General features: G+C 39.0%; 2 long non-coding RNA genes across 2 annotated transcripts; both read left to right on the forward strand.

Moving 5' to 3' along the window:
- Positions 1 to 25261: 25261 nt before the first annotated feature.
- LOC116447105 lies at positions 25262 to 76955 on the forward strand. Its single transcript, XR_004241485.1, has 5 exons — positions 25262 to 25641; positions 26296 to 26410; positions 55553 to 55744; positions 70340 to 73912; positions 74021 to 76955. It is a non-coding gene; the product is annotated as an uncharacterized LOC116447105 (long non-coding RNA).
- Positions 76956 to 95187: 18232 nt separating this feature from the next.
- Positions 95188 to 99232, forward strand: LOC116447111. The gene is made up of 2 exons (XR_004241488.1): positions 95188 to 95521; positions 98839 to 99232. It is a non-coding gene; the product is annotated as an uncharacterized LOC116447111 (long non-coding RNA).
- Positions 99233 to 144179: the final 44947 nt, after the last annotated feature.

Consider the following 144179-nt stretch of genomic DNA (forward strand, 5'->3'; position numbering starts at 1 on the left):
CAAAGCAAGAGTACCACTGTCAGCCTCTGCATTAATTGGTCTGTAGGAATGGGTGACTTTGAAGATAGGGAGGAATGAAAGACTGATAGAATAAGGATAGATTTCACTTGCTAGTCATGCACCAATATTTGATTGATGGATTGATTCAGTCTGACTGATGAAAAGCTCTAGCAGCCTTCTGCTGCATCAAGATACAAACATGTCCAAACAGGTAAAAATATTCATCTGAATAAACTAGTCAAGCTAGTGGTGTATGAATAGGATCTCTACAACAGCTGGAAAAATCCTTCCCTTATGTACAAATAACATTTTCCTCTTTGATGAATTTGGTGAATTTTTGGTAAATTTTTGCTTCTAGATTTGAGAAATGTGGAATTCTATTTTTTTTTTTTAATCAAACTATCCATTAGGAATGGGTTGACTAGCCCTCCTTTTTATCTCCTCCTTGGACTGGGATTTTGCATGATGAAGACAGAGGCAACAATAGAAAGTTGTTGAGCCTCTATTATCTCTTCACACAAAGTTAGTCAGAGGTGAGGAGCTGGCTGCCAATCAGAAAAATCACCTGCCCTCAAGAGCTGGTAACTGAGTAACTGATTATCTGACCAACAATCTGGTGATCACAAAGGAAAAGGTCTTAAGGTCTTCTGTCATCTCATTTATTGGGAAGAAAAGTTCTGCTACCTCAGTGGCTGAAGGAATAAGATGGGATGCCAAGTGCTTAAAGGAAATCAATGCAAATCTATATGCAAGGGGAAAAGCAAGATCCTGAAAGCCTAAAAGGACTCAGATGAATGCTCACGAGCACGGGAAAAAACTTAGGTAAGTGAATGCATATACTTATATCACTATTTCCTTTAGCTCCATGTAGCTCTTCTCCTAATGCATGGGCTAATGGCATAAAAACCCTTTGAGAAGCTGTTGGGTTACATGTTTCACAGCATCTGTGAAGAAGGGAGCTATGACACAGGGCCTTTACAAAGCTGGTGAAAAATTATAAGCTCAAGCAACTGTGTTATAGTGAGGGAGCAGCAGTGATCTTGCTCACTCACTTTAGCAGCCGGAACCAAAGTGCCCAAGTTGAAAGAGAACTGAAACATGCTCTGGTTGAGTAAAGCAGAAGACCTTTGTCCACTATGGTGGGACCCACCACTGTAGACTTGAAAGCGTTTGCCAAGAGGCAATTATTAGGCCCCTGGTCTCCATAATATTGACACCCCCAAGAAGTTTCTCCATCTGATTTCTCTCCAGTATAGAGCAGAAGCAGATCCTTAAATGTCCTCTGAAATTTGTTGAGCACCAATTCAGGGCAGGAGATCCATGCTGGGGAAAGAAAAATGTCCCTGTGAAACTCCTCTGCAAGGCAGTCAGGCTGGGAAATATTTTCAGTTCTGAACACATGGTGCTGCTTTATCTGGGAAGATGTCTAACTGTTTAGAGTTGTAAAAAAACATATCTTCAGCCTCTCCTGGCAGAAGAGAGTCCATCAACAAAGATACTGCCAGTTTCAAACCAAGCATAGTGAGAGAAGCAGAAGTTAGTACAGATACATCCAGAAATGGCATTGTTAAGGCTCCATCTCCTGGAGTCATGCAATTATGCAAAACAATCATGGTTTCATGGTTTGCTCTTTCAACACCTTGCCTCATCATGGTTGAAAAGACAAGCTGGAAATGACTGTAGAGCACAAGGCAAGAAAAGCCAACCACAGAGTTCTCTGGCTGCTTGGTTTTCAATCGCGTGATTCAGGTAAGGGGGCAGGCAGTTCAGGAAGCTTTTCTTCAGCAGTAGTGAGATCTTCCTCTAGAGGATTCTGTAGCAAGAACTAGGAGCAACTCTCATGAGCTCTACATCTGACCCCTTGCTGCTGTGACACTATTTTGCTTCATACCAGTACTTTGTGAATGATAACACTCTTTGGAAATGTTCCAAGGCCAGCAGAGCCCTATGGCACAGGCCCGTATCGTACCATATGAAACCGTTCAAAGTGCTGAGTAACCACTGCCTGAGAATCCAGCTCTTCTCGTCACTTCTGGAAACAAAAGACAAAGTATGTTTTAAACCACAACTTGCTCCTGCAAAACCTCAGCCATGCAGCACACAAGTCCATCCCCACCAGCACAACATTCCCCCACAGGCCAGATCTGGTTCTAAGTCCCAAGTGCCACAGATGCATTTTGCATCTGTTAACACCACACCTGTCGGGAAAGTGGACAACTACCTGGGATTACTCCAGCTTAAAATATTATGTTGGGGCTCCATAAATAAGGACATCAAACTGGTAACGAAATCTACAGAACTCGAGGAAGTTACAGTTTTATCATAACACTAAAGGTTTCTCATATTCTCTGTTTTAACTGGTATGTGCCATACAGTGGCTGATGGCTGTTTTCCTAAAGCTTTCCTTTATAAACAAATAACATGCTGAATTTTCTGTTGTGAAAACTGATTTTACTAATTGTAATATTTTCTTCCATGAACCTTTGGGCTGTTGCTGCAATTATTAACTAGGTTGATTTTTCCAGTAAAAATTTGTACCAAAGTATTAGAGTCCTAATCACTTCCCAGACACATACACACCTATCTTCCACTGTTTTTGAAATGTGATTGCAAATATCCAGTATTTTGCTTTCTAAGCTATAAAAGCATTTTTTAAAGTTCAAATATACTTAATCCATAAAACTAATTTATGGCTGTGCAAGTAGGAGAAACAAAGGTTACCAATTAATGGCCTGAGTTATTTAAAAATTACTGAGGTAGGCACTTTTCCTCTTGATTTTTGATGACTTTTCACATGCAAATATTGGCCTACATTGTACATGAGCTTACTAAAGGTAGATTCATGCAGATATGGAAATCTTTGCACAGTATTGAAAAGATAGGTTTAATGTGCACTCTCACTAAACCATAATGTTGTGGTGGCATGCAGTACATCTCTTATGCATGTGCATTACTCTAATCACATGAATGGATGAGAAAAAGTCTGGAAAAAAATTCTGGGCCCAATAAAGTAAATGCCAAAACCTCTCATTGACTTGGGATGAGGAACAGTCTTCACTGCCTTGCAATGTTTCATGACTGGCACCGTCAGCATAAGATACAGTAAGAACTGTTTTATTTAATCCATAGTGTTACTTTAATCTCCTGACGTTTCCTACATATTTCTTTTTACTTCTTTAAACAGTCACTTTCCCCCTGTGACACCCACTGAGTACATTGTTCTTTATGGGACCAAATTTAGTAAAACACCTACATGCATGTTTAATATCAAAGACCGCTGAAGCCTATTTACTGAAAGCAGTGTGCTGAATGTTAGGGGTTTTTTAATTAGACACCTATCTAAAATTTAGGTGGATTATGTCCTTACCTATCACAACAGTGATAAGACACAGCAATGTGTTTGATTGTGTTTTCTTGATGATTACTGAAACTACTTTAAATAGTGATATTCTACTGAGATGTCACAAAAGGATCATCTTGGGGAACACACTGAGACAAAAAAACTGTAAGGAAGAGAGTGGTGAGAACTCTGGGTAGCCCATGACCTTCCAGAGGATGTTTTACTTATAGAAGCAGGACAGCTAGACTGAAGACTAGTCAACAGCAGAGCACATTATGAAACGGGAAAATAAATGCCTTCTGAGAGGTTTTCATAGACACACTCAAGAAAAATGTCTGTGGATCCAGAGGGTGGATTAAGCCCTCCCTAAGCATAGTATTTTATGTGAATAATATTGAAGACTTTAGCCTTGATCTGGTAATACAAGCTTGATTTTATTTATGCAAGTACTATTGGTTTATTAGGTACCCTTAACTCTAGATCACAGACTGGGAAAGGGGAGGGAAGGGGTGAAAAACTACTGCTTATTCACAGCTTTAAAGGAAGTCTTTAAGGCATTTTGTTCTGGGAGGTGAAATTATCTATTCCCCAGAAGGTTCAATGCAGAATAGCTGAGCTTTTTTAATTGGTTGAAACTACTCTTAAGCTTCGAGGTTTTTCTGTCCTTCTCTCTCTCCTATCTCTTTCTTTCTCTCTCTCCTCTTTCCTATTTCTCTCTCTTTCCTGCCTTCTTTCCTTCATTCTTTTCCTGCCTTTCCTTCTTTCTTCCTTTCTGTCTCTCACAGGTTTGTATTTTTTCCTTCTATATCCTACTAAAAAGAGTCTCAAAATATTCCTGATGGACTGAGGCTTCACAAGGAGAATAATAGGCATAATAACTATCATACAGTTAGAGAGGAAAAGAGGCATGCTGGGTATATCTGTCTCCCTATAGATGCTGTTCCATTTTTATTCAAGTGGAAATTGCAGGAGTTGTGTAGATGGGTCCTCTGAAGATCTCTGAATCAAACCAGTTTTAATTAATCTTATCAATCATTTCAGAATAATCAAATTAATGAAAAAAATGTGGTTGACTCTTTGATTCCAGCAGCAGCTACATTTTATCATATGAAAAAATGGCTTTTCCCTTTGTATTCTAAATGACTGAAATTTGAAAAATAGATTTGTTAACTTCATAAAGGGCAGTAAATGTTATTACAAAAGTGGTTGGTTAACTTGTCACTGTTCTGTTCTGAGGTTTGGAGTAACACTCACAATGGGATTATTGATATAAATAGCATCTTTTTAGGAGGAGGAAGGCAACGTGTTCCTTTGCAGCAGTTCATTTATTAAAACCTCAAGTAATCTTCACCCTTTCAAAAGATGGGAGCCCCCTGAAAATAAAGGGTATATTAATGAGAGGCATATAACTCATCGAGTTTAGAGATATTCTATCACTCTTTAGGACCATAATATGGATTTTTGATAGAGTCAGGTGTATGATAAAGAGCTGTGGTCGCTGTGTGGCACTCTGCAAAAGCAACGGGAGTACCTAGCCCATCTGCTAACTGCAATTTAATAGCTTGACTTCTGGCACATTGCTGGCAGAAAAAGTGACAAGCACTGCTTTATACACTGAGCAATGTGCACTCTACACTAGTACCATTTTATTTAGACAGTAAACTCCTTGGGGCAAGGTATCTTTCTGTGCTGTGTTTGTCAAATACTTTGCACAATGAGGCTCTAAGTTTGGGACAAGATGTTTTTACACAGTGCAGAGATGCTCAGGCCAGCAGCACTTGAACTCCTGCTGGGAGCAGAGGCAGCCCCGCTATAGCACTGTAGAGCTGTGCTTGCATGGCTGAGAAAGTGCCAGGCTCTTGTGTGTCTCTGACAAGGTTGGTGCTGTACGATGTCAGTGCCACCACGCTGCTGGGGGATCCATGCTGGTGGAGCTGTGCCCTCCAGATGCGCCAGCTTGGATGTCCCCTAGCTCAGCCACTTTTGTGCCATGACTTGTGTCCCAGGACAAAATGGCACTTAGCCTCCGAGGTGCTACAGTGACACTGCTTAAAAACACAGCCCTGCAGACACTGCTCCGTGACCTGCACCCCAAGCAAATCTGCTCAAGCAGCTCTTTTTGCCAGACACATCCAAACCACCCCAGGTCTCCTGCCTGTTTGGGACTCTTGGTTCCACCATGTGCCCGTTCCTGCAAAACTTTTATTCATGGAAATAGGACCAGGGATTTCACCAGATCGTATTATGTGTCTAATCTACTTAAACTCGATTATGGTGCTTTCTTGATTGTATGTCTGAGCATTCTGTGTTTTATAGGGTGCTGCTGAAATTGGTTTTAATGGGATTAAAGAGCTTTCAGAAGTTGTTTCAATAGGAATTTGACCCAAGTTTTTTTATGCTATAAGACCTACTCTGGCCATAGAAATTTATTGATGTCCTGCAGATTCAGGGTGTGCTGGTTCCCCTCTCTGACCTTGCGTTTCAGGGTCGACCTGCATGTTTTAAGTGGCACATTCTGGACTTCATTTCTCTGCTCACCTTTTTTTCTGTACCTTGCAACTCATCCCTGCTTTGTGAACATGAGTGCAGTTTGGGCAATGCACTAGGGACAGGTGACAGTGAAGTGTCTTTCTTGATTCTAAGTGCTGATGCCAACACTATAATGTGGTAATACTACAGCAACATTCACAGCATTAGTCTCGAGTCCCCCTGTTTTTTACAGATATGGTATTTTCCCATCTCTGGTTCTCACCTTTCACAGTATCTTTCTGTGTGTTCTCTTAGAGCTGGGAGGCTGCTACCTGCACTTCTCCCAAATGAGAGAAGGAAAAGGGAGAGGCAAGAGACCAGCACATGCTCCTCTCTGCACAGCTACACAGAAGTGCCAAATATTGAGCTGCTAACAGGTTGTAGCAAAAGAGCTGGAGAGGGAAGGAGGCCATGCCAGGGAGGGAAAGACTGTTATCACAAGAGATTTGAGTGGAAAAAGGGTCCAGGTACCTCTGGATATTGTTAATATCCTTTCAAGTGGTGGATGCAAGAACTCAATACTTAAGTTGAACTACTTTTTCTTTTCTAAAGACTCTTTCTTTCTAAAGAACTTTTTAAATACAGCATAGAAATGGAATGTCCCACAAATATCAAGCAAACGTAAACTAAATATTTTTACCATTTCAAATCATCCTAATTGAATGAGAAGGCTGTGTATAGAACTGTAATTCTGTCCAGAGGCTGCTTGTCAAGTCATGTTTTTATTGTAATTACCTGATTTGTTCAGCTTTAATCGTATTTACTTTTGAAGGTCAGCTGTCCTGCTCTGAAATGGTTATTGAAGGCTGTGAGAATACACAACACCCATGAGGAGAAAAGCAAAGACCACATATGCTCTTTTAATTTTGACTTCACAGCAGAAGAGGTAGTATTTCCCTTCACTTCTTAGCAGTCCATATTCCTTCATCAATACTATTTATTATTTGGTACATAATAATTGCTAGAAGTCCTGCTTGTGACTGGTCTCCAGTGCATGCTTTGATATATATATATGTCCATAATCAGCATCAACCCATACCTCAGAGATCTTATAATTTGAAGAGGCAAAAAAAAGCACAAGAAAGTATATTTCTCTTCATAGCACTTATGTAACAGCAAAGGCACAAAATGTTGGGCTATACCCTTCCAACTTCGCTTAACATCATCATCACAGAGTTGTCAGCTCTCTCTATATCACATGAATGTGTAGGTGAACAAATCATGTCCTGTCTTCCCGTCTTGGTGAGATATGTACAGAAAATTACTTAGTCTACCTTCCCCAAAATCATTCCTACAAACGCGAAGAAGACCAATAAGTCTTAACAGTGAACTTAGAAACAATCAAATATACAGTATGAGTTTTCAAAGTTGCTCCAAGATTTCGTTGTCGTTGTTGTTGTTGTTTGTGGTTTGACAATGTTACAAACTTAACTGTCTAAAAAAGATATAAAGAAGAAAATAAACCCGCTCCCCTAGGAAGATGAGAGGTATTTGTATTATACCCCCGCCTCAAAAACTGTTTCAGATTGAAAGTCAAACTTTGAGCCTCTAATCATTGGTGTTGGAGTACCCTGCAAGGCAGATCTTTATGATTCAATTACCACATATAACAAAGGAAAAAGAGCAGATTCAATCTTACATTTTAAAATAAAACCTTTTTTTTGAAAAAAGATAATCTAGCTCATTATTTTCTTTGTTCAGCAGTCCTTGTTTCAGTTTATCAGTTTAGTCCTCAGTTTAGTTTCCAAACTCTGGCCATGCAATGGAAGACCACAACAGCAACATGGGCTCAGTGGCACCTGATTTGTGTGTTTTTCCGTGGAACAGCCATTTTGTGTGTAGCCTGCTGATTAACTGTGCTGGAGCATAATTCCAGCAGAGGAGAATCCCCAAATAACAAAATAACTTAACGTGTAAAATCAGCAGTAGACTTTAAGTACACTTCATTATTTTTAAGGTCCTTGTGTTCCTTACCATTTGAAAAGAACATTAATATATTCATAAGCACCAACCTTAAGTCAGTGCTGCGTGCTCAAGCATAAATTCTGTTATCTGTGGATCTACTGCAGTTCTTGGAAGAAGGAAAGTTGCTGAGTACTAACGTTGGCAGCTTGTTGTTGAATATAAGAACTTTCTTAGAGCTACCTAAAGAGAAAGCCTTTTGTAACTCCTTTCTCACCTTCATCTTCTTGATTACCCTCTCCCCTATTCCTCACCATATTGAATCACTGCTTCTAAGTAAAATTCTTCTTTACTTTTAAGCAAAAATCTTCTAACAAAGTTAAATTTCTGTATTAAATTCATCTTTAAGGTATGAGCATAATCATTTTCCCAAGAAAATAATCTATGCAGTTTTCATTTTGTAGAGGACTGGATTTTTCTCCAAAGTATGTTGGCCTAGAATAAAATTTCTAGCTGGTTATTCAGCTCAAGTAGTCGGACACTGTGTTACTCAGTGGTATAGTGAAAAAATGGAATGGAAAAACTCACCCACTTGTTCTTCCAAAGTGGGCAACATGGGACTAATCACTCTTCTAGCAATCCTAAAAACAGCTGTATTCAATTTTCATGTGTTTACCTATGAATGCACTATTCAGGTGAGTGCTCCTTTCTGGAAACTTAAAAAAATCCTACTTTAGTATCTCCATTTCTGGGCTTGCATGAGCCTCTTTGACCCTCTGTTCAAAGGAGATATATTTCCAGTTTCTTTTCTAGTGAGATTGTTAGAGGACTGGAATAAGGATTTTGTACATCGTCAGTTCGCATTAGCAAAGCTGGGCAGAGGAAATGACACCACACCCGCTTATGCAAAGCATATTATATATCCATAGGCACACCTCAACAGCATTAAACCATAATCTAAAGAAACCAGAGGAAGTGTGGGACAGGGAGAATTAGGTCCATCACAGGGTTTATCCCAGCTCCCCCAGGTCCTCACAGTAACTCCCTGTGGCAGTTTGAGGTCTATCAGCACAGTATTTCCCACAGCATACACCTCCTCACCTCCTGCTGGCTCAAAACATGACTAGAAGAGCCCTAAAGGAAGCGGAAACAAGGTAAACCATGTAAATAAGGATACCATGGTTCATCTCAGCTGTGGTCTCCTCCTGCACATGAAAAATGCACCCTGTTGAAACACCGGACTCTTTCACCTTCCATTAAATGTTGTACAAGTCAAAGGACTATTTACACCAAAAGGAGACCAAGTCTGGACTCTTCTATTTACTGGAATATCAAGGGGTTGCGTATAGAACTCCTTTGCTTAGTGACATTTTAACATTAGCCCAAGATATACAGGAAGATGCTGATTCCATAATATAGAAAGCTAAAATATTTCCTTTCATCACTATGAGATAATAATGCTGGAACTACACTTAAAAAAAGGGCCTTCTAATTAGAACCAAGGTAATTATTTCTTTCAGCAAAATCTCTTCCCTAAAATTGACCTGTATCCAGTAATACTGCAAATAGTAACAGAACTGCCAACACTCCACTTTCTGACAGACATAATTTCATCAGACCCAATTCTTTACTTTTATATGTGAATAAAGAGCAGCTTTCTTCATGTCAACTGCTCCACAGTTTACCCACCTTCATCTCTGACTACTTTTTTATAAAGGATACGCTGTAATGATACGTTCACGTATGGGATTATGGGGTTAAATTAGGCAAACTCTTAAAAAATAATAATTCTATTATACAAAATTCCATACTTTGTCACCTTCATTTCAAACTGTAACCTTATTTTTGTTTTCAAACTTAGAACTCTTACACATTGTTATATTGTATGGTTAACAATTTCAAATTGAACTATGTCTCCTCCCTTGCTTAGAAAGCTTTTGTTCACTGCTTCATCACTATCTGCATGTAGAGACAGGCAACCATAGTCTGTGGGCTACAAATAAGGGCACACGAGATAACATCACCGGATCAGCTACATGCTACCAACACATCTGAAATTTTCCATGTTTCAGAACTAGCAGGATGCTTGGTAGTCTTATGAGTATTAGGAAACTTTTATTTATTACAATGGGATCTAATTATGCCAAGGAAAAAAATGTCTTGTATGGAGAACTTGACACCTGAAATATAAAATAAAATGGGGACTAGAAGTGATAAAAAAGTAAGAGCAGAGATAAAAATGGCAAGATGAAATTAGGCCAAAAAAAAAAAAAAAAAAGAAAGAATTAAGTACATATTCATACCACTAATCCCTTCAGAAGTGGGAATTTCACCAAACCCTGACTTTTCTAGGTTCAGCATTTCTGCCAGAAACTTCCCTGATTGGAGTTTGAAGGCAGTACTTAGCACTTGTGTGGCACAGGGGATGGAGAAGAGCTGGTATGTCTTTTAAAAGTAAGGAGTAACCAGTGGCTAATGATGCAGACATTTCCCTTTTTAGCTTATGTTTTTAAGAAGCTCTTACTAATCTTGACTGGGTTTTTTCAAAGGCATGAACTATCTGCTTTGCAAAAAATAAGAATAGAACCAAAACAGATTACAATGGAACCAAAACAGATTACAAATTCATAGGGAATTTATAAGAGCTGAAATTCTGGGGACATTAAGTTACAAATTGATTGACTGCAAAGTCAGACAGGCCACTAGAACTAGAAGTTTCATTTCTCAGGCATCCCAGGCCCTTGCAATCCATGTGCATTACTCAGTATGAAGATCAATTATTTGTTTTTTATTAAAATACCTCTTCAAAAAAGACATAAGATCTTGATTTGGCGCATTGTTGTGTCAATTTATCCCTCCTGACCAGTGCTGTTAAAGATGTGCACCCTAACTTCCATCTGAACAGGACTACTGCCTTGTCATGAGCTCCTGTTTTTCTTCTTAGATAGGACTAATTAGCTGTATTCAAAATAGTTCATTTGAACAAGCTTAGCTACAACCAATCCAGGTCAGTTTGTGTGCCTGTCTCCACGATGTCTTGGTCACCTATAATCTTCCGCAGCTACAATTCATTATTTCCCAGTTACTGATTCCCAGCACCGAAAATGCTGAACAGTAGTGTCCCAGTATTGATGCTTATGGTAACTTCCCAATGTTAGGATACAACTGTTGAAGAGCAAGTGAGCATTACCCATTGACCACTGATGACTGTGATTTTGAAAGCTGTCAGGTGGCCAACTTTTAATCCATTTAACTTGTTCTTTATTGGTGTTGCGTAGCATTGACTCTACAGTCAGAGTATTATGCACCACTGTTCAAAGGTCTTTGAAAAGTCCAGTACATTTACAGACTATCCCATCAATCAATCCTCAAAACTGAGCAGTGAAAATATACCTTCTTCCTCAAGTGTAAGACACTTATTTTCTAGGAGTTGTTTTTGTTATTCCATTAGAAATGAAGAAGGCTGGTAATATACCTCATCATCAGATAGGAAGATACCATCCCCTTCATTTCCAAATGCAGAGACAGTAACATTTATTGAACTTTTCTGTCCTTTTTTGCATCCTAAATAATACTGCCACTTCCCCTCTACCATGTTTTGTTGCTATCTTGATGGAAGAAACCTTCCAAACATTTTAGATCATCCAACATCTATTTGTCCTTTATCCTATGTTTGTCTATTATGACAAATGTATATTAGTACCCTTTTTTCTCCTTCTTTTGCATCAAAAAATGGTTTATGGCCATGGAGATTTTTTTAGAGAATTCCAACTTTTTATTCATATGTTTCTTTATGGATTTTGTTTAGGATTTTACCCACTTTTTCTTCTTTAAATCACCACATTGAGTGCATATATACATCATTATCATCAATCAGTGTCAATGTGAGAGTTAGTGGCTTGATAAACCAAATCTATTTGTGTTGCTTCTTACTAATCTTGTTACCCAATTGACTGAATATTGGAAAAATTGGTATGACAAGAGACCCTAAAATATGGAGCAGGCAGTTAAAATGACAGTCCCACAGAAGACAGTCACTGAGGATGTATGAAAGGAAAAAGAGTTTATGTAGTTCATGTGTATGAACTGGGCAAGGGACACAGAAGAATCAGCAGAACAGATGTTGTGCTCTTGCTTGCTGCTGTGAAGAGGGAACTTTGAAGGTCTATAGGCTCTTTCCCAGATCCTGCTCTTACCTTTGTAAATGGCTATTCTCCACACAGCTTCTTTCAGCAAAGCGAATTGTTTTTGTCTTCATTTGTTTTCAAGCTGAGCCTTCAGTTTGTAATGAGTCTTGATTCATAATGAATTTTCCAGATCTGACTTTGTCAGGTCTTTTTCTGAAAATCTCATTCATGGAAACTATCTTGAATAAGACTATAAACATAAATGACCTCCTCCACTTATGGAAGATTTAAGTCCTGCTAGAACCTTTTGTGTAGTATATGCCCTGCCAGAGCTACAGCTCCCTGCCTCAAGCTTGTAATTCCTCTGTGAATGGGGCAAGCAGTATTTTTCCTTATATTATTAATAAACCCAACATCTCATTTGATTTCATTTTCTCGGATCTCTTCATGGTCATCTGTGTTAGTATACTAAAGAGATAAAGCAAGAGCAAACCTGCTACTTTATCCCTTTCTGAAGTACAAACCACTTTCACAATATTTTTTCAGAATAGCATGTCAATTAAGCATATAATGTGCCAAGTAAACACGGTGGACATGCCATCTTCAAGTCAAAGCTTTTTTTCTCCTAATCAAATCCTTTACAACCAGCTAAGCAGACATACAGTTGGCACTAGTATCCCATCTCATGATCTCTTGTGCCCCTTCTAGGTCTCACCAGCATGTGTTTGACAGCAGTTTGTAATTCCTACTTATCTTTGGCCTTTGCCAGCCTTTCTTTTGTAACTGCAAGTGCACTGAGGGAACTGGTGTACTCCTCCCAGCTGACTTTCTGAGGCACCAGCATGTGGAATGATCCTACCTAACAATCTCATTTCATCATACATAAGGTAACTGTGCTTTGGATTGAGGCTACCCTATAGTCAATGTAATCAAATCAGGTTCACTGATCCTTAGACAACTACTGGTAGTTCCAGCCAGAAGGGAATTAATTTTTACCCTATAAAGAAGTCTAGTAAGTCTATATATTTGAATAGTAGTGCAAAAGAAAAGCATTTGGAAATGTAATGAGCATCCTTTGATTACAATGGGACCAAGATTTTTTTCTCTGCCCAACTTTTTTGTTTCCATTTTGAAATGCTGAAGAATGGATAATCCATCAGTACTGTCTACACAGTTCAAGAACTATTGTCAGGACATATAAAAAATGTCTGAAATGTGAAGGCCTGACACAATGCACATTTATGTCAATAACAGTGCATTTTTCTACAGAAGTCATGGACTTTGCATCAGATTTCATCACAAAGGAAATGATAAAATGCTTGAGAACTCCACTCCTGTTCTGTTAAATTAAATGAAATTGCTATAGATCAAAGGAAAGCCAAAATAGTTAGTATGAAGAAACAATAGGATTGTGCATTCTTAAAGAAAATGGAAAATAGTAATCATATTCAGAAGAAAAATGCAATAAAGAAAACAATTTGATGTAATATTCTGTTGGCAAAAAAGATATCTCATTTTCAATTTAATATTAAAAAATTGCTCACATTAATTCTCCTCAGTTTTCCAATATACATGTATGAGCTGCAGATTGAGCTGTGCAATTCATCATAAGTGTTATTTGCCAATATAATGTCCAGACTACTGACTCTGACAAGAGGGAACAACTTACTTGATACTTTACATCCTTCATATTCTCAGTTCCTTACTCCCTATGTATGTTACAGTGTAGCAGTGTTATTTAGTTAATTAAAAAATAAAATAAAATAAAATGTATGTAAAATGGTTGCTATTGCCTGCCAGTGTCTTTTATAAGCAGTAGCGCAAAGAGTATGTGATGTTCAAAGCAAGGGAATAGCAAAGACTAGGAGTACTGCAAATACATTTTACACTGCCTGAACATCAGCCCATGAAATGTGTACATTTGTTTTTCATCAGGTGATTTCACTTCTTTACTCAAATAGTTTAGTTGTTAGTATCATGCAGATAGGTGAGAAAAATGGAAATATTAGTTTAAAAAATATTACACAAACATGCCAAGAATGCTTCAGGTAGACCTCTGCGCAAATGGAAGAATATGGATAAAATGATCTCTTCATCAAATTACAGCTGTCCAGGATGTCTTTTACCTCCAGTTTTTCAGGAAGTGTCCAGATTCCATAGCCTAGCTCAAGACCTAGCTCTGCTGTCTGTGTACTTAAAACTTTTGGGAAAACCTGAATAGAACATATTTATTAAAAACCCAATCTGCGGAGTGCCAAAATTAAGTTTCACTGAGACTCCTGCTTGTTGCCACAATGCAAACTTATATTATCTTTCGAAACAGTAATGGGAGAGTCAACATAGACCACATTGAAAGAAAGAACTTGTTTTCTTTTGGAGTTTCACTGGGTATTTGCTCTTCCATAGCCCAGCTGCATCACAGATGCCATCGCTGTGTGTCCTCCAGGTTAATGTGATCCCACACATTGATTGAAATTTGGCTGTGATACTGTAGATGAACCAAAGAAACTTTTTTAGTCTCTAAAGTAGGAAAGATATTCAAGATATTCAATTTTGGTGTAGAATAATGTGCTTAGAGATTTCAGGCTTCACAGAACGTCACATAAGTGTAGGATTGGTTTTGGGACTGTTTTTCTACTCTAGTGCAGTCTTTGTTTGGCAGAACCATGGTTAGAACTTAGCCCTCCCATATTACAGGCAATATTGTACCAACCCAAATATGGGCCTGTTGCAGTACATACCACAAATACAGCCCTTAATTGGACTACAAAAATCTGTTCAGTCAAGAAGGAAGACATGTTCCAGACACAGGTAAAAAAAGGAGTTTCACAGGGTAGCACAGAGAAATTACACAGGCCCCAGTGCCCATTTCTACCTGTGCCCCTGTGAGTGCCAGCACGGCTGCAGCTGCCACCTGAGAAGCAGCAACCAAATTTATGATCCGATCATGCTTCTCTCAACCAGGTCCAGGTTTTCCTTTCTTACAGACACAGTGACTTTTCTTACCCCTCACTTCTGGATCAATAAAACTAATTTTCTGCCTACTCTACTGAGAAGCCCTGAGTTGCCTCTGCCACCAGCTTAGTTTTTACCACTTCAAAACTATTAAGAATAAATAGATGGGCATACAACCCAGCCTACAGCCTGAATAGCAATTTGCCTTTCTTTTTTTTAGAACTAAATACCAAAGAGATTTTTTTTCTGTCCCTGTTTGTACCATATGCTGGCTTCTCATACACAAAGCAATTCACTGGAAATAGAACTCATCTCGTTTTTTAAGTACTTTCATTCTTTACATTAATCAGAAGTTAATCAGAGTGAGTGGGAGTCTCTCATTCCCAGAATGGCCCCAGAAAGCATTCAGGAAGCAGGAGCTACACTGGTACTCTTCTGCAAAAGGTTGCCATGACAAGAGAACAGTTCCTTCTGCTAAGTCTTTTTTTTTCATTTTCTTTTTAACCAGATTGTTTCTGAGGTCATCTTGGGCAGCCAACACTAAGTGAGAGAAGAATGAGAAGCTCAAAATCATAGTAATAATATCAAAATAGGCTAATTTTCACATTATGTAACTAAATGAGAAAGGAAGGAAATGAAGATAGCATTGGATGAAATTAATGTAGTTGCAGCCCACTGTAGTCAGAGTAATCATCTTGTGTATGATTTAAAAAGGAGAGGCTGTTTTATTTTTTTTTAATGGATCCGGCTGCAAGCAATTTTGAAGAAACTAAGTAGAATCAGTAATGATGGCCTAAAAAAGAAGCAAACGTCTGTTTGTTTCTTTCTTTCTGGGAAGAAATTAAATAACTAAATGACTCAGAATTTAAGATAGTCAGACTCCACAAACAGAGCATTTGATAAGTCAGTTCTCCATGAAGTGATCGAAAGGTGGTGTACAGAAAGATTAACTTCAGCCTCATAATTACCAGTCATCACCATCATCCCCCAAGTAAGTGGGAAAAGACATCTTCTTTCAGAATAGGGGTTTTATCTGCCTGCTGGGATTTACATCCTTGGGCATCCCATCTCTCCACTGTGGGAAACAGAGGAGTAAAAACTTTTGTAGTTAATGGTGGGTTTGATTTACAACCCTGGAAGAAACTTGGGCTGGTGTAATGACAGAGATATATAAACCTTAAGCAAGAGATTTACAAAGCTATGTTTCCATAGTTATAAGTAAGAAGAGGCATTGGGTGTTATGGTGGAGGACTTTAAGAATAGTAATGTGATTTTATAGTTTAAGTTAAGAATTTAAATGTTATAATAGAAGTATATGTGTGTATGTGATCTGACAAATTATTGGTTAAAACACAGCCACATTGAAGTAAAAGGTACTACAGGTGATAGGCCATAAAGTCAAAACAAAGCTTCATTTTAATTGCTCATTGGATTAGAGAGTTATAAATTGCCATGTAACTTTGAAACTTGTGACTACCCTTTGTTATGGCGACTTGTTAGTAAATCTCACACCTCTGAGACTGATGTCTTGTTTGTTGTTTTAAGTAATAAATCGTGTACAACTGTGACAGCCCCATCTCTTTAATAAGAACTCCAGCGGCGGTGAAAGCGGTACCTACAAAAGGCACCAACACTCCACTTTCGGCATTTCCTCACTAAGTTATCTCTCGTGCTTATCACTCCTTCTTCACCTTCAACTGCTGTAGAAGTTAATCCTGATGATTCTCACATAAACCTTCCAGTTTATTAATAAAACTACTCCTAACTTTTAAAAATTATCAAATAATAGAACCAGTTAGAAACTACAAGCAACAGCCACCAAGGCCCAAATTTAGGAACAAAAGCAGGTCCTGGTCAAACTTGCAAGCCAGTAAAGGGCTGAAATATACTGCTTGTCTAACAGGGATCCCTGGCTGTTCAGGCAACTGGTCTCTGGTATCTCATTTTCTCACACTGAAGTCTCCTTGTGATCCACACACCAGGGAATTATCTCCCATCTTGCCTGAAGTGTACCCAGCCCTTCACAATGTACTGCCATAGAAGGAGGGGGGGGAGGTGAGAGGGGAAAGGGGAGGAGTTGATTAATTTTTCCCAAAAGCTGTAGAACATTACTCCTTTTACCCCTCCAACTGAAATAATTTCAACCTGCCTGGTGTGATTTACCAATCCTTAAGGACTACAGTAATCAAGTTGTCCTTCAGTAAAATGTAATTGTCACCTTTCCTCCACTGCCTTGTAATACAGGAAGGACTACCCATAAATGCTGGAGAGGATTTAAGGCTGTGAAACAAATCCTCATGCCGCACCAGATGTCTACCTCTCAGTTAAATAATTAAATATCTCTTTCATTCCCTCAACAAACTGGTTGCCTTTGAACATTTCTTGATTGTCCCTTGCTGTCCTTGTTACAAGGCAATGATGTGACTTTCATATTGAGTAATCCCACTGATGGCAACAGGACTGTTCAACTGCTTGTACAGTCTTTGCAGATACAGTCTTGACTTGGCCAAATTCCCACATGATAGAGCTGTCACACACTGGACGACCACGATTTACTTTCTAAAGTGAAAAAGGAGAGAGACAATGGAAGAGAAAGGAATTATAATGGCAGATTAATTTCCTACCAGCAGACAGATTATAAAGGGTAATGTTTCTTGGACCTTTGTGACTGCACCACTGTGTAGCAGTCTGAAATGATATGAGAAAATACAAACTATTACAGAGAGTGGGGGTCTTTGGCCTGCCTGTTCAATGGCCTCACTTTTTTGTTTTGTTTTGGTTTTTGTTTAAGGGGAGAAAATTCATTGTTTGCCTTGAAGATTATTAATTTTACTCTGAAATTACAAAAGTATGTCTGTCAAAAAATACTCTGGGATTTGTAAATATTAGACTGCTTGTATTCAGAGTACTTGTGACTTCTCCAAACTATTCTGCACATATGAACACTTCTTAGAAGGAAGTATAGAAATGTTTTCTAAATTCTTAGCACTGCTAACAGTTTAAAAATGTCATCCTTCAATAGCACTTATCAGCAGAGGTATCACTTCTCTTTTCCCATTTTAACAATAATTCATCTAAGCCATACATCTGTTGGGCATGGCCATGCTGAAACTAAATGAGGAGAAAACCGTAAGTTATTCAGCTGGAATATGTTATGGGTAACTAGTTTTCAACTAAACACTAGTTTTCATAAACGTGTTCTATCCAGTGGGTAAATCAACTTTTCTCCAAAGGATACTTTATGGATAAAGTGCATTGTCAAGAGGTTGTTCTGCTGTGTTGCTGAGATAAACGGTATGAATTTTATTGTACCAAATTCAGTATTCAAATAAGACAAATAGAACAAAAGACCAGAGAATTTGCAGGTGATTTATTCCATGAATTGCAGCTGTGAATTGTTAGCTACTGGAATGTTGCTTTGTTGCTTTCTTTCATTGACTACCTGTTGGAAATATTCTGATGTTAAAAAAATCATTCTTAATCACTCTTAGTTTTCCATTTACTCAGGATTCTTTCCACTGAAGTGGAATGAATTTTATTGGACTATGGCTAAATTTTCATGTTTAGGTACAGTGCCATACTGACCTTGAGTTTACTTATGGTTTATAGTACAGATTTTTATTACAAGAAATACAGATTTCACTTTTTTTTTTTTTTTTTTTTTTTTTGGTGAGTTACCCAGACCTTAAAGTCTTTCATTTGGACAAACATTCCTACCAATAAATCATTCACTAGAATGATCAGATAAGGTGTACATGAAATATGCATGAGCATAATTGAAATGAGTTTATTTAAGAGCTCCAATGTGTATTTGTAGACAGCTTTCTGAAGCATTCATCCACCACTGCTGAAAATAGCATAATTATTGAATAAAAATAAATGACACCTGATAAATGTAGTGCTGGAGGAAAACTATACAAGATATTACTGGGATGACAAAACTTTTCATGGAAAAGAAAAAACCCACCAATTAATTCATTGCATATCCCATGCTGAAAATGTTCTTACTTGTCTGGGCAAACACAAACTTGTGTTGTTAAAAGGGGAGTTAAAATCGGAAGGAAAAATGCATGGTAGAGTCATCATAAATGCCAGTAATTCAAAATGGGGAGACTGAAGATTGTTTGATAGAATTGTGAATTACCAGGGTGTGTTCCAAAGCAGATTTATTCAGTCATTGGTTCTTTATACTCTACAGCAACACTGATTTCACATTCATCTTGTTTGCTCTTGTTTCTGAGGGGAAAAAAAAGAATGTTTCGTTTATTATATTATTTATATGCTTTCACCCTGGATTTGTCATATTCCTCACTTAAAAAAAAATCCAAACTAGTTATTTGGTGAGACTTCAAAGCCTTTTGCAGACATTAACTAGTTAAATTTCACAACACTTCTCTGAGGCAGAAAATTAAGTTTTAGAATTCCCAATTGTTGAATAAGGAAACTTAGGGACAAAGGTTAAGTGATTTACTGAGGCCACAGGAAACAGTATAAGCAGTGGAATAAGAACTTGTTCCAACCCATTCCTGTGGCCGGTAACATACCAGAGCACAGGACAATTACAAAATTTCACACACTTTATCCATAATCTCCCTTTTTACTCCTTCCCCTTTCTACCCAGATAAAAAACCATTTTCAGTGAAGCATTATTCCATATAAAGTACTTCTATTTCTGTCATCTTGTTTCTTCAAACAGACTGGTTTTTTACTCTTTTGTTTAAAAGGCTACATTATCTTATTAGGTAAGTTAGTCTTCCTCTCAGGAATATAAAGTGCCTGTGGATACTGAAAATGTGACCACCACCAAAGTGTCCAAGAGCCACACTAACAGCGACCACAAATGATGGCTCCACACCTTTGTTGGAGCCTTTGGAATGATGCAAATCAAGTTGTAAGTCAAACCAAATAGCTTTTTTCAAAGCTAAAATGTCATTTCATTGAAAACTGTTCCTGAAATAAACTTAAGAATATATTTCCAAATATTTTAGACTGGAAATTTTGAAGTCAGATTAAATTTCTGTTTTCTGACTCAAATGTTTACTTATGGATTTAAAAGACCAATAATAATATATTAAATAAAAATCTTCCCCTCTCCTTAGTTTTATTATGTTTGTTATGGTTGTAATAAATAGGATAAGCTCTGGATTTATTTCTGTTACTCTTATCTTTGCCTATGTCCCCCCCCTCTTCCTTTCATGTGTCCCTCCGTTAAATTTTCAAACCTTCCTTGACTTCCGAAGGCAGAAGGGAAAAGTGAAATAGTGTGAATAAGCTACCACACATCCTGAAGTATTGAGAAAATGGTAAAAAATTACAAAGACGAAAGAGAAGACAAAAAGTGGATGCTTCAGAAATTAAAGAAGGTTTTGAGGTAAAGTGACTTAGAACAAAAATTTTCCCTGCAAGCACATTTGAAATGAGTATTTTTAAATTGTTTGGGGGGGGGAGGGGGGGGAGAGGGGGGAATCAGGCAGGGTGTCTATTTAAAATTCACCTTGAAACTTTCTTGAATGGAAAAGGTGAAGAGTATTTTGGGAAGCTTTTTCCATAAAGAAACCTAAGATTTTAGGTGAATGGGGCAAACTACACAACACCTTTTAGAGCATTTTTACTACGTTCACCAATAATAACTTTCATTTTTCTACATTCAGGTAACTTAGTTTGTTTATGTAGGGCACATCAAGAAAAAACAGTTATCAAGAAGTTAATTTTTCTATAGTCTTTGCATAAACTTGTTCTAACAGGCCAAGCTTACTTGAAAAATTTCCCTGCCCTTTCTGCAAGCGTCTTTAAAATACACAGTTTGTGTAAGCAGTGTGTTTTGTCAGACAGTTCAGGCTGCCTAGAAACAGCCTTTCCTGAGCAGGAGCTGGAGACAGACCCTAACTCCTCAACTGCATGCAACCTGCACCGGGACACCTGAAGCATTCAGTGAGGCAGTGCTATGTGATAAGCACAGCAAACATAGGACTGGAGTGAGAGGAGCTTGCAGCAGACATCCCAGGAACCCCTAGAACATCAGCTGGGCTTGCACACATTTCAGCAGTGGTCAGGGTTGCCCTCATGCAGGCAGAGATTTGTTGGGCTCTGAGAATCTCTCACAGGATGCACAGCCCCTCAGTTGTTTCTCCCATAGCTTCCAAGACATAGTAAAAGCCACTGACAGCATATTTTAAGTTTGTACTGGATATATGTGGATCTGTCAACAGCAAAACAGGAAAAAAAAATGCTTTCACATAAAATTCATTTTTATTTCAGTTAAATTGGAGCATTAATTTCTTGAATACCTTATCACAGCAATATGACAAATGGGACATAATGCTTTCAGTACTTGGTGGACTTTCCCACATGATTCACTACAACATATTTTAAATAATAGCAAATTCCTTTTAAAAATTGATTCATTTAGATAATACCACCAACAGAAGAATCACCTGAAGCACACATGAAGCACTTGCTAATAAATGTGTTGGTTAAATCCAAAGATTTAGTTTTAAAAGGCATCTGGAACATGTGCCAGAAAAACGCAGCAGGCTTCCATCTGTACTTTGCTTCGATCTGATACAATTAAATGGACCTTTGTGTGACCTCCCTGACCTATCCAGAACTCCCACTGGCTTTCAAGATTGACAGTAATGCCAGGGAGAAGCTTATAAAACAGGGCAAATCTGCTAAGGCACGTAAACCCCTTTCTCAATAGTGCATCAAGCATTTTGGCACAGATCTTGGAAGGGATCTTAGCAGTAATAAACTTCCTAAAGACCACAGCCTCAATGCCTAAGTTTCCCAGTCTTTGACATAACCTACCCAGCCAGGGGTCTTAAGAGTCTAAATGATAAACAGGCCTAAGGTGCTTTGAGATCCACAGGCAGAGTGTGCCATATGCATTTAAACAAGTACATCCTTGACAAATCCCAAAAACATGCCAAAATCCTGACTTAGGACTCTACTGAGTAGAGTTTATAAGTCACAGAAAATGGACAGTGACTGCGGTAGTAAGACTGTGTTTTTTTTGTTGGTCTGTGGGTTTTGTTTTGTTTCTTATAATGCTTCACATTATGGCCTTCCATTGAGCTGCTTTGTGTCCTTAGCAGCAAAAAGCCAGTCTAACTCAGTATTGGGGAATTATTAATCCCAGGGCACCATGGAGTTAGTGTGGTCAGTCAGGACCAGTGACTATTCTGTAATTGAAGGTCTCTAAGAAAAGCTTTATATGGTTTTGACCTGCCATGAATGCATCTCAAGGGCAGGGTTATCATGCTTTAACTAAACATTTCACTTATGAATGCCTCTGCTGTTATCTAAGTTGTTGATATCAAGTTGAAGAGTGAACCCAGGGGAGTGTAGTCAGAAGAGAGCAACACAAGAACATGGAAATAATGGTGAGAGATAGAAAGAATATTAAAACAGAACAGAGAAATTGAATGGCAAGAGATGAAGAGGAATAGGATATGCCTTGCAAGGGGCAAGTCACACAAGGCATGAAGAGGGAGGTTATTTTGGAAAATGCATTGAACCCACCTCCATTTCTATTTACAAGCTGATTCAGCAGTGCCTGTCATTCAAATCATGTCTCAACAGCAAAGGAATTGTTGTGAGAAGCAAATGAGAAAACCAACAGGTGCAGAGAACATGCTGCTACTGCTATGTTTGAAAAAAGAAATAAATTACAGGTCTCACACTTAACATCAACTACAAAAAGTTGAGGTGGAAGAAACTGCCGTAAGAATGTGAGCCAGCAAGCTCCTATCCCTACAGTGGTTTGGTGGTGCCTTTTTTTTTTTAACTCATCACACTTTCCAGGTAGAATCTCTGTCTGTGTGTGTGTATGTGTTTGCATGCATATGTGCATTTGTCTTTTGGGTTTTTTTAATCCACTTTGCCAAATTTCTCACTGGTTTCTCTAATGAAAGGTCTACTACTGGAAGATAGAATCTACTTTCTTCCTCTTATTATTTTAAATTACATTTTGTGAGCTGCCTAGGGACTTTGTGGCCACAACTGTCCTATTTATTTATTCTTCCCTTTTTCTTTATTATTATTACTATTATATAGTAGTAGTAGTAGTAGTAGTAGTAGTAGTAATAATAATAGTAGTAATAATAATAATAATAATAATAATAATAATAAAAAACACCCAGTGAATGCTGTGACTGAAAATGCAGAATGCCTTAGCCCACACGACTGGGGTAGCAGAGCGTGTCTGCATGTGAGGGAGCATGGCTAACCTCACTAACTAGCACATTTTTTGCCTTTTCTACAGCAAACCGGTACAGATTTCATGTGAGCTGTGCTTCTCCAGCAGCAATAGCAACAGTCACCGGGTGCCAAACCTATATCGCCGCACAAGTCCCCGCCCTTTAGTCACGGCAGGCACCCACACACCCGCACACCACTCGGGCAGCAGGCAGAGGAGTCTCAGCCGAGCCCGCCAGCCAAATCCAGAGGTAACACGGTGAGAGGAAACCTCACACAAGCTGCAGTTAGCGAACTGCCATATGCCCTGACAAAGCTACTGACAGCAGTGGCGAGCCCAGGGAGGGCTTTTATCATTAGCCCCTCACCCAGCAGTGGAGGAAACTCATTTAGCCCCATGCTGGACTTTCATTAGGAGCGACTTGCATCAGATGGTCGCAGCGTTCTGGCACTGGTGTCGCCCGGTCCGTTGCTGGAGACGTGGCCATATCTCACCCCAGCAGGGATCCCCAGATTGGAGTGGCTCTTTGTCGACAGATGCCAAGAGAGCAGCAGTAGTAGTGACAAAGGCAGCTTGGTTTGCTGTTATCTTTTATGCTGGCATGTTGCAGCCCTGAACTTTTCAAGAGGTGGCTTTTTACAAACTACTTATTCCTGTTGCAGACAGAAAGGCAGGGAATTTACATAGATGGGGAGAAATAATCTAAAATAAAATATGCTTGAAATTACCACTTGAAGCTGAAGCAAGCAGCAAAGCAGATGTCACTGACAATCATTATTTCTAACCTTGGGACTGTAATAAAAAATCAATGAAGCAAGAGATGTCAATATTCTAGTAACAAAGATGTGATACCAGCACCCTGTCCTCCCAACATCCTAGCTGCTTGTGTTAAAAATATACAGAAGTGGAAGCATAGATGTCACAAAGAAACACTTTTCTCTTTCCAGAAGTATCCTATCATTTCAGGACAACTGTTTGCATTGCTTGCAGGAGAGGATTTTCAAGGAGAAGTGAACCAAAACTGTATTTTTTGACACTGAGCTGTAAATTCTTTGAAGAGCATAGTGACTCTTGTCAAATGTAATTAAAAAACCACCAAAACACCTTGACTGTTTCACTGCCTTCCTACCTGCTTCCCAGACATGGATATTCCATATTTAAATCCCTCACACATCTTGCAGTTGACTACCTTACCATGCAGATACATTATAAACTGATACGGGCTAACAAAGAAACCTCTAAATAAATCTCTTGATTTTTATCAGTGCGTTTTAATGAACTTCTGCATTTAATTAAAAACAAACACACCCAAAGAAGAAAATGAGCTTTTTAAAAATCTATAGCTTCCCTCCCTTACTTTTCCCATCACCATGATAGAAGGCTGTCCTACACTGTTTAATGGGTTTGACTTCAGGGAAGGCAAAATATCAGTAGCTCCTTTTTATAGTCATGGAACAAAAAAACAGTATGAGAGACGAGGTCCTGGCTTCTTGAGCGGAGACTGCAGCCCCGATTTGCACTCAGAGGGGCTGATACAGCCTGTGTGAAAGGCAGGTACTGCGGGCCATGGGACGAGGCAGTCGGGAAGCTGAGCTGGGAGCTCTGGGGAGACTGGGCAAGGGGCTCACATTGACTTGACCTGGTGCCTAACTCCTCCCTGTTTCAGGCGGCGACCCACAGCCCAGCACCCTCTCCTGAGACAGCAGCTTTTCATTCCCGAAAGGGAGTGCTTCACCTTTCCATTGAACCAGTTCTGTGCCAGTACAGCCCTGCTGCACCCACCGTGTGATCCCACGGGATGTGAAAGCCTCTAATGTCCGGGCACCGACTGCAGCAGTGACAGGTGCTGAGCCGGGCAGGCTCTGTCAGGCCTCGCTGACCCAAGACTAAAGTGGTTTGAATTCACTTTTTTTTTTACAGCTCTTCCGTAAGCCAAAAGCCCATCGAGGCGGACAGCCGGGCAAGCCGGACCGTGGCAGCGGGGTTCAGGCCCATCCTGCCGCTCCGCTTTTCAGAAGAGATCGCGCAGGGGGAGCGACCGGCGGCTTTTACCATCCGCTTTATTATTGCAATATTCTATTTTACTCCGTTCTCCCGAGCAGGCCGGGCCGGGCCGGGCCGGGCCGGGCCCGCGCAGGTGGGCGGTGTTGAGGCGCCACCTACCGGGCGGAGGCGGCAGCGGCCCCCCTCAGCGGGGCGGCGGGGCGGAGGTGGAGCTGCCGGTGCGCAACCCTGTCCGTACACACGGACATTACGCGAAATCAGTAAATACATCACTCCTTTATTTCAGCAGAAAGACTCCCCGAACCCTTCTGCCTGGCCGCGGGGCCCGGCAAAGGTCGGAGGCGCCGCCGCGTTAGGGACTGGGCGGCGGCGAGGGGGGCGACACACGGGCAACGTGGTTCCTGGTTTTAATTGCTTCCATTTGGCCTCAGCCGGGGCTGGGAGCGACGCGGACGTAAGCGAGTGTGTCCTGACCACAGGAAGGAACAATGTTAAACATTTTAATTATACGGGGAGCGAAACAAAGTAAAAGCAGAACAATGAAGAGCAAACATGAAGAAAGGGAAGCTAATTAATGGAACATTAACGTAAGAATTTAATGCAAGCAGGCTGAATCTGTTTTGCAGCATGAAAGGAAGGAAAACAGTGCTATTGTCCTGGAAAGAAGTGAGCGCAGCCCAGCTCGCAGCCTGTCGTACGTGGCAGGGCTGCCGTGGCCCTGAGCTGGTTGTTTTTACTGCAGAGATGTTTTTAATACTCAGCATCTTTAGGAATCTGGGAACCAACTATCTAGCCTTGAAATCCGTGGAAATGCCAAGTATGCAGCTGCTCATTCTGATCTCCACTGGTGAAGTGTAGCTCAGGGTATACTCTAAGCTACCCTTGCCGCTTGCCACAGCTTGCTACCTGTACAATAAGAGACGTTTTGAAAAGGGCCATCCAGTTTCCAGGACACAGTTTTTAGCACATACCGTACTTGGTTATTCTTATACCCCCAATGTGGGCATTTCACGAGGGTCAAGTTAGCCCGGGTACCCTCTGTGGTCAGCAGAGAGGTGAAAAAGAGGCTATGCTAATGATATATTGATATAATTCTAATATACTAATAATACCAATGTGCTAGTACTGTGCAATGTGCTAATATGACTGTAATATATAATAATGTGATGCTAATGCCAAAATTTGCCTTTTGCTCTTCCATGGGGAAGAGCTACTCTCTTCCACTGGCCTGCTGACCACAGAGGGAACCCGGGGAGACCACCTGGCTGGTTTACCTGCTCAGCATTGGACCACAGAGCTGCCAGGAACAAGTAACTTCCCTTCAAGGACCCCCTCTAAAGTCTGTTCAAGTTTCAGGTAAACTCTTTCCTATTCCAAGCCTCTTTGGTTTTCCCTCATATGTGCATGAGTACAAGAGATGGAGCTCAGGTTAAGGATCCTTTGCTTATTTGTCCCAAATGCTGTCTCAGGTTGTGTGATAGTTAGTGCTGTGGTGAAGTTTTCATTACAGTCCCTGAACTTTAGCCAGGTTTGCAGACCTGCTGGTGACACTTAAGAAAGTGCAAAAAAATCAAAGCATTTTCAGCAGAAAGCATTCACATGTCGTAAGAGAGATACTTTAACCAGAAACTTGCAGTTCTTGGCAGACTGTGACTGGTTTAGTTAAGTTTCCATAAATCAAAGCACAATGCACAGACTATGAACATCAAAAACATCAGAATCCCACAGACAGGTATGTCAGTGCCTGGCAGCTTTGGCCAAAATTTGCAAAAGGGGATCAAAGAGCTTCTACTCAACATTTAAGATTTAATGTAAATCATAGTCATCCTAGTGGGGGTTTTGCAATTGCCTTTACTAGGAAGCAAAGTCATCCTTCTGTGGGGAGGCAGGAAACAAGAAGAGTCATCCTTAATATAAAAGGGTGTCCTAATATATTCTGCAGTCACTTGAACAAGTAGTTGTTTCGTGTGTTGTCTTTTAAAGCAGCTAACTAGCAAGTATCACTAAGTAGGTATACAAGCAAGTCAATAAAGCAAGCAATATGTTATTTCATAGTTGGTTTTTAATCATCTTAATATGCTTTTATAAAATGTATGTTCATAGCAAATACACTATAGATTTGAGGAAGTACTGCTAGTGAACAGTGAGGTGGTAAATAATAGAAACTGCACTTGTTTAAAGTTATAGCATACTTTTCCAAATTTCATTGTGATGGGTAGACCTGAATGTTTTCCACTGAATAGTATGCCACTTCAGGGACAAGTGTTGGGCTTTTTATGCAATGGATGGATCAAAGCTTGAAGTCTCAAGTCTTCAACCTTTGAATTTCGCTTGATACTAGACCTAGGCCAGGCTCAAACTAACCTTCCCCCAAATCTAAAAAACTTGCAATTTAAAAGCTGACTGTTGCCCAGCTTCATAAAATTTTAAATCCAGAAACATATGGAGTTCTGATTCTTTCAACATTATCACCCTAATGCAGTGTCCCTGGATATGGGAGGAATACTTAAGCATTGGAGACTGATTTCATTAACTTTTTTGTGTCTCCCATCTTGTAGTTTATTGCATCATAAACATCTGTATTGTGTAACACTCTATGTAAAACTTCATTAAAATAAGCCATTGATCATGGAAACCAGAGTGAATATGGATAACCAGATTTTTTCTGTTTCTACTGGAGATCTTAATCCACCAAAATTAATGTACCACCACAGAAGGCCTGCATTTGCTCTTCTGCTCTACATCTTCTAACCATATTCACAGTCCATTTCAGAAATGAAACTAATTAACCCAGCCCTTGTCTTTTCCATTCCATTATCAGAATGAATGAAGGAGGGTGCATAAAACTATTTGGAATGATGGCTTTGTCAGGAACATTTCTTCTGACTCAATGTTAGAAGATATGCCAGTGAAAACAGCTGTCAGATGAACACAGTTTTCAATCTATTCCTCAGAGGTTTACCAGCTTCACCTTCTACTATCCTACTATCCAGAAATTTTCCCTTCAAGCCACCCAGTGGAAGACTGTTATGACCATTCCTCTCTTCCAGGAGTTCTTAAGAAGGTTGCAGGGGCCAGACCAGTTATCCTGATGGTAAATGGAGAAAAATCCCTGCGCTTTTCAGAGGAGTCTAAGTGGGAATGTATCTGAAATCTACAGTGCATCAATGGTCTCTTTTGGTGCTGGGTCAAAGCTTTTGGGCCCAAATGTTCTCTTGCATGTAAATATAGAAGTGCTTGCAAAAAAGGGAAGAAAATTTCTTCCTAGCGCAGATCATGTACATAAGCAGTAATTCCAATCACTCCTGGAGACTCTGTGGTGTCAAAGCCTTCCTTCTGGACAGGATTAGACTCACTGTATTCTTCATTGAGGATAACAGATTTCAGGTACAAATACAGCTGGTAGGGCAGAGGGCTTGGCATCACTTCACTGCAGGCAGCCCAGCTCTAACGAGAGGCTCTTCTAGACCCCAGTAGAAGCAAACTGGTTTGCATTTTCCTTGGTACATGCTCTGTACCATAATGTTATCACAACCTCATGCAATGAAAGTGCAGAGTTGATGAAAGCTCTGCAATGGCTCTGTGGAGGGTAATGAAGTGTCAGCAGCAAGAAGCAGGAGACATGTATGAAAATATTCATCTCTGGCCTCATCTGTTGACACCTGGCAGGACTGATGCATGAACATGGAAGGTGAAGGACATAAGCAGGCAAGAGACTAGCAAGGATCTCATTAATAGCTGACATGTGTGGCATCTTCTTTTGGAAGACAGATGAGCAGAAGGTCCCAACATTAGGGATGCCAGTAACAGCAGGTAAACTATAGCAAACTACACAAACATTGGTGGTTAAGCTTGCTTCAAGTCCAGAAAATGTAGAAAGACTAGGGAATGTTATGTACTGGAACATATATCTGTGGTCTTCATGGTTTTCTCTCAAATGGGCCATAGACTCTCGACCATTAGAAAATGTCTGTCTTCAGCCTAGCTCAGATTCTGAAACTGATAATAGGCTTTAAGGCTACAGTATTGAGGAGAAATAACAGATTTGCAAATCCATTTTACCATCCATCTCACACCTTTCAGTGCTGGGGAATAAATGCAAGAGATGCAGGGAGGGTGAATATATTTTTAATGCTTTTTATTAAAGTGCCACTTCCATTCATATGAATGAAGTTTAGCAACAAGACGTGTGTGTGTGTATGTGTCTCCGAGTCCATGTATTTGCATAAGGTATCCTTCAAGAAGGATACACTGAATGGGCTGTCCAAGATGATGAAATAATTCAGTATGGTATCAAGACCAAAAATCTCAAGTGATTACCACAAATAGAGATTCCAACCTTTTGTTTTTAGTGCACTAGAAGCAATTTTGTCTGTACGTATGATTTTGCAATTTCCTAATGGAATGATGCGATGATCCAGAAAAATCAGGATATAGCAAAGACCTGATTCTAATGTTATTAATTTAAAAGTTTCTAGAGTTTATTTATTGGGATCTGTAGGTATTTTGAATGCAATGAGGTTTTTCAGAGTAAATAAAAGGTACCTCTTAAATGATATTGGCAACTAGCATCACCTATATATATGGGGGACTTCACGTGACATCTCCATGGGAATGACCAATAACTTTCAAAATGCAAAAAACTCTTATCAAATATTCAGTATATTAGCAAATTTTTGTACAGAACTTAAAGCCTATTTCTGGAAAAAAATTTAAAAATAGAGCCTACAAAATTTGGGGCATCTTTGGAGTTTCTCCTTTAGTGTAAAAATAGTAGCAATGGGAGAAATAACCTGGGTAAATATAGATGTATAGATAACATGTAAATTCAGGACATAGTGATGAAAGCATCTCTTCATGTTTTATATGGTTCTAATGGAAAGCAATTGCTAATAAGGAGTGACTGGTTAAATTGTGTCAATGACCAATCCTATTCTGCATGTTCTGCTGAAGCCAAGCACCCTCTGAGGACAGCTGGAGCTCAGCCAGAATGTCATGACCGTGGTCAAGGTCATAGGTCCTCATGTGCCAAGCAACGCAGTCTGTTCCTTATCTTTACAAATTCTTTTTTTTTTCCATGGGGAAACAGATTGGAATATACTCAGTTAGACACCGTTAGTATTTTTAATCCTTATCTCCTTTTGATATAAAAATAAGCTACCAGTTATTTTTTGTTTCATTATTAAGCCCTTGGTTTTTACAAGGATTTCAGAACTTGGCCTAGATTAGAAACAAAAATAGTAAGAGCTCCTTTTCACAAGAAATAAGATTTAAAGGTATTAGGGGGCATATGCCCTCCTTTTTTAGCAATCAGCACGGGGAGTTCTTTTTTCTGACACTGAAAAAAATCAACTACAGCAGCTCAAAATATGTTTTTATGGTTTATTTTTGTAAATGCTGTTTGTAGTAATATTCCACTAACACACATACACACGAATCCTTTCACAGCCTTTTTCTGGCTAAAATTTGACTTGCTATGAATAGTTGGTAGGCAGCCCAGTGCAGGGGGATTGGTCTGAATGTTGAGACAGGTGTATTTTTGGCTCAGCCAGTGCCCCAGCATGTAATTGTGGTCTCTGCATCAGTTTTTCCTTCTACCCTAGTTTTTCTGTTCTACTTAAACAAAAGCTTTGAGTTTTAAGGCATGACATCTCACTATGTATTTGTAAGTAACCATACCCAAAACAATGGTTTGTACTTGAATTCTTATGCTCCATTAGCACTGAAATAAAAGCAGCCTTTCAATGGTTGCCTCTTCAGACAAGTTGGGCAGTTTTGACATCATGCTTTAATATTAAATTGGACTTTTTTCGGAGCTGTAGCAGTCAGGAGAAAACTATTATGTGTGGGCATGTGAATGAAGGAACAAATGGAAATGGCTGCATCCAGGACTCTGGAAATCATTATATTCATACCATCACAGGCTACCACATTGCACAGTTCTTTCCAGAATCAGAGCCTCAGCTTGAAGGCCATTAGACTCTTCAGATTTTGCAAAAAACAAAACCTGGCTGATTTTTTGGAGGTTGATTCTACATGCTGAACAAGTGCTGCTGCTGAATGTTCAGTGGCCTCATCAGTCTCCAACACTGATGCTGGCCAGTTCCCTTTCATTCCTTGGTGCTGGAAACCGTGGTCTGATGCAAGATTAAATCTCTGTCCTCAGTGAGAGTGTTTTTTGGAAAAGGATGAAGTTCCAGACAATACCAGACGACACATGGCTCAACTACTGTAGCACCTGCTCTCTGGCATGGAAGCAGTTTTCATCTTGATCTCTATGTTAGAAGAATTAAATGTTCACACCCAGTTTTGTGCGGTTTAATCTGCATTTCAGAAGAAAAGTGAAATAGTTTTGCATATTTTTATTACTGTTCAGAGAACTTTCCTCTTCACATTCCATGTCTTCTGTGCCTCATTGCCTAGGCACATTTCAATCTGAGGTGCATTTTTTATCTGGCAGTTCAACAAGGGCCTTCCTTCTCCTTGCACTGTGAGACACGTTAACTCCTCCCAGCCTTTCTTATGAATATACACTATGTTTCCTAGTCTAATTTTAAAGGGGAAAATTTATTTCCTTGTTAGATGTTTGAATTACCTGAGGCCCCTTTATCATGATCCTCTTTCTTAAATATTCTGTAATCCTGCAATATCCTTTTGAAGCATATGACCATATACCGCAGCTGAGATCAGGCATTGCTAGTGATTTATGTAACAACATTCCATTATTTCCCATATTACTGTCCAGTCCATCTCTAATTCACCTTGGTTGGGTTTGCCAAGAAAAATGGCAATATTGATCATTGCTCTTCTAGCAATTGTCTGCATCTGTTTTGTGTCTCATATAATCATTATTAAAGGCAGCAAATGAAGCTTAATGAGTTTCAGAAAGCCAAGTTTGGAATTCATAGTACTTTTTTTGTGCAGACATGAAGAGTTGGCTTGTCCACAAACTCAGTTTAGATGCACAAGACTAGATAATTTTCAAAAAAAATTTCATTCAGACAAGCTGAACAAGTGACCTATGACATTTTCCATGACCAAATTCCCTGAATCTAAACCACATGATACTTTTGCTACGTCTTCCCCATTAGTATCCCTTAGAAAATATATATTTTTTTGTGAACTCTGCCAACCATAGCAAATAAGTTCTCTTTGCTTCTCTTTCTGCATTCCCATCTTACATATAGCTGATTCACAAGTAAAGTAATCCCAGCTAGAATTGCTAGTGCTGTCTGCTCATTCATTCCTAGATTTTTTTTACTTCAATGGCCATTTTCTTACCTTACCTGGACATGAGGAAAGCTGTGCAAATTGCCTCCAGTTGATGAAATGTGGCAAAAACATGAAAGACCAACAGAAAGACTAGTTTACCAGTAGGCTGCAAAAGAAAAGAGAGCTACCTTACTTTTGTATTGAAAAAATACATATGCCTATAGTCCATAAAAATTGACTATTTAACCTGCTCTTAAACTTCCCAAAAACATTCCCACACCAAGCATCCATATGTGAAGGATTCTGGTTGCTTCATATTTGAATTCCTGAGCTTAAGCTTTGGTCTTCTGGGACAACTGGGCACAAGCCCAAGAGCCTGGCATTTTGTCCCTCTTCCCACATCCAGATAAAAAGCAACTGGGACTCCAGTCTTGCCCTGAAGACTCTTAACTGTTCTGCATGCATGAAAAAGTAAGTTCCAGAAAACAAACTGATTGAAATAAGCTATTTTTCCAACTATGCACAAGATTTTTGTGCACAGTCAGCTGTGTGGTGGGTGCATGCCTGCCTACAGAAATGTGAGCTTGAGAGCTGTAGACCTAGCTAGTAAAAAGGAAGAGTTAAACAAGAAAAGCTTTTCAGGCGTCACAGGTTGTTTTTAATAATCATAATGTAGTTGGCTTCTCTGGAGAAACTGAACTATTTGCCTCTTTCTCCTCAGTGGTTAAAACTACATTTCTTGGGAAAAACTAATAAAATGAACAATAGAACCCTGGAGCCTGCAGAGCTTGGGTCCAGTTTGTACTAAGAGAAAACAAAAAACAACCCCAAAAAAGGCTGTCTTCTTAAATTTTGCCACAATAACCTCATGCCTAGAACCGCAGGAGGAGGTCCACACATAGCTTGGCCATTAATTACAATTTTTGCATCCTTTTGGTTGTATTTTTTGATGACAAGAGCAACTAGAGAAAATCAGAATGGAGAGTTGGGGATCATTCTGAATAACTTCTTGCTTTCCCTGTCTCATCTCATGGGGTAGAAGCCCCTGGACTTATTTCTTCAATTTCCTGAACATTTTCCATGAAGTGCTGACTTGCAGTCTGCAGTCTGTATCACTTAGAGCAATATTCAGCATCACAAAGGATCAGATCCCATAGCTGAATCCAGCCAATCTGGACTTACAACTTGTCAGCAGTAATCCACAGTGAACAAGGTGACAGAGTACCAAAGATCAGCATGACTGGATGGTTGGCACATGTGTCCCACATTTTTGGGGGCACGTGTATGACTGTGTGTTACATTAATATGCTCTGACTTAGTCTTAGGGTAAAGAACTATCAGCCTCCTTCAATAAATTCATTGTGGTTGAGTGCTCACTGATTATCTGTAGGAGTGCAAATACAGCTGTTTGCTAGACATGAGACATTCATTCAGCTCTCTGTATTGTCAAATACGTTATTAGCTAATTTATAGCAGGAGAATCTTTACCTCCAGTATGTGTGATGAACCTCATTTGAACCTATTTTGCACCTATTCTTGCTTGCTCTGGATAATAGGTACTGATGTGTGTGAGCCAGAAAGAACTGCTAAACTTTCAAAAACATAATGAGCTTCCAAGAGTGGCAATTAAAAAAAGAAATATGCATGAATTAACTTCTAATTTCTTACTGGTAAATGCAATGTATTTCGTGTTGATTAGCAGAGACACAATGCCCATGAAATCCTACAAAACCATTTTTTCCCCAATCATGTTTCAGAAGATAAATTTGCTTTAATACTTAGTGTTTGAAATAGCTCAAAATGAGACATGACAGTCCTAGAAATCCTAAAGCACCAAATATGAATTTCTCTGAAGGGATTTGATCTCAGTTTCATATTCAGCATTTTTTCTCACTGGTTTATTTGGAGCATATAAAAGTATTAATTTATTGCTGCATTTAAAATGGAGAGTGGTGAGTAGCTGTGTTTTGAACCAACTTGTCATTGCTGAAAATGTCAGGGCCAGTTCTTCAATACTCATTGAAATTTTTAGCTAAACAATGACAGATATTTATAGCAAACAAGCAGTAGAAGAAAAGCATGCCTTACATCAATGAAACAGTGCATAACATCACCTCCCTGAGAGGACAGAAATTATCACTTTTAAAGAAATCACGCTGATTTTTCAGGTTTAAATCAAAGATGTGTGATAAGCCATATCTTTCCTTTTCCACCTAGAGGCCACAGGATATAGGAACATATGCCATCCTCACGGGGAGGGAAAGGTTCAGATCAGATGGAGGGAGTCCAGGAAGAAACAATGAGAATTCAAAAAGAATGAACCCAAAGCACATGGAATGTAAAGAAAGACTGGTAGTCTGCTGGTGGTGGTCAAAAGCAACTGCTAAATAAAACTAAGCAGGGGGAAAATGGTAACAATCTGGCTACTTACAAAGGAGTGAAAAACATCTTTTCATGTCCACTGAGGATAAAGGAAAAAGTTATTTCAAATAAGAGCAGCTTAGGTTTAGATTTCAGGTAAAACATTTCTTGTGATACAAGTAATGAAACACCAGGATACATTGCCAAGAGAAGATGTTGAATTTCATGCATCAGTCAAGATTTTTAAAAATGCATTGGGAAGACACTTTCATGTATGTATAGTTATTCCCATCAGAAAGGTGGAAGGACAGACCAGATGTTCTGAAACACAGGATCCTATAATGAAGCCTATTTTCTATGCTTCTGTTATGGCTCTTTTTTTCTATGGTCTAGGAGTAAATTAACCAGCTTTAGACCTGAAGATGTTGGAAGGAAAAATTAATCTTACTTTTTTCACATTTTCCTTCTTTCCTTTTAATTTCTCCTTTCCTGTTTTTCCCTTCTGGATCCATTGAAAATGGAATGTTTTTTGTCTGACTGCTAGACTAACCCTCTGTAACCTTTCTTCCACGAGCGCAAAGCTACTCTTCTTTTCTTTTGTGTTTCCAGAGTACGTCCCTGCAAAGTTATACTAAACCCTTTCTTGATTGTGCATTGGAATTACCCAGTTTACAATGACAGAAATAATTCTATTCCTGCAGAAAATATCAAGATTTGTTCCCAGCTTCTGATCCTCAAGTTAGCAGAAGCAAAGTTTTTATTATATGCAGCTTTGGTCACCATGAACTTGGCAGTTAAAGAGGATTCTCAGTCACTGAACTGCTGTGAATTTTTTTAAGAATCAGACTTATAAAAAAGCTTGACGTTACTTGCTGTTTTTCCAAAAGACCCCAGAAGTTTTGTTACACATTTCAGTAGCAGTAGGACTACTTCACTGTACTGGGAAAAGATTATTTACCCTCCTTTTTTTTTTTTTACTTTGCATGACAGTTCTCATAGAATACTAAATAATGCCAGCAGGATTTAAAATTGAATTCAGAATTATTTTAATTACCTTAAATGTTTTACTTTTTTTCAAACTAAATGCATAAATAGGATCTGCTCAACCATGCCTAGCAGGAGGCATTTAAATGCCTCATGCAGATAGGCTGTTCCCTGCTTCCTTGTTTGGTTTGGTTTTCCCTTTCTTGTTTAAAAAAATCCAGTAGTGAATGAATGAAACATAATTATGCAAATATACTAAATCCAGTTGACAGGCAGGATGCAGGCAATGCTAAAGCAAAACTGGTAAGCTGAGGGCAACATCTACATTTCATTATTTATTAGGGGCCAGATATGAAAAGGCATCTGAGCACCCAGAGAGACAGCCAGTCAGTAATATTTACAAAAACACCTAAGTGAATTAGGTGCATTATTCCTGTACAGTTTTACTAGTGGCAATGTGGGGAAATTAGTGGGGGAAATTAGTGGGGGAAGTTGGTAAGCAGTGGCCCTCCAAATTAATCTACTTTATGAGTCAACAATCGTATGCATTTCTTTGAATGCAAATCCCAAGTGCAAAACAAGTGTCATGCATACATCTACACTCCCATTTTTTTAAATTACTGTATGCTATATGTAAGAAAAGAACATTTTGTGCAGTACATAGAAACTCTGCTAGTGACAGTTTTACCAGTTCATATTGAAATGCTGTAGGAAATTATAGATCATGAGCTATAATTTCAGTGGTAAACCCAAAAGTTATTTCCAAGTCTCTGCAAAGGCGTGTCATAAATCTGGTCAAAGAGAACATGACAAAGAACTTACATAGTTAGCATTTTTCTCCTGTAAGGAACTGAAGAAAAAATGAAAAGAAAAAGCAGTGGCACTATTGTTTCTATGTGCAATTTATGAAAGACATGATTCTGACACAGCTACTTATGGATGCTGACCTTTGTAAAGAAATAAGGATACAAATCTTCATATGTTGCTGTAGATTGGCCATTATGAACAAATGAATTGAGTGGAGGATTCCAATCAAAATAAACTCTAAAATTTGTCAGTTTTAGCAATTTGCTATAAAACTCTCACAACAAATTTGTTGTCGGGTCCAATCTATTGAACAGTCACATTACTGACTTGGACAATGAATTATGGAATACACATAAAACTGGCAGATGGCATCTTTCTGGGAGGGATTCCAAGCACTTGGGAGGACAAGATTAGTACTCACAGCCATCCTAAAAATGTTACTGAAATACTCCAAAACCAACAATATGAAATTCTAAGGAATGGGAAGGAAGAAAACCAACAGAAAATGTGAAATGGCTGAAGAGAAAAATATCTGGCAGCAATGATGAATTAAAACATCATAGTATGTTTGAACGTTATATCAAGTCAAAAGACCAGTGTCATTCTGGAGCATGCTAGGTGGCATGCCATAAGTTAGAGATGGATGTCTTTATTCTGTCCTGTGCAGCAGTAACAGGACTTCAGCTAAAATGTATCATCCAGTTTTGAGAATGGCACTTTAAGAAAAGATGCAGACTAACTAGAGTGGAGGCCAAGAGCATAAACACTGCTAAGAGGTTTAAAAATGTGACAGAAGGTTGAAAGAAATGGGTTTGTTTAGTTTTGAAAAGAGCAATTTTGAAAAGAGGAGCAATTCAGTAATCATCTAATATGTAAAAAGATTCTACAATGAGCACAGTCATGAGTTACTCTCCATGCTCACCCAATGTAAAAAAGAAATCACTGCCTTAATTTTTCAAAAGGGAGAAAAAGGTTCGATTAGATTAAATTAGACATTAAAAAACCCCAACTTTCTAGTTGAAAAGGCTTTTAAGGACTGAAAGAGGCTGCCTAGGGAGCTTCTTTACTTCATTATTGAAGACCTCTATGAACAGATTAGACAAAAATCAGATGGTCTGAGAATACTTGACAGTCTCTCAAAGCAGGGGGAGCTGAGTTTTAAAGATGATTTTCATTCCTGCATTTCTATGATGCTACTGCTAAATCCCTTAGAAAATAATATTCTTAAATTACCCAAAATCCATATTTACTTTTTTATGTAACTCACATTTATAGAAAAGATTCAATGCATTCAGAAATTCCTATTGATCATGTCAGTGTCAGATAGTCCCTTTTGGGACACTGCGATTCCAGTTTGGAAGACTGCATTAAAACAAACAAACAAACAAATAAAATATGGATAAACTCTTTTTACATGTCTCAGAAAATGGAGTAACAGTACGTATCCCTTTGAAATAAAAGGCATGATTTGTACTGATTACAAGAAGGGATTCTGTATTATTCAGGATTGAGATTTATTATGTTTCTTCCTGGAGAAGTGCACTTGGATTATCAGCAGATTTGCAAAAATTGCAAGTCAAATTAAGTAGCACTGGCTACCTATTAAGCTCATAAAGCATGATGTGTACACCAATTTCATGGTTTTTTTTAAATATGAAATGCAGGTGTAATGCTATAATTTTTTTGTTGTTGAATGTAGACTTTTCAGAGCTATTTCTAGAGGTACTGTGTATAGCCTTGTCACTGTATCCTCTTAAACTCATGCAAAAGAATAGCATTTTTAGCCAAGAAAATTCTTAAACTTGCACTCTTTGTGATTACCATTGCCAAAAATCCTGCTAAGTAGCCTTATCTGAGCCTTAAGTCATGACAGACAGATTGCAAAGATTAACGTGTCTGTAATCTACATGCAAGTCATTTGATTTAAACACAGTAGGACATGCAGAAGGAAACTTTTCCCAGGTGCCAATGTGCTTTAACTAGATGTTAGTAGGTAATGTTGTAAATATTACAACTACAGACATTTCAAAGGGAGTCAAATAGCCTTTTCCTTTAACCCTCTGCCAAGTTTAATTCTTCCTAAAATTACAGAGTGGCTGTTCTTCAGACATTGAAGTGATCTGCCACATAGATACCAATATACAGTTAGTAACAACAGCACCATGCAGATCCATGGCAAAAAATACAGCAGCCTGCTCAAAATCAGGTTTTATGTTTATGACTTTCTAAGATCAAGAGCTGCCTCTTCCTCCTGTCTCACTGTCTTTTCCTTCTCATACCTGCTGCATTCAGATCACTTTTATAATAATGATGTTCTCATTGGGAGCATGTGCTTGAGACCTTACTTATAGCTTATAGGCTAATGATTGGCTTTACCCCGCCAAACGTGAAGGTGTCAGTAGGTATTAATAATACTGTGAAAGGGATAACAGTATTTCCATAAATTGACCTTCTCGATGATGACTTCACCCCATTTTCTTCAGTTCAGTTTAATGACTTGAAGAGTGTTCGGTGATGAAACCATTCCCAAGCATAAATTATTCACCACAGGAAAAAAAGTACTACTACTTCCATTTTGCAATTTTCCATCAGTGGCTGAACCTCTGTAGGTGAATTGTCTGCAGAGGCAGAACAATTCTCCTGACCCTTGTAAACTTATTCCTACCCTTTTTTAAAACAAGATATCAATAAAAAATTAAATAAGTAGAAAATACTTCCAAAATAAATGGTGACCCATCCATTTGTGCTCTTAAAAATTGTGTGTGTATATATATAGCATGTAGAATAAAAAAAAGGTTATTAAAGGAATTTCATGTAAACGGTATGAGTAGGAAAGATCAAAGAGCTGGACTATAACCAACATGACCATAAATATTTGAAATGCTTGACATTACATACCACACACAAATAAACAGAGAAGTAAATTATAGCTAGTATGTCTAAAGATAAAAATATTTACCATCTGCATCTTAATATTTGCATATTCAGTACTAGTTTTTTAGCTACTTTTCTGAAATGATGATTTTCCTAGTATCTCTCTATTGCTTATTATATCACACTGCCACATTCACCTGGAATTCGATGCAGAGAAAAAGTCCCTGCCTTTTTGCAGAGAGAGTTTTTCCAGGTGGGATGTGCAGTATCTGCTGTCCTTTTCTGGTGTTTTTCCTGATCTGTTTCCTTGACATCTTGCATCTGCCAGAGGTGGTGGGATGGAGGCAGCCTGCTGCTGGACCGCAGTGTCTGCTGCTGTCTGAGAGAAATGTGCTCAGAGATGAGTCGTAAATTCTCAGCCAGATCATAAGTATGGGCACCATACAGGGAAGCCTGTTTGCAGCTCCAGGATGCCTGTTTTCTGATTTATATATATATTTTTAATACACATTGCAGCCCTAACAGACTGCAAGTGTGAACTTTTGGGATACAAGGTCTGTTTAAGCTTATACACTATCATGAATGGAAACTACTCTTGAATTTATGCTGTGTATAAAGTCAGAGAGCAGAGATTTCATTCCATCAGCACAATTTGGTCGTATGATAATAGGCCTGTAGAGGATGGAAATTCTGCAGAGGTTTTTGTAAATTACTTTCCCACTTAGGCACATTAAAAGACCAAAACATTTCCTTTCCTTTTACAATGTATCCATTCAAAGATATCCCTTTCCCTAATGCTATTGGGGCAATCATTTTTAAGCCACAAGTCAGAAGGCAGGATATGAGGAAATAAAAGAAAAGCTGTTGTATATATGCATCATAATCTTCTGATATTCAAGGGAATATAGTCTTATATTAGGAACTACCTGGCTGTTCCAAGAGGTCCCAAATTATGAAGATCTAAATCAAACCTGGTAGACCATCATATTTTAGCAATTTGATGGATTTTCTCTAGCCTTTTAGCCTTATTACTGTGTAACCGCACAGAAGTTGTAATTCCTGAAAAGTCCCAGAATAGTAAATGCAGTTCAGATCTGGGCACTTGCTGGTTTCTCCTCTTTGAAAGGTAATTGAATGGGAACAAGTACAAGTGCAATTGAATATGTAGGCTAGAGGCACTAAGTTGCAGCCTCAAAGAGGTCATGCAGAAATGAATTTTTAAAAAGGACTATAAAATTGCATCTAAGATAGATGGGGCGCAAAAGCAATATTTAAATGAAATTGTTATGGATATAAGTCACTTGCCAGGCATTCTAACTATTTCCAACATAAAATATGTTTTCACTTCATATATAAAACATTGTTATTATTCACATCCTGTGTCATGTTAACATATTAAAACTTAAATGTTTAATGCATATATTAAAATTTTGTGTCATCATTAACACCGCTGATGAATACCCTTTAACAAAAATAATGGAAAAGATATGTCAAGGCAGATAATTTTTACAATTAGAATAAAAATATGTAACTTAAAGTGTGATAAGATAGAACCGCTTAATTCAAAGTTTCACAATCCTCTCTCCTTGCTCATGGGAATCCAACTGCCATTTGTTTTCCTATTAAATGACATTTCAAATACTTTATTATAGACATAAATCACATCTCCTTTTGAGAAGGCAAATGACAAACTAAATTTGAGGTCTGACTTGCATTTCTATGCTCTAGCCAGGACTAAATAGATGAGCAGTTGCTATATAGATTGTATTTGATGGATAAACAAAGAGAGGCAGTAAGTTATGGAAAACATGTCACTTGGAACTGACATCTGCCCTCATAACTCGTGAGTGTCTTACCCTGCCGTGTCACCTCCGTAGACATCAGTTCCTCATCCTGGTTCACAACATCCAGGGGAAGAGATTTACTCTTTTTTAAAGTCAAGCTGCCTCCTGTAAAATGCATACCTTTCCCTAATGGGGGATGTTCTGTTCTGTGTGGTCAGGTAGCCAGGGAGAAATGCCCTCAGTACTGGGGATGAGGTGTTCAGAACAACACACAGTTGCACAGGAGTAGGAGAGTGTTGGCAGGGAGATGGGATCAGAGGAAGCATGCTCAGGCTGCCCTTTTTGGGGATGCCATAGTATGGGTGAGACTACGCCAGCCAGCAAGGTGCCACCAGCATGGTCCCAGCTTCTTGGTCACTGAGTGTGTTTAAATGGAACCTTCCAGAGAAATTTTTCTCCATCAGCAATGATTTCCTTCCCTGACATAAAGGAGGTGTTGGTGCTGGCAATCCATCAACAGTTCTCCCATAGACCCACACAGACCGAGTGCACTCACAGGTGCCACTGAGGCAAAATCTCTGTTTGACCAGCAGGGAGATACATCTGGGCTAGGTATTTTAATATAGAGACACGGTTAGGTTTGTCTGTACCAAATCTAGATGTATCCTTGGACCCCACTGAATTCACCTGAATTAATGAAAAAAGAGTTCACTAATTAAGGCTTTACAAGTGGAGAAAGGAAATCAATTATCTTAATAAAATTGCTGAAAACTACCTGGTGCAACATACTAAAGTGGAAATCCCTAACATTTACATCACATCATTTTCAGCTCTTACATTTTTATTACAATTTTTATAAAGATCAGGGTGTTTGGGTATTTTTTTCCTAACAACACATTTTTACAATGAAGTGGTTGAAAGATTACTTTCATTTAAATATGGTGCACTTATTGATCATACAGCTGTAGAGAAAAAATTTAAGGATGTGACTCTTCGGGGTCCACAGTCAAAAAGAAAAGTAAATAAAAGTTTAAGCTTTTTCTTTTCCTTTGGTAAACTTCTTGGGTTGCAATCGACTTCAGTATTTTGTGACCTGAATCAGGATTTCTGAAAGTTCGACGTTGGCATAATCAATGCTCTTGTTCTGCAAGACATATTGTCAGCACATATTTGGAATGATGCCCATAATTCATTCATGAGTTACACATTCAGCCCAAATATATACTGAAAAAATCCTTTACCACATCATTCATTTTCATGTGGGTGATGTGTATTTATGTGTAATGAAGAAACACAAGCCGCTCTCGTACTGTAGTACGCTTTTGAGTTTCACCTGTTATTGTGGGTGAGAAAATTAGTTTAGTCTGATTATTAGCCAAATTAATTGTAATGGGGAAGAGAGTGTCCCACTAGAACAGCAAGAATAAACTTAATTTCACTCTCTTTTTTTGTGATGCAAATCAGTAAATGAGTTTAGATATTTGCTTTCTACCTAGTATCTCTCTGTCCTCCACTAGCACAAAATTATTTAGGAACAGTTGTTCAATGATTTTTTTTCATATAGACAGATCAACCACATTTATTTTCAGAAAGAAAGAGCAAGAGGGCTTTGTAGAGCTTTGAAAATTCCTGTGCATAACTCTCACTTTTAAAAACCTACCTCTTAATATCTTTTAATCTTTCCTCTGTCACTTAGAGACCTTTTTCAGTTGGATCTTTCTTAGAAAATTAAAGTCTTTGAATGTGCTTTGGTTTTGTTTTAGGTTTTAGGAGCATCAGGAATATTAAATTTTTCCTTTTGTAGTTTGGCTTAAAAATAGGCTTTTTAAGTCAGCTAATGTGATGTCGATATTCACGATACCTTAAAAAAATCTACAGGAACAACTAATCATGAAACATGTAGATTTTTCCTCATCTTTTCTATGATCAGTTACTTAATGTTAGTCAATCTGAATTAAAAAAAAAAACCAAACAACCATTATTTTTCTAATGATCAGAGGATGAAAGAAGTTTTGAAGGAAGATTGTTTCTGAAAGAATTCCATGACATAGAAAATGATCCACCAATAGGCAAGAAAACAGGAATATTCAGTTCTAATAACTAAAGATAAAAATGCCAGGAAATGTTTAAAACACCCTGACGTAGCAGAACACATCAGATTCAGGTGAATCTGATAAATACAAGGAATAAAAATTATAACTTTATTAATTGTTTAACATGTCATTTTCTGACACTGAAATCATTAAAGAAAAATAAAAAAGGGCTGCTTTCTATAAAAAACCTCTACATCTTTAATTATCTGTTTTTAATCAGTTAGGCATAAATCAGTAGTCTTAAAAACAAAAATTTCATTAAATATATCTTTATCGTTTGAAATACAAGGGTTACAACTATAACTATAACTACAACTATAACTATAACTATAAAATTAAGTTAAATTGAAATTGTCTTTTACCCTGTAATATGTCTAAAAAGGATCACCTGAAATACAATGTAAATGTCTACATAATGGAAAAATAATACCTGTGAAGTTATGGCAGATTTAATAGCATTCATATAAAAATAAATGCAGAAAATTTGACTGTAACTTCCACCTAAGTCATAGAATATATACTTTGGAAACAAAAAGCTTTCATTAAAATGCTGAATTAAAAAAAAAAAAGACAAAACCCAAACATGACAGAGCTTATAATCATGGTATCATCATGAAATTAAGGGAAATATATTAACTGTTACACAATTTCCTATAGTCATGCCTATTTAGGAAAAAAAAAAACCAAACAAACCATGATTTGAAATACTGTAGATGTACATCATGGATTACTGAATAAAAATGCATATGCATGAAAGTGTAGTGCAATTTCAGCTTCATAATGTTTTGTCCTGAGATGTTAATAGGGTAACTTTAAAAAGAAATCAGTCAACATTTGACTATAAATATTTTTCTGGAACATTTATATACTGCAGCAAATAATATTTTAAAAGGCTTTTCAAAGGATCATAAGGGAGATACAATCAGCATATTTTATTGAATTCGGTTATGCATTCCCTTATAGATTATCTTGGAAAATCCCAGTGTACATGATAATACAAATCAAAACAGCTGCTGTTTTATCCATTGCACCACGAACAGAGACCTACTGCAGTCAGTGCTGACTACCAAAGTTGTCAGATTAACACACCGGGGCAACTGAGCCAGGGAGGTGATTTCCTCTTCTCAATGTGAAGCTCATTAGTGTTTCACAAATCATTGCTCCGTATCTATTTTCTACTGTTGAATCTAAAAACTACCTTCTGTATTCATCTGTATATATCCTTATGGAACCAGATACACATAAATCGTCACTTTACAAATCTCAGCTTCTTAAATACAGCCCTGCATACCTGGCCTGATGACAGCAGCCCTGAGCACCTGGCAGCTCCCACTGCTGCCAGCAGCAGCAGCTGAATTATTGACGCAGCTTTGGAGTCAGCTCAGGTACCGATGTAGGCACAACACAGGCAGACAGGAGACCATACTCTGGTGATGACACCAACTAGCATAAAAGTCCTAGATTACCTGAAATAAGATCTCTTACTTTCTAAAACAGGACAGTTGCATGCAGACAGGGCACTGGAAATGATCTGTGCCCCCTCAAGTCTCCTGAAACATGCCTTGGAATTGCTTGGGATGATATCGGCTGGTGCTGCTAGCAAGTCCAAAGCAATGGAAGAGCCCAGACTAACAATTAATAGCACAGAGAGTCAGTGTCCAATCCTAAGGAATGTTCCCTGGCAGGTTCAGTACAGCAGCGTTCTGGCTGCAGATCCACATTTACTTTCCTATCAATAAAGTATTACAGACATATCTTTTCTTCACCAGCCACAGGAAAGTAAAACCAGAGAAAAGCATTTGGATAAGATGAAAAACTGTGTTTCAGTGTTTAATGGTAATAGACACTGAGAGTATAATGAATATTTTTTCCAGACACTGTATATTTCACTCACACTTTAGGCAGCCCAGTGTTTCCTTGGCAAAGCTCTAACCAAACTTCACAGTTTCATCTCAGAATAAATGAGTGTTTAATTAAAAGCTTCCAGTTACAGACAAGTTTGGGTTTACTTCTATATGAATATTTAGTCAGTTAATGTGCTAGAAATTAGCATTCGCTGATGGAAGGGTAACACATAGTCCTGAATGCCATCAAAATAGAAAAAAAAGGAAGGAAACTCACAAATCATTATTTCAAATGAAATGGAAAACATGAGGCATAGTGATTTCAACTAGTCTCCATGTACCAAGGCCAACAGGCTGAGTTGCTCTAAATACACATAAACAGGAATGGGGAAAGAGCCTTTTCACACTCCTGAAGCTTTCTTTACTGGTCTTCTCACATAGGCTTGGTGTGACTTTTGTTTTAAAAGGCTGAGGTCAAATATTCCGTTTCAGAGTTCAGGCTGTTTCCCCCTTTCCCGAAGAGCAGCCACTGTCTGTTATTTCCTGCGGGGTGTGTGCCAAGCCCATCTCAGCAGGGCTGCCTGTCCTCTCTAGAAGGCTTTCCCAGGGAAAGGTAGGCTGACCACCCTCGTGATGATAGCTGCCACTTCCACCACTTGCAGTGAGGAAATTCAGCTTGACTCAGGGAAAGGGGCCCCCTCCTGATTTCCATAGACAGGGATTGCAGTAGTAAGCAATAAATGAATGGGGGAAGCAGAAGGCATTCTGGAGTGCCAGGGGGAAAGTACTTTGAGAGTGGTTGAAGAGGGCTGAAGGGATGGGTCTGAAGCGACTGTGAGAAAAGGGTGCATGAACATGAAACATGGGGGAAGGGTGTCAGAAAACAGACAGCACCATGTAAGTGTAGGCTAAAAGAGAGTATGGGGTGTCCAGGCAGAATACAGGAGGCATTCTGTACATAAAAAATTATTGCAGTGCAATGCCTCCAAGAATAATTGCAGTGCAAAACCTCCGATGAACATGAGGTGCTAATGTGTATAAATTGCTAGTATGTACAGATATATGTATGCATTCTTTTAAAATATACTTATCATTTTACTATCAGTAGGTAATACATATACACTACATAACACATTTTTTATGTATATTTATATTTCGTGATTTTCAGGGTTTCAGCAGTACAGTGTGTTAGCACAGTAGAGCTGATCCACTCTTCCTCCATTGTCCACTGAACAAGCAGAAGAGAAAGCTCTGCACTCTTTTTAGAGTCAGAACACAAAAATAATTTTTAAAAAATGGAGCATCAGTGAGATTAAGAAAGTATGTCTGTCTCTAAAACGAATGGAAATCAAAGGCTGTCCTGAGGGCCTTGCAGACTAACAGGAAAAGGTAGAAGACACCACTAGCTTAAAAAAGTTACCCAGGCTGGGGACAGGGCAGTCATTTCACCTTCCAGTACAGCTGGATATGGTATTAGCAGCTTTTTCACATGAAGGAGTGTGAATTGTCCAGACACCCCAAAATGTAAAATTCAGTGCACTGTTGTAGCCATTTTTCTTGTGTGCATGAGCATTTTATCCAGTTGTCTACCTGTGTACAGGGATATAACTGCATACAATATACAAACACATATAATAGCTAGCTTAGTGCCTGCTGAGCTTGAATACACGCACATATACAAAGTATTTATTGAGGGAACCACTGCCTCTTAATCTCTTTTTGCATTTTAATAAAATCAGCCTTTCTGAAGAAGCTAATTGTGTAAAGCTTCTGTATATCATAAATCTCACCCATCTTACTCCAATAAAAAACTGGAACACAACTTGCTTTTAGATTGCTCTGACCAGGAAGACCTGAAGAATGTTCCCCCACTCAACATCATTTCAATTCATCTTTATTTTACTTTGCTAGAAAGTGCGTCTTTGTAACTCCTGGTGCTGGGTGAAGTGCCCTGCTGTGACATGAGACGTCGGGTTCTGTCAGTCACATCAACTGATGTGATGTGACGGAGCCTAATGTGATGGGACCAATGCCCTGCTGAATGTGTACTGTGTCACTGTGGTATTCAGGGGCTGGTTTCTCTGAGAAGAAATGCAGTGAAGAAAGCCAGGCTTTCCACGGCTGATGAAGCTAAATGATTTTGTAAATGAAAGTGCAATAAGGTGTTTGCTGCATATGCATGCACAAGTAACATATTTGGCTTATTTTGTTTTTTTATTTGTTTGCAATGGCAAACAAACAACATCCAGTCGTGAATTTTGCATAAGTTTTTTGTCAATCCTATAAAACTCTGACTAGCATCTACCTGAGGGCAGGACTGGAGTGCTGCCTCTTGGAGTGCTGCTCTGCTTGGGACAAATGCTGTTTCTGGAAGACCCATCCACTACTCCCTTGTCGATGCCACAGTGCGAATCTGAAGGTGTCCTCCTGCAGCCTCTCCATGGTCAGAGCCAACAGCCACTGCTTTTGCTCAGAGTTTTTTCACACCAATCCTACCTTATATCCCTGATTCTCAGCAACAAAACATCTTGAGGCAGCTTGTCCTAGTGGCAATTCCTCCCAGAATGCAAACTAGTCTCTGAAAAAGCACCATAAAGATTACTCAGATCTTAAAAATGTTTTCAGAATACTTCCAAGGAAATAAACCCAGTAATCACCCACTAAGGCATCACACTTAGCAGAAATGTTGGCTTTTAAGGATATGGCTTTCTCTACTCTTTTGGCAGTGACAGCCCTCAGATCTCTGTACCTTGTTCCCATTAGCAGTCCTTCCACATGAGACAGCCACAGGAGCTGGTGAAGGCCATAAAAGAAAGCAAGTCAGTCCTGTCCTCATCATCCACCAGTAATACAGCTCCCAGTGAAACTGGATGGGTTGTGAGAGTAAATTATCTCGTTCTCAAGTCAGCTCCAGGTGAGAGCTCTAGCAAGGATTATTTATATCTTTTGGCCAAGTGCTCCACTCTGTGAAATGTTGACCATCCCAACACTGCATTATCACTAGTTTCGCCATAGTGATCTTAAACAATCACTCTGGCACTAAGCAGCTTTTTCATTTTAAGATAAAGCAAATTTTACATCAATTTTTCAAGATGGCTTTGAGGGTCACCTCAATCACAAAGAAATTGCTGATTAGCTTGTCGCTCCTAACCCCCTCAGTTTCTGTACATACTGGTACCCCTGTTTATTATTCTCATTATGGAGTAGTCCAATAAATAGCATGCAGCGGTGTTGCAGGAACAGGGAAAGCCCTTTGGGTTACATATAGATATGGAGGAAACATCATCTGTCAGGATCCACAAAAATGTGCAAGAAAGATGATATATATCTTCTGGCACAATTTCTTAGCAATGTCAGCCATGTTGCTATTATACAAAAGCGCATTAAAAAACCCCAAAAAACTAACAAAAAAGCCCCAACTCAATCAAACCTATCAATTTTTATGTAGCTAAACAATCAATTTATGCTCTCACTCTATTTAAGAGTCTCATGAGTATTGTAAGTTCTGTCACTGGAACTCCTTTGTTTTTATTTTACACTGGAAATTACTGGCTTAGGGAAAGGTGAACCAAACACATCAAAATGGAAAAGCAAACCAAAACGTGTGCTTTTAAGGAAAGCAGCATTGGGATTATTTGTTGCTAATACAAAATGTTTTATCTTGGTAGAAAACAAAAAAATAACTGGGTGGACGAGCACAGAAAGAGAGACAGAGAGCAAACCTAAGAACTGGAAATTAAAAGGGACTTGGAAAATATCCATTTCAATGAGCAGAATTCACAAAGACCAAGGTCCACATAAAAAAAAAGAGGAAGTTGTGCATCTCAACAGTCTCAACACTGAGATGGGTGGCAGAGGGGTTATCAAAATGAACTCATACCAAATGGTGCTGCATGGAGCACATGAACACCTTCCTCCACTGCCATACAAAGGTGCCCACCCACAGCACTGAGTCAAGCAGGTTTTTAAAACTCTAAGCCAAGATATGGTTTCTTGTACTTAGAACTATAAATCAGTCTCTTGAATGTAGATGACTGTCTCATTCCTCATGATGGGAAGATGAGCTGGCAGAAATATCATTCCTCCTGAGAAGTAAGTTCAAACCCTTTCAAACTGGGTACAAGGCTCAGGTTTCCCTGTCATGTGCAAGAGCTCCAACATACTAATCAACTCCCATTTTCCAAAGGGAAGGCTTTCCTTTTTGACTGCACCACACCCTCTCCCCCTCAGGCCTTCACACCATGTCTCTGACTGACAGTGACTGTGCACTTGGGTAATGACAGTGCTGCTGGGTGCACTCCTACCTCCCCACACCCATCACGAGGTTCAGATGTTGGAATGGTAAGGCTGCAAAGCACTAGGGGGCTTTGGCTCCACAGTGCTCTGTCCAACTAAGATAAGGGCAACCCTGCACACATGTGGTAACATCACTTCAAGGCTATAAATAAGCTTTGTGGTGTAAACATAGGTTCCTGGATAGGCTCTCCTACCCTTAATAGTTAGGCAATGTAATGTTATTTATTTTTTAATCGTTCCCTTTGATTTAATTGCCTGTATGCTCCCTAGGGTGCATTTTAATTGCCAAACTACTACTTTGGATCCTGGGTAAGTAGTTCCACATAAAAGTGAGTCTTGAAATTCAGGAAAAGGTGAGTTCCTCATTGCTGGACAGCAGCTGGCAGTGGTTCACATTTTAAAATCCAGGATTTACAATGTACAGGTGAAATTCTCTCTCATTCATTGGCATAAGTGGAGATGGTTGGTGGTGAGGAGGTTAAGAGGCTGACATCTACCTATTTTCTCCTTACCCATTAATGTGCACACATAGGTGTGGTGGCCATGTTCCAGCACATGGGGCAATCACAGTGCACTGTGTCCCACCTGCATTTCTGCAATGGCTGCTGGGGAGATCAAAGCTTGCAGGCAGGAATTTCCAGGATTGGGCTGTTCGATGCCAGCACTGCTCCTCTGGGATTTAGGACTGCTAGGTGCTGACATCACATGTGCTCTAGTGCTCCAGCACTTGAAGGGGAGATGGCAATCCTGTATGAAGAATGTTGTCAGAGCATCATCAGTCTGTCTCCAGAGGACAAGGAAATATTTTTGTTGTGGACATGGTCTCTGACAGGGTGCAATGAAATCACCGCCATCTGCAATGGCTGAAAAAGCTTTGGGAGTTGTTCAGCAGGAGGGTCACTGGAGGGAATGTCTGTGCCTGGGCAAGGAGATGACTTGCATGGTTTCCAACTCCAGTATTTATGACTCCATGATTATTGGTAAGGAATGAGGTAGAGAAAGACACAGCAGTTGATGCATTAGGATGCTGCTTAATTTTCATTACGTGTCTCTTCAGATGGAAAATGAGATATTTTAACCTTCTAGCAAGCTCCCTGCTGGAACCTCCATTGTGGATTCTGTAAAAATGAGGCTGTTTAGACACTTAAGGATGCTTATTCATCCTTTGTGTGAGTGGCTGTTAAATGGCGCTGCTATGTTTATATCTAATATTTAGATACTTGGATTCTGCTTGTGCAGAGGCAGTAGCAGCCCCAATGGGATAGGCAGTACTGCAGAGAGCAGTAAAGATGCTTCTGTCAGGGTATCTTGGCTAGTCTTTGTTCAGAGCAGGATAGCAATTATAAACATAGACTTTGAGGGGTGAGTATGAAAATTAAAGGGTCAGTTACATTTGCAAGGGAAAAGAAGATTCTGTAGCTTGATTAGTCGTAAGGCCATCTCAGATAAATATTTTTTTTCTTTCTATGATTATTTCTAAGACACTTGACTCTTTGTTACAAGCAACAGAACAAACTCAAGTCTTACTATGATATCCATTCATTAAGTGCAACTTTTCCCTGCTTCTTCCTATATGTGACTCCTCCTTTAGTTTCAATCTCGGAGCAATATCATGTAATAACAGAATAAAACTTTATTTCAACTATCTGTGTGCATATAGGCCCCAAATGCTTGGAGGAGCAGCAGAAAATACTATTTTGTCTGTGACTTTTAACAGACAAAAGAAAAAGTGACATCAATTATATTTGACGTGTGGACATTATACATCAAATAATTACATTTCATGGCTTCTCCTTTTGTGGAAAAGAAATGCCATTATAAAAATAGTTTCCATGGGGTGAGATTTTCAAAACAACCAAGCATCCACAATTGGGACCAGATTTCTAGAAGGCTTTAGCTTTGGCATAGAAATAAGTGTCCAGATGTCCTAAGAGCTCTAAACGCTAGATTGTGAGCATTTATAAAAATCTGGCCTGTATTTAAGAGCATAAATGGGAGCTGAGCTCTTTGGAAAAATCTCACCTCCATGCTGGGTGTTGAGCTGGCTTGAAAAAAGTCTTGGTCTGAGGCTGTTTTGGTGGGGGGATTGTTGTTTGTTTTGGGGTTTTTGGTTTCGTTTTGTTTAGAGATTTTTTCTGTTGTTTTTAAAAGAGAACTGGTCTTGCATGTCATTAAGTTGTTTACTGGTTTTGTGGAGCTTTTCACTTCTAAGCACATATTTCAGTTCATCCATCCAAACAGTCCAGTTGCCTTTAAGCAATATTGATGTACTTAAAACTAATCATGCCCTTTGCTGGGCTGGAGATTGAATTTACCGTTTGAAATACCTCCCTGTTTAGCTGTGAAATGTACACTATCTTTACCAACATGGCCACATGTGTGGAGGAGGTGTGACTGAATGGGAGCCAGTCAGAGTAAAGAAAAGCTTTTTTCAGTGCCTGTGTAACTCTGATAATGTCTTTTCAAAAAGCTCTAAATATTGCAGTTGAGCCACAAATAAACATAAGAAAGTTCTTCTGGGTAAAGTAGTGACAACATTTCTTCTGGACCTGTGCAGCAAGAGTTGAGTAGGCCGGAAATGTGCTGGAGCAAGTCCAGAGAAAGGCAATGGAGCTGGTGGAGGGTCTAGAGAGTAAGTCCTATGAGGAGAAGCTGTGGGAACTGGGGGTGTTTAGTCTGGAGAAAAGGAGACTCAGAAGTGGCCTTATCACTCTCCACAACTACCTGAAAGGAGGCTGTAGCCAGGTGGGGGTCAGTCTCTTCTCACAGGTAAGAAGTGACAGGACAAGAGGAAACGGCCTCAAGCTGTGCCTGGGGAAGTCCAAGATGGACATCAGGAAGAATTTTTTCCCTGAAAGGGTGGTTAAGAATTGGAACAGACTGCCCAGGGAGTTGGTGGAATCATCAATCCCTGGACGGGTTCAAGAAGCAGCTGAACATGGCACTCAGTGATGAGGTCTAGCTTAAAAGGTGGTGATCAGTCAAAGGTTGGATTCGATGATCTTGGAGGCCTTTTCCAACCTAGATGATATTGTGATTCTGTGAAAATGGACCTAAACCAAAGGAAACAGGATACTTGTATACCAAAAAGAAAAAATACTCAGGCTGTAAAGTCTTTTCAGAAAGTTGTTCTAAAGAACAGTGAGAATGGGCACCCTCCATTCCCTCTGAAGCCCGAGTGTTGGTTAGAGCATTGAAGGGTAAGGTAATATATCTTCTATTTCTTTTAGAGGAATATATATCTACTTTAGGTATCAATTCAGCTTTAGACAATAATTTAGTCATACTTGTAAATGGCATTCCAACAAAAAAGGTCATCATATTTGACAGCATTGGATTGACTTATGGAAAACTAAGGCTGACTTTCTGGTGTTAAAAATGTTAACCCTTTTCCAGCGGCTACTGATGCCAGGAATCTGCTACAAGTTTCCATGAAAGTGGGAGGAGATAGGAACGTATAACTGCCTATACAATAAGCAGTTCTTTCAGAAAATCACAGCAAAACTTACTTTGAATCTTGCATCCTATACATAAGCCTAAAAATGTTATCAGATATTGAAAAGGCATGGACAACAGCTCTTGTACAGGATTGAATGGATTGCAGGTCAGGTGATCTCAAGGTTGGCTGATGGATGAGATAAACACCTCTCATCACTATGCTGGATCAATCCTTGCTTAAGTACTAGATTTATGACTGCTTCTCCCATCCATTTTCAGATTCTATCATTGTTTCTGCTTTGGCTCTGGGCCAAATGAAGTTGTTCTTCTATAAGTCAATGTTTAGAGCCCCAGGTCTTGGAGTAGAAAGTGATTTCGCAACCTCTGCTCTCAATTAAAAGAAAATACAATTTTTGTGAATCAGTGTTTGTCAGTGTATAGCACGTACTACCTTCACATGTCCACTCCCTGTTCTCAGGGCTTTCAAAAAATGGGTCACTGCAACATATAATCCTGACTGGAATATTTTCTGGAGATGACTTGACCTGACTCTTAATTTCTAATTCTTCAGATCCCAGCTTTTGGTAACAGAAAGAATAAAGGGACAGGATGAGCAGTTCTGTCACAGGCATCCAATTTCGCTTCACAGCTGAAGCCACCACATCTCACAGCCCCCATGATTTTTTGGAAGCATTGCAGTGTTTTCCTTCCACAGAAAACCTGAAATTTCATGGGCTGATGAGATTCCAATCCAGCCGGCAGCTACTGTGTTGAAATGCCACCCAGGTGTGGGTGTGGCCAAGCTGTGACAGAGAGGTCAACACCTTCCAACATCTCCAGGTCTGCCAATCTCAGAGCTAGAGAAACCCACAGGGAACATTTTTTGTCTTCTACGTAAACTTCTTTGGGAGCAGTTTTTTTCCAGCAGAAAGTTGCTAAGCATTTCCATACAACAGCTTCATTTTGACCATCAGCAGCACTGTGCAGGCAGACTGCTGTGTCAGGCAGCTACTATGAACACGTGTCTTGGAGCTCCACCAAGCTTTTTTCCCTTAGAGATATTGTTCATTTCTGCTGGAGGTACTGAATAGCACAGTAGCTCTTGCCAAAACACTTCCTTGTACATTTACTTTGCATGTATGAAATAACTATTCCTCTAGCATTTATCCACCCCTATTCACCTGCCTTTTCTTTTTTATTTTTTTAGAAATATATTGTCAGTAGTGAATTAAAAAGGCAAAAAGTGTTGTTTAGCCTATCTGTAGGGAGAACACCACAAAACAGAAAGCATATGCAAAACTAACCCAGCCCAGCACTGACAGCCGAACTAATCATCATAAAGGTATTCAGCATGAATGTCTTTCAGTAGATGGGTCCACAAAACTGTGGTCCACAAAACATGTATGCACACTTTTTTTAACCTCATGTGCCAACAGCAGTCCATGCAGACTTTCTGTGGTCTGGTAAGAAAAAGCTTGGGTGCAGCAGCATGACTCCTTATTTGAGTATCCACATCCACTGATCTCCCTCAGGCAACCACTACTGCAAACTCTCAGACAGGAGCAGAACCTTGCAACTCCAAAGCAGGCATTTAAGTGGGAGGAGCAGCCTTCTCCGCCTCTCCTAAATTCTTGCACAAAACCTTTACTGAGGAAAAAGTGAACCACAATCACAAGTTCTGAATTCAATAGAATTTCTAAATCCAGAGCAAAGTAGTTCTTCTCTCATGCTAAGAGCCTGTGAAGATTATTTCACTAAGCAAAAATCTTGATCTCTGAAAGGCCTGTGAATAATATCACAGCTGAAAATTTTTCGGGGATATTAATTTGCCATCTGAAAACAGATTCACTGATGTAAAAATATCTTGAAAGACAATGATACAATATATCAAGGCAATAATGCAAAAAAGTATACTTAGCTGTCACCAACATGAAGCAATTTGATAAAATAATTACCTGAAATTACATTTACTGGAGTTTTTAAACAGGTATTTTAATTTATTTAAGATTTATCTGGGATGTCAGTGTCCCAGTCTAAGCTGAAATAAAATTTCAGTTTAGATTTGTCTCTTGCATGGAATTTAAAGACTAATTCCTCAGTATGAAAATTACTAATGGAAATAAAGTTTTTATTCCAATGTGTAGATGTGCAGCACTGGGGCCTGCTAGAAACTAACAGAAATGAAGCACTTAAATGCTGACATAGAGGAGGGGACTCACTTCCTTCTTCTGTGATTTAATCTTGAACTTGAAGAGTATCTTTAAAGGACTGCATATATAAATAATGATCACGTAATGCACTTAATAAGCAGTCATTTGCTGAGTGCTGTCTATACAGTTACTTCTAGCTGGAATGCTGGTCCTGAATATTTGAATTCCCCCTTTTGCCTTTCACCTCCTTCTTCTCTGCCAAGTTGCAATTTCCATACTGGGTTATATCAACAGTGGTGGGAATAATGCTTCTAACTGCATTTCCACTTCTATTAAAAACAAACGTTTCCACATAAATCTGCTAATGTAAGGCATGGTATTACTTACTTACTTTTTTTTTCCCTGTTAATGATGAAAACAAATGAGTAAGATTTATCTCTTTGACAAGTCATGTGGGTGTGAATCTTTAATTAGCATATAACAGGTTTAGACTTCAAGTCCCTATAGGCGTGGGAATCACTTAAAGAAGAAAATCCCACTTGGTAAATCTTTGGCTTAGGAAACCAAGAATGTTATTTTAAGAGATACCTGTAAAGATGAAGATTGCAATCTTTGTGCATGTCAAGGTAAAAAAGCAAGCTATTTCATCTCCCAGAAACTCGGTGACCATACTTTGATGACAGGCCAGATGGCAGCTGTTCCCCTAGCCTGGTGCCAAGAAAGATGATTGGAGCTGCAATTTACCTTCCGTGGTGAAGCTCAATGCTGGAGCATACCACAGCTGCGGATTTGGCTGCTGCCAGTAGGTGTGTGCACAGTTGGTTTCCTCCCAATTTGGATTCATCAGGTAAGAGGCTGTATCAGTACCCAGCAATTATGAAATTGGCATGCGTTGGATTGTTTACTCACAGTAATATTCCTACTGGACTTTATTAAAACACCATCTGTTGTCAGTACAGACAAAGAATCAAACCAGAAATATCCGTGGAGAGAAAGTGTGTATGTGCACGTGTGCATGTGTGTGTGTGTTCAGCTGTGTTGCAGGATCAGGTCACATTTCATATTCTCTTTTCTTCTTTCCTCTTCCTCTACAGGTAGCTTTTCATAAAATGCCTACATTCCCAATCAATTTTTTTCCCCTTTCCTAATGTCACATAGAAAAAAAATAATTAGAGTGGAAAAAAATAAAAGCTGGTCAAAGGGAAGTTATACCTCTGTGAGTCATGCTGGAATGGAAATAAATGAGTCTTTGCATATGGGTGGAACAACATTAACTTTACTACAAATTAAGGCTGAAATCGTTGAAGAAAAAGTCATCTGACTGAATGATGTTCAGTTAGAACTTCTGAGTTAATGTGTAGTATACAGGGTGAGTAATAAAGGATATTTGCCAATAATAATATCTTTAGGGCTTGAGAAAAAAAGGGGACTAGCTTTTACAATCAGCTATTTGCTCTTGATTACTTTTTTTCTTTAATCTTTCAAATGGGGATCAGATATTCTTAATACACAGCTGGTCTCCACAAATGGCCAAGGATAATTTTTCCTATATCTACATATAATTCCAGGTGAAATTAATTAGTTGGAATTCTTCATCAGGTAAAACACTAATAAAATATGATGCAAGTAATTAAAAATGCAAATACAGGGAAGAGAGCAGTAAAACTTAGATATGTCATTTCAGTCCTACAAAAAGGCATCTGTCAATTTAGATCTTTAGTGCATGCGCTAACACATACACATACACAAAAAAACCCTTTAAAAATAAAAATGTAAACAAGTCCCAGTTCACGTCGTAAGATTAAAGCTGTAATAAAGGCAGAGAACACAAGCCAAGAACATCCCCTGGGAGAAGGAGGAAAGTGCGTTAAAATGCTTGGGTTGTTTATGGACTAAGTGTTTGGAGATCTCTCGGTGCTGAATGAAGGAGTTGGGATATTTTAGAGGACCCACAGGGAGGTTATTTACTACTGTGGGGAGTCACTAAAGCCTGTTTTGCTCACTATACCCAGCCATCAGAAAGAAAATATTAGTCCTAATATAAGTGCGTGCAATCTACCATCTGTGGTGGGATTGTGCATAGTCGAGAGGGAGGGGATTTGCCCCAAATATGAGCCCATCCTTGTTGCACTATTTAATTTCATCCTCATGTGGACCAAAGTTCTTCCCTAAGTTAAAGCCACATAGCCATTGCAGAAGTTTGACTCTGGGCAGGGTAGAGCACAATTTCCATGCCTAAGATATAATTCCCTCCCTTTGTTTTCATCATCATCATCATCATCATCATCATCATCATCATCATCATCATCATCACTGCTCCTCTACCAAATTGCTTAAACCCTGTATGCTTAAGTCTTGTAGCCTACTCTGCCAAGCCTAAAATGGACCCACTGCATTAAAGCAGTAATCTCTCCAGCAGTAATGTCCCCAAAATCTAGGCCCTTGTTTTTTGAAGCTCACGGAGGACTAATCTCCTCAAGTTTATACCAATATTCATGAAATCAGGAGTTACAGTACTTTGTTTTTGTGCTTCAGTTTTATGTATCTATTTTTAATCCTGATGAGAGGAATGTAATATTTTGCCTTGACTTATGTCCTATGTAGAACCTTTTTTTTTTAATCATCTTAATAGTAATAATCTCAGTAGTTAGACACTAGAAGACGTTGCCAGAGAAGTTCTGGATGCCCTGTCCTTGGAAGTGTTTTAGTGATTTGATTGTCTTCATTTGCTCTGATAATACTTACATGCAAAAACAAAACTTCCCAATAGCGTCAAGCTTTCTGAAGAAGAAGGAAGACAGTTCCTGTAGCAAAATACATTTTTATTCTGTGTATCCAGTCACTCTCCAAGCCTCCTCTGTGGGGGTGATAGGCAGGGAAGAGAGGGGAAAAAAAAGTAGACTTGCAAAATGGAGCTGCCAACTGTTCCACAACAGATAGATTTTTATGGCCCACAGGTCCATTAGAAATTCAACAGAAGCAACTAATTACAAGAACCAAACAATCCTCCTCCCCAAAGTGCAGCATGCAGAAATGACCTGTTAGGAAGATGGATGCCAAATATGTTTGCCAGCAGCAGGGCCAGAGTTTGCCCCACGTGGGAACTGGGAGGGCACCGCTGGCACACAGGCTGCCTCCTGCCCTACCTGTGCATCAACACTTCCAGAATAGTCTGCCACGCTGTGCACTGCAAACATGCTGAGGCTGTATAACATCTGTGCCAGCACTTCTGCATCCTTATAAATCATTTCCCAGCTCTTGCCGGGGCAACAAGGAAGAAAATGTTGGCATATAAATGTGAATCACTGTATGTCCTATGGAATAGAATAATAATTGTGTTGATTTACCAGCCATGCACTGTTCCCAGGGATGGCTGGGAAATATTGGCAAAGAAAGGACTGTACATCCAGCAAAAGAACAGATTTGCTGAACTTTATAAAAATGGTTGGAATAATCAGATGCTTCTGTCTAGGAGACTTGTTTCCTGTTAGACAGAGTGTGAGGGCTTCACCTCATTGCTGGTTGAAATGTAATGACTTCACCTCTAGTCATGTTCAAAATAAAAGTGTCCAGAGACATTATTTAATCAGTTACACGGTGAGCATAGATGGGCAATTTTTTCCCCGTCCTATGTGTGGTTGTGGATACCTCTGAAGTCACTGGCTGCATGCATTCCCTGTGCATTTAATCTCAATTGAGGTCAACGTTAAAACTTTCACTGGGACCAAGGTTTTATCCACCAAATCTAAAATAATTTTTTGACCATAACTGTGAAGCCTATGACCCACTTTGCAGGCTTTTGTATAGTTTTTTCTCTCAAATTTTTATTTAAGATAATCTCACTATCATGTTTAGTATCTCACCACCTACAAATGTGTTACGAAAAGAATGTGGTAATTCTAGCACACAGTAAGAACATCAACCTAGAGCTACACCAATGGGAGGAAATGCACTCAATTCATACTTTCTCATTAGCTTCCAGCAAGAACACTTTGTTTAATTTTCCATACCGTATTGACCACAATAAGCTATGTAAAGCAATTTTACAAATGTTTCAGGATTTTATGGAAGACTGACAGACTTTTCTTGCATGACAGTTACAATGCTAAAAATTCCTGTCAAGATATACAATGACATTTCATAATACTTTATTCTCTCAAAATTCCCTATGTTCTGCACCTGTACTTTTTGAACACACAACCGCCCAAACACACATAGTCTAGTACATTTCATCACATTATCTGTTCCAGTTGTACTGCTGAAGCTGAAAAACTTTCTTGTCACACCATGCGCCAGGGGCTGAATTCACACCTCAAAGCACAAGCATGAAATATCGTGTGATACAAAGTTTTGTTCTAAGGCATCTAGACCTAAGTGTGAAAAATATGCACCACCTGTGAAATAGCACATTGTATTTCAAAGCAATACTGTAGCATTAGTTTGAATACCTTTAAAGTATTTTTTTCTGGTTTTACTTATATTTTTATGACAGATATTTTTGAGGATTTTCTTAGGTTCCAGTATTTTTTCCGTGTATATGGCTCTTTTATTGTGAAAGATCCAGACACTTCATAATTTTTGAGTGTGTGCATGGCTGAGAGTAGTAATGTTCCAGATCAAAATTAAAAATTATGCAAAAATAATAAGATTTTTGTCAAAACTATGTCAAACAAAAGCAGGTATTAGGCTCAGTAACAAATTTTCCATAATTATATACACAGAATATTGTGTATTACATGCTACTTTATACTAATCTTATATACTTCATTCTTCTACATTATACAGTACTATTATATACAATTATTATATAGTATTTCATGAACAATCAGTACCTTACTGTGAAGAAGATCACTAAAGGCCAAGGAAAGCAAGGCAAAAAGCATGCAAAGCCAAATATCAAAATCTATTTTTACAATTAAAATAGTGTCATAGTAGCTCTAATGTATAGCACCCTTTATTTTAATGCCTCAAGTGAACAATACCACACTGTAAATTGCACAGCAATCAGGGTATCCAGAATGATAAAAAGATCATATAGTATTTCAAGAAGTTAAACCTTAGACTTTCCAACACATCTCAGACCTAAAAATATTCTTCTTACTTGACATAAATTACTTGAATTCCCATCAAATAATCTAAGCAAATTATATAAGATGCATTTCAGGATGGGACGAGTCATCCTCTGGCAGTGCTGGCCTTCTCTTTAGTGGAACCAAGCAACTTGTTTAGGCTAGAAATTAAGTTCAATCAACTTTAATTCAGACAAGCAGCTAGGATGCAGGAAGAATGTATTTGGGGTCATAAAATGGAGAGTTCTACAGAAGTTACCTTGCTGTTCACTAGAGATGCAGACTAACACAAAAAAGGAGCTGGGTTTGTTGGGGGTTTTTTGGGAGTTCCTGCTCAAGGTGGAGAAACTGTATACAGCTTGGGGTTTGCAGGTTCATATGCCCAAACTGAACATAATTTTTAAAAAGGTATGCCAGATACACATGTTCATGACCTCAGAGTCCATGCCCAAGAATTAATTAAGTACAGTTGAAGAAATGGAAGCTAGGTGTATGGGTCTTCACTCTTACCACATCAAAGAAACCTGGCTGACTAGCGCCAGTCTCAACCCATCTTCTCCCAAAGGAAGATGCATTTCCTACTTTTCCTGCAGTTCTCCTACTGTTGATGACGAGTATGTCCCCCTATCAACCACTGGATAAAGAGGTATTCAGTACTTACGGTATCGCAGCTATAATTCAGACTTCACACTCTGTTTTCTAATAAGGAATAAAAATAAGAAACCATCAGTGCCACTTGGAAGATGTTTGAAAGCTCTGACAAGCAGATTTAGAGCCAATGGTCAGGCATTTTTGGTTCTCATGTGGTCATAAGTCTCCTTCGTAAGAAAGACACAACCGCACACATTCTGTGCAACACATGGAATGCTGCCTATCATCTAACAGTCGATTTCTACCTCCAAAAGACAACAGGTGAATGAAAATGAACTTAACAGCCTCAGGTTTTCCTACCAAACCAAACTCACCAGCATATCAAAGATAGGTTTCCATTGGCAATGCAGCCATCAATGAATTTCCAGCTCTTTTCTCAATACCTTATGCGTCAATACCTAATGTCTGACTTGAAATCAAGCTGGTGAGGTAATGTATGCAGAAGTTAAAGGAAAACAATGTCTAGATAAGGCCATCTGGTAAAAGTAATCCTCAAATCCACACAAATAGACCAAACCTTATAAATACTCAATAAGATAATTTTCATAAATGACATAAAAAAATAAGAGACATTGTTATTTATTGTTGTTATTCTAGCTATTTTAAAAAGTCATGGGTTTTTCTAAGACAAAAAGGTGCTAGGAGACACATAAAAAGAGAGAAGGAGAGAGGTAGAGAGAGGAAAAAATACAGTGTTTTTGGAAACAAGTCACTTTATTGAAGAAATAAATATTTCCTACATAAATGAAAATACTAATCACTGCAGTTTGCATAAAAGCTCTGCTTACAGAATCTGAATAAGAGATATTTCTCTAACTTCTGTGTTTTCCCTGTTCTCTTTTTATTCATCATTTATTTGTTCTTCTGTTCTACTGATCAAAATAGAAAAAGGAAAAGAAAACCCAAAAGGTGGGAAGTCAGGCAACTAGGAACTGTAAGCTAAGAAATAAAGCTTTTTTCCGTTTTAAAAAAAACCCCATACAAATCATTTTAAGGAAATCCCAGAATAATCCCACCCATTACCTTGTCCACATTCTCAGCCATTACAAATGGATTTGCTTCTGTTGGTGAAGCTGTGCTTTGCACTGGGATCTTTTAGAAGAACTAACTCTGAACCCTAGTATTCAAATTTGCTACAATTCTCCGTGGCATTCAGGTATGTGGCCCTGGTTGTCATGTCTTCCACCTCTATAGGCATAATGCCAGTAGATACTATTAATAATATGCCAAAATCAAAATGCATTTAGATTCTTAATTATTTTGGTGTTCATATTTTTGTATTTGTTTAAATACAGAAACATGACACGAGATTGAGATGACTTTGAGCTTTAAAAAAAATATTTGTCACTCCATTTTTACGTCTCTTGATCCTCCCTTCTTGATTCCCTGTTTTGTTAATTTATACTTTGCCTGATGCTCTAAGTTCAGCAGTGAAGATATTTCCAGCTTTTCTGGACTGATGGGACCCAAAGTCCTGTTTTACTTTTCTATCTTGTAAATATTCAGACAATTATTGCAATAAAATATGTATATATGTAGGTACTGCACGTTCATTCATTGACTATCTGCAAAAAGCCTAGAAACTCTCTCATGAACATACAATAGAGAAGGGACATTACTTGATGTTTTCTCTTCAGCATCTCCAATTTTAATGAAAAATCTTTTAATGTGGAGTAAATCCTGATCAGCAATGGAAAAATTCTGCTTCAGAGATTGTTTATTCTGCTTCTGCTACCCCAGCCATCAATTTTCATTCTGAAGTACAGCTGAGTTTAGCAGTGCTACAGGGATTTTCTCTGAGGACAACAAAACATCCTGAAGAGAAGCAAATAGCTGTGGTATATTGCTGCTTTGTACCAAGCAGGCACCTAAGTTCACTACTTCTGTTGTATAAGTAGCATTTGTCTGTGCTGTGTGGATGCAGCCTAATGACCAGGAAGCAGATTTTTACCAGCAATTATACTAACATGAGTCAATGGTCATTGGTCAGAGACATGGCAAGGCTCCTCAGATCCTGGTGTTTAACAACAGGCCCTTTGCCTTGAATAATTACAAATCTTATATGGCTGACACATCTTAATTCATGAGATCCTGGTGTGTATAATTGGATAGAAGTATGAACTTGATTACACTAGTGAACTTGCTTTCCAGAGGGGGAAAGAAAGTGATAACAGACTTCATTGTCATCAAAGGGTAAAGAAATGTGACAATCTGGGAACCAGTTTTAGGACCCCATCTGCTAAACCAGAGAGAAATCAAGATTTTACAGTTCTATAAATATTTTAGTGTATGCCATCATTTATGAACTCTGGCAGCTATCATAAAATCTCTCTGACTTTTGTTACAACTGCATATAAGGCCAGAAAATTGCATCTCATGGTAAACCATAAAAACCTAAGTAAAAGCACCATTCCTTTCAGTATATTCTAAAAATATACAACCTCCCTGTCAGTACATGGCAGGGTTGTTACCATCCCAAGATGCCTGTTTCTCTCTCATTTTTTTTTATCTGATCTTACCCTGGTCTTTTCAAACCCTTTTGTATTTCAGTATCCTTTTATGTTCCATAAATAACAGCCATCACAGTATAACAGCTGAAATAGCTTTTACTTTGTCACAACGTACTGTAAGCAAGAGACACTTGGGTGATGCTAATGCCCTAGATACAGGAAGAATTTATGCGGACCTTTTCTCTAATTGTTCCTGAAATGATTTTCATTCAGTGGTGAGTTTCTTTAGAGCCCTGAAATAGAGCTAGCCTCAGAGCAGGTTTTGATGCTTTAATCACCCAAGTAGAAAACCTCCGTAAAAAAAAGGATATAAATATAGAATTATCCTGAGATTAACAATGCTCCTTCGAAACTTAAACTCCCAGTCCTGCCCTGTGTTACAAAAAGTCTCTAAAAGACACAGAGATCATGAATCATCAAGTTTTTGATTGCAGAGGCTATTCTGACATTCTAGGTAGCATCTGCACAGCTTGAATTATAAGACAATATTGTTTAAAATAACCTGCCAGTCTGAATAATAGTAATTTACATTTTATCTTTACAAAGTTTCTAGAACACATTTACTTAAACAGGTTTGGGGGAGGTGGTCTGGGAGGGGGGAGGGTGTGGGTGTGTGGTTGTGTGTGTAGCCAAACAAGAGAAGAGACAATCACTCTATCAAAAATAAATACAGAAGTTGTCAAAGACCCTTAATTCAAGAAAGGTATTTACCAAATTTAAGACTGAATTTCAGAAGATGTCTAGACAGCACAAGATGTGAAACTTCTGTCATCTCATTTGCAGAGGCAGAACAGAATGGTGAACATTGAAGTGACTGCACATGCAACTATTTCCAAAATAAATGCACAAATCAGGTTTCTGACATGTTCATTACACACCTGATCTGGGCGTATGCCTTTGCAAAGGAAACTGGCTAAAACACTGCACATGTTGCTTCCCCTTTTTGATCCAACAAGACTTCCTGTAGCTCCCAGTATTAGTATGTCTTAAGACCTGCATTTCTTTTAACCAAACATATGCTTTGATCTTTCATAAAAAATACAGAGTTGTCTCACTTGTGTATAGATGGATATATATGTACATACATGTATTTATAGATGCACATTTTGTGCTGTATAAATCAATATATAGAAGGTACTTTTGGACAGTATGGTAGCTATCAGGCTGCATACTTCTTGTTTCATAGCTCTCACAACAGCACAAAACTCATCTACTGAAAGAGAAAGAGGTAAAATTTAAATTAAGTGCTAAGGGGAATGGCCAAAGTGTAAATAGGTAAAAACTTTATCTGTAAACCAGGAAGCTCCAGTATATTCCATCCTGTGGGATCAGTTCCCACTCTGCCTTTAGCAAATTGCTTTGAACTAGATACCAATTTCAGAGCAAAGTGGTACAGAGTTGTGCTGGTGTTGGCTGGGGTAGAGTTAATTTTCTTCATGCTGGCCAGCATGGGACTATGTTCTGGATTTGTGCTGAACACAGGGTTGATAACACAGAGATGTTTTTGTTACTGCTGAGCAGGGTTTGCACAGAGACAAGACCTTTTCTGCTTTTGTACTGCCATACTGGAGAGGGATTTGGGGGTTGGGAGGAGACACAGCCAGGACAGGTGATCCAAACTGACCAAAGAGATATTCCCTATCATATGTATCAGTATGTAAGGCTGAGGGGAAGAAGGAAAAGGAGGGATGTTTGAAGATGTTTGTCTTTCCAAGTACCTGTTGCTTGTGATGGGGCCCTGCTCTCCTGAAGATTGCTGAACACCTGCCTGCCCATGGGAAGCAGTAAATGAATTCCTTGCTTTGCTTTTCCTGTTAAATTGTCTTTATGTCAGCCCACAAGTTTTCCTGCTTTTACCCTTCCAATTCTCTCTCTGATCCCACTGGTGTGGAAGTAAACATATGGCTGAGTGGGACTTGGTTGTTGGCTGGGATTAAACCATGACAAGAGTGCAGGAGCAACACTGGTAATAATCCTAATGGTGATCAGAAAAATATACATATGAAAATATATGTGTGAAAATTATAAACAGCTTCACTTAATACTCTCAAGTTTATGTATATGCTGTTTAAGCAAGAGTATTGTAAGATACAACACTCATTTCCCTAAACAAAAAAATTTCTTAAAAATATTAAAATAAGAAATCAATCAATCCATCAATCAGTCTTTCTGCTGTTGAGAACTGCGACCTTTAAAATTAAGATCACTTTTCCCCAGCTCCTACAGGTTCTAACTCAAATGAAGATTGAACCTTCAATTCTTGGGACCTTCAATTCAATAGGACAAATTCTTCGTGTCCCATGGGTGGTGTTAGATCACAAGTCCCTCATCATTACACTCTATGCAGAAAGCCTCTGCTCAGATTGCTCTTGGTTTGTGGTTAAGATGGGAAGGTGTCCCAACTCATCTGCTAATGTACATGGGATTTCTGAGGAAGCAACAAGACAATCATTCCAGCTTGACCTCATAACACTTTTTATTGTCCCTTTTAGCTTCAACTTCTTTCATCATCATCATCAGCTCCTGCACTACATAGTAAGCAGTGGCATCCTCATTTGCTTATAAGGCCAACACTGTAGTTGACAGTCAAGAAACAAAGAGCACAAATAAACTTTCAAATGTTCTTCATTTCAGAACAAAAAAACCAAACAAACCACACAAAAATCAAAAAGCAAGTACCAAGTTTTCAGGTGAAAATGTGGTTTACTTTGTTTGTTTAATGATATGGTTAGTCACATTTATTTCTACACTTCACTTGAAAAGCAAAAAAGAGCATGTTTAGTTGTGGAGAAGTTTGTTCAGTCCTACTTTAACAAGATTCCAACCCCCAACTCTTTTCCTTGCTGCAATGTCACATCTGTGTGGAAACTACATGGAAACACCTTTAAAGAACATAAGAAAGAGGAGCCCATGTACTAGCTCACATCACCAGCAATCACTTTGAACTGACACATAGTAATGGGCTGGTGTGAAAATATTAGACTGGGAAATGATGCTGGAGCCTGGAAATGCCTCCACCAGGAGGACAGCAGCCTCAGTCTGGAAAGCAAGCAGTCACCTCAGCCAGCATCTATGAGTTGGATGGTGCAAACCCAAGCCTTCACTTTATGAAAAAAGTCAGTACTGGTTTCCAGCCAGAGAGGCATTGCCTAAACCAAGCACGATTATTCAGCTTAAGCTTCCCTCTGCACCTCCTGCTGTGTCATGGCTGGACCATCCAAATACTGGCATATCATGTTGAGGCAACTTATTTGGCAAGTGATATCTTGATATTTTCATATGTTTCCATCATCATGAGACCCACCTGGAGTCCTGAGTCCATGGACTTGTTGGAGTGAGTCCAGAGGAGGCCATAAAAATAGAGGGCTGGAGTGCCTCTCCTATGAAGACAGGCTGAGAGAGTTGGGACTATTCAGCCTGGAGAAGAAAAGGCTTCAGGGAGACCTTAGAGCAACTTTCAGGTACCTAAAAGGGGACCTATAAGAAAGATGATGACAAACCTTTTAGTAGGATATATTGTGATAGAACAAGGATAATGGTTTAAAACTAAAGGAGGGTTGGTTTAGATTAGATGTAAGGCAATTTTTTTTACAAAAGGAGTGGTAAAACACTGAAACGTTGCCCAGAGAAGTTGTGGATGCCCTATCCCTGGAAATATTCAAGGGCTCTGAGCAATCTGGTCTAGTTGAAGATGCCCCTGCTCATTGCAGGGAGGTTGGACTGGATGACCTTTAAAGCTGCCTTCCAGCCCAAACTGTTCTGTGATTCTGTAATTCTATTTTATTATCATGCTGATAGTACCCAGCGATGGGAGAGGTCAAGTTTATGTCATGTGTCATTTTTACAGGTGATTAAAAATAACTCAGAAATAAGTCAAAAGATAGAAGTTTTAATGGCTGGGGAGAGATTGCATCAAAGAAAATTGTACATGTGATAAAAATAGATGCTACACCAAAGCTTATGTAAAAATGACAAACATAATTTAAACAGATAGAGAACAAAATCAGAGCTCATTCCATATTTGCATATTTGCACTCTGGGTGCTGTGTTGAGGCACCTTATTCATGAACTTTGATCAGAGGATGACATGTGACTTCACTACATTCCACTATTTTCTTTGGGTGAATACCACTCAGTGTAACTGTACTTGATGATCTTTTTGCTAGAAGGGATGTTTGCATTGAAATCTCAAAAAGATGTTAATAGCTGTAAACTGCATTTCTAACTCTCAGACTTTCAAGAGGTTTGGCCTACTCAGACCTGTTTAATTAAAATGCCCCTTCTCGGTCATCATCTCCAAGGTTGTTGACACCAATACTTTTTTTTTTAAAGCTTGATGAAATTTTCCAGTTTTGCTTTGCATGGCTTTTGATTTATTGTTAGTTTATTTCGACACTTTCAGAGGCAGATCCCCACTGGCTTTAACGCCGTATTCAGAGAAGCTAGCTTCTTATCATAGAAATTAATTCAGTTTATGTTTTCCAGAATCCAATTTTTTGATGGCAAAATTCAGCATAAAACTCACAGATGTTTTCATCTCTCCATGGAGAACTAAGTTTATGGTCATGAAGAGCAATAAGCTGATTGCTGTAAAAAGTTCTGTCATGTGAAATTACTGAGATTACAAAACTCAAACCAGAAGAATTTGACCCTTATTATTGCTAAACCAGTAACAGAACTTTTTTCATAGATTCTGTTTAACCATAAATGTTACATATACTTTTAGAAAATTTTCATGCTACCAGGTTTATTTTAGTAAAAATTGTTCCAGGAAGTAATCTTTTAAACTAAATGTTTAGCAAAAGACTACAATAAGAACATAAACATTTCAGCCAGTGTAACTAAACCATTCAACCAGGACAAAGAAAATGTTCTTCTAATATTTAGGTAGAGAAAATTAATATAGCATGGCATTCCATTAATTACAGCTGGTCATATTTCCTTATAAATCCATCAAGAATGTCAGCAGTCCAAATTTCATCATTTCAAAGATCTAAAAGGAAAAATCCTACCCTGAAGTTCAATAAGACCTTCTAACAAAGCAACAAGAACCAATGAAAATTACCTTTTAAAGATTTATTGAAAATGGTCTTCCTGAAATCAACAAAAAATTCCCTAGTTGACTATTCAAGTCTTGCAAAATTTTCCAAGACTGACCCCTATTGACTGAATATAATGTGAGCCTTCTCCTTGGTATATGTGAACAATGGATCAAAACCTCACTTTAATCAAGTCTGTTGTCCAAACCAGCTCAGGAATCCAACCAGGACATAGATAGAACAGATTTAAATGTAGTTATCTGCTTGATACTGGGAATATGTGCTTCCATTAATACATAATGTCAGTCTTCAACTACTGGAGAGCATGAGTGAAAAACTTTGAAAGAGGGTGCACAGAAAACACTCAAAGCCCATAAAAAAAGAAAATTCTGTGTATAAAACCACAAAGGACATAAAGAAATAAAAAATAATAAACACCTAACATCTGATATTCAACTATGACATTTAAAAGGTATGAAAATACAACAATGAACTCAGCAACAACTGGGAATGGCAAACACGGGCTTACAAAGACTCTCAGCAGGAAGAAATCAGTGTACGTATATGATAATGGCATAGGGCTTGGTGGAAACAGGGCAGTTGGGCTTCTTGGTGGTGTTTAAATTCCTTTCATCCACTCTCCATCTCTGTCTCATCATGGGGCTTGGTGTTTTTTGTTTTTTTTCCTTAAATATCTGTGCAGAGTGGACCTGTAGCCAAGTTTTGAGTCTGCACAGATCGATTGCCCCATCCTTTGCCCTCAATGCCCGGACGACTTGCAGACACACTGTACTCTCACCTCAGCTGTTAGTTCCCATCCGAGATTTTTTTCCGGTTTGGTTTGGTTTTTGCTCCAGAAGTAGTGTGCCGTGCCACACAAACACTGCCAAGTGGTGAGTTGCATTCTGTAGCTCCCTTTTGTTTCAGTACATCTGTGGTCCTTAGACTACATTTCCTCTTTGCATCATTAATATCTCCAGATTGTTATTATTGGGTCTTTTCTACCTCCTATCTTTTCCAAATTGTATTCACATATTATTTATTCCATCTTCCAGACTGTTAAAAAAGATGCTGTAGAAAAGTAGGCCATATGACAATTCCCGCAAAAACTCAAACTCCCCATGTCAGAAACCTGTTGTCATTCATTCCTACTTTCACTTTAGAAACCTTTAACCACTTTCAGCCCATGTAGCAGTGTTCCCATCCCTACCACCTGGCATTGTTTTCCAAAGGCAATTTTGTGAAGCACACCTTCTAATGTTTTCTTAACATTCAGAAATATGACCTTTGTTCTCTTCCTTTTGTCTGCCCTTTCTGCCATAAAGCTGAGAACAGCCGCACTACACAAGTTGTTGTGGCACAGTTTGTAGCAGGTACTTCCTATACATGTAGTATTGTTTGCTACCATTTTTCAGATTTTCTGTAGCTCCATCATTTTACTGGACAGATTACATTTACTGGATGCTAAATGACTGTATTTCTCTATCCTGATGCTCACTCCCACTGCCCTTTACAATGTAAACTTTACATACTCTATTTTATGCAGGGCCCAGGGGTCTGGCTTTGAAAACTACCTCTTAGTGATTCAGTACATTCACAAATTTCCTTAAGATGAAGTAATTGCTGATCTTTGCATTTAATTTTACCAGGTATTTACTTACCTGCATTTATCAATAACCACACCAGCTATGATCTTCATTGCTTCTTAATTGCCCATACTCTTTTAAATTTCCCTTTAAATGATAGATTCAAAAAAAAGCAGCTTAGTGGTTCAGTCATATTAAAATCATAATTGATTTTGCCTCACTCCTCATTTATTAATGGACTTAGACTACCTTCTTGCTAATAAACCTCCCAGTAATGAGTTTAGTCCACAGAGGATACGTTTCCTCCTCAACAAACCACCAAGCAATTTAGGACAGTTGGTAGTCTCTGCTTAAGGGAGTCCGAAAACTGGAATAGAAATTTATGCAGGCCATAATTAAAGTACTTTCTGGGAGCTGTGTGGGGAGTTTACCGACATTCTTTGCACCGTGCCCATCTGTGGTCAGTGTAATTAATCCTTGACTCGCAATCCAATGAGAACTAATCCTCACTTACAATTTTTGATAAAGATAAGGCCTCAAACACTTATGCAATGATCAGACTCTGGTTATTTTCTTTCTTTGAACAGAAAATGTTTGTGAAACTGACCACAGATGGAACAGATCTTTTTAGACCTGCTCAGCACTGGGGAAGGCATGAAGACAGCAGAAAAGCCGTTTGCTAGGATAACAGCTGTTCCAGATGTGTGAAAAGCCCAGCACGCACAAAAAAATCAGAAGCAGAACTTTGCCAGTGCACACTTACAAGAGAAGATTACCTCATGGAAGTAAAATATAAATTGTTTCTACTGGAATTACTTAATTGAAAGTACAATTTTACATTTGAGGGAGGGACGATCTTGGGCTGAGGGATAATACACTGCGAGACAAGCCGAAGCTCTGAGATTGTGAAGGTTTAATCATGTCCCTGTCTGTGTTTAATGACAAATCCCTGTGACCTCCTTCCCTTCTGGGACTTTAAGATTTTAGGAGCAAGAAACTTATTTGTCCAGCACTTAAAATATTGGGTTCATGATACGGGATGGGGACTCTCATAAATCTAAGCTTGTAGTGCTCCCTAGCAAGAAATTCCTGTAATAATGCAATTTTCTCCTTTCTTCACACAGGATTACTTAGCGACAAGAGAAAGAGGATAGTGAGATAAGTCTTTCTCCCTGCTGCAGCATAGCTGATCTTTTTCAGACTGATAGGATGCTGAGGGGGAGAAAATGGGCTAAACTCGGGGAGAGGAGAGTCCTGCTGGGAGCGATCTCATCAGAGACTGTCGACTGGGAGTGAGACACTCCCTGTTTTCCGCCTCACAGGGAGAGTAAGGCTGAGGACTTGCCTTTTCAATTTGCTGATACTTAATGATACTTTGCTAAGTAAAATACCATCTAATATATAAAGGAGGAGCAGGTCTAGAAAGAATAACACTTGCACAGAAATTACTTACTTTCTTCTGGACCTCTTCTTTTGGGATCTTTGGATTCTGGAGGTATAATTGGTATTTTTGGTGCACTCTGGGAAGGACAGGGAATATTTCTCTTCCTGCCATTTTCTTACAGTTTTCCCCATTTTCACACACGTAAATACAAATGCTAAAGGGAGATCAGTTCAAGACTTTACATTCCTCTATACGCAAGTAACCCACATACACTTTCATCCATGGTATTTTATCACCAATGGTTAACATGGACACACACACTAAAATGCGGGTGCCAACCAATCAGAATAACAGCAAACTGAACTCCCTTTGCAAGACAAAGATAAAGAATTCTACTAAGTGAGGAAGAATGTAGAATTTGGGAGCAGTTTCAGGGAGAGAACGCAGGAGAGTGTAGCTATTCTAAAAGCATATTTAGTTGTCATTAAACACAGGCGGGGTTTCCAAAGCTAAAATACATGTTAACACATTCCAAAATACTTCTAATAGAATATTTTTTCACTACTTCAGTACAGCAAATGATGCAAAGCCAAAATTCCCCAGACAATGCACAGAACATTAGAGAATTAGTTTAACATTCTTACAACCCTGCAATTTTATTTAAACAAATTCTTCCCTACCCAATTCCCTGCAGAGAAGTATTGTACCCTTTTGTTGATTGTAGTGGACATATTGCAGATCTCCGATTACCTTCCCAAAGGACCACCCACTACAAGAACTTTTTTGTGTTGCAAGCACAGCTTAGTTCATTCCCCTCCTAGTCACCTTCTTTTTTCTTTTCTTCTTTTTTTTTTCTTTTTTTCCCCCTCAATTTTAATTTTCTTAACATTCTTACAGGCTGTGGATGAACTGACAGACTAGCCTGCCATCTGTTCTTTCATGACATGGTGCAACCTAATCAATTATCCCCAAACCACTTTGGAGTAAATACATGTCTACAATAATAATAATTAGTCAGTTAAAAAGAAAACAGCATCATGCAACTCCCGGTGGGAATTAGGTAGATTTCAGAACACAGCATTTTATTAACTGAGATTTTCAGACCAGGAGAAGACAACTTTGGATGGAAAAAAAATCACCTTCAGTAATTTATTTTGAGATATGAGTACAAGACAGCATCCCTAGGCTTTAAACATCTTTGACCCTTTTTAACCAGTGATGCCAGATTCAAGTTAATGTGCCACTCATGAGGTTCTAAGATTTTGCTATTAATATATGTGTTAGAATAAGCCTAAGCACTTGTATTTATATAGGAACCATATTAAAAGCATAAGTATTTAAAAAATCACCCAATGACAAGGACATGACATTATTATAGTGTTATAATGTAGTGTAATTCCTCACACTCATGTGTAAGGCCAGACATCTTCGGGGAGAGATTTGTCTTCAGCAACAAGCACAAGTAAAACTCCTGAGCAAGAAGAGCACATGACACATGCACCCACTTGAAGAACAGGCAAAATGCAGAAACGCAAACTGCTAAGACAGAAAACAGGTTTGCAATAAAATAATAGGACTTAAGAATTTCAGGAAGATTGCGGTTAATATCAGTCAATACCAAGATCACAGAAAGCCATTCCTTATGAAGTTAATCTGAACATCATTTTTCACAATGGAACTGTTTACTATTTTAACTCTATGACATTGATTTAGACAGAATACACTAGAAACTATACAACTGAATCTACTGATGGACATTTAAAATACATCTTAACACTTGAGTGCTTAGCACATGCTCAGTATTTTCACTTTTGCAACATGATGGAAGCAATAAATAAATCAGAAGGATTCAATGTTCCATTGAATTCCTTATCAGCAAACTGCCAACTAAAATTTCAGTCAAGGAACCAGTGCAATCTCAGTGAATAGATCACACTGATGGATCAGAAGGAAGAATTTCCTCATTACTGGCTTTACTTTGAATATGAAAGTATTGGTATGGTGTACATTCTATGGGTTCTATCCTGAAAGAAGACAACATGTATAGATGTGCTACCGAATGGCATTTCTGCCATGTTTTTAAGAGTTAGGGGTGTGGCAATAAGTAAAATAACTTCAAGTTGACAAGTTCTGTCCCAGATCTTTTCTAAATGGTCAAAACTTCTCATCTTAACCAGGTTCCTTTAACCTTCCCCCGGAAAACCAATTCAATTTTACCAGTCAGTTGGAAAACAACATTGCAATGTGAATCTGGACATTTTACCCAAAACTGCCTGATCTGCCTGAGACAATGTAGACCATCTCCTGCAAAGTAAGGAGCAAGAAGAGTTGTAGAAAATATCTTAGAGGCTATAACTTTGACATATATAAATATCAGACCACCTTCTGTAGTATATCATAATCTCAGTAACTCTAAATGAGAATACTGAATACCCTGGGTATGTGTGTTTGCTGGCATGCTGCCTCATCTAGCAAGGCAATTATCCATAAAATATAATGCATGGCAGCAAAGAATCTCACACTTTATGATGCAGACTTTCACATGCTAGATTTTGTCTGTTCTTACTCATAGATGGTGAGGCATGAGGCAGACTCAAGCTCACATGCCTGTGGCCTTGTTGCAGATTTGCAGAAGATAAACAATTAGGTGGGAACATGGAGAGAGAGAATGAATAGAAGTCTCTGCCATGATGCAGGCCAGTGAAGATAAAGCAATGAGCCACAGATGATTTCCACTGGTCCCTTTGTGACTGCTCCGCTGTGATTTCTGTGACATGTATGTATCAACATATTTGCCTGTTTAGGTTCTCGTACCACTCCTCCTCCTGCAGAAGCCAAATGCTTCTGGCATCCTGACAATTATGTTTCACTTCCAATTTTCTAGGTCCTTCAAAGGAGCATTCACCTTTCTGTTGCAGCTGCTGACCTCTTACTTCTGCCTGTTTCTCCATGTTTTACCATCCACTTCAGAAAGGGGCTAGCAATTATGTGCCTGATGTTTCCCTAACCTTGACCACCTTGAAATGTGATTTTGTGATTTTTGTTGAAATGTAGGACATGGATCCCTTGCAGGCTTTTGCAAACATGAGAGTTCCCATGTGTCGTTGACACTGATGAATTGCTAGATCACTACAGAACAACTTGGAAATGGCAACGGAGCTGGCTCCACTGCAGCTAACTGGAGCTCCTGAGAGGGACCAGAGGGGTTTTTTGATTCTTTTTATTATGTGATATCAATTAAGCATTTAACAAGTTACAATAAAAAGCAACTTTCCAATGGAATTTTTAATGCAATGAAAACAAATTACCTTCAAGATGGTTATCATTTGGAATCTTGAGGAGAATGGAAATAAGGCAAATGCCAACACATATTCATCCAGATTGCCCATAACAACTTGCCAGGCATCCCTGTTTCAAATCAAGTAAATCTGTGCAGCTTCTCTTTGACAGCAACACAAAATCCCGTGTGAAATGCACTGAATGGCACAGCTGAGGCAGAATGTTAGCAGAAGATACTGCGCCAAGCAGCTTTTGTTTTGAAGTGGGTACTTCTGTTATGCAATCCTCTTAGAATTTGCTTCTTTCAAAGAAAGAAAGACCAAAAAAAAAAAAAGCCTCAGCAAACAAAAACCACAAATCCCATACATTTCTCAACTTGGTTGAAATTTCTGCAGTTGGACACAGTCTATTGACAGCAATTCTAAAATTCTGGCATTGGCTCAGAGACTATATTTGTAGCCCTCAGCTGGAGTAAAGGACCAAACAATGCATGATGGTGGGGATGAAGGTGTTTAGCCAAAGACAGAAGCTTCAACTCTCTACACAAGAATGATGCCCATAGAAAAATAGGGGTGGAATTCACTAATATCAACAATGTGCTGATTAGGCACATGAACAGCTTTAACAACTCACTTTAATTCTGAGCCTTTCTGAGACTTTTTGTAGTCACAAGGAAGACAAGACTATGAACAGAACTTTGTGGATATGAAAACATTAATTTACTATGCGTAAGATCTTGTCCATGTATTTTGCATATATCCAAGAAAAGAAAACCTAAACTTAATGCTAAAAACTTCTGAGCCGTTCATCAAAGACTCACTTGAGCAACAGGTATGAGGGGGAGTGCAGGCAGGGAACTCCGTGTATCATTTCTCACATAAAAACCAGCCACAAATGCACTCTCAAGGTGTGGGGATGAGTAAAATACTTGTCCTTTCTCTACTTCTTTGCCCTTGGGAGAATTGGGGAAGGAGGCACACAGTGGAGAGAAGATGAGGTGTGGACTCTGTTTCCTGTCCATGAGGCACACCGAGCAAAACAGAGTATGCATGAAGGCATGGACAGCATTGCTCTGAGGAGTGGTCTGAGGAGTGGCTCTGCAGGCCACCTGTTTGGAAGGGAGAAACCGTCCGTCCCTGAGCTCTCCCACATTTGTACAACATCTGATACTATGCTTTTGCAACCTCACTCTACATATGTTTTCTCACCAGTATACACAATGTTACAGGCACCATTCCTCCTCCCCCAAACACAAGGATCCTTTCTTTTCACTCAGGCACATTGTCATAGCTGCAGATTCCCGCTGCTTATTTCTGGTGTGATGTCCATATGCACAGCATTTCTAGAGATGTGTTGCTGTCTTTGCAGTATGGGTAGAGAAATATCATCTTTGCCATCTCCCTTGACCAATGCTCCCTCCACACTGCACATTTTTTGGAGATTACTTATTTTCTGTTCCCTCTGTTCTCTGCAAAGTGTATCCAACATGTCACAGAGCAAGAATACACTTGGTGCTTCCCAGGACACATTAGCAACTTTAGTATCTTTCATCTTCTCTGACCTTTTCCATGATGTTCTCAGAACCTCATAAAGTGTCGTGACAATATGGGAAAAAACGCTCCAGTGCTCTTTGCACATATGTGGGCTTTCTCTTGTGTTGCACTCAAGTTCAGTTAGATGTTCTTCACCCTTTGATCTTCTTTAATCAGAAGAAGGAAGGAGGCTGAGGAAGGAGAATATGAGCTTTCTTTCATGCTTGTTCTAATTCTTAGGTCCAATAAAGAGAACAGAGCAAGGATGCTCAGGGAATTAAGTGCAAGACAATCAAAGAAATGACTGAGAGGAGTCTGCACCCTGCCAGCTATCCTGAGCTTTGCCCCTCACTCATATGGCTTAGCTTTGGAGAAGGAGGGCTTCTCTGTTAACAGAGGTTAGTGTCTTTACTCCCCCCACCCCCTTCTCTACCACCTCATGCTCATCTTTATTAGCTTTTTCACACTACACAGTCCTCTCATCGATTACAAGGGCCAGCACAAAGCAGCCTAATGATGGGTCAGTCTTAATGAGAAAAGCGGCTGCTCTTGAAGTGGTGTGGCTTCGTCCTGCACCCTGCCGAGTCCTGGCATGCAGAGCTTTGCCTCCTTTTAGAGAGCAGCGCCATGGAAAATCAACAGTCAGCAGCCTGGTGCCTCAGAACAGAAAGGGCCATGTGCATGGCTATTTAGTGCTGTAAAAGAGAGAGCATTTGCACAAATGGGAGTGAACATAAGGAGGCCTTCAGAGAAGAATGGGGCCTTGGCAAATTTATAGACTCCCCTGAAAGAAAGTGATTACAGATCATTATCCAATTGAGGCAGATTGATGGGTTAGGGTCAAAGTAATACTGCAGAGCTCACTGGAGGGACAATGCCTGCTTGTCAGTTCTGTCCAGTAAAAGAAAGAGAAGGGAAACTACCACACAGAGAGGAAAAGCTTAAGCTTTTCCAGCCCTATCTGAGAAATTGTTTCTTATCTTAAACATGTGTCCTTTAAAAAAAAAACAAAACAAAACAAAATACAAAAAAACCAAGCAAACAAAAAAACCAACCTGAAATTGCAGGACCAGTATCACCGAGTTAAAACTGCACATACAGAATTTTGAAATAATTGTGCAAATAGTGTGCAAACAGTGCACACCGAAAGTCTTGTGATCAGTACTCTCAGAAATCACGAGTACTAGCATGAGTAAGGGATAAATTGCATCTTTGCTTCATTTATATTAAAAAACCCAAAGAGATCTATTAAAATAAATGTGTATATATTTTTTAAATTTTGATGAAAGAAGAATGTTTTGTTAACAGCTACGGTTGAACAGATTTGAAACTCTGTAACATCTGGTCAGGCGAAACTCAGCAACACTGACATTGAATAAAACAAGAATAAATGTGCTTCTATTGTTTCTTCTATATTAATTTTTAGAGTGTTTAAAAGTGCTTTGCATTCATGCACTTTTCAAATAGCCATAGAAATGGAAACAGCATGGCCCAAAGAGAAGCTCACAGCATTTGCTGTGTATTTGCCTTACATTTTCCAATACAATTTTGGAATGTAAAGAATTTGAGCAAAGAGAGAAGACAATGCATTCATGAGAGACTTGATTTATTCAATTGTGTTTATTTATTAACTTCTCTGTTCCCCATGTGTCAGAAGTAGAGCACCACACACGTTTCAATGGCCGTGTCCTCATGTACCAGTGGTTAGAAGAGTAACACTGGCCTTGTTTCGAGTAAAGGCTCAGTAGGGCAGTTTGGCCTTGGGGCCACTGTCTTGAGAGTTTAGCAAGGGTTCCCTCAAGTTTTGTTACAAAACCTCCACAGACATGAAAGCTACAGCCCCAGCACTCACTGTGTCTTTCCCAGAAACTTGTGTACTCTTGCAGAGGGTGTTCAGACACCAAAGGACCTATCCTGACTCAGAGTCCATTGGAGAGAACACAGCAATGCTAGAGTCACCTGATAAAATCTGTAGGAATACCAGGTACAAGTACTGGTACTCTAGTTCCCATCTGTTGCAATGACAGAAATGATCTGTACCGCAGCCATTAGATAAACTCTGGCTCAGCTTTGCAAATAACTCTGAGTCCACTCTAACTTACTAGTTCTCACCTAAAGCAGTAAGGATAACAAAGGAAATAAAAACATTGTTGGCGTCATATTCATCTGCAAATTCTAAAGGTGTTAAAAGCATCAGGAGAGACTCAGACTCTCACTTCATGCAGTATCTCTTGCATTCAGCATGTGTTGGGTTTTTTTCATTTGGTAGCAACCCAGCTGCAGGATGATCATGTGCCTTCTACAGAGTACTCCTACCTAAAGTGAGTTCTCTAATATTTTTGCTGAAAGGAAAGAGATGACTCATCAAATTACTCTTTCTTTTTGCGGGGGTTCCCCCAGATTCTTAGCACCGGAGTTGTTATGTTCTCTTTTATGATTCTCAAAACCACTGAATTTTCAGTGTAATTGACAGCCTTTCTCCACTGCCCTGAGATAGATTGTCGTCTCATATTCTATCTATAAACCAAAAAGGACCCAAATGACATTCATCTCAGAAAAATTCTAGAAAGAGCCATGGGGTGTCTGTGCAATGCCAGTCCGCATAAGGCACCTTCCCCCACCTTGGCGCCAGTGAAACCAGAGTGATATTACATGGTTAAAAAAAAAAAAAATCTGTGGTTGGTTGCCTACCTTACTCTGTTGGCTAGGCTGGAGTTTTAACCTGAACATGTAATCCCTGAACTAAGTTTAACTCTTTAAATCTTTTCCCATTTTCATCGTTTATCATTTTGTTATTGGGTGATTCCATGTCACACATTCTGGAATCTCTCAGCATATGATGGAGCTGTAATTGAGACAGGATAACACCTATAAGATGACATACATTATGCTAAAATATGTTTTGTCTTGTCTTTCCTTCCAACTCTTTTCTGTCTTAGACTAACAATATTCTTTCTTGCTGTTCTTGGTTTAGAAACAACTTGTATCTACTCTTTTCCTGAAGTTTGCTAGCATTTGTTTCCACTTGCTTCCTCTAGTTTGGCAGGAGATGTGCATATGTGCAGGACTCCATATGTTTTCAGAGATAATCTGCTTTTTACTACCAGTAAGAATAACCTTGACTACATATTGCACTGTCACAGCATATTTTCTATAGGAATCAGAAAGTAGAACTGGTGCGTTGGAAAAGTGGACCATATTTTTAAAGGCAAATTCATAAACCCTGTTTTTATGAACAGAGCAAGCTGAGGGATGGGGGTGGGGAATATCACAGGAAAACAGATGTGTACTTATGATCCGAACTCTCTGTCCTACTAACATCATGTTTATGTTGGAGCTGATCCATGGAGAAGTCTCCCTCTAAAAGGAGGCTGGGTGCTGAAATGTCCATACCATTTCAGTGAATTCAGCGTGAGCGCACCAAGTGGAACACAGCACAGAGCCAGGTCGAAGGAGAGAAATGGCTGTTCCCTTCCACTCCAATCAAAAAAGCCATCAGCTATTCAGAGGCAAAAAAAAAAAAAACAACAACAGAAACCAAACCACAAATCCTAGAATCACTCAGCTGGGAATAAGGGAGAAAAAAAGAGCATTTCTCTTAAGGACACTTTCCATTCTATTTATAGCTATAGTTTGTATGGTGCTTAATGCTTGACCCACGGGGTTCATAGGTAAGTAAGAAATGCACAGATGTGTGTATTCTAAGTTATATTTCATCCATATGTGCAAAATAGTCAGAGGAGAGCTACAGAAAACTACCCACTTGGGGTAGCAACCTTCCTAGCCCAGGAAAAACATCTGATTCATGCTAAGTCTATCCTCTGGCAAACCCTGAGTTTCAATAATGATTGAGTAAAAATCCAGAGCAAAATCCTGAGACATTCGGCATTGGTGGAATCTTTGTCACAAACTTCATAGGATGCATGAGTTTAGCATGAGTAAGCCTTGCTCTATAATTGTTTTCATTGTACAAGGTTTACAATACTGTAAAGTGGCAAAGAAGATACAATCTTCCCACAAAAAGGATGTACATACAGCCTCCTAGTGTGAAAAGGGTAAGAGGAGAATCAGGTCTGCTTCAAATTTTGGTATCCTGGAAGAGTTTCCTTATTTTTAAGTTCTTGAGGCAATGGGAAATAAAAAACCCTAACTTTCTGCCTAATAAAGCTTCCTCTGTTTCCCTTTTATTTTTTAAATAATTTTTTATTGTTGTTGTCTGAGTTATTGGCTTGGTGTTTTTTAGAGAAGGGAGGCACCTTGGCTGTGTGCATGAATTGGACTCACTAAAACATGTTTCTGCCTGCTGAGTCTTATTGTAATGGCTTCCTGTGTTCTTTCTGTTGATACAGCATCCCCTCTACACAGAGCTGGCAGAGTACTGACAACAACTTCAGATACATAATTTGTTTAAGAAAAAAAACCAAAATTGGGCTGTATTATCCATGATGAGTTTCTCAATTCAGCCTACAAACAACGTGAACTACAAAATAGGTTTAGTGCCTTTCTTCCCAGGGAAGATCATCTCCCTTGCACTCTCAGGTGGAAAGACTCTTAGGGATGTTGGCATAGCAGGTGCCTACACTTGTTGTGTAAATGGAGATTCCTACACAGAGCAAATCTCCCTGAACCTCTGAAGTCTCCTCTTTACAAACAGAGCAGCTCTATTACCTCAGTTATACTGGGCTACTGCCTTTGATTTATCAGAAGATGTATCCTGGTGTTACATTACATATGGGTAGCAACATTTTTGTAGCTATAAAGCCTAAGAACATGAGTCACATCATATATATATATAATATAGTTTATATGTAATTTCTATTTAGAACAGCATAATCAAGTGCAATATTTTAGGAAATATTGACCAAATGAAAAGTATAACCCTTCTATAGGAACTTGTATTTATTCATAAAACTATGAGTAAAAGGGTATTTAATTTTACCAGTTAAGTAAAAAATGTCTAAAATATACTTTCACATTCTCTATGATTTTTCCGTCCCTAAAGACATTTTTGGCTACTGAAATCATGGCTTTATGCACAAAAAAATGCTGAATAACCTCTCTACACCAGGTCATTCCCTCAAATCAAACCCAGGTCTATAACAGGGCTGAAATTTGTTACCACATGCCCACTCTTTACAGGCCTGTGTAAAGGACAAGGTGGACAAACTGTAGCAGACAGGCAGGCTGTAACACCCCAAGAAAAATACCATGGAAGCAGATTCAGCAAAAGAGGTCTGAACACGAAGGATTAATTATATCCTGTACCCTTCCAAGTGGTCCTGCACTATTGAGACTGAGAAAAATGAGTGATGAAGATGCTGAAGCCTGTACTTTTGAGCATGTGAAAACTATTCTGTGACTAGAACAAGGGTCACGCATTTTCAAAGTCAGTTCAATTAAGCAAAACACCAGTCCCAGTTCCTTGGACCCACCAATTAAACTGCAGCCAAAAATGTTGCCCATTTGCACCACAGAGGACTTAGTGTATTTATAGTCCCCAAATGCCTATGGTCTAATCAAAACTGTCATATAACAAGAAGCCAGCCAAGAAACTCAGACAGTTTGGTTAATGAGACAAAGAGCAGCTTCGTATTCATTCTCTCCTAAACAAAGATCTGAGGAAAGGGTATGGACTGGTGGGGGAGAGAGAGCACAAGTACAGCAGGCCCAAAGAGAAGAGCACAAGCAGACAGTCAATTAGGCAATGCATCCAAGCCTGATCTGAAGACTCATGGCAAACAGAGCAGCCATTCATGCACTGACATGCAGATCAGTAGAAGTAATCACATGCTTGCCTGGTACTTATGGATGTGTCTGCAAAACAGCACGTGGCAACATATGATGAAACTCAACTCCTGATCACACACTACAGTGACAAAATGAAAAACATCTTTGAATTTTTTCCCATTAAAAAACAACTGTATTTTTTTAATCCAAAATACTTTTTTCCCCAACTGAATAATTATCAGTAATGTTAAAAAACTCTCCTTGTATTGTGCTCCATATCTGAATTGTTTCTCTTTCTGGTTATCTGACATTTTTTATCTTCCAAGAAAATATATCAAGCTCTTCCACAAAACCATAGATGTTAACTATTCTTAAGCACATGACAAATGCATTCTCTGTTTCAAGGCACACATTGATCAAAAGAAAACCTAGAAAATAATTTTCCTTCCTATTGGGTGCTACTTCCTGTTTGGCCAGATGCATTATCTTGTTTGCATTCTCTGTTTTTGAAGCATCTGCAAGCAGTTACTGTCAGAAATGTGATTATGACCATGGTCAACCAATAGCTTTAGCTGGTGGATTCTGTGCTCTGAGCAAATTGCAGGTATTGATGCCTTAGGTTTTAACTTTTATATTTTTCAAATTTTGTACTGCTTGGTGTGCAACTCTGAAGTTTCTTGTAGCCTGTTAATTTCTGCTCTCTCCTGCTAGGTAGACATAACAAAGCCTCTCCGGCCCTGCTTTCCAAGGACACCAAGACTGTCCTAGGCCAAAAGTATAAACCAAAAGCCTCTAAAGTGGGAGGGCAAGCTGAGGGGAATTACATCATTAAACTGAAGCTTTAATTGGAGAATTAACCTGCTATACAAATGAACCAAACCTATAAAAAGTGAAGAACTCATGACCTGTCATCCATCTTGGGGTCCATTTTGAGAACAGCTTGAGGCTCCCAAGGGGTACCTTTGAAGGCCTTTCAAATAAATGCCTGTTTTATTCCCTCACTCCAGTCTAGTCTCTGTTTCTAGGAGGCCTCTTAAGGTATCAATATTGCTTTCACTGACTCAAGCAACACATGCCAGCAAGCACAGCAGAAGAGTTTGGGCTCTGTTTTCTACAAGGACAAGATCAAGCCTATCTACAACAGATCAGAAAGCCACAAAATGGAATAAATCCAAGCTAAAGGTTTCCCAACAAATAATCACGCTATGGGCTCCAGCAAGGGCTTGTATCTTTTTCTTTGAGAGCTGAGTTAAGCCATTCAACTCACTAGCAAGTTTGGGCAAAGAGGGTGCTCACAGGCCAAGACCTAAGAGCTTACAAGCAGTTCTGCAACCCCAAGGTTGTCTAGAAGCTGCAGTAAAATTTAAAAAAAAAAAAAAAAAAAAGAAGAAAAGAAACATAAGTTATCACTCTCCTGGCAGGGTTTTGGAAGCATTTGTAATGTTGGCAGGGAAAGGAGCTGTTGAGTTGTACCATTGTCTTTAGGAGGTAAGGTAGAATGGGATTTCTTCACCTCTCCCTTTTTTCAGGTGTCTGGTGTGTGTTTTACACCAAGAGAAAAAGCAAAGAAAATTAGAAGAAACATCAACATGGAGCATCTGTTTTAAATGGGGAAGCTTTCTCATATATTTGTTTTTCCTAGCAATACCTTGGAGGGAAGGCAGTCAAAACTCCAACGTATCCCAAGAACCTATTTTCTGCCAGTATGATATGAAAGCAAGAATAGTAAACATGAGGAGTACAAATGAGCTGGTTGGTTAAATGTGGCCACAAAACAGTGTGTTAATAGGAAAAGGGACAGTGGGTGGCGGGGTGAGAAGAACAAAAACATAGTGTCACCTATTTGTTAAATCTGTGAAAACCTCACACTGGAAACTGTTCTGTTACATCTGCCTGGGAATCTCCAAAGATTAAAAGGGCAACACAGGCAGTTTTAGGATTGCTGGTACAAAAACTTCCTCAAATAAGGAATACAAGTAACTGTGGCTTTCATACTGGTCTAGAGGAGCCCTCAAAAGTTATAAATAATTTGTGCAAGCCTCTTATCATCCTGAAATACGTGTGATTAGAAATCTGCTAGAACTAAGCTGCCAGAGGCAGCAGTCCCGTTGCATATTGTTGGCCTGTATGTCAGATACACGGCATTTTCCTAAATGCTGTCAGGGATAATCTGCCACATAACCATCTTTTAGATGATACTTTGAGACTGTGATCCTTTAGTACAAATAGAAATATGCTTAAATTATTATGCTGCCCATTAGGAGGATGATCACTGTTCTTGTACAGAGGAAAATATTACCAGATGTCCAAATACATACTAAACACCAGAGCAAGGTATCAGGGGTGAACAGAAGCACAAACCAGCCCAAAGGCGGAGACACAGAAGTGGCTATGGCCTAAAGAGATTTTGTCTCCTCTGCTTCTATTCAGGAAATCCAGGTTTGCTTTTCCACTTATTTGAGAACCATAAATCTAATGGAAAGGCAATACACTTGAGTAACTGTGCCACAAACTTGTCTCCAGGAAATATCCAAACGACATAGTAATTTTCTTCTGAAGTCATAGGACATTCCTGAATGCTGTTATTTCCTTTAATGTAAAATGGTAAGGTCTTTCAATTAGTTTTTTTTCCAATAATTTCATCACCTCCTGCTCCAAATCAAATAATTTTCATTAAGTTTTGCATGTTGTCACATGTGGGTGGAATTTGCCTTGAATTAATCTGAAGCCCAAAGTCTTCTGATCCTGATTTCTTCTGTGAGAATAAAATAGCACACTGGGTTTTGGCATGGAAGAAACTGGCCACCAGAAATATTTCTCAATAGCTCAATAGTGGAATAGTTCAAAGGCTAGCAACTTGAAAATTAGATCATTATAGCAATGATGAGGAATTCACATATTCTATAGTGAATTATTTAGTTTTGCTTTACTGATAAACAAAATACATTGGATTTCAGTAGCATGAACACATTATGTGGGGCGAGCAGGAGTGGAACACATTGGGATTCCACTGAACCTATTCTGCAACATCTGTTGTTCAACATACTCATGGATGATTTGGAAGACAGGGTCAACAATGAGGTGTCTAAGATTGGGGCTGATACAAAGTGATTTGTGGTCATCAAACTGACTGTGAACAGCTGCAGAACGATATCATGGCATTGGGTGCCTGGGTAAAAAAATGGCAGATGGAATACTTTGGTGGTAAGTCTAAAATAACACATATGGGAAAAACATATGCCACTGCATATAACTGTGCTGTGTCCGATACTGCATCTGCTTCTGGATAACCAACATCTCAGGAAGTATGCGGGAGAGTTGGAGCAGTAGGGACAAGAGCAGTGCAGATGACCCGAAGTATGAAATTGCTTCTTTATGAATAAAGACTAAATAATCTGGGACATGTGAAAGAGACACCTAAAATGTTAAAGGTCATAAAATCATGAATGTCATGAAGAAAATTATCATAGATAATTTTCCTTTTACGTTATGTGTATATATGTGTGTGCATATTATCTTCCATAACGTAGGGCCTACAGCTGGTAGCAACAGGCATAAGGTTTAGAACAAAGAAAGAAAGTGCTTGTTCTCAAGAGACAAAGTTTTAGCAATGGGATGCTTGGGATGTCAAACGTATAAATGAGTTCAAAACATCCTTAGACACACTCATGAAGGAAAGATCCACTGGGACATCGCAAACACAAAGACAGAAATACAACACCCAGCTCAGGAAGGACAGGTTTTCAGGCATGGAAGGCCTTGCCAGAAACAGCATCACTCTGTGTTTGTCCCGCTGACAGACCCTCTTACTCCCCAGGCTCCTCTTACTAACCACAGTCAGAGACACTTGGGTTTATATTGCACCGGAGGGGGAAGTCTGCATTAACATGCCTCTGAGGAATTTAATTCTAAAGTGAAATTAAAACACGGGGTTGGCTTTTTTATTTTTTTAGGAGATCTGCTCAGGATTTCTCACTGTATCGACAAATATTTGTTGTATTCACCATTTTTAATAATTATATTTGTAGTTTAATCCTCTGATTTAGTAAATACCCTCCCAAGCACTCCAGGTCTTTGAATGCAAAACAAGCTATACACAAGTAAGCCAGGAGTGGACACGCTTGGTTGCCTGGTTGTTTAATTAGAAACTGAAGCAAAAGGCATCCTGCCGCAGGGAGACAACCGGGCTGCAGATTGTGACACTTCCATAGCCTTGCTCTGTCTCTCTTTAGCCTTAAGCAAATCTGATCTTGGGCATCCTGACCCTGACTAATTGCATACTGTTTCCTGTGATGCTGTGAAGCTCCTTCCACCCATTGGTGGACTGTTAAGCTTCTCTGCTCTGTCTGGTAATTAAGCAGCAGAATGCCAAACTCTTTTTTGTTGCTGTTGTTTTGGGGTGGTTATTTTTGCATCCTTCTTCCTCCTCCTCCTTCCCAATTCTCTTTTATACAAAGACCAGTTGTATTCTTCATTTGTCATTTTGTTACACCGGTGAGGGGCAAAGATGTCATATCACCTTTCAAGAGACGAGGAAGGTGATAAATGCACTAACTTGAGAGACAAAGTGTCAGGACGCTAATGAAAATCTCTAGTGACTAGACAGCAAGGAGGACCTCATTTTGAGAGACTCTGTAAAAGAAGAAAACTTTTTCAGCCTATGCAAATGTCAAGCCTAAAGTACACTGGTTTAATGCAGTAGCATATTTTTCTGTCAGGAACAAAAGTATAGGCAGTATAGGGAATTATTTGCGAGTAATTATGTAAGCAAGTTTAAATGTCATCTGTAAAATTAGTGAGGTACAAGTCTCTCCTAGCTCATATCTTGGCATCTAGATTTACAAAAAAAATAATGTGACCTAGATTAGACTTGTTTTTCAGATTTGTTTTTAAATTTAATAGGAACTGTGTGTGAGAATGACATGCAATTTTAATTTTTTTAATGAAAATGGAGACTAAAATAATCCATCAAAATTTTAGCAGCCATAAAGACTTCACTGGGTCATTATATTAGTTTATTAGATAAAATTAAATAAAAAGACACTTTAAATGAATCACAACCAGCTTTCAAAATAGCAAGTATGTTGTGTATGGGAAAAGTAGCTCCATCTGATGTGCACCAGCCACCATGTGTAACATGGTCATTATTTGTCCTGTCCCTTTGAAAATCATTTTATTGGAATGTATCAGTTAAACTAAAACACATGACCCTCCTTCTTGTGACATGAAAGAAACCACTGAAGAGAAGCCTCTGTTTTTTTCCTCCCTTCTACTCATGTGAACTTTCTGGGAAAAAAGTAGCTTCAAGGATTTTTATCAGTGTCTGTATAATGACAAGTGCATCACATGCATCCTGAACCATTAGCTGCCTACATCTGAAAGAATTTGCTCAACATTTAGGAATTCACTTAATGAAAGGCTGGCCTATTAAGCTCTGCTAACTTTGGAAGTTGACTGAGCCTTTCATTTCAACTTCCTGCATCGTTGTAAATGATGCTATGCAGTGCCCTCATGTGATCTATTCTAGACAAGTTTGCTTTGTAATACCAAAAGAATCCAAGTACCAGGTGATACATTTCTGATCAGAGATGCAACTACATGGTACAAGACTCTTCACAAATCTGTGTGAAATCACAAATTTAAAGAGCAACAGCTCCAAAAAGCATCCCTTTATATTCTCTGGAGATAAAGGAACAACACTTCCCTCATCTATCCACATGACTCCTGAATCAACAATTAGATAAACAAATGGATAATCAGTAAAAAGAGTCAGTGGATGATATCTCTTCTCTCACACTACTGAAACAAACAAAGACCAGAATTAGGTCCCCTAACTACTTGCCTTTAATTTTTGGCTAAAAGATGAATTTGTTTTTTTAATGAGTCAACACTCCCGACATTTAAAGACCATTGTGAAGGGGGCTGTGAGAGCAGTGGGCTCTGCACTGGGTAGGCATTGCTGCCTCCTGACACCTGTTGATTAACGTAAATGCCTGATGTGGGGGAACACATAACAGGGTGGCATTAAAGGAAGAATTTACCATGATAGGACATATGAGAAGGGAAGCCCACAGGCACGTGGAGCACTCACCTGCATCCCAAACACAAATATATTATCAAATTTATGGGATGAACGAGACATGTTTTCTCAAAATTGCAGAGAAACAGGTTTCCTTTCTATGACCTCATTTTCTCTTCATGGTGAGTGTAAGCAGCACTAAACAGTGAGTGGCACTGGAGATTGGAATTCCTAACAAAAGAAGTTTAATCTTGTTTTGGGATTTTCAGGCAGAGTGCCCATGAGTGAGGATGGGACTGGGCTCCATTTCCATGGGATAGGTAAAGCACAGGGAAAAACAAGAAAGAGTTATTCTGCTTTTGAGGCTTGGGAAGAGAGCTGTGTCACATGAGTTTGGCACAGGGTCCCTCAACAAGACATCTGATGAATAGCTTATGAAATTACATTTATGAAATTAAATTTAATTTTAGAACAAAACTACAGACAGCATGCATTCCAGTTAATTTTTCTTCAGGCTCCAAGGACTGAGGGGTTGGGTTTTTTGGTTTCTTTTCTGTTTCCCAAACTGATTACCTACTTAATTCTTCAAATAATTATCCTTGATGACTTTGATCTACAGTTACTAGTGAAATAACACCTTCTTCTACTGGGGCAGGTTGCCAGCTTCCTCCAAATGAAAGGCCTGGGCTTATGAAGTCATTTCTTGATGATCTCACTAATTATCTTTTTGTCTCTGATCTTCCCTTTTGGGTAAGGTTATTGGAAAAGCTGAGTAAGGTAACTGTATTCTCAGGACAAATTTATTCTCATCTATTGTATATCTTGCCTTTAAGAGTTGTTGCAGCACAGACTTTATTACATGCTATGAGGAAGAGCTCAACATAGTGACAGACAGGAGAGGGGGCAAACATAGTTATTTAAGTACAGGCAAATCATAGCTCTTACACCAGTGATCAGGAGATTTTCTTTCAAATTGTGTGTGAGTTTGGTGTGGAGTACAGTCATACTAATCCTGAATTGTTCTGCACCTCTAATTCAAAATAAGTCAATAAAGTACCCATTGGTACTTGTTCCAACATCCCCAGGAGGAGGGCTTCTCCAAGATAAATTCCTTTAAGTGTAAATGAGACCAATGACAACAGAAATAAGACCTTATAGCATGTTCATAGCACTGTGCTTGTATTACTGGGGTCTGGCTGACAGCAGAATACAGAAGTTGCTTGTCATAAAATCCAATTTTCATTACTCCCACTCTGGCCAGATGTAAGCAAACTCCCAGCCAACAGAAAAATAAGTGGCTAAAAATAGTGCCAGTAGTCATAATGGCTGGAATTGGACACTGGAGGGAGACACAGTTGCACACACTAACCCAAAGACAATCCTGTCCTTTCTCGCATGACTATTGAGTGCATGCCCTAAGAATGATGCATTGAAACCCCAGCTGATCTGCCTTGATTCCTCATTCTCCACATCAGCAAGGAAGGAAAGACAAAGAAAGCCTGGGCCAGTTAATGAATCATAAAGCCCTACTCTTTGTGGTTGGGGGAGGAGGAGTGTGAAGTTCCTGTAGAAAGCCTGCAGGAATTCATCACCACTGGTGTGGAACTGTTTTTTGAATCAAGCCCTAAGAACCCATCATGATTTGCATTCATGTAAACACCTACATTTTTTCGTTAACTGAACTGATTTAACTGCTAATTAAAACTAGTCAGTAAGCACAACGCAAAATTAATTAAACCATTTAGTCAGTAGATGCAAATGAGGCAAAGTTATGGCTTGGACACAATGAAAGAAGTACAAGTACTACTCATCATCTGGCAAAATAGTAAATAGTTGTTGAGGTAAATACTTTCCCCAGAGATGATGTAAAGCAATAAAAAAAAAAAAATCACACTGCTGACTACATATGATCTTTTATTGATAAAATGTGCTGGAATCCAGCTTCTTCTCTTTGAAACAGTGATAAAATGGGCTCAGTGGATTTTAAAAATGCTCTCCCATACAAGAAATATTTCATAGTAAGGTCTGGATTCCCAGCTCACTCCACACAGGCATGCAAAGTTGCTCCTGTCTGACACTAGCAAGTGTTTTGCCTCAACCTGGACCTTATATTTTTGACAGCTGTTTTTATAGCTTTAGATTTTCTCATGGGGAAAGTATGTGCTTGGTGAACTATATTGTCTGATGATAAGTGGAAGTAGTGTTTTCTCAGAGAAAAAGCCAGAAATGTGTGGCTCTGTCTGCAGTATCTCTGCATTCTGCCTCCTCTTTTCACATGACCCATGTGCCTCACAGCCCTAATTGTACTTATTCTGCTAAGATCTGTCCTGGGACAGGGACACACACAGTTACCCATGTTGTATAAATTGTGAACTGAAATAGCTTAAAAAAAATTAGATTAAAAAAAGAACCAAGATGCACAAAGGTGTGGTCTATCAGCTATTCCTGTGTGGAAGCCTCAACCCAGGAACAAGTCCAGTCCTCGTGAGTCACTGGGCTGCCTATGAGGAGCTTGGCAGTGCCCAGCTGAGATTCCTTAGGCAGGTTCAGGTATCTAACAGGTGTCTACCCATGTGCCATTCAGACCTGTGTGATGCCTGCAGTTAGAGAGTGCAAATCATCCTTCCACCTTTTCCCTTATTTCAGGTGCCCCACAATGGCACTGAAAGCAAGAGCCCGTGGAAGGGGAGATGTCTGCACTCAAGAGACTGTCCAGCAAAAAGTGCCAGGGACAGAGGTGGGATTTAAATCTTTCCTCTTCCTCTGGCTCTCCAAAGCAGCTCTCCCCTCTTCTCTGGCTTCCATCTCCCAGCACATGGCTCTTCCTGCTGAGCACACACAGCTCACACCTCACTCAGAAAGAGTGCAGGATTCATGCTCTCCTTTTTGTGGCACACAGTTGCTGTCGTGGTGGCTTTTTGCATTCAAGCAGTCCTTAAAACGCTCATCCAGGATGCAGGAGACCTTGCTCCGTGTTCTCCCACTGCCTGAGGGAACGCAAGCTCGCACACCCTAATCCTAGGAGTCCAAGCCAGCAGCCTGGTGGCACGGCTGGTAGGCACAGGAGAGCGAGGGGACTTGCCTCCCTCTTTCTGAGCACATGACGTTCCACAGGAATATTCTTGAGGACACTTTGGGCCAAAGACAACTTCCCAGGGCAGTGGCTGGGGAAGAACTGCTCTCAGCTGCCAACCCTGCTCACAGGACCACATCCTGTACCTGTTTCACAGACAGCTACTGAGCTGGCCCCTGAGGGGTTTTCGCTAGCAAAATGTGCAATTCCTGACATCCCAGTGGTGTCAGGTAGGAAGGTTTTGCCAGGAAGGCTGAGGCATTTCTATCAATGAATGAAGTGTGATCTGTCAGTAACTGGAGACAGGATAGTGTAAAGCACCTTTGGATAGAGGCTGTATGAGCAGAGAGCTCAGACTCTGGCCAGGCCTAAGGCAATGTGCTTGAGGCCTCCAGTGAAGCAGGCAACAGTCCCCAACTACACCCACAACCCCCAAAACCCTCTGCTGTCACTCCAGCCTTCCTCAGTCTCTTCTGAACAGCAAAACCAGCTGAGTGCAGGAAGGGCTTCACATGCTGGTGGGATACAAGGATACAGCAGCTGGAAAGGTCCCTGCTTGGCTGGATCTTTCCCAGGCTGCAACCAGCCCGGCAGCCAGGCATCCTGAACACCAGCAGTCAAGTGCCGTGCAAAGCATCATCCGTTTTGCCAGAACAATGCTTCATTTTTATATCTGTGCTACCAAACTGTTTGAATGCAGTTGGAAAAACTAAAAACAACAGCTTGCTTATTTTTAGCTAGGTAAAGAAGTCTGCCAGGCCCACATCTGATTGCTGGTTGGTTTTCACTTAATAATAGTCTTCTGTTTCAGATGTTACCGCATCCTTTCTCATTACTGTTACAGTTATGACACTGTAAGAAGTCTCTGTTTCTTTAACCTTATTTTCAGCCACCTTTAGATGTATTTCTGCCTTTAGCCGCTTCCGTTCTAACACAGAAAACACATCTTAAAGGAAAGAAAAAAAGAACAAGTGAGGACACTTCTCCTTTCCTCGGATGATTCTGGAAGAAAGGGGAACAGCGCAAGGCCAAGTCTGTGTTTTAATATCCCCCTCTTCCCTTGTGATTTCTGCTGATTGTAACAACACCCCCCACTCCTCAAGTGTTACAGTCAGGGTGTTGCTTATCGTGCTCTGTCTGTCCTACTTCTATATAGACCATTATGAGCTGTGGGAGACAATACACCAAAGAGTGTGTGGAGCTCCTGCCACCACAGCACCCCTTACACAAGACACCTGTTATGGCTGCTGTGCACCAGGCTTGCTGACTGTTAGCTTTGAGGCAAACCTAATATAGTTACACTGTCAAAGGTATGGTACTTATCTGCATACTGCAAAGATGGAACTAATGCAAGCCAAAATAATTTTTCTTTTCTTTCTGTAAGTACCATTACTAATATATTTCACATGGTTAAAAATTCATTATATCTAGGCTCCTTCTTTAAATGTGCATGCATAAATTTAGCTTGGATACTGTTAAATATAATTTCAAGCAGCAGAAACAAAATAGCATTTTTTAAAAAAGCATTTAAGCAGAAACAAATTCATTACAGTTAAAGTTTCATGAACACTGATAAGATTGCTGAGTAAAGCTGCTTAGTAAAAACAAAACAGAAACAAAGGACCCTCTACCTCAGTTAGGGCTGTGGGAGGCAACTTCAGTTTACAAAATCCTGTAGGGACACACTGTAGGGAAAACTCAACAAAGAACTGTCCCTTTTGAGTGAAGAGGGCTACAAGGCATGTTTTACTGAGCAGATCTTTAGCTATACAGGTGAAAGGAGTTGGGCTAGAGGTGCTGAGGTGCAGCTGCTATCTCAGCTGTGGCACAATGCACAGCTCTGCAAGGTCGCTTAGAGAACAAGTACTGAAGAACTCAGCACAAGTATGAACAACCAGCTCTCTGCTTGGGCTTCTTCCTCCTGGCCCTTCTGCCAACAGCAAACCCTGTCCCTGTCTAAGGCAGTAGGCTGCCAGCACAGTAGATGCCTATTTTACCTGTTTTCCCAGTCCCTGGAAACTCTGACTGCTGCAGCTGCCACCACCAGTGAGGACATAGTCAGGATGCATGGTATGTCCAGGACACCAAGACCGATATCCCAGTAGTAACTGTATCTTCTTCACTCTTTTCAATCTATCCCACATCCCATAGGCTGATATAGAAGCAGCAAGCCTGGTTCACTAGGCTCACTAGGCTTCTCCATCCTGCCTCTGCTACTTTCCCTTTCCCATCTCTGTTGACTCCTGCTCAGTTTTGCCAAAACAGCTGAGCTGGATAAAAGCGGCTGAAGATATTGGCTGGATGTAATTGTTTTAGAGTCCAAGACAGCCCAACAGGGCTGCACATCACTGTACTATATAGGTACATGCCCTGAGTTAATCATCTCATTGGCTGCACAGCACAGGCCTGCATCAGCCATTTGAGCAAGTGCCTTTCTACCAACTCAGAATATGTATCATTTAGTTTGATGGTCTTTGGAGCAGGGATTTTCCTCTACCAAACACCTGCATGGTCTGTTGAATAGAGACTGGCTTCTGGTCAATGCCTTATGGTAATCCTGTAACCCAAATGATTTTCATAAGAAATAAACATAATGTCTCACATCAAATGTTTAATGATTGTGTTCAAGGCTTCCTGGGGGTGTTTCTAAAATGTTTTCTTATCATAATAAAAATGTAGGGTCTTGATATAATTTCATTCCCTTCTACAGTATTTTATATGACCAAGAGGCCTTTTTCCTCCTGGTTTCATCCACTTATAATCTTACGGCTATTGCAGGGGGAACAAAGAGAGACTAGAAATCATACATATGATTATAAGAATCTACACTTTGTCACAAACAACCCTATCTCCCTCCATCTCCCTGTGCCAGCATAATATTACTTGGGTTGCAAAACCAGGCTTTCTAAAGCATGGAAGTTCAGATTTTATCTACATATCTAATTCAGCCACACTGTGTGTGTTAAAACAGCATGTGAGTAATTAAAGTCTATTATTATCAAGTGAATTTCACCTTATCCAGAGCAGACTGGATAGTGCGCATTTAATGAGTGACTTTGCAATAACTCTTTCTCCTTATTTCTCTGTGTGAGGTCCCCAGCTCTGAAGCTGGAACTCTATTTAGATCTTAAAAAAAATTTTTAATAATCTTTTCTGCGTCTTCACCGTTATTGTGCTCGATGGGTATCAGTGCTTGGTTTGTTTTTGGTTTTTTTTAATATCCTCCTGAGACAACAATTGATTACCTGTGTTTTACAAATAAGGAAGTGGGACACAAAAAGGTTGAGATCTTATGTGAAACCATGTTTTGGGTACCTGATCTGAGATGCCACTGGTTTTCATAGATCTTTTCAAATGCAGAGTGCTACCATTTACCTCTCTAAGCATGATACATTTCTCCTGACCTTGTTCTAACCTCTCATCTTGGGTGGACAAAAAAAGTAAGACACCACATTCAAAAACCATCCCTGAAAACAACAGTGAGAATCTGATGGTAAGGGCAGAAGAGGAATCCTACTGATCTGGGCAATGCCTAAGTGCCTTTACTATGAAGGTAATCTCTTTCACATGCAAACCCCCGCCCTGTGCACCTACATGTTGCAGGTCTATCAGACAAACAGTCAAGCAAGGGTCCCTCAGACAACTGTCTCCTTCATTACAAAACCTTGGTTCAGGTCCAGAGTAGCCTGAATAACAAGGAGCCCAGCAGCCCCACCTATAATTATGAAGTGAGCTTCCAAATAAAATATCAAATTTAAGAGGCTTAAGGAATGTTAACTGTGGCATGTAGAACAAGCTCAAGTTAAAATACTGACAGATTTATTTGTTCCAGTTGAAAACCCAAACAACATTCACTAAATTTAGTGTGGGATGGTAGCAAACAGCAAGACTGCTACAGAGCACACATCAAGCCTCAATGTGTGAGGTTTCCTTGTTGGCCATCTTCTGTGCAGAACAGAAGATCTGCATCAGAGAGAGCAGACACAGAGTGTCACCAGTCTTCCCATTTTATGTACCAGTAAAACATTCACGTCAAAATCATTTAGCATGTAGTTTGCAGCAAAACCACAACACGTGTTTTTGCTATAGCATGTCTCTACATTTGCTATTTCTTAGACAGCAGAGCATCTCATCTGATAGCTGGTGCAGTCTCCATGCTGTCAGAGGTGCCTGGAGCCACAGCAAGGCAAGGGCAAGAAGGATCCCCAGGAGGGTGCTAAATACACCTGGGCTGTGCCATCGACACTGCCAGCAGTGCCACCCAGGTCTGTGGTTGAAGTCTGTCTACACTATCAGCATGATTAACTACACCAGCAACTTTTAATTACCTGCAGATGGGGTGGGAGTATGTGGGGAAATTGCTATCTTGTAGAATAAATCATCACCTCCCTTCCTTTTATCCCTTATGCAATAGAGGACACTGAGTCTGCCTACTGACAGCAATAGGACCAGGATTTTCTAAGCCTGCTATTGGGGATCTAGTTCTGAAAATGATGGAAAATTTTGGCAGCATTTTGGGAAGAGTTCTTCCAGCTGGAAATCTTCAATTTTGATAAATGCTCTGTATGTGTTGGCTCGATAGAAAGCATCAAACCAGTGTAGGATCAGACCCATCACTGAGAACAGCAACAGTTTTCTTCTTCTGTCTGCTCAACATATTTTTTGTCTGATGCCATCAAGCTTTTTGAAAAGAACCTAACCTTCTACTGGAGCCAGTGAAAGGGAAGAAAAGCAAAATGCACTAGGAATGATGTGGTAAGTTTTTGAAAAAGATTAAGCCTGCACAAAATTATCATTTTTAAATACTTTTAATCATGGATCAGTTGTAGCAGTTGATACTGAAGGATGACCTTAGAAGGAACTGAGGTCAATACCTCAGCTTTCTCATGTGGAGGCTAAATATTTTATAAAAACCAAGATTCTTCCAAGATTCATGTGCATTCATATGTATCTCTCATTTCTGAATGTTTGAGGCAGTAATCATTATAAACAGTTTGCTAGCTTGCAAAACAGCAAGGAACCTTGATTTCAGTCTTTTAAACATTATTCTAACACAGTTAAATTCTGTTCTGTACACTGTTTCTCTTTGTCAACAAAGAGTTTATTCTATAAGCATTGATATTAATTAAACACAATTTCTCAAGGTTCTTTCAACTAAATGCCCAGCTCTGCCCCCTTAATTTCTATGACCCCTACCATCAACACGTGTGACAACCGCTAATAAGGAAGGGTTTTGTGCCCATCTTCAACGTATTTTTCTTTCTTTTCTTCCATATTTTCAATCAATTTTGTCAGCTGAGCAGAAGATGCGTGTGGACTGTCGCCTGTGTAAACTGCCCAGCCACATACTGGCCTCCTGAGTGGCCAGCCAGTTTCTCATCCGCTGGGTCAGTCAAATGCTTTGGGAAAGGGCTAAACTTTATGCCATGGCTCTTTCTGGATAAAGGAGAGGACAAGGTTTTCCTTTGCGACCCAGCCTCAGTTTTCATAAGGCATCTGCGCCTCTCTGCAATTTGGGAAATGTCCTGACTCTCAGGTTCGAAAGTTTCTAGAAGAGGAGTGACAGATGGACATGGAAGAGTTGCAATTCCTCTAGCAACCAAGCCACAAGTATACTCTGCCAGGAATACTATGTGTTGATGAAAAATTTTATGAGGAGGAGCTCACACATATCTGAAATAGAAGGAAATATATATCAAAAAGCACAGCAGAGCCAGTATAAAGAAACAACATATGCAATTACTTCAGTATGTACCAAGAGAATTTTGTATACCATTTAGGGCACGCCATACTGGTATTTAAAAAGAAAATCCTTTTAGTTTTTATCACGCTAAAAATTTACCATCTGTTATACGGAAGTTTGTTTTTCCCTTTCATTGTAATTAACTTTTTATTGAATTAATTACTCCAGGTGAGCTGGAAGCTGCTGTTCTACCTCACCTGGTGTGGCTGAGTGTACCCACACCCAGCCTTGCCATTCACCATTCAGATGCAAATCGTCCTGCTCCCCACACGAAATCCTTGGCACATACCCAAAAAGCCTGCTAGCAACAGAAAACAATAACATGGCAGGCAGCTGCTGCTGCACAGAAGGGAAAAAAAAGTTTTAGTAAAAAGGACATATATTCCCTGCTTGGTCATTTAAAAATGTGTATTCTACTGAATAAGGCAGGTGAGAAAATATTGGAGATAAAGACAGAGTGAATTTTAAATAACTTGCACATGGCACCTACAGGACACTGACCCCTTTTCTGCATGACAATGAATATTTTTGCTAACTTGATACATTATGCATATGTGTGTGTCTGTATACATGTATATACACGGGCACAAGCAGTGAAGCAAACCTGTCAAAAAATTAGAATAAAGCAGTGAGCTGAACTAGATTATGAAAGAGTTCTGTTAATTGCAGTAACATTGTACTTAAACACGCAATAAGGTAGAGTCCTCATCCGAGGAGCCTGTCTGGAGATGATGAATTAATTCCATGCACATTTATAAATTGAGGTCACAAAAGAAATAGATGAAAGCTGCTTAAAATAAAATTACATATTGCATTCATGATTATCTCTCTATAAGACAGCAAGAAAGAATAATCTGTTGCTAAATTTTATTTATTTTAGCTATTTACTAAGTGTTCCTTTGGTGGAGAATAGAAGAGAAGATAATAGAATAGAACAGAGAACAGAGTGGCAGAAGCCAAACCCTTGTGGATTGATAAGTACTACACCATATGGCACAATCCATATATTTTGAGAATATCCTGAGACACTGTGGCAGCTTTTTGCAGTAAAGGTGGCCTCCACCTTGCAATGATTCTCATGCATGTGCAAAGCCCAGCACAGCAATATGGCCTTTCTTGCCCTTGAGACAGCACACACTGTTCTTTTTTTACCAAGTCAGGACCTGTTCATGTAATTTTCCTTTTTGTTGTTTTGATGTACTTTTCCTCTTCCTCTTTAAAACCTAGTTAAAGCTCACCTTGCTGAGAGACAGATGCAGGGATGAGGTTCCTATTATCTGGGTTGTTCATAGCCAACAGAAGAAGCAACAAAATAGGATCATGCAGAACAGGCATACATGTTATCGATGTTAGTGAAGTTATTACACATTTGGCGCTACTACAGGCGTTCTGCTTGCCAAAGCACTGGGTGGAAGTTTAAGAAGAAAATGATTATCCCTATTCAGAGCAAAGATGGTCAATCAATCCTTTATCAATTCCCTTGACACAGCAGCACGAGAGCGTGATTGACTTCCCAGAGAGTACATGGGATGCCTCCAGTTAGCTGAAACCCACTTCTGAGCGTATCTATCCTGAAACCACATGATCTTTGGAGACAATGAGCTCCAGGGACTTGCTAGAAGGAGTAATTCCATAATAAGATTCTTTTCTGGTCTGGATGCAACGTTACAAAATGGGAGAAGATGCGGTCAGGAGAATCTCTAATCGGCACAACAAACTTAATAGTAATAGGTTTGCCAACCACACTAACTTTTATACTTTTCTGAGTACTGGTGTGGAGCTCAGGTTTTGATAGCAATTGTCTCAGTAACTATTTGCTGGCTTGAGTTTGTGTAATTGTGTCACAACTAAAATGGAATAATGTGCTGAAATGATCAAAAATGAGAAATGTGTGAGTACTAATGACCAAACCCACCACAGAAAATGTAGGGAAGAGTTCTCAGAGCTGGTAGAACAATACTATTGCAATACACTGTTGATGTGACTCCAGCCAATATCTCCGCATGATGCTGCAACACACAGTGTGCACGTAACAGCCCAGGGCAAGTTTAATCCCAACACCTCTGCACCACATCATTGCACAGCACAGATATGCCAAAGAAGTCAACATGGGGCCAGTTGGCACAGCAGCTGGCACAGACACTCTTACCTGGCTGACAAGCCCTCAGTGGCAGTGTAAGGGAAGATCATGACACAAGGTACACTGGCCCCCACCATGATTACAATCAAACTCCATATCAAATCTCATGAAAACTCTTACATGCCTCCTATTTGTCCTTTGCTGCCCAAGCTACCTATAGCAGTTATTTATGACTTCATTTATTTTAAGGAGATTCATCCTCTGAACCAGCTGTTAAACCAAAGGCGACCAAGCAACCACTCACATGGGGAATAGGATCAACAGGATTACAGATCTGATTGAAGTTGAGCTATCAGGAGCTGCAATAATTAGGTTGTATGGGGACTCAGCTTCATGCCCAGACCAGCATCATCATTGGAGGAAATGGTAATTCTGCTGGAAATTTGTCATCTCTTTCTTAAAAACCACATCAGGAGATTTCTCTTCTCTCAAGCACGTCTTGTGATTGTAGCCGCAGAAATACCATCTAGCGGGTGGAGAAAAAAGGCAACCTTGAACTAAATCCTTCTTTGTTTTGTATAGAAACTGGCACACGAATGGTAAACTATAATTTTTATTATATTTAAAAGCTACTTAAAGATCATATTCACATGCTGTTAAATGTGTTATTAATTTTGATAAGGCAAGTGTGAATACAATTTCACCGTTATTACACAAATGTGTGAAAGGACAACTAGAGCACTCATCACATCAAAAATTAGTCATATTTATTTCTATGTAAAAGTTATTTAAATGGGTGTGCAAATCTATGTGACTATACATGCATTCTATATATTTAATATATATTTCATATATATTTTCATATATATATTGTATCTATCTCTACAGATAGTCTCTATACTTATTTAAACAGTTATTTATATACCTGACCTATGTGATTTTTGCTCAATCTTTCTATTCTGTGACATACTCAAATGTGACTTAAAATCACTATGATTTGCCATTTGCTTGTAAGAAAAAGTTGTACCTAATTATGAGCTTCTCATCCTAAAAAAAAAAAAAATAGTGTGAATTTGACTCTGAAGGAAACAAAATAATTCAATGGCTTTAAAAGACTAGATTTTTCCAGCTATTTATTAATATTAATAGACTACATTTTCACATGCCACAAATAGAATAGAATCATAGAATGGTTTGGGTTGGAAGGGACTTTGGGCAAGAATATCCTGAATGAGATCAGGTTACCCAGGGCCCCATCCAACCTGGCCTTGAACACTTCCAGGGATGGGGCATCCACTGCTTCTGTGGGCAACCCAGTGCCTCACCACCCTCACAGTAAAGAATTTCTTCCTAGTCTAAACCTACCCTCTGTCAGTTTAAAGCCATTATCCCTTGTCGTGCCACTTGTAAATCTTCTATCCTTGTAAGAACTTCTCCAGGGTCTTAAGCTAAACTCTATCAACTTCACCAGAAGTAAGGAGGTCCAGCCTTGAAGCTCCTCTTTGTGGAAGAGTGTTGGATACACGAAATAACAATACCAGCGTGCATTCATGTCTAAACACCACCAACAAAACACAGGTGCAGGAGCAGCTGAACAGAAGCTCTTCAGCTGCGCTCGGTGAAGGCTTTGACAGGCACTGCATAAACTACTGGATGACAGCCACCTCTGATTGCAGTGAATATTTTGAGCTCAATTTGAATCCAGAAAACACTGTCTGAGGCAAGGGATCCTTATTCCATGCTCCAGCTAGTTTCCACTACTCACATGAGTAAAAGTTACTCAGCTGAACCGTCCCTTGGTCTGTTACCATATGCAAGTTACCAAAGTGTGAGGTGGCTTGGTAAGGTTCAGATCACTCATAGATGATGCCATGATGATAAATCTAAGGCACGTGTGCTGTGCGGATGACTTTTTGAAGAGGAAATTGCACAAACTCTAAAAACGTATTGTTCTTCTAAAATCTTCCTTTTCAGAAGTTTATACCAATTTTGGCTACTATCTCTAGCTAAAATGCAGAGATAAAAGAGGGCCAGGGCTATGACAAGAACAACTTGGCTTCTGAAGGAGCAGTGGTTGTTTTCAATTACAAAATTGTATACAGCTAGTACAGCTTATAGCCTTCTTCATTCATACAGATGGCTCTCAATGAAGGGTATTTACATATTATTTTCCTAGAGAAACATTTTGCTAGAACCCAAAACACAGCAATGATCCTGTAAGTAAATAAAATTATTTACTCAACAGCACATGAATGGTATTGTTATTGTGGCAAAATCCACTGATTCCTGGAAACCCACTGGAGATGATTTCCGATATGCAGGGTTTATGGGATGCAGGATGTTTATTTAGATGCAGGCATACCCGAAAAGGTTGCTAAGGAACTAGCAGATATATGCATTTTTTGCAGATCTGACATGTAAAATAGATCCCTGTTTCTTGGATTAGGCAAACTGAGAAAGCTATGTGGAATGAGACACTCACAACAAATTCTCCTTATTTCCCTTAATCAAGAAACCCCTGAGAACTATAACTATGAATAATTCAACCTTTCACTAACATTTGGTGCAATTAATAACAGTACTTTAAAGCTGCTAGCTTTGTTTATCTTTTTATGCATAATTAAAGAGTGTTGATATTTAAGTTTTCAGCCAAGAAGAAAACTAGGTTTGGTTTTGCTGGCAGCAGCTGCTCCTGGCCTAACTACAACATGATAACCTGATATTGCCCATCTCAGGGCACGTGGTGCAGTCAGCTTTCTTCTCTGCCACCACTCCTGCTCATGCTTAACTGTGCTGGAATTCTGTGCTCTGTATGAATCAGTAGCTGATTGTCTTCTTTCTCCTCCCCTCTTCTTTGCCACACATGCACTAGCAGTTTGGAGCTGTGGTCAGAACTTGCCTAATTTTCTCAGGGGGTACCAGTCACCGAAGGCATAGTTTCTGCAAAGCGATTTTCTGTTTCATGCTTTCCAACAGTTTCAAATGTAAATATAAAATAAAGAAATCTGAAAAACAGACAGATACAGTGCATTAGATTTTCTGCTCCTGTTATTATATGGATCCCCGGCTTCTAAGGCATAAAAGAAATCCAGAAAAATTCTCTTTTTGAAATATGCGCTCCAAATTTCTATGGTGTTACTACATGCTTTGTCATTTGAGTTTCCTTCTGTCTCATCAGAAAATTCCTCTAGCAGATTAGTTTATTACTTTTGCTGAAAGGAAACTTTCCAACAATGTCTCTAGTAAAAGATTTCACATAATTTTACACTTTTCCCAGTGTTTTTATTAATTAAAAAAAGAAAAAAAAGTGATGTTTAATTTCCAGCACTTTCTGGTTATTGGGAAAGTTTTTAAATTAGGAACCAAAAGCAACAAATGAGTGATTCTGTTTCTTCATTAGGTCAGAACTTAAACTGCTGAACTCCAGATTTAATAAGACTACAAAGGCTTTCCTTTTACATTTTCTAGAACTTAGCTGGTTTCTGACCACAGGGCCCTTTATATATGTTGAAGTGGCATACATGGCTACATTAGCATCACCATTTTAAGTCCCATCTGCATATATGAAAGCTATTACCTTTTTCAGTTTTTCAGACTTTTAAATCCATCTGAACAAAGAGAAAAGTCAAAATATGGCCATTTTTTCATCAAATTAAACAGTCAACTGCAGCCAGCGCCCTACAACCTCAAAACAGCCCCTTCTTCCAGAACTAGAGTGAGAACAGACTTCCTAGGTGTAGTCTCAGCCAAATTTCTCTCATGGAATTCAAACGTCCTTCTGGGGTAAACTAGCTAACTGCATTCAGTAATTTCTCATTTTCTTGTGAGAGCCCACTTTGTAAAAGCAAAGTAATTACAGGTAGTAGGGGCATCCAGTTAGGATCTACAGCACTCAGTTGCATGTATTGACACTCACAATTTGGTTCCCAACTTTTCCTGTTTTCCTGGTGATCACGCAGCCCATGTTCCTGAATCCCGTCAAAGTGTTTTCAGAGATGTATGGATGACTGAGTAGTCCCTGTCAATCTGAGAAAGATTTTCTCGGTAACGGTGGAACAAGGGAGAAGGGAACATGGTGTTTTCTGTGGGCCCAGTCTGGATTTGTGCTTCAAGAAAGTTCACTGAACAGAGAAATAACACATTTTGTTTTCATTCATTATGTTCATACTTTGACCTAAGCTTGGAGAGAGAAGTCTATGTTCAACTATTTATATCCATGGTTCTGTGCTTTGAAAGGTTGTTAAAGGGTCTGAATACCTGTGAAACCAACTGACCCCAGCTGGAACTTTGGGAACAGAAAGTCAGAGTTAATATTTTCAAACATGACCATGTCATACAGAATCAAAAGTCTCAAAAGTTACAAAAGGCCACAGGACCAGAAATAAAAAAAAAACCAACAAAAAACCAACAAAACACAACAAAACAATCAGACTTTAGGGAACAATAAAATTCTGAGCCCTTAGAAGGGCTAAGATGATGGATGGGCTTCATATGGTGCCCTGGTTCCTAAATCGCTGAGTAACATTTGAAATAGTTTTTGGTTCTAGAGGTCACTTAGCTACCTCAGAATATTTTTCTCCCAGATACTAAATATGTGATTAAAGAGTCAGTTGCCTGTAAGGCTATTGGCTTGTTTCCCTAACCCAGGAAGGACTAACATCCTGCCAAAATCTTTTTCAGTCTTTTCCCTCAGGCTGACTTTATTAATTCAGGGGGAAAAAAAAAAAGAAGAAGAAAAGAAAAAGAAACCATCTCTCACAAAACATGAGCTGCAGGGGCCATTTTCCCATGCTGCAGCTCTCCTTGCTTTAAAGCCAACATCTCTCCTTTTATTCCTCATCTTAATGAGCTTTCTCAACTCTTGGTAAGCACTGTCTGACCTAAATGAGTCAGGCAATGGGCAGAAGTTTCCGCCTCCTGGGCCCCTTGACCCTTAACGTAGCTGCCTCTCCTGCTGTCGTGCCTGACCTCAAACTCCAGGACTGGCATTAAGCTCTTTAGGAAATTAGCACAGTAGACATATAGTTAAGTACCTACTTGGATATCCAATTTCTAGCTTCTGTTTTTGAGAACTTGCCTGCTGTTCCCTCTGCTGAAAGGCAGGATGTGGTTATTGCTGGCATTAAATGTTGTTCTGCATCCTTAACTTCTCATGGAAGGGAAAAAGTGAGCAAGGTAATCCACAGAGTGGAAGCAAGCTGCTTGCATGGGGCTGTCAGCTTGCTTAGTATTAGGTACCTAGAGCTGTACTAGTACCAACACATGCTTTATAAAGTTGCTGCTGCTTCTGCTGTAGCATTTCTGCTCCCTAAATAGAATAATTGGCCAGTTTTCTCAAAACATGGCCTCAGTCTCTAGAGGGCAGGTAGAACAGAGACCACGTTATTACAGTGAGCCACAGTCCAGCACTCTGTCATTTAAATGTCATGAAACACAAAGATGGATGTTGCATAAATATCAGTGTGGGCAGAACAAAGGCCCCATTCTATAGGTGACCAACAGTGCACACAGTTTAAAGGGAAGTGCTCTAAGTCACTATGATGTATGGAGGTAAAAAGCATAAAGAAGGCCAACTTTGCCCTCCCAAACGCTGCCAGTGTTTCCCAGGCTCACACAAGCAGGTGCCCAGCAGAGCAGTAACAGCCTTCAAAGAGCTACCCTTTCCCCATCTCAGATTCACTGTTACCTCCTACTTTGGGATGCTGAAATCTCCTCTTTTGTAGGTCTGTTCTCCACAGCCAATATGTCCATAGATCTATATACCAAATATTTCCCTCTCAGTATCTGTCACCCTTATATCACACCTTAATAGCATGACCAGCCACTTGCTTTTACTTTTTCTAGTGCAAGGATGTCACCACCTACAGTCCCAAGACCTGAGAATGTCTCTAGTTTGTTATAGTTTATATTAAAAGAGCAGTTAGGCACTAATGCTCTCTGTAATTGCAGAAGAAGGACTGTGCAATACAGTATTTCATGTTAAATAAACCTCTATGTCTTTTAATGCTGGAGAAAGGAATTTTTTTCATTTGTTTTTGTTTTAAACTGGTTTTGCTGACATTGAAGTTTAATGGGAGGGAAAATTTTAATGCAATTCAAAGCAGGTCTTTTTTAAAGCAGGCACAGGAGATCAAAAAATATACCCTATGCAGGCAATAACTTTTAGCTAGAACAGCTGGGAAGGTTTGATCAGATTCTAGCTCTCCCAATGGGGTGAATAGAGAAGGAAGCCAGAAAGACAAACTACAGGGGAAAAAGGAGGGGTTTTTTTAAGGTATTGTTCTAGTTCCTTCCCACATGCATCTGCACAAGGGCAATAAAAACAAATTAGTAATCTGTGCTCCTTGTTCCTACCACGAGTTTGAGATTTTGTGTCATTTGACAAGGGTTGCTGTCACTTAATTTCTAGAGTGCATTAGGTGAAAATGGCACTTTGCAAACAATTTGAAAAGATAGACTCTACCTGTCCCAAATGTTCTATAGTCTAGGGACAACTCTCTACAAGTCCTGGGGCTCTGCAGCTCACATTTATGCCACAAGGACTCAGGACCTCTCAGGAGTCAGCACTATTTCAGCTGGATCATTCTCTGAATGAAGTCCATGGGAATGTTGCCAACGACTTCACTAGTTGAAGGCACAAACTATAATTCAGAGGACCAGGATGTCAGAGCCAGCAGAACAAACTTAGAAGGCAGAGAGCAACTCATGAAAAGGAAAAACTGGCAGAGTGCATAAATCTTCTGTTTGAGGTGGGACTTCAGCACCTTGGGACATAATAACCGGGATGTAGCGTGGAAAGGGAAGACTGCGGGAACAAATCCATCTTGTGCTACATCCTTGACTAATTCCTTTGACTTCAGCAGGAGTTACTGGTCTGAGTAAGGCGAGGATTTAGAGGTGCATGTTCCTATACAGCACAATGCATGAACTGTAGACATTTACAAGCATTTCAGACTAACACCCAGCCTCTTAAAACCAGGGAACTGGCCACTTGGGATTAACCTTGCAGTATGATATTCATTATTCACCAGCATGGCAATCTAACAGAGACTGACTATGAAGTCTGCTATTCATTAAATTGCAGTACAGCATCTCTGAGGCAGCCCGTGGTGCAGCCCTGTGTGAATGCTTATGTAAATGTACTATAAAATATGATGGCAGGAGGGAGGGACGTATCTTTTAGAAAGGACACAAATTCTGCACAAGTGGTGGCTGGCCTTGCAGGGATCTCTGGTAAAGATGCCAAGTAATGTTTGGCTTCCAGGTCAGACAAATTTTTTTTATCCTAAATCTACTCATGCAAAGACACAGCTTATAGCTTGCAGATGGCTCATTCTGCTGATCTGCCAGTATTCACACTCAGAGTGTGGAATTATATCACATGAGCAAGGGGATTGCTGTCTTTTTTCATGTCTTTGTTATTGCAGGCAAAAAATACAGCTAACCAGAAAATAAGAAAATGGAAGGTACTAAATCATTATTTTTGGAGAGATTTTAAAATTTAATTTAAAAAGACAAGGCAAACACGAGGTCCCAGTCAAACACTATCTCCTCCTTATATGTTTATCAAGACAGCCAGAAAATGAGGATGGATTATATATTTTAAATAAAGGATCCACTAACACTATTAAGCAAAAGTTTTTTCTCACTCGGGTGATTACTTGCATTTTTCATACTTTGAAAAATTCCCTGAACAATGATGATCATTAAGAATAATTGCTAATGTTATAAATACTAAGAGCCTCGAATTCATTAATAACACCAAGGAAAACAAATTAGTATGAATGCTTAAATTCAGTTCCGGAAAAGGAGAAACACAATCTATTTACACAATATTATAATCAATTTCAAAATCTCAGAAGAGTTGCACTTTTGGAGACCAGAAGCGATTGTATTGATTTATTGAAATTATCTGGGGATTGTACCAATGTAGCGCAGGAAGGCTGACATGTGAAATCTGTAGTCTGTAAAAAAACACACAAGAAATCCATTGATGTTATTTGAGCTAAAGAAAAAGGTTAATCTGTCCTTTGGAAAATTATTTGGTTTGATAAAAGCTATTCACACATTTGTGATTAAGTAGTTGGGTGTTCTCATCTGAAAATGCATTTTTTAAAAGGGAAGGGCTAAGAGTTTCACAACAGTTGCAAGACAACAGAAATATGGAGCCACAAGAGATAGTTCAGCAAAGGGCCACTAAGATGATGAGGGGACTAGAGCATCTCTCCCACGAGGAAAGGTTGAGACAGCCAGGACTGTCCTGCTTAGAGGACAGAAGACTCAGGGGGATCTTATTAATGTATATAAATACATGAAGGGAGGTTTTGTAAAGAAGAAGGACCCAGGTTCTCTCCAGTAGTGCCCAGTGACAGGACAAAAAGCAACAGTATAAACTAAAATACAAGAGGTTCTATCTGAACATCAGGAAACACTTTTTCACTGAGGAAAAAATGAGGATGACTGAGCACTGGCACAGGTTGCCCAGAGCAATGGAGGATTCTCCACCCTTGGAAACATTCAAAAGCTGTCTGCAAATGGTCTGGGCAGCTTGTTCTAAAGGACCTTGTTTAGGCAGAGGGGCTGGACCAGATGACCTTCAGAGATCCCTTCCAACCCCAACCAACCTGTGATTCTGTGATTCATCATTTCACAGCATCACAGAATATTTGGAGTTGGAAGGGACCCACAAGGATCATCAAGTCCAACTCTTAAATGAATGGCCCATATGGGGATTGAACCCACAACCTTGGGGTTATCAGCCCCATGCTCTAACTGAGATAATCTCTGATTTTTCTGTTTGGGTGGGTTTTTATGTAAGTTTGTTTGTTTGTGAAAGATGTTTTTTAACTAAAATGAGCCCTTTTTTGTTTGGATGAGGAAAATGATAAGAGCAAAGAGATCCTTTTATCCCCAGTCTTAGCATACTACTTTAAGCTTTCTCAGTTATGGTGCTGACACACCATAAAGTTCAATCCCCTGTAGCTGTGAGGGTCACTGACATGTCAGAGGCCTCCAGACAAGACAGACAGACCTGCTGATGACAGACCTGCTGATGGAAGATGTAGCTCTTCAGACCACAGGTTGCCAGGAGTTCCTGATGCCTCTTAGCAAGGTTGGGTTGATAAACATTTCTTTTGCAGAAGCTGTGCAGTGGTTGAGGAGCTGTGTCGCCAGGTGAAGGAGCTACAGGTAGAAATGGACAGGCTGTGTAGTATTCAAACAAATGAGCAAGACATCAACCAGTTACTGTTGGAGATGCTACAGTCTCAAGAATCTTGGGAGTTGGGAACCTCTACTGTGGCAGAGAAGCAGGTGAACTCAGAATCCTGCAGGGGAATTAGTCAAGGGTCCGATGAAGATGGACCTGGAAGCAGGTCACAGCATGTGCCAGGAGGAAGGTTCCTCCTCCTTCTCAGAATCTGCCAAGTAGGAATGGTACCTTCTGTAACAGGTGTGAGGCTCTGGAATCAGGCGGCCAGACAACTGATGAGGTGGGCAAAGGTCCTACAGGGATAGTGGGGTGTCCTAAAACGACACTACTTGTACCCCTCATCATGACCTCCTCTGTTCAGAGGAAAAGAAGGAGAGTTGTAATAGGAGACTCCCTTCTAAGGGGAACAGAGGGCCCGATGTGCAAACCAGACCCAGCTCACAGGGAAGTCTGCTGTCTCCCAGGGGAGATAAGGGACATTACTGGAAAACTCTCCAGTCTAGTGGGGTCCTCTGATTGTTATTCACTACAGGTTGTTCAAACTGCCACTGACAAAATAACAAAGTGAAGTGTGAGGGCAATCAAAAGACACTTCAAGGCCCTGGGATGATTGGCAGAGGGACCAGGACCACAGGTAGTGATTTCCTTGATTCTTCTGGTAACAAGGAATAGTATTGATAGGAATAGGCAGATCCATCAGGTCAATGCCTGGCTCCAAGGTGGGTGTCAGCAGAAAAATTCCAGCTCAGCATGTTCTGTGATACTGTGAAATTATTTCACCCTCTTTCCTCCATTCATCCAACAAACTGAAAGATTAAACTGCCCCTTCTCTCAGCATCATTGTAATCTGGTGTGATTCCTTATTCAGTTTTCATTTCAAAAAAATTCCCTAGAGTAATTGGCACTAGCAAACACCCTGTTAGATGCATTCTCCTCCTTTTTGCCTGTATTTCCATGTCTTTGGCCTTGATTATATACCAAAGGGAATTAATTTAACTGAGCTTGTGTGCTCAGCTTGAATATATGTGAACTTGGCAACACAGAGTGGCCTAAAATGTGTGAAAGGAACCAGCAATCCCTGTGACTTGCACCGTATAGTCCTCAGGCTCATTAGGAATCTTTAGCCAGGGATCTTTGCATGTAATAATATACGAAAAATAAAGTGTTTTCTTGAGTAGTTAAGAGTGGAGTTCACTTGGACAACTTTGCAGGATTTTGTCATGCTACATGTGGGAAGTAAAGAGCTGTTGAGCAAAGTCTATAATGAGGTTGCAGGATAGATGCATTTGCAGGTGCTTGATTCCAGACAATGAGTAACACGGGACAGTGAAGTGGCATTAACTTTTTACTTGTGTTTCCACAGTCCTTAAGATGGCTAGTCCTAGACTGAGGTCTCCATGGCAATCAGCATCACACAAAGATTAATATGATGATTAGAGCTGCAAGAGATTCCAATTACAATATAAAGAAAGTTATTAATGCTTAACAAATGGAGATTCAGGGAGTAAAAAGAAACATGGAGAAAATATTGATTAAAAGGATAAGCGGTGGACAATAGACAAGTTTATGACATTTGGAGAAATGTAGGAAGGCAAGGAGAATTTTAGAGGAGACTTTGAAATGTAGGCAATGGACTGGCTCTGAATGTTTCTGTTTGATTTCTCCTAAAAATGAAGGGCAGAATAAAAGAGATCATAGGAATAGTTTGAAAATTAACTTAAAAGAAGTAGAACATGAACTAAAAGACCTTAAAAGCCAAAGTACCTGTCCAAGCAATGCAAATAGGAGGGGTGCCATGGTTTAATTAAAGGGATAGAAAAATCATATTTGTAGCATTACCTTTAACATAGGTACAATACAGAAAGTATTTTTCCAATACTTCTCTTTGCAAAAACTGTGTCTTCTCTCACAGCAACCTTGCTAAGAGATCTTGAATGGTGAGAAGGTGGTAGCACATAAGCCTTTAAAACTCTGTTAAAATTCTGTCTAAGATACAAAGATATCATATAGATTCTGCTCTAAGAGAAGAAAATTAACCTATTTGATAAGCAAAAACTACTTGGAGAGAATTTTGGTACATCCTTTGTCCAAGAAAGAAAGCTGCAATAGTCAAATCATTTTCAAATTCCATTAAAAGAAACATATTTTAAGAGAGTATTGGGTCTCCTCTTCCCCCTATTTTTATCTATGCCAGGTTACCAATCCCTAAAGAGGATAATAGTTTCTAGAGCACTCCTTTGGGAGATTTCAGCTAGGTGTGGCCTAATTGTGAGATGTGCCGCCACACGAAAGCTTCTGCAGGGCAAGGAGCAGAGATTATGTTTGCATTTAAATCATTCTGTGGTAGGCAAAACAGTGGGATTTGTAACCTGAAATGGTTGCAGCACCCTTCCAAATAGGGTTTAAGTGACAAAGTCAAGTCGGGATATGCAGAATGAGGAAAATGTTACAAATAATCCATGTGGAAAATCATGTCCAAACACCCTCAACTCCAGTTGTGAAAATTCTTGAGAAGCATAATGAGATACTGGGGATCAACAGGTCTATGGAAAATAATGAACGATGACAATGAAGCAGCCTACTCTAGAGCCAGATTTCTGATCCATAGCTCTTGTTGTCCCTGATTCATGACCCTCTTTACCCATCTGTGAAAGAGGAATAGGGTTATTTTACAGGGTAGGGGATTTGAACCTTAATTTGTTAACATTTCCAAAAGAATTGTGAGATCCTGAGATGAAGGGGCCAAATTTAATGCTCATTGTTCAGGCTCTAGTCTTTCTGTGCTCAGCCAGAACTCCCACTGAGACTGGGAGCTGAACAACGATTCCTGAAGTTGGTCCATTTTTCCTAGGAAAAAGAGACAGTTGCAAAGTGCAGTTTGTTTGCCGCATTCATTCAGTACCCCGGAGATACAGCATTATGGTTAGTTACATGTCTCAGAAAGCTTCTTCAGCAATATTGCAGTGGCTTTGAATTCTTACAAGGCTATGCAGTCCAAGTAAAACAAAGCTGCTGGCAAAAGTAATAAGCCAGCACTCCACACCTGGTTAAACAGCATTGTTTTTCAGTCTAGCACCACGCCAAGTTCTCAGTGTCCATGTGGATGCACAGTATCCGAGAAATGCTTAAAGTGAAGGTATTACCACAGCAGCAGTGAGCAACTTGCTCTGCAAGCAGGTATGCCTAACACTGTTTCCAAACTCAGCAGCTTTCAAGAATTAAGCCCCTCTCCACATACACACATACACACACACAAAACAAAACAAAACAAAAAACCCCAACAAAAAAAAGACCAAACAAACCCTTTCTCAAATCCCAGAGGTGATGGAATGTAAATAAGGAAAACTGAGCCCTTAAATGATCTGCACATGCACACACTACCTACAGCATTTTTGGTTGCTAACTGTAAGCAGCTGCCAATTTCCCTCTATGCTCAGACGACTTGCTAACTGATCTGCAAGTCCCAAAAGTGTGTTATCTTTAATGTGCCTCTAATTTTGCTAAGAGCCTACTATTTATGGTGTGTCGTTTATTTACTTGTTCACCTTCAACTAATTAAAGCTATCCTTTTTAAAAAATGCAGTGGAAAAGAAAAGCACACACACGTGTGGGGGTGTGTGTATGCGTGTGCGTGTGTAGAAAACGCAATCTGTTCACTTAACTGGATGAATGTTACAAAAGTTCTGTTTTGCTTGGAAAAGCAATGCATGAGTAAAAGCTCCAAAACCCTAGCATTATTATCTCTAATTACAATTGGCAATATGTGGCAATCATAATTATTCATTTATGCAAAGTATCTTACAGTGTGTCTCATTTTTTATTCCCTGTTAAAGGATGGCTTGACAAAAGAATTTAAAAAAAAGATTATAGTGCTGAACATAATTGTGCTAAATGCTCAGTCATTTTGTTTAAAAAATACTACAAAACTAAACTGCTATTTCTGCAGAGACAGAAAATAATTTAACAAAGATATATAGTATACTCTGCAGGTAGCAATCCATCTAGAAAACGTATTTCCCTGAAAAGGAGAGATATTTCACAACAAAATTAAGAGTATAATTTTTGCCATTTCTGTCTTACTTAAAAAAGGAGGAAGGAAGGAAGGAAGGAAGGAAGGAAGGAGGGAAGGAAGGAAGGAAGGAAGGAAGGAAGGAAAGGAAGGAAAGGAAGGAAAGGAAGGAAAGGAAGGAAAGGAAGGAAAGGAAGGAAAGGAAGGAAAGGAAGGAAAGGAAGGAAAGGAAGGAATTCGGAAGGAAAGGAAGGAAAGGAAGGAAAGGAAGGAAAGGAAGGAATTCGGAAGGAAAGGAAGGAAAGGAAGGAAAGGAAGGAAGGAAGGAAGGAAGGAAGGAAGGAAGGAATTCGGAAGGAAGGAATTCGGAAGGAATTCGGAAGGAATTCGGAAGGAAGGAAGGAAGGAAGGAAGGAAGGAAGGAAGGAAGGAAGGAAGGATGTCTCCTTGTTTTAATCTAGCATATGCTTCTCCTGTTAGTAAAATGCAAATTTGCAAATAGTCAGAGGAGAGACCGTGACCATAATAACTCGCTACGGTTCTGCAATATGACGCCATTCTATTTTGATTCTACCACAGTACAGTAAGCAATTGAATAAGATCAAGCACACTTCATGACCAAAAAAATAAGGAAAGACAAATTCACGCTACTCACATAAGTAATCTCTATTTAATGCATGTATTTCTAGTAGAATATCACCCTAATTTATGGTACGCAGCCGGTAAAAAGGCACCGTTCATGAGAGTTGCCAGTCACCCTTTAATCAGGCACTAGAGGTCAGACACTTTAGAGGACCACCTCCCCAGATAAAAAGGACTCAGATTCAGGATGCCAGGTCCAGAGATTCAGTCTCAAGAAAATAAATGCTGAGAAGGCTGCTTATCAGGAGAAACTGGAAAGATACTCTAAAACCTGCCTGAAACAGACAGGGATGTTTAATCCTGACATGCTGCACCAGATGAGCAACCTTTATTTTTGGATCCAATCCCACTCTTTCTTGAGGAACAGCCTTCCCCCCCACCACCCTGATTCCTCTCTCAGAGCAAAACTGAAGGTAATGGAACTATTTCTGTGGGAAGGATCATCCACCGAACCAATGGGGTTTTTTGATGGCTAGACATTTAAAAACTTTTTCAAAGTGTCTAAGATATATAAAAATGTCGGAAACTTTAAAATCAAATAGGAAGCAGATTTTTTTTTCCTGTGCTGATGGTGTTGATTAGAGCAGAGGAAATGGAGATCACCATTGGAATGCATGGGAAAACCAGGCTTCCAGAATAATATGATAAGTTGCACTATGTATTTTTACCAAATAAGAATTGGTCAGTTTCGCAGAGTTGTTAAAAGAGTGGAATTTTTCTCCCGACTTAGTAAACGATGACAGAAAATGAGGGAAACACGGCAGAACATCATACATTAAAAATTTAAAGCAAAATAAATTAAATCCAAATCTGAAAGAAACAAAGGACAGTATTGCTATTACTTTCCACTTGTTTTTACCATCAAACACAACAAATGATTAGCATGTGAGCTTGTCTCTTTTTTTCTCTCTTGAGCACCTGATTAGGATGCAGGAGATACTAAAGCCCAGCAGTGATTTCTTACTATAGATAATTCATTGTGTCTTGGTCCATTACCACTAGAAGACTTTTTCCACCCTTCACACAGAACCAGGAAGAAACACTCTGTTCCCATTACAGTAAATGTCAAAATTCATTTCTTAATCAGAATACAGAGCTCTGTCCTGTGTCTGCTGTGCATATTGTAGCAGACAGCTCATGACTGCTCAGAGGTCTGGGTTTGCTGACACCATCATCATTTGCTTAACACAGCACAACACCTACATGGGATGTCCTGATTACAAAAACCAGACTGTTACATTGTTCCACACTATGATCCACAAAGAGATGACTCAAACACTAGGACTCTAGATGTACCTTTGGAGTAATGAGAAAGAAACCTTTCAACTGTCACTGGGATCACTAAGGACTGTTTGTATTAAGTAAAGCAATATGCAGAGTACTAATTTTATTGCCTTAGGAGAAGTGTGCAGAATACAGAATTTCCAGCATGAAGAAACTGCAATTTCTGCATCATTCTTCTAATTTTAGGAGGAAGTGGTGACCTGTCCAAAATTAAGAAATACAAACCAAAGACTATAAATCAAGAAAAAATATTTGGAAAAAATAGTACCATTCCTTTCAACATTTCTCTTTAACTTAAAGCAATAATTTAGGCTTTCTTCTATCCAAATGTTTCATGTACTTCAATAAATTGGTCAGAACTGCTTCCCTGATGGTCAGCTCTGTTACTAAAACTATCTCACGGCAGTCAGAAGAAAACATACAGCATATTTATTTTCTCCTATAGACCTGGCTTCCTGGCCAGGCAATGTATTCCTTATGGCATTCAGAGAGTTGTAACACTCATGACATAAGACTGAATTAAGACAAAAAAAATCATCAGTGAACCGCAGGAAGAGTAGGACAATCTCCAAGACCATGACTACAGCACAGACTGCAGACCTAAATTACAATTTCTAACAAGATTGTAGCTTGATACTTAAATTAATTCAGGTCAAATGTTACAATGAAAAATATTCTGTCATAAGGATAAGGTTTCCTCAAAGTTTCCTAAATGAAACTTAAAGTATGCAATACAGTAGACTGTCCATCAGAAAAGCATATTGCTTGGCATTTCTAGGCAGGTTTTTAATACAAAGTATGTTCTTTCCTCTTCCCTTTATAAAATAAAGACTGGCTGGCACAGAATGTGAAGATTCATCATAATATGGATAATAATGATTGTAAAAATAATATATACATTTTAAAATTACAAAAGCCAAAATAATTTCATTTTCATATATCTCAAAATGACCCTGCAGATTACCTGAAAGCTTTTTTCCATCAATATCTCTGTGATTTCTCAAGCCACATTCTTTCTACCAATATTATAGCTGGTAACAGGCTCTACAAGCACTAGTCTTTCCCTCTCCATCCAAGACACTAATTTTTCTAGCCTTAGAATCATTGTCTTAAGTTATACATAAAGTTAAATTCTACCTTATACAAAATACAGTCGTTTTAGGTGAGTTTTTTTCCTATATGTCTTGTTAGTACAGTGTGTCTCCAGAGTATCAACAGGCCTGTTTTTAAAGAAGACTGGTAAAGCAGTTCTCCATATCTTGGAGATGGTTTTCAGAATCATAAATTATATTTATCCAGTTTTTTATGGTATTATATATAATATTTGAAAATGCAATCTGAATATTAACTAATCCATCCTCTGGCTGGGAATTAATTAGTCTTATCTCAGTTTTTCATATGTGGAAAAAACACAAAAGGACTAATATCAGAAATGGGGAACACTAAATGAAATCCACAGGGGCTTGGTGTAATGAATTAGGTAAAGCACATGGGTTATGTCAACTTAAAGGTGATTCCAAAGCTCAAGCTTTGGACCTTTTACTACAAGTCCCTGAGTTTTACCCATAGGGGCAGTACTACCCAAGTCTGACCTACCTACTGCATTTTCAGGTCTTCAGTCTAGCTCATTCAAACTCTCTCTCCTAGCTCCTCAGAGACTATTTAGCTCCTCTTGGAAATAAGCAAAGTACTTGGTAACACAAGCATACAAAATCCTTCATAACTTCTTACAATAACTGTGCAGCACACCAAGCAATTACAAACTAAATAAAGGTTAGGAACTTTCCTGAAATAAAATTGACACCTACTTTTTCAGATAAACATCAAATAATGAAGTAATATTTAATTTACTGATCAGTTTCCATTTTTTTTTCCCCTGGTAGAAAATCATGTGAATGGAATAGCTTGATTTAGCTCGGCAAAAATCAGCTAATGGAGGGCAAACAATTTCTAACTCATAAAAAACATGTGCACTTCAACAGTAAGGTTTTTTTTAATCTTTCCATCATAATTTCCTTCTTCTAGATCCTTCACAATCTAACTTCAAAAGGGAAAACTAGGCACACATTAGGACTGGGACACTCGGTGTATGTAGCTCTGATTTGCTTCCAACAAGTACCACAGTGCACTGGCACTGTTCAGAAAGGGATGTAACAGCCAGGTGGATGTAACTGTGTCCCACTAACTCAAGGGCAAGCCTTCCATGCACTGTAATGGGGCCACACTTTGTATCACTCACTGTCCCATTTAATAAGAAAATATGCCTTTTCTTCTAAGAGGAAACAGCTTCCCTTCAGTATCAGTAGTTTAAGGATGATATAAGAATGGGTATGTTTGCAATTATTTGGCTTGAACTGTACACTGAGGACTAATAAACAATTACTAGCTTGGCTTAACAGTTTCCAAAAACACAAAAAAAAGGGTTCTGAAGAATCATAGGTTACCCAGGGAAACCTTACTATAATTCACTGAGAAGCTTGCAATTTCTTCAGTTTAGAGTTTGAAAACAAAGCAAAACAAAGATTTGTCATGTTTCATATTTCCAAGCCAGTATGTATACACTCATGTGGTTTCCATCTCTGGCAGAGTGTAAAGAGGAAGTAAAATGTCAAGTTGTTTATTTCTGTGCAATTTTCTTATCTCAAAATAACACCGTGTTTGCTAAATCCAATCTGTCTTTAATAATAGACAGAGGAATTCCTTTGCTCGGCACTCTTGCTTTTACAGAAATCTTATGATCTGGGAAGAAAGGAGTTAAATCTCTTTTGACAATTTTGTCAAAACCAAAAATGTCATCTGAAACAGCAGCCTTGTTTTCTAGGGAAATAAAGAAATTGTTTGCCTTTAGTTCAGTCTATATACCACCTTTTCTTACTATTTTCTCTTTCTTTATGTATTGTTTCACTGCATATGAAAAAGACAAAAGGACACCTAGAAATTCACTCTTCATGATCATAAGCTTTCACTTAATAGTATGAGAATAATGAATATGCTTAAATCAGCAAGTTGTTCTTTACCTCCACAGAACAATCTTCATTGTCAAGTATGTGATCAAAGTTCCCTGCCTAAAAGTCGAGAAGCCACAAGTTTTTATTAGACACCCTAGGCCTGATTTCAAAGTGTAAGAGTCAGCTACCTCTTTCTTTTTGAAAATAAGTATATATTTCAGCATGTAAGCCTGTGCTTCTGCCCTTTTTAACTGTTTCAGAGATTAATGAAATGTAGGAATACATAAAAGTTCTCCATGCTTCCATATCCTTTGTTCTTAAATCATATTGCAGATTAAAGTTATATCACTTTTATTTTTTAAAAAAACATTTTCAAATCTATCTAATCCAAATTTGATCTATTTATATGTCTTTCTATGTCCATACTGCACGCATTTTCAAATGCACATGTAAGTACCCACTTCCTCAATCCTTAACACTTATTAAGGGAGATTTAGCTGCAGAGCATAGAGACCCAGCAGTCCCAAGGAAAAATGAAAAGAGAAAAACATTCCTTCCGTTGTTCCACTTTAATTCCAGTTGCTCTATCCAAAACACTCTACCTATCTCATGCATTTCGACAAAGAGAATAAAAGTTTGTGCCTCTTGCAATCATCTTTGACCTTGTGGCTAACATTGTCTTTCTGACCTTTGTATAGGGTAGCCTCCGATGACGGTACTAGACTTTAGCACAGGGCTATGAATCTCATTGTCTCTCTTGCATTTACAAACATGTCGCTTCCCACTGAGAACAAATCCCTTAAAAGTGACAATACAAGACTCTAAAAGGGCTGACTAACAGATAGAAGAGGAGCAAACTCTCCTGAGATAGCTAGGAATAAATACAAAACTGCAGGATGAAGTAAAACCTTCACGGACCAACACAGACCTTCCTTTTCATTTAAATTCCTATCCTACTTGCAGAAGCATGATTAAATGATTCAGGATTGGTTCATTAGCAGAAAGGAGTTGAACACAAATGATTGTGTTCACATTTAGTGTCCTTTACCACCTAGTCCAAAGATAAAAAATCTGTGTAGATCATGGATTTTTTTAAACACATTCACAGCCAACAAGAACATTTCAGATCAAATACATGTCTGTTTCCTTTTGCTCTATATCTCTACCCATAGGGCTAACAGAAAGTGAGAGTACCTTCCCCTGTAAACATGGAAGATACTTCTATATCTGAAGACCAAATCATTCTGTTGGTGTCTACATGTTGAGACTGTAAAGCTTGCGATGTCAACAAACCAAGTTTTGCAAACCACCCACAAATTTCTTGCCCATGTGTCTGTTTTATCATCCCTCAAAAATGGGCTGAATTCCTCTCAGTGCACACAGGCAAATGGGGCACAGGAATACCCACAGTGAAATGCTTTTTACCTTTATTTAGCTTCTTAATACTTAAGCAACTTGTTTAGGCCAGACAGCCAGGCTCCCTCAGTATCAATGGGTGCAGATGCAGGCACCTGCAGGGGGTGATTCATCTTCTTCAAAGATAGGGGTCTAAACCAGGGCTTACAGCTGCCTTCTGGAGGTGCCTATCTCAGGTTGAGTATAGTGGGAGCCTAGATGACTAGCTGAGATTAGGTGCCTAATTTTTAGGCAGATAAGTTGTATTGCCTGAGGTTGCATGAGAAATTTGTGGCAGAACCAGGGTTTGAACCCATGTGTTCCACATGTAGCTGGTAATGAATAATTTAGTCAAATCCAGGGCTTTTTATACAAAGGATTTGCGTGTCCACAATAAGTTATTAGACAAGAGACACACACATCAAAAAGTCCAATAAATTGGTTATTAGTCACCAATCTCCCACATAGCTTAGCATATGAAAAACCTATTTTTAATGTCTAAAACAGGCAATAAGAAATTTTACCTGTGGTCTGCCACCTTCCCAATGAGTGTCCTAACCACATCGGTTCTCAAGGATCTTCTGAGAATTCTGCACTATAGTTACAATAATTTGCTATTTATGAAGACGGAAGGACACAGACAGTTACATCAACACTCATAAGAACAGTGATAACAAATTCTTAGGGAAGAATTGCATGGGACATGACTGAGTTCTTGGTAATCAAAAAAAGTCTTCTCACTTAAATGCTGCCTTTTCAGATTAAACAAGTTCAGCAATATCCAGGTAATTCAGAAGGAACCTCTTCACACATATTTAATACTCCACCCAGATTTCTCGCATTTCTGGCCAATGGAGGATGCAAAATATTACCCTGAGAAACCCAGACCAAATGGATAGATGGCCACATTTGTCTGACATGCTTAGACTTAATTCCTACAGTTTGAAGAATTCAGTAGAATCTGCAGGGATTAGTACAAATACAATCATCCAGACACCAAACCCAACTGGATTGTGGGGAAATGGCCAGATTTGTTCACATTTATTTTACACCAGCTGCATATATTATAGTTTCTACATTTCTACATTTTATTTCTCAGCTATTTTTCCCATTTGATCAAAATATGTTGGCCTCTTGGAGAACTAATTATGTGATAAAATGGTTCAATTTGTAATTCCAATATTCAATTATGACTCAACAACATTATTGCTTCCTATATATCATCTTTTTTGTGCCTGTGTAACTCCAAAATAGGTTCACTGCTCTCTTTTCAGGTTCACAGAAATGCAAAAACCACTGAGAATAAGAAGATTTACATCAGTCTAAAAGCTAATTTGGGATAAAACTTAGAACTCCCTCAAAACAAATCTTTGCAGAAAGAAAGTTCTTTCTGATATGCAACACAAATTTTAAGATTTTTGTCTTGAAGCAGTGCAGATCTTTTATGATATATTAATAAAGTAAGAATATTAAAGAACTTGGAATAATTCACTCTGATATGTTTAGAGGAGACTTTGTCCTTTTGATATTTTTCTACTTTATTTTGAGATACTTTCTACCCTGACACTTGCTCAGTCTTCAAAAAAAAGCCAAAACCAAAACCCCAACACACAAACATACAGAATTTTTCTCTTGAAGTCTTAGTCCCATCACACGAGGATCTGACAAAATAATTTGAAAGTGGGTAACGCAAACAGTTTGCTCTCAGAATCCCATTCACAGCAACCTGAGGCAATGATTTAAATGCTATAAATAACCATTTGATTTCTTTTTCATGCTATAAATAGCCATTTGATATCTTTTTTATCTAACTACTCTGATATAAACAGCAATTCTTAATCCTGTCAACAGATCAGGGAAGTGGCCTGGGAAGGGAAGACAAAGAAGAGAGAAAAGAAAAAAAGGAAAAAGGGAAAAGGAAAAAGGAAAAAAGAGAAGAGAATAGAAGAGAAGAGAAAAAAGAAAAGAAAAGAAAAAAGAAAAGAAAAGAAAAGAAGGAGAAGAAGAAAAAAGTCTGAAAGAAATTAGAAAGAGAAAACAATAAATCCGAACAAACAATAACAAAAAAAAAAACTGGGAAAAAATGAGGAGAAGGGAGAAGAGAAGAGAGAAAGAAGAGAAGAGAAGAGAAGAGAAGAGAAGAGAAGAGAAGAGAAGAGAAGAGAAGAGAAGAGAAGAGAAGAGAAGAGAAGAGAAGAGAAGATGAAAAGAAAAAAAAAGGAAAGGAAAGGAATGAAAAAGAAAAGGAAGGAAAGGAAGAAAGGAATGAGTGAGTTCTTTGGGAAATGCTGCCATCTATGGAGTTCCAGTCGACACTGCTTTCTGCGGAGATGTCAAGGAAAACCACAAGCAGGTTACCTCATAACGTGGTTAGTCCAGTAAATGACAGTTTTTTTCATCAATAAATAATAATATAAATTATAGCTTTGGCTATTAGGTTAAGTTGGCACTAGCTTCTACCAATTATTTCTTGGATGTATAAGCAGCATTTGTAGTTATCTACGGCAAGGTTTTCCTGTGATTTGTTGGGGGCATGTATTAATATCAACATTTTATGTTGCTGTGTTTTAATTTACACTGATTTCCAAAATTTCAGCACATACAAGCGGAAGTCCTTCTTGTCTTTCCTCACATACATATCCCCAAGCACATTATTACCTGCATTCTCAAAATGGCCATATAAATAAGCAGCTAATTATAATTTTCTCATGTTACCTATACTATATGTAAAAATTAAAGTATTTGACTCTTTAAAAATACTATAAACACACACATCATTCCTTCTTTCTTAGAATTTCTGCTAATGATACAGCAGGAACTGCACCTGTCGGTAATACAAGCAGACAGAAGGATGATAACTTTGAAGAGATAGAAGTATTAGAACTATTTGTCAGCTGTAACAAATAATAACCACTTCAAAAATCCCAGTTTGGAAGCTACTCAGATCTTCAGGAAAAAATGGTCGTCATTCAATACTGTGAAGATCCAGAAACCTCTTTATCATGCTCACTAGAGGACTAAATACAAATGAAAAGCAGGGGTCATACTTAAATTGTGATTAAGTGACCTATTTAATCATTGAGGTAGGTATAAGCGTAAACAGAGTGTTTCTAGGGCTGATGAAAATCTGGACCCCCAAAGCTATCTTGCATCCAGAGGCTGTGATGTAAAGACAGAAGAAAAATAGTACACGGGAATTCTGAGATGTCTCTTTTAGACGCTGCTGCTCAGGCCTGTTTTCCAAAATCACAGAATCACAGAATCATAGAATCGGTTAGGTTAGAAAAGACCTCTGAGATCATTGAGTCCAACCCATGACCGAATACCACCTTGTCAACTAGATCGTGGTCCAAAATGCCATGTCCAGTCTTTCCTTAAACACCTCCAGGGATAGTGACTCCACCACCTCCCTGGGCAGCCCATTCCAATGTCTGATCACACCTTCTGTGAAGAAACTCCTCCTAATGTCCCTAAACTGTCTCTTGCTTACCACAGCCTTCCCTTGCCACCCACTGCCACTTGTGAAATGTCACCAGCGGAGGTACTTCCCATGTCTGGAAAAGCATGGTAGGAATAAACCTCATTCGTGCCTGCTCTGAAAGAGGTGGCCAGTTCAGCTCTCATCCGTGGAGGTCAGCCATATCAAAGAGAAGGACATCAGTGGAATGAAAAATAGTATCAGCCCTACACTCCCTGACAAACAGCAGCAATGTACCTAGCAAAACGCTTACTTTCACATTCTCTTACTCTATCCAAATTGCTCAGTGCCAGCAAGTCTTTATTATCCTAATCATGAGTTAAGCTATCTGCAGGAAAAGTGTTGCCTCTTCCACTTTGACCCCCCGCAGTTCCTTTTGCAAGTGTTTCCCATCTTTACACACTATATTGACTTCAGAGGGTGACACTTGTCTAGTAAGCTGTGATGGAATAACTACCCCTTGAGCATAAGTATCAGAGGACCAAGTTACAAAACCTCTCTCCCTCTGCAGGTCGTTCAACAGGAAGATGTTGGAATCAGTGAAGCTACATTAAAAATGAATTGTATTATAAGCAAAATAAGACTCAAAATGAAGTTAAAATTTACCTCCTACAGAAAACTCTGCAGAGGTCAAAGATGAGAAACTTCTAGAGAATGCCCAGAGGCAGAGCTTGTTCTAAGAAATTCATCCTCCGCTGTTTGACTTCCAGCTCCCAAACACATACCCTATACCTGTGCTTTAGTGGTGAAACAGTGGCCAAAGTCCATTAGCAGCAGCCACAGCCACACCAAGTTCCTAAATGCTTCCTTCGTTGCACAGCTGGTAAGGCAGCCAGATCTACCTAAGGTGCTTAGAAAGGTGTGGCAGCTCTATTTGTGTGGCTCTTGGTGACAGAAATTCTAAAAGATGGTCCTTCTGGGTTTTCCGATTTGCCAGTTCACAATGATCATATGAGGTATGAAAATATTTGCCAGCTCACAACATATAACCATAAGAGGTGTGACAATAACCACTTACTGCTTTTGGAATGATCTTGTTTGCATTGAATTCAAACCCATCTGAACAATGGTGGCACACATAATGCTGCCCGTGTTGCAGTTGGTGTTTTATCGAGAGGCTTGGAAGGGGCCCAGTTGCACATCCCTGAAGGAACCTCTTTCTCACTGCACCCCAGCACAGAGGCAACCCCAGCATGCCAGGTTATGACCATGGCATGAGGACAGACGGAAGAGCTGCCAGGCTCTGCATGTGCTTTGGGGAGGACCACAAGCCCTGGGGTTTAGTGGCCATTGGACTGAATGCCACAACAAATGAGAGAGTCTCTAATTGCTCTCCTGTCTACCTCATGCAGAAATGACAGCAAACAGGTGGACAGTGTGGGTTGCAAGCACTAGAAGAGGATGGGGAGTGAGGCAGTGGTCTCCTTTGCTGAGGAGCGAAAAAACTGAAGCTGTGGTTCAGGTTTATGGCTGGGTTCATAAGCACAGCTGATCAAAGGCAGCCAAGACTCTGACTGTGAATATTCAGCCATGGTCACCTCCTTCATTATTCTCCACTGTTAGAAATCAATCCCCTGTGCTGAGGGGTGTGGACCATTTTTTCCACCATATATTGCCATGTAGGTGCAGAATCACCCACCACCCTGAAATGGAGCATCACCACTGATAATTTGTTTAAATAATGTTGGGAGCTAGGGCTGGGGAAGGCGGAATAAGTCCCATTGAACTCACTGGCAAATAGGGATATCCATTCATGAACAAGAATGTGCACAATTCATGTCTATTCATCACTCGTTGCATTAATTATTTGGCTTTTTCAAGATTTTCTGTCACCAGAAAGGTCAGGAAAAACTGTTACTGAGGAAACCAATCACCACAAATGAGGCAAAGTGAACAGATCACCAAAACCTTGCAGGCTGAGAGAGAACGTCCAAATATCTGTTCAACACCTGTAGGTAAAGAATCATGTATTGCTATTATCTCACCAAGGAGAAGAATGCCATATTTATCATCTAATTCAGTTGAAAAATAATTTGGCCAGTGTGAAGAATCTGAGATGCACTCTTTTAATGAAACACATCCTTCCCACACCCTATTTCCCCTGTACTGCAGAAAGACTCCCATTTCTCTGCTTCGCTGCACAGATTCAGGTGTGCATTTTTGTGTAAGCAAAGTTTCTTGGCTGACAAATCTCCCTCAGTCATTGAGGGTAACTCCACATTCCCAGAATGAGCCACTAAAGTTCTTGTTGCTGAAGGTACTGTACACTACAGTATATGTCTTGCTCAAGAATTCAGATGTCACCCACCTGCCATTAGGTACAATGAACATTTTTATAGCCAGCGCAGCTGCCTGGAAGGCAGAACAAGATATGAATAACCATTGCCTAGCCCATTTTGTTCAGCTTTGAGTCTTCTACATTGCTGAACTGCTTCAGATATTCAGATAGAATAACTAAGACGGCATCATATGTATGAAATGGCATCCAGCAGGAATACTAAGTGGTAACATACGTGAATAAAAAGTGATTACAATAAGTATGAACCAAATAAATTAATATTTTGCCTAGGATAGGATTCTTTACGTTTGGTAACTATTGCTTGTGCTGATGATATAACACATGCTGACACCAAATATCAATTCTAGGTAAATCCAATTAAGCCCAGAAGCAAAACAGCTGGATTAGCAGTTCACTGCATAAATTATTTTTCTTCCATTTACTTTGTCTTTTTGCAAATGAGCCTTTTAACATAAAAAAATTTAGCACTCAGGCTCCCCTTTGCTTATTAATCCCAGAAGCCTAAAATGAAGAAGAAGAAAAAAATGTATTTTCTTCCTTTGTTGTTTGTGGTCATATGCTGCTCAGCTCCCTTGCGTAGTCTCCCCAGACTGTAGGTAGTTTTCCTTCTTCCTTGAATAAGTCACTCACATAGCACTTACCATGGTGTCAGACCAAGAAGTTCACTTTTTTGTTTTTAATTTCCAGATGATGCATTGATGCATGGATGGGTTTTTTTGTTTGTTTGTTTTTTGTATTTTTTTTTTAATTTCCTGATTCTATAGAAAATTAATACAAAATTGGTAAGGCTAGAGTTGAACATGCTTATTATTGCTTTATTCCAGTTGCAACAACATAGACTACATAGGAGTTGTTTTATTTGAACTCTTTTTTTTCTCCTCATTGTTTTTCTTCATTATATGGCTGTCAGCATAAAGGGCAATGTAGAGATTGGGAATCAATACCTGCTACTCCTGTAGATACACAAATAATCACAAATTGTAATCATTGATTGATTTTCAGCATTCTGATAGTGACACATTGAGTGGAAGGGACTCTGATCTCAGTTGTGCTAGGGGAAATCTAGAGCAGTGATTCACAGCTGGAATTGTAATAAAGACCTGCCTGAGAAATGCATCATTTCAGTCAATGAAACATGTAACATAGTGTTGGGGAAAATTACTTTTCCCTTCTGCTCATGATCAGGGCTGAGAACAGCAAATGTTCAAGCAGCAGAGCCCTGCTTCAGCCTCCAAGGTTCAGTGCCACCAGTTCAATTCATGACTTACTCCAGAGCCCATATCAAACACAGCGGTCTTGGCATTACCACACACATGCATTCCTCCTTCCAGTCCCCTCAAAGCATATCAGTTCGAGATTTCCATCCCTCTAAGCCTGGATTTTCCCAGAGACCTTTCATGTCATGCATACACAGGAGCCTAATGTCAGCTTTCCTAGTAAACAGGTCACACATGGGTATCTACAAGCACCACGCAGAACAGAGGGTCACAGTCCAGATAAAAGATACCCCCGCACCAGTTGTCAGACCAGTAGATGATGCACAGTCCAGACAAATATATCTATGTAGATACCTACCTGTATATAAATATAAAATAATGACTAGAAGACTAATTAATTATGCCTACTGCTGTGAGGTGATTTTAAAATATTGTTTCTGTCATTTGTTTTTATATATATTAAAGACCTTTAAAGAAAAAAAGAATCAGTCCTTTTTCCTTAACTGGAGTGGGAGACGATGAAATATTTTAGCTTTGTTACAAATGCAGAAGAACTTAAGTTTAAAAAAGGAGGGCCATTTTTGTACAAGCTAAAAGAAGGAGATGGACTACTGTTAACAGTATGTTTCTCTTATTTTCCAATAGTAGGAAAACATTTCTGTTTCCTATTTTTCTTACGTAAAGTACCTTCCATATAAAGACTGATACTGCTTCCACTGGCATAAGCAGTAGCTTTGTTGTGGACTTTCCTGGGAGCAGACACACGAGCAGGTTAATCATAGATCAGTTTTATAAATAGGTGTTTTCTCAAGCAGATATAATTTTGGAGAAATAGCAGTAACCTGTACCAGCTTATTTTCAAAAAAATAAACCCTTTTTCCTGACAAACAGTGAAAAAATGGAACACACGAAGTGTCTATGGTGACACAAAGAAACCATTTGGCACAAAATGACAAGTGAGTCTAAACTTCCAGAAATCAAACATAAATGAAGAGCTATGAATTCTGGCAGGAAAACTTCTGTGCCTGATGTGCTTCACCAGCATTCTTGAATTTGCTTCTTTGCAAGTGACTAATGCAAATCCTTTTGTTTTAAAAACATACATGGAAAAAATGTTTACTGGTCGCCAAATTGATGATTCTTGTGCGCCCCCTCTAACTCAGGATATTCTGTGATTCTAAATTGGCACGGCTTGAAAATCTGCCATTATTTGAAAAACTGAAGAAAGAGGAGAGGAGAAAGAAAAAAGGATTATGAACAGAAGTAGAAATTCTTTTCTCATAGGTAAGAAGCAATGGCATTTGTATTCACAAAAAATGTGATTTTTAGTCTGATGCACCTTCATATCTGATTCATTTGTTTACACAGAAGAATAATTTCCACCTTTCCTCACTGCTTTTGTTTGTAGAAAATTAGGAAATTTCACACTCTATTAATTAGTAAATACAAAAATATCAGCTGACAATCTCAATAAAATTAAACTTACTTTGCAGAGAGAAAATGTCTTCTGCTTTGTTTATAAGCACTACAATATTCTTGAGGAGACAGGGTCCTGCTGCCACTGCCTTATGAGAGCCAAAGGCCTTGGTTATGGGAGGGAAGGTGGCAGCTCTGTCAAACACCCAGTGTGATACCTTCAGTGGCCACTGATTCTGCCATGGGTAGTAAATATGGACAGCTTCATCTTCTGACACAGGATTGGATGAGTAAAATTACAACAGGGGACACACAAAATTATTATAATTTCCTTTAAAAAACCTCAGTTTTAATTTGTGTATTAAGCACATCTTGTTATTCATCGAAGGAACTGAACTGTAAAGTTGGGCAAATGGCAATGTATAGAGAGGTGTCTGGAAGCAGTGTAGCACACTAAAGAGATATGCTAAAATTTTTCACCTTGAGCCCTAAACCAAACAATTGATTTTGTATTATCCATATGGACTTGTATACCTTCATGCTGCTCATTAAATAAATATCTCGCTAATACACCCTCAGTAATCATGTAAAGTTTTTATCTTTAAAGAAATGTTCCTGGACAGTTTTCAATATTTATATTTTACATTTTTATCTTTGGATATTGAAAACCTTCAGCTTTTACCTTTGAAGATCCTGATTCAGATGAGAACTAAACATAGCCCTTATGGGGATGTTCTGGTGACTGCACAGTTACCTGGTGGGCCTCAATTCTGAACTGGGCATTGATACAGTGACAACATCTGAATGTGTGTACTCTTCTATTCCACTGAGTATTATAATGACCTCAAATAGCCTCTCATCCCATTATGCCCCTAATTTTGTTACTGCCTATTCAGTCTTGCTGTCTATCCTCAAAGGAAATTAAATGTTTTGTCAGTTAATATCCCCTAACTTTTCTTTAATAGCATTACTTTACTTCTACAAAGCTGTGCTCAACAAAAAGCAGCTGAAATTGTTTAATTTTCAATTAAAAAGTACCCATCTGTTCATGAGGTCTCAAAGCATGACTAAAAGCAATGGGTTAGGTATTTCTCTAGTATCTGTGTTCTCATGATGCAAGTGTTGGAAGAAAATTGTAAAGTTATCCAGCGCTCCCCAAACAAATCTTCCACAAATGATCAGAATAAATTTTAAAGTCTCTTTATTTAAGACACAAATGTGCAAGAAACTATTTGTGGAAATGTGCAGTGCTATGTGACACTACAAATAATGATTGTGTCAAACTGTGCATTTTCTAACTGTGATCTGGCAACTGAAAATCAGATATAGAAAGACAATGCCATTTGTCCTTGCAGTGGTTGCAAAGAGCTGCAATTTGAGAGGCAATTTTCCATGTTGAATGTCCTTCTATTCTTCTATATTCAGTTCAAACACAGTCATTCTGCACACTAATGGACCAAACAGTTGTGCCAATATGCGACGTCCACGTAGGATGTCCTTTGAACTCGGCACCAATGTACTGAACAAGGCTCTCAGACACAGATACAGATATACTCTTTCTCCCTACCATTCCTTCCAAACACTCAAAAGTATTTACGTGGCAAATTAGCCAGTGAAGTGGATACATTTCATGTGCATGAACTATGAATTTTCTTCAATGTAGGCTCCAACATAGCGCTCCTTGGCTTTTATGGTCTTCAAAAGAGAGATTCTCCTTGAAGAATGAGGGATTTCTTTCATAGCTGTGATTTTGCCCATCATGAAATATGTATCCGTAAGATTTCCTATCCCAATTTTTTAAGAAATCTACTTTAGGCAACATTAGCCACTCATTCTCATATTTCGATGAACCCTGAATGGATAACAGCTGGTGATCTTTGATTTATTTTAAAACACCTTCTTGACTGCTTTCTGAAAGTATGAGTAGTTGCTGCTTTTACAAGTTGGCTTGGCAACTAGTACTTCACTCAGAGATTATTAAGGACTGGATTTTTTTGTGTCTGGGCTCCCCAGTGCAAGTGGAATGGAGCTTAGATGGGACTGTTTGCTTGTGATGCTAACCAGACTGGGTAACAATCGGGAGGTAATAATTGATGCTATAAATGCTCAGTGCCTTTTTTTCTTCATGACAGTATCTGAAACAACGCTAATAATGCCAAGGTTGTGGGTTTGATCCCCATATGGGCTGTTCACTTAAGAGTTGGACTTGATGAGCCTTGTGGGTCCCTTCCAACTCAGAATATTCTGAGATTCTTCTGAGAATAACTACTTCGCAACTGCTGTCACCATGACATGTACTGCTGGTTCCTGTCATTACCACAACTCATCATTCAGTATGCAAAGCTATTATTCAAACCCTCTGCCCCTCTGCCACACATATACAAATGTATATATTAATGCTTTTATATTTCACAGTTTTTTCATAAGCCCATCAAGTTCCACATAATACTTCAGAGTGGAGGAATATTCTGCTCTAACTGTGCAGTTTAGAAGCTAAATCATACTGCAGACTTCACTCTTTGTGTTAATTACTTGTGAAAAATATTTTGACTGGCAACAGTAAGTAATTGCAATGCTACCTGTTGTTAATAAGAAGGTTGAATGTGCATTTATCACACACATCAAGAAACAGCCAGCAGATATTCTAACTCATAATTCTGAAAATATATTGCAACAGACTTTTTATTTATAATATGTAAACAAACTATATGTATTTCAATACTAGACACATTGATAAGTAGCACTTTTTTTCCTTTTAAATAAATCTGGCAGTACATGAATAAATTGAATTTTTTCCACTCACTTGGATAAATTTCAATACTTGCAAAATAACACATAACCTCAGCAAGTTTCAGCAGAGATTTTAAAGGTGTGAGATACAACAAAAAATGCAGCTCACCAGGTTTTCATGTTATGAATGATAAAACTCAACAGTGGAATATCATGAAGCATTTTTAATTGTATTTAAAAATCCCCAAACACTCGAGATCTTATCTTTGTTAACCAATGTAACCCACACTCTGATTTACAAGGTCCCATCATTCTTCAATTCATGTTAAAATATACTACTACTACTAAAAATAGCAACAATAATAATACACAAAGTTATGTGATGGTGCCACAGCCCTGATTCTTTAAGCTTGCCTTGTGCATTAATATAATCTTGAGGTCCTATGTCACGTGAAACACTAAGGCCAGATCCTTACACACTGTGTTAAATAGATATTTGGAGGCAAAGCACAACTCACATTACTGAGCTCATCAGAATTTGTCTCCTTGTTAAGGTTTGGGAAAATGAAAAAAAATCTTAATAAATTGCCAACATCATGCAGTTCCACAGCTAGCCTCTGGAAAACATTGCAAAATAAAATCACAGAATGTGATTAACAGAAAACACAAAAGGTTTTAGTGTTTTTAGGAAAAGAGAAAAATAAACAAAAGCTCTTTAGAAAGCTTAGAGACATTATATAGAGCTTTCCGTGGTGGGTTTTTTTCACTAGGAAAAGAAAGAAAATCCAAGCAAGACTGGCTAAGTTTTCATTGTTTTATAAATAACTTTTCTTTACATTTTATTTACCTGGAATTATATTATTTTTATGTCCCAATGCCAAGAAATCTGGTTAGTAAAGTACCAGATTCTTTTATTTGATTTTATTTGATTTCATTTGATTTCATTAGGGACCATCAGCCTTGCTGCTTAAGTGCCCGACTACTGTTTGCAGTTAAACATTCATTAGGGAATCCCCAGTGGGTTCATTCATTTCACTGAGGTCCAATTACAGTGCCACAAAAGCAGTTTTTGCAGCAATTAGCTGATTTTTCCTGTTTATGTTCTGTGTCTTTAGGAAGACGACTATTTTGTGGAGGTCAGATTTTTAATTAGGTGCAATTTAGGGCCGATAAGAAAACTGATAATTTACTAAATAGCTGTGGTGGACTTAACTGCTCAGAGCAGAGGTAAATAACACAACAGGGACACTAGGAATAAGCCCTCCTGGTGCGCAGAGCTCAGAGCCCTGTAGTGTAAAGAATAGATTACGTGTTAAATGGCTGTCAGGGCCCTCATTCCATTGCCTCTATCGCCAGTCAGCCTCACCTCAAGAGCCACCACGTTATCAGCAGTGGGTACCGGGAAACCAGTCTGGAAAAGTACCTGCAGAGAGCTGCTGGCTTCAGGTGGCTGCAAAAAAGATCTCAGGGTGAAAGAAAACAACAAAAAATCAGGTTCTGCTCCCTGAATATTTGGCAGCACATTTATTAACTTCTTCATGCCACGAAGCCGATGATATTAACGGGTGTGTGAGGCATGCTTACAGTCACTGTACGTTCGGCCCAAAGTGGATTACTATGTGATAGATTGTATTTCTGCAAAAGTCTGTGCTCTCTGCCCTTTAACAACACTTTATATTTTCAACGATGTGCACAAGTTGCCTTACACTTTGGGAAACAGAAGTGTGAGAGTAGAGGAAGAGCACCCCTTTAAAGTGAGGTCTTCATGGAATCATAAATATCTTCGGAAAAATTCTAAGCAGTCTCGCCACCCCAAAATTTGCTCATCTAAAGACCATGATAGTTGAATTTCAGGCATCGTATCACAATGAAATTTCTGAAGAGACTCACAGCTGGCTGAAATGTCTCTCTCTAACAGGAAATAGGTAAGGAAGGACCAGAAGGTCACTGCATTTTTTCTTCAACCTTTGACCCAGGACTCAACTGCAAAGTCGTAGCCAGGCATGTAAAAAAGCAACACCATCAAGAAGTGTAAGTTACAAACACTGAAATTTCTTTGCCAGTCACCATTCCTGGCAGGATTTATAAAACCATAAAAAAGAGTAGGGCAGAAATTCCTGTACCTTCTAGTGGGAAAAAAAAATGTTCAATTAAGCTGTAACTGTGCAAAGAAAATGTATGATGGCTTTGTGTCTGATTGTATGCAGAAATATAACAACAGAATAATTTTGGAAAATCTGGTATCTTGATGAAAACACACTCTACATCATGCCTCTTGCTCTTCTCATGAAATATCCCCATGCTGGCATGCAGTCCATAACCATGGATACAGTTTTTAAGTTTTTTATACTTGAAAAAAATAAACTAAACCATAAGTTTTCAGAAAACTTTAGATCATGAAAATCTGTTATTAGGCAGTTATTCCCTTTCTTATTTAGATAGCCAAAAAGGCATCACTCCTTTTGTCAATTCATCATTTTTCCTTGTACATAGAAACAAGATTGAAAGATGCTGGCTAAAAAACCCCGAGAAATTAAGCAGTTACATTTCAAAAAGCTGAAACCAATCTCACAGATCAGCAGTAAACCAAAGACGATGTCTATAAGGTGGTCTGAAAGGAATCTATGCTGTGGGTGTATAGACAGTGACTCTATGGTCTAAGCTACTTAATACAATGTGAGTTCTGTTCAAACTTGCATCCTATTTTCAATGAGGGGTCTTAAATCCATAAAGTAACAGAATAACAGGAATGCGTGAATTCTTTGCACCCAGTCAAACATGCATAGAGTTGAGGAAGGCCTGTCTTTTCTAATATTTTTAAAAATATTTTCCACATTTCAGAGAAAGATTTGAGGGTTTTCAAGCAAATGAACAATTCTGTAAAAATGTTATTACAAGAATACAATACAACAAGCAACACACTTTGCAACATTAACTCCTAATTACTTTGGAAAGCAAATTTCATTTGGAGTCCAGCTTGACTTGCAAAGAACACAGGGTGGTAATTAATAACAAACAGCCACTGAAGTAACTTTGTATAAATAATGTGCTGAACTATGTCCCAAAAGGGCTAAAACAAGCACACGGACTTCAGCATGAACTCAGCCAAATGAAAAAAAGGGAAAAAAATATTACAAGTGACTCAATTTCATCCTTTTTATGCTTAGCTGTTCCCTCAGTGTATTACACATCATATCTCAAAGGCCAGGTTTTTTGTCATTAACATAATCAGAAATGCAATTTTCATAATACAAGTCCTATAAACAATGAGCTGAGGGCAGCTAGGGGACAGGTGTCATTCACAGCATGTAGCTCTAGTGGAAAGACAGATACAATTAAGTGACAAGGAAGCATTACTATTACAGTGAGAATAACTTCCAAATACATGACATAGAGAGATATTTTCACAGCTCAGAGAGGCATCCCAGTCAAATATCCTGTTACTTGCCAGTTCACATCCCTCTGCATAGGAAGAACAGTAGGACAGCAGGAACAAGGGACAGAAATTAGTTGTTAGACCATAGGATCTTAGGTCAGTTCAGGTCAGAGGAGACCAGACCCAATCTCCTGCTCAAAGCTGGGTCAACTTCATTCATTCTCTTGTGACAGCATATACCTAAACTAATTCAGCTAAAATGACATATATATATATAAAATAACATATAGTGTGTATATATGTATATAGATATATATATGTATATTAATTAAGGCTATTAAAAATTTTACGAGTTAATCCTGGTTTCTTAAGGAAATTGATGATATCACACTCTAGTTACTGTCAGGTGTTGGCCCATTACATCCCTATTTCGCAGAAGGCTTAGAGGTGTGAAGTCTTAAGGAGACAGAGAGGAATGGTGGTGGTGTAAAGAGCCCAGCTGTAGAAAAAGCTTCATACAAAAATTTACCTTAGTAGAGCCAGCAAAAACCAAATATCAAACTTGAAAAGTGGGCCTCATATTACTTCTTTTTACATACCCCACCTCTTCCTTAGATGCAGATGGAAAACAGAATGACAGGCTCAGAAGGGGCGAGCACTCAACACTTGCAATTTAACTAGAAGCCCAAAGTAATGGAAATCCCATAAGAAAGGGAATTTTCTGCCATTTGCAGGATAGTTAGACAATTTGAGGTGGTCTCAATGAGGCCATCTATTTGAGGACCTTCTCGGGCCTTCAGATTTTCTTTCCCTCTGCATAACAACCTACAAATGAATCCAGTACTTCTGGACCTTCTTAGAGGTCAAAGAAAGCTGCTTATCCTAAAGTTTTATTTCACCATCCTGATTTTCTCCCTGTGAAAACCAAAAAATATTCCCAAAGACTTCAGCTGTAGAGGGACCAAGTCCTGGAAAGCAGCATTGTAATCATTACATGGGCAAGTGATTAACCATTTCTTGTAGGTATTTCTTCCATGTTGCTATACTGGTTTGGAGAGTCCAACACAACAGTCAGGTCGCAATCTGCACTGCTCTGTTCACCTGTTCAGACTTTCCTCTCAAACAGTATTTTGAAATCCAATAGGTGCCAATTCTGCACACAGCCTTACAAAAATTTCTTCAGAACATTATTTAGTTAAGCTTCAAATTATATTTTGCAGATTGTTAGGCCAGAAAACTAGTTGAGGTCAGCTGATATTTAAAAACTAAATGAAAACAGGCAACTGCTTTGTTACTTTAACTGTACATCTCAAAACTGACTGCTAAGCATTCATGTGCCGCACGACATGTACAAGGTGGGCATCTTTTTTAGTAATGGGTCAGCAACCTTTTAGAGAAATACAAAAGGATAGCAAATAGAGAATCATTCTTAGCACAGTAAGAGCTTTTGAAGGTTCTCCTGACTTCAAACATAACAGGCAAGAACAATCTTAATAATGAATACTACAATAGCACAAAATAACCTGTTACACTGAGCTACACTGCAGGTCTAGCATTACTTGATTCAATGTGTGTAGGAAGTGCAGTGATGATGCTTTTGAACAAAACATTCTCATGTGTAAGAATTTATTGCTAGGTGTGTTTTGTCAGTCACCAAGAAATTCACTCAGAAATTACATTTCCTAATTATAGGACACCTGCGGAGACAGAAGATTTATTAGTTTTACTTATTTCGTCACTGTGTTTTGCACAGAGAAAGAAAAATAAAAAGAAAAGAATTTCCTTTCTCTTGCCTTCCTACTGTCATTGCATAAATGGTAGTTACTGCATTATTATTACTGATCTGCACATTAGAAAAAGAAGACTGGTCAAATATGGTCAAGTAGCCAATTTTCAAATATGATTCATTTGTCTGATTTAATATTCTAAAATTTTCAACTGTGTGAACAATTCTGGGTGAACAATAAGTATTTTTTTAATAAGCCTGTTTCCAATAAAGGAAGAATTAAGGGGAAGGAGCAGAGGGGAATCGAGAAAATTAGCAGTTCAGCTGATCTGCTAAATTTTGAAACAAAGAAAAGAAGTACAGTCCAAGGTGTAATAACCTTTAGATGCAAGCGAGCCAGAGCAGTATTTTGCACCTGAACTATAAAACCACATACTGAAAACTAACTTCACTGCCAAGTTACATGCCATGGAATCATTCCACATTTAATGAAATCACATGGGGTGTAAGTCAGGCCAGAAATCTAGCCTTAGTTTTAATTTGAAACTGACAAAAATTTAGCTGTAAAAAAGAACATTTTCTATTTAATAGTTTTAGGTACTGTGCATTTATTCAACTACCCTAGTTATTACAGTCATCACCTGGACTCTGTTTCATCTCAGGCTTTTTTTTTCTGAAATTATTTCATCTGTTGTTTCCAAACATAAATGTGACAATGATTTCATATTCAAAAACACAAAGCAATTCAACATTCCTTGTCTTGAAAGTCTCCTTAGAAAAGACAAGCTACAAAATTATTAAACAGCAACTAGATACCAGCAAGCCTCAAGAACACTGTGCTCCATAAGAAATCCCAAGAGCAACAGAGTTGACAGAGGGATTCAGATATTCAGGTGACTTCAGAATAAAACCTTTATCTGAACATCGCCTTTAACTCATCTTTAACTTTACATAAATGGGAGGAGGAATCCCGTTACTCAACAGTCTGCAGTCACACGGACTGAAGGTGTGAAAGAGTACGTACTGCGACACATGAAAGCAACCCACATCTTTCCTGTAAAACTTCTCCCAAGTAATTGGAACAACAGAAGATGAGAAGACAATAGTATGTGTAATACATCATATTGTCTAGGAATAGCTTGTTCACTGCTAGTCTAGCAGACGCACTCCCAAAGCTCTCCATGCTTTCCCATCGTTTGCCATGATAATATATAGCATGTAGACTTGCTTTTAAGGCTAGTGAAGACACTCCAGCCAGGAATGCCATGCATTAGATACTTCTTCAGTGCTTAGTTTGTGTGCTCAGTGCTCACCACCTTGAGCTTGGTACTGATGTAACACTTGCAGCACCTCCAGAGAGGAACCTTTACCATGAGCTCATCCCAGGAGCACTTAGGTGGTACCCAGAGGAGTGCTGCTTCTTACACCACTGGTAGCCATCGCTGTGTCAACACCCTGTGAGTCTGGGACATGTGAGGTTCCAGAAGAGTGAAAAAGGAAGGACAACAATCAATATAATATATAATATATATTATAATTAATATATATTATAATTAATATATATTATAATTAATATATATTATAAGTAATATAATAGTGCTGTGCACTCTTGAAGAGTTCACTTCAAGCTGACACAACTTGGACCTGGGAAAGGCTCAGTTCTTTATGGTACCCAAGCATACCTGAGTTACTGGGAAGTATTAACCTTGAGTTTATACCTGTCACATACTGCCTACACAACTGATGAGGCCAAGTATGGATGACCATACCGTACTTCGGAGGAACTTTTTAAACATTGTCACGATGGTCAGGCACCTTTTTATGACAGATTCCATGAGTAAAGCCAGCTGGGAAAATATGGGCAAAGTCTTCCTCAAAACATGACTGGTAGCACCAATGCCTCTGCCAGGCTCTTGTCTCTTTTGACCATCTCCCTTTCCTCTTTTAAACAGCTATCCCTGTTCACTGCCAGTCCAGAACCTCTCTCCATTGACAAAACTGCAGGCAATAGTGGAGTCACCAGCTGGGAAATCAGGTGGGAGCCCTACCTGCCAGCTCCTGAGTTCTGGCCAAAAGACCAGGATATTACAGATAGCAATGCAATATTACTAGCTAGAAAATTGATCACTCAGGCACACATTTCTGGAGCCTGTAACACAGTAGAATAGATGCAGCTAGTGAGAGCTATGGCACTTGGCATCATATCTGTCACTGAACATGACAGGAGGAGCTCTGCTTCCTTGCTTTTTAAGCAGAGAAGTGTTTCTCCCACTCTAGGCAGATAGGGTAGGAACGGTCATACAAATGCACTGTGTTTGTAACTAGATCATATTTTTATATAGTATGAATAACCTCCCCACTACAGAACCATCTTTCCTCTCCCATCTCTCTCCTCCATCTGGTGGTCCAGCCTGAATCCTCACGTTGTTTCTGGGAAATTGGCCAATCTAAAAGCATCAGCCCTGAAAAAGTTCCTAAGAAGCAGCTTGACTCACAGTATCCCTTTTTCACCCAATAACAGCTTGTTTTAGCTGTAACAAAATGGCAAGAAAGGAGGGGGTTTGCCACTGGAAACTAATACAGGTGTCTCCAGCTCCTTAGTGGCAGAGATTTTTCCACAAGACAGCCACTCCAGCATCCAGTAGAGCACAATTCCTGTAGCAAACCCAGATCCCACTTGCAGGGAATGCTAGCTTAAAGGCTCGGGTTTGCTACCTGCTCTCCACCTGAATGCAGTACACACTCGATTTATTGCAGAGCAGCCTCAAAATCTGCCAACTACCGTGACAGTGACATGGTTTTTATTCAGCAAAAGCTTCTGTTTGCTCAGGAAAGCCTTCAGCTATCTCCTGCCCAGCTGGGGATCTCTGTTCCTGGGGACAATCTGAAAACACATACAGAGTGCCGCAGGGGGATTACTGACAGGCTGGTCTTTCACAGAGTTTTCTTTACCTGTCTGTAATTGAGGATGATTCAGTCTGTCCCTAGACCTGCCTTTTCTCCTTTCCCCCCATTCTCCCTTGCAGAAGTAGAAAATGATACTGTTGTGAAGAGTTTACCTCCTGGAAAATGGGGCTTATTAACAATTACTGAAAGCACATTGAAAGTTTCATTTCACAAGCCATTACACAAACCAACCCGATAGACTTTGAATAGCCCTAGTGACAAGTCACTCCCTCCTGCTCCATTCATGACATATTAAGTAAGACTAGTGCCTGCTAGAACCACATCAGAGAAACACACTGGCCACTGAATATTCACTGGGAGCCATAGAGTAACCCATAGAAGTGGGCAGTGCTTCCCACAGTGTACATCCTTAGCAATTTCTACCAAGTAAGATGGAGCTGGAGTACACATGTTGGCAACTGTGAAAAATTGGATAATTGTTTTATTCTGCTGCTAAGGGAAGAGTGCTTGGCAAAAGAAACAATTAAAGAGTAATGAGACAGCTTTGGCAAATGGACAATATGAATTGTTGTTTGTTCCGCTTTGTCCTTTACCTTAACGCATACACAAAAACTGCAATCTGAAATTTAGTCATCTTGACTGGGAAAATAATGCTGAAAACACCGTGAGGAAAAAAGATATTTTATTATTTCAATATCGTGTATGGTACTAGAATGCTTCTGTTCATGTTCCTCAGACTGTTTCTGAGTTATTCGTGTAACTACTTCTTAAAATGACCTCGATTACCAATAATATCTATGTAGAAAGTGGAAACTGCTGGAAAGACAAGAAATATGGCACAAACAGGAGCAAAAAGAAATAAAATTAAACCCATTGTTTGAAACTTTGCAAATCAAGAAAGTCTTCTGATGAGCAGAAAGACACTGATCAGGAGCCTTGCATCAGTTGCCAAGCAGTTCATCAAATGGCTTAGATACACATAAAATCACAGAATCATAGACTGGCTGAGGTTGGAAGGGACCTCTGGTACAGTCCGAGCCACCTGCTCAAGCAAGGCCATCTGGAGCTACTTCCCCAGGACCACGTCCAAATTGCTTTTGAGTACCTCCAAGCATGGAGCCTCTCCGAGCAACCTGTGCCAGTGCTTGGTCACCCTCACAGCAAAAAAAGGGACTGATGGGATCACTTGGAAAGGTAGGCTCAGGGCATGACTGTACCATGAAATATACATGTACATATGCACATGTGTGCTTGCATTTCATGAGAGCGTGTGCAGCCCTGCTACTGCAGTTTCTGGCTGGAGGCCAGGGACACAGTCTGGGGTACAGTGAGAGTTTGCAGGTACTTTCTTCTGAAATGTTTGTTTTTCTTTCTCACTGGTTTCTAACATGCTCAGCATATCAGTGAAACAAGAGGTAAACATGGTGCCGTCTCAGATTACATCTGTTCCCCAGGCGGTCTCCAAAGCAAACATTGGTCTCCCAATGAAAAATACAGCTATTACCCATTATTGGACATATCCAGTCTCTGCCTGACCACCAAGTTGCACAGTTAATGGATCTGCTCATTTCTAATAAAAATAAACCAGACAAAGGAAGTGGCCAGCTTAAGCTGAACTTGAAGAGAAGAAGAAAAGAGATTTAATAAAAAATACTCAAGGTTGACATTTCCTTTTTATTTGAAACATTCCTTTCCCAAGAATGACACGATCACACAGATACTATTGGTAAAGCCACACACTGGTGCCAGATTTTAAGATCTTTACCCATATGGCTTAATTTTGGAAGCAGTAAAAACCAAAAGGGAAAATCCTCTGGCCCTGTTATTGCACAGTTCAAGCTTCAAGTTAAAATATTTCAAAACAGAGCACAAAAGTAAACCAGTCAAAATTAACCAAGCCACTTCTTATAGAGCTAGCAGAAACGATATTTAAAGATTGTACCTGTATTCCCTGATTCCCTTCCTGTCTATTCAAGTTATTTAGGAATCAAGTCAGTTTGTATAAAGTGCTGATCAAGAAAAGCTCCAGGAGAAACAGTCTACAAACCACAGTTTTTTGAAGAGAAATTTTGCAGAATACATCCTAGACTTTTTTCTTTCCAGAGAGTAAATTAGTTAACATGTAGAAGATTCCTTCCGAGTTGTAATACTTTTTATTAATCCAGGATCCACATTTCTACTGAATATAAATTCAAGTGTTTTAAACTTCAAATAATTTAGTTAAGACATACCTTAAATCTACACAAATTATTTCCAAATGAAAGTTTGAATTTCTTCCTAGAATTCCCTAAAACTGTCAATGAGACTGTCCTTTCCTTTCCTGTAAATTTTGGTTATGAAAACTTATATTTTTAGCAAAAAACTTCGAACAAGAAAAAAATAATTACCTGAAAGAGATTTCCCTGTCTTGCAAGAGGCATTGAGAAACTACAACTGCATTATGCTTTCATTGCTTTTTTCTGCAAAGCAAAATTGCACATATTTTCACATTAAGTATTTTTGATTCACTGAAGAAAAACAGGATGGGACCAGGAGAAAAGAAAACCAGAGACTGTAATTTCACTATTCTTTCCAAAGATTTTGATTTGTATTTTCCAGCAATGACCTTAATGTCCCACAAACGAATTTACCAAATGCAGACAAAACCATGAACTGATTTTTACGTTGCAGAAATTGGCATATTCTCTGCTAATTGGAGATCCCAGGCTTCATATTGTGACAACCCACAGAGAGCTTTTGAAAAGAAACCAACAGTGGTATTTTCTCCAATTTCTGGAGGGATTTCAGGATTATGAAATATCACACTTTAATTCTTTAATAGAAATGAAGAATTTCAGTTGAAGCAAAATCTCTTAGTCGTAAGGCAGTGGATATTGGTTGTGTTATCAGTGTGACAATTCTTCCATTTTCAGCTGACCTAACTGCTCTCTTGGCAAGCAGACAACACCAAACCCACAACCAGAATGCTAGCACTCAAAAGTGGCTTACACTGCTTAAAGAGAGCTGCTCTCACAGCTGCAAAAATGTTCCATGTCAGCTAATAACAATACTGGTAAAACAGAAAAGGGATGTAATTTGGAGGTGTCTGACCTTTAAGAATGTCTTTTCTTCCATCACTGATTGTTCTGATCAGCCTTTATGAATTAAATCAAGCCAGAGTTACTGGTATGGCCTTAAGCCTCCATTAATTTCTGAATGTGTGAATGAACATGCACTCCCCCCACAAGAGCACGCTGCATACCCAGCTTCTGGGTCATTTGATCCTCTGCCCTGCAAAAGGACCTGATTGTGCTACCCACAGCTTCTCATAGACAGAGAGAGCAAGGTCACTGTGTGGGAAATGCATTTTATTTCCTAGTCTAGTTTCAAAATATCATTTGTGTTATCATATTCATCTAAAGGTAATGAATTTTTCCTATTCTCCCTCTCTCTGTAGACCTTCTGTGAATTCCATTTCATCTTTCATAAGCACTAACTTTAAAAATATGAACCAGACATAGACTGTCATGGCTTCTTTGGTTTCAGTGGAACCATCATGAGGAGGTTGAGCCTAAGACTGTTTATACAGAGTCAGCAGCAGCAAAGTACATTGTAGTTTCATATCATTCTAATCTAACTCCTCTATGTCTTGTTATCTACTTCAGCAAATTAGCATATAAAACATATAAATGATTCGCAAAAATTAACTGTACATTTCTACTTTAACTAACAATTTGCATGGCATTACAGGGTAGGGGGGTGGGAAGATTAGATTTTCAAGATACAAACAAGCATTATTTTGCAATCTTTGGCCTGTAACTGAAAGATAATAGTTTTAATTTGCATTCAAATAAAGTAAATCTCTCAGTGTAAAAGACTTTTTATAGTTCCCATAAACCAGAAACAGATTAAAGTGTAGACAGTGTAAGGAGGACAGGAGGATAAATCAACTAGACAAACAAGATGATCAAAAAAAAGGAAAAATAATCCTTTCTAAATGTTCACTTATTCAGCTTCACAAACCTTGTGGACTGGACAAAAGTATGTGTGATCTCTCCAGGTTTCTGCCATTAAAGTTTTGGCTTTAGCTCAAAAGGCAAGGACCTTTATTTAGGGATACCAAGCCTGGAAATACTCTTTCTCTTGTTTATTCCAAACCCTTTTATTTGGAGACCCTGCCAATCTACCAGGAAGGATTAAGTACCCTCAGCTCCTCAGACCAAGTATTTTGCCAAATATGCCTGTATTGTACCTTTATTGTGGCAACATGAAACATGGTTTTCTGGTTCTGAAAGTGTAATGTGCCCACGGTTTCCTCTGAAGTCAGTGATGATTATCAGTGTCCTCAAACTCTGAAGGAGACCTGCCAGATTTTCCCCCTGGGGAGTCACTGAAACAAGGTGTGTGTCACTCTCAAAATTATTTTTGCTATTTATTTGGTTATAGTTTAATTTAATGCATGTGAGCAGCTCTGAGAACAGATATCAAGAACAGGACACTCATTTACAGTTTGGCAAATGAAGCATGCAAGATAAATAAGCATATGTCTCATAATATATGATCTATGAGCCAGACCCCTGATTTTTGTCCAGTTGCTGTTTGCTGTCCAATGACACTCCTTCACCGGAATGGTCAAGCTGTTTTTCCCTCACAGCCTGGGATTTAAGATATTCACATGGGAGATGTGCTTCCGGCCTCCTTTGGGAACAGTAGATTACAGAGCCTTTGCACCCAGATGAGCACATTAATCACAAGGCGAATTTACAAAAGGCTTGTTTTACCTGCTGACAATGCTCTATGAAAGTTAACCCAGCTCAGTCCTTTAAAAGAAACTCTTTTGGGTCCCTGCCCTCAGGAAGGAATGCCAGCCCGTGGGTCCTGTGGAGACAATACCAACAGGTCAGCTCTGAGAAGTTATAGGAGTTAAAGCCAATCCTTCATTGAGAATTTTGTCCTGGTTGGCTGCAATTTTCCCTCCTTTTGCTGTTATTCTGCCCTTTGTATGAGCCCTTCTTTTGCCAGGAACTGCACAGAGAAAACTGTTAACCCGAGGCTTTGGATTCCACTTTGAGCTGGCACTCCCCAACATCTTAACAATGGGCCTAGCATTAAATGGGCTTACTATTGGGTTAAGTGCAAATAATCCATGTTTTTCAGGTTGCAAAATAAGGGAAGTGAAAGTATAAAAGTGACAACTAATTTGAGAATTCTACTTAACACTAAATTATGAGTGCCACAAGTCTTGAAACCAGGGACCAGTTCCATGAAGCTCCCATCTATTTATAAGCATAAATGTATATACCTAATTAGAAAATTATTTACAGTAATGCAGTTATTGATTAAGGTTCATGTCCATACATTCATAGGTATACATTTTGTTGTGAGGACTGTAATTTCAGTACACTGTGAGAAGTATGGAATTGATCTGCCCTGACAGATGTAGGAACTTGTCAGGAACAGCACTTGTATGGCTGAGTCTTCTACCAACACAATATGCTTCAGTACAATTGTTTTGAGGGAAACCATGTAAGGAAATGGCTCAAAGTTTTTTGTCTGGCTTCCTATCTTAGCCGAAAAGCCTTGGGTTTTAATACAGCCAATGAAAGAGAAGCCTAATCAAAAACTTTTGAGAGATCTAAAACCCTTTTCTCCCTAAAGGCACATCCTCCCACCTCTCATTGTAATCAAAGATTGAATTTGGCCTCAAACGGCAGTGTCATCACCTGTGACAACAAAGACTGAGGAAAGGTTGTGCCCTTGTACCACATATTTTTTACACAATGAACAAAAAAAGTAACAGTTTGGGGTTTTCTAACAGAAGATCAAGTTTTAGACTGTGTTAAAACCATTCTGAATCAAACATTAGAAAGCACCATGCATAGTTCCTAAAAAACCATCTCGCAAGAAACTGTGTGTCTTTTGATTAAAAAGCAAAGGCAGGATGGTTTTGTGGTATTTTGTTCAGTTTTAAGCCAATAAGAGGCAGGAGCTTCATGAAGGCATAGTAGCTGAAAATAGCATTCCGTCCTCTCACTACATGACTGATCTTTGTTTTAGAAAAGAGTATTTAGGAACAGCTCTAACAATATGTAAGTTTGTTTCATTTGGACGTGAAAAGTTATGAAAAGGCTGTATTTTTTTCTAGGGATACCTCTCTCTGCATATATATATGTGTGTATGTATATATATATGTATATATGTATATCTTTAAGGCTGCTTTGAGAAATTATGGCTTTTAAGGAATGAGAATAAAACTCAAACTCTTTCCATTTCTGGAAGAGTCTGTATTTGAGGACTGTATATTCAACTGGGAAGACAAACTTTTTTGTGCCATGGCTTTACAATTACCAGCTTCACTGACTTTAAAGAGAAAATGGCAATTTTGAAAATGGAAAGAAAATGACAACCTATGTCACTGAACTTTCATAGCAGCTAATGCACCTTCATATTCTTGGCACTAAGGTTAATGTTATTATTCGTATGCTTAAAGTTAAATGTTCTGATGATCAAGACTACAGAGCACATCTTGGTTCTCTGTAAGAAACTGTGTCTAAGTTTCTTACAATAAAAAAAGACCTTTTCTTTGTGCAAATAAAATGTAAGAAATTATGCAAAAAATAAGGGCAGGGTTAATACTTTAAAGCAAAGAACAGATGGCAGTGCAGGAGGAGAAAAAGTGAAACAGCCTTGGAAAAAGGGAACAAGTAGGGGTCTTTGGGTGACCCAGAGGACCATTCCCCTTTTTGAGGTGGTAAAAACATTCTAAACATCCCACTCAGTCATTATGACATGCATACACAAAACAAAACAAAATGGAAAAAAAAGAAATAAGTGGTCAGCCTCTTATTTAGCTATGACTAAAGCTATTCTGAAATTCAGAACAAGATCAACATTGGGTTCCTCTCTTGGTAGATAAGGCATTCCTCTACAGCATGAGGCACAACAATAGGTGGCAGGATGCAGGTTGCTGCAA

Source organism: Corvus moneduloides, chromosome 1 (genome assembly GCF_009650955.1).
Source record: "Corvus moneduloides isolate bCorMon1 chromosome 1, bCorMon1.pri, whole genome shotgun sequence".
NCBI lineage: Eukaryota > Metazoa > Chordata > Aves > Passeriformes > Corvidae > Corvus > Corvus moneduloides.